The 144179-nt window shown below is 34.1% G+C and overlaps 1 protein-coding gene across 1 annotated transcript in view; it reads right to left on the reverse strand.

Annotated features, from left to right (window-relative positions):
• Nucleotides 1–143456: 143456 nt before the first annotated feature.
• LOC149264106 (glyceraldehyde-3-phosphate dehydrogenase GAPCP1, chloroplastic-like) overlaps nt 143457–144179 on the reverse strand; it is a 2874-nt gene continuing 2151 nt past the window's right edge. The window contains 2 exon segments of the mRNA XM_089388948.1: nt 143457–143945; nt 144030–144113. Of these exon segments, the coding sequence (XP_089245074.1) occupies nt 143882–143945; nt 144030–144113 (148 nt within the window). The 3' untranslated portion in view covers nt 143457–143881.

Genomic DNA, 144179 nt, shown 5'->3' on the forward strand with positions numbered 1-144179 from the left:
CCCACAGTTTAATGGGAAGAACTATGACTACTGGTCAATAACCATGACAGCCCTGTTTGCCTCTCAAGATTTATGGGAAATAGTTGAATCTGGGTTTGAAGAACTAGCAGATGAAAATGAGTTCAATGCATTAACTCAGGGAGAGAAGGATCTTCTGAAGAGCAATAGGAAAAAGGATTCAAAAGCCCGTATGTTGTTGTATCTAGCAGTAGACCAGAGTGTGTTTCCAAGGTTAGCAGCAGCTAAGACAACAAATGAAGCATGGCAAACCCTCAAGACAGCCTATCAAGGCATGGAGAGAGTGAAGACAAAAAAACTACAATTGCTGAGAAAGGATTTTGAGAACTTGAACATGAAGGAGTCAGATAACATTGACTCATTCTTCACTCATGTGATTGGTGTAATCACACAAATGAGAACTCATGGAGAAACCATTGAAGATAGAAGGATTGTGGAGAAAATATTGAGGATCTTACCCTCAAGGTTTGATGCCATAGTCACCACCATTGAAGAGACAAAGGATCTCTCAAACTATTCAATTGATGAGCTACATGCATCAGTGATAACACATGAGCAGAGATTGAGTAGGAATGAAAACTCATCTCTTGAGCAAGCCTTCAAGACCCAGATGTCCTTTGGAAGAGGAAGAGGTCAAGGAAGAGGAAACCGAAGAGGAAGAGGCAGAAGCCAGAACAGAGGTGGAAGGAACAGCCCATCAAATGCACAAGGAAGAGGCATCAATACAAATCAGAACCAAGGCCAAGGCAGCAGCCAACAAAGAGATCAGTATCATGCTCAAGGACAAAGGTATGATAAATCTAATGTTCAATGCTATTATTGCAAAAAGTATGGACATTATGCAAGTGATTGTAGAAAGAAACAGCATGATATGAACAGTAGACAAAATGCAAATGTTACAAGAGAAAACAATAGTCATGAAAATGTCATGTTAGCTTGTAACATGGCTGAAACACATAGTGAAGACATATGGTTTTTAGACTCAGGTTGCAACAACCATATGACAGGAAACATAGCCTTCTTTTCTGCCCTAGATAAAAATGTGAAATCAGAAGTCACACTAGGAATTGATAGTAAAATCTCTGTTATGGGAAAAGGGGAGGTAAAAATATTTTCAAAATAAGGAGAAAGGAAAACCATAGCAGATGTCTACTATGTCCCCGGAATGAGATGTAACCTCTTGAATATTGGACAGCTTGTCCATAAGGGGTACAATGTTTTCTTTAAAAATGATGTATGCACCATCATGGATATAGCACCCAGCAAAAGATGCATTGCTGAAGTGAAGATGACAAGGAACAGGATGTTCCCTCTCCGGATTAGGGCAGACTTGAAGAACAAGAAGGAAATGGCAGCAGTCACCCAAGAGGCCTTCCAAAGCGTGCCAAAGGATGAAAATTGGTTATGGCACTTGAGATTCGGGCATCTAAATTTTGGAGGTCTAAACCTATTAAGCAGAAAAGGAATGGTAAGAGGATTACCATTGATAGAGAAGCCGGACAGCCTTTCTGAAGGTTGTATATTGGGCAAACAACATAGAGAAAGTTTTCCATCAGGGAAAAGCATAAGGGCAAAGGCACCCTTAGAGATCATCCACTCAGATTTATGTGGACCGATGCAAGCTCCATCATTAGCAGGCAGCCTATATTTATTAACATTCATTGATGACTTTATAAGAAAAACTTGGGCATATTTCCTTAAAAACAAAAGTGAAGTGTTTGAGAAATTCCAAAATTTCAAAGCACTTGTGGAGAACCAAAGCGGGCTGCATATAAAAGTTTTGAGAACTGATAGAGGAGGTGAGTATATCTCCAATGAATTCCTAAAGTTTTGTAGAGAAAATGGAATTCATAAACAGTTTACAGCCAGGTACACCCCACAACAAAATGGAGTTGCTAAAAGGAAGAACAGGACCATCATGGATATGGCGAGGAGCATGCTGAAGGCAAAGCATTTTCCAAATGATTATTGGGCTGAAGCTATACATTGTGCAGTGTACATTTTGAACAGGTGTCCTACAAAAGCAGTGATGAACAAAGTGCCAGAAGAAGCATGGAGTGGGAGAAAGCAAGGAGTCACCCACATGAGAGTTTTTGGATGTGTGGCTTATGCACACATTCCAAATCAGCTAAGGAAGAAGTTGGACAGCAAAGGGGAGAAATGTCTTTTCATTGGATACAGTGATGAATCCAAAGCTTACAGGTTGTATATCCCATCTACCAAGAAGTTTTTTGTCAGCAGAGATGTTCAGTTCATTGAAGAGGAAGCTTGGGATGGAAGCATAGAGAAAATAGTGAACACTAAAAACTGTTTGTCTCATAATGAGGATGAAGAGGAGGTGGCTGAAATGAATGCCCAAACAGCAGCACCAACACAAGAACAACAAGGTACACCATTGAGGATCAATGAGAGTGCTTCTCCAAGCACACCACAAGGAGGAAATTCAAGTGCATCTTCAAGCACTTGCACACCAAATGAAAGAGGTACAAAGTTTAGAAATTTAAGTGAAATTTATGAAGAAGGAATGAATTCCTTATTTGCCTTGTTTTGTCATGTTGATGATCCTATTCATTTCGAAGAAGCAATTAAAGATAGGAAATGGATAGAAGCTATGGATGAGGAGATCAATGCCATAGAGAGAAACAAAACATGGGATTTGGTTGAGTTACCAAAAGGCAAAGAAGTCATTGGTGTGAAATGGGTCTACAAGACCAAGAGCAATGCTGAAGGCAAGATTGAAAGGGATAAAGCAAGGCTGGTTGTCAAAGGCTACAAGCAGCAGTATGGGAGAGATTATGAGGAGACTTTTGCCTCGGTTGCAAGAATGGAAACAGTGAGAGCAGTGATATCCATAGCAGCTCAAAACAAATGGAAAGTCTACCAAATGGACGTGAAGTCAGCATTCCTAAACGGAGTGTTAAAGGAAGAGGTTTATATTGAACAGCCTCTCGGCTATGAGAAGAAAGGTGAAGAGCAGAAAGTGTGCAAATTGAAGAAAGCTCTTTATGGGCTGAAGCAAGCGCCAAGAGCATGGTACAACAGGATAGATTCATATCTATTGGATAATGAATTTGACAAATGTGAAGGAGAACCCACAGTCCACATCAAAGAAAAAGATGGTAAAATTTTAATTGTTGTCTTATATGTAGATGATGTTATTTTCACTGGAAATGATATTTATCTTATTGAGAATTTTAAATCAGTCATGAAGGATGAATTTGAAATGACTGACATGGGTTTATTGAGATACTTCTTAGGCATAGAAGTAGATCAAAATGAAAAAGGAATTTTTATATCTCAAGCAAGATATGTAAATCAAGTTTTGGGCAGATTTAACATGCAAGAATGCAAGGAAGCCATCAATCCCACATTGATGGGATTAAAGCTCAGCAGAGAGGACAACAGCAAGGATTTTGATCCTAGTTTGTACAAAAGTGTTGTAGGCAGTCTTATGTATTTAACAACAACTAGGCCTGATATTATGTATGCTGTTAGTTTAATTTCCAGATTCATGGAGAGGCCAAAGGAGGCACATTGGCAGGCAGCAAAGAGAATTTTGAGGTATGTCAAAGGTACCAAAATGTTTGGAATTTTATATAATGTCTCAGAAAGTTCAGATTTAATTGGATACGCTGATAGCGATTGGGCTGGAAGTGTAGATGATCGGAAGAGCACCTCTGGATATGTTTTTAATATGGGTTCAGGAGCCATTTCATGGGCTTCTAAGAAGCAGTCCATTGTAGCATTGTCTACAGCAGAGGCTGAATATGTGGCAGTGACAGGAGCAGCATGTCAAGCAGTTTGGATGAGAAGGATGTTGAGAAGCCTAGGCCAAGAGCAGGCAAAAGCAACTGTGATTTTTTGTGACAATAGCTCAGCTATTGCTTTGTCAAAGAATTCAGTGTTTCATAAGAGAACGAAACACATTGATACAAGGTTTCACTACATCATAGAATTAGTGAACAATGGAGAAATTGTCCTAGAACATTGCAGGACTCAGGAACAAGTTGCAGACATCTTGACAAAGCCACTAGATCAGAAAAGCTTTGAATTTTTGAGAAAGAGATTGGGTATGTCCGAATGCCCAGCTGTTAAAATTAAAGGGGAGTGTTAAATTTGTAATTTTAAACAGCGCGGCAGTTTTGGTAAAACCGCCCCGGTCTCCCCGCACCGCCTTTGGCAAAAGGCTGTTTCCGTATGAAGGGCTCCGACACAATCAAACTCTGCCACGCGTCCCTTGTACAAACGCCAATACCGCCTGCTCCCCGGCCGTTAAAGATCGTTTTGTTTGCCCGAGGATGGCTTGCGAACCTCGTCGGATCAGCTCAGCGATTTGATCGCGCGTCCTCAGTCGTCGATTTCCCGAATGTGCATTCCGCCTGCGTCAAATCAAAATTTTGCGTGGAGTGTTTGGTTTTTTGTTGACTGCCGTAGGTGATGAACTTATGGTTTTTAATGTTTTTACGTAGATTAGGTGGAGGCACCTTTAATATCGTTATGGGCATATCTTTAATATGGTTATGGGCATATTTTTATATATGTTTTATATATGTCGTAGAAAAAAGTCTACGTGTGGTAGTTTTTGTATGGTGCCTGCGCACGATGTGTGTGTGATATTTTTTTTATGTGTAGTCCCCGCGTGCAGCGGTGTATGTAATCCTTGTGGTATATGTTGAACGCACAACAGTGCGAGATATCAAAAAATGGGGATGTAATGTTTTAGCTTGCCATTGTAAAACAGAGGAACATCATGAAATTCCTTTTGTAATATCCACAGCAGTCGAACCAGAAGCAAGTGAGAAAGAGTTCTCCCGGTGAATCCCTCTCTGCGCAGAGGATGAAGTTTGTATCAGTTCTTTTGTTTTAAATCAATAGACGTTTTTTTTTTGTGACTGTGTAATGGACTGTTCTGAGTTAATTAGTTTTTAAAAGCTTCCCTGTGTAAAGATTCTGGACAGAGGAAACAGAGCATTGTCTCTGTGGTGTGTGATTTGTTTGTTTTTGGTATTTTCCCATTAAAAATAACCAACAGATTCCACCTCTTAGCATAGTCGAGATGAGCCTCTCTAGGTAATGATTAGCATAAATCATGAACTAGTCGGTCGATTGAGGGATATCGTACAACCACGAAGGGCATGTTAATGTTTCCCTCGCGTGAGAATTTAGCCATATGTACCATAGCACAAAATAGAGAAATTGATGGGTCAGGAAGCCTTTTACTCCAAATGTCTTCATCATAGCTTCGATAGGTAGTGGGATCCAACACCCACCATGAAGGAAGGAAAACTTTCACTCTTGAAACTAAATACACTAATACATTTTTCTTAAATAAATAAATCTCTTACGTCAAAAATATTTATAAATATCTTATGGCTCTAGAAAGCATTCCAAGTTTCATATATGGAATAAAATTTTCCCATAGAACAAATTTAAAATCTTAAAAAATAGAGGACTTATTATCATCCCTCATGTAAACAAGCTTTTCAATTAAGAGTTCGTTATACCCTAGACTCAAAACCTCAGTCTTGCTATCTTTAAATTGTGGATAAAAGATTTATGCATGTATTTTGGAAAAAGAAAAGTCATTGGGCACATATAGGAACATTAAAATACTTATTTGTTATTAATATTTTCTCAAATGTTATGGTTAAATCCATATTTATATCTATTTTTATATAAATTTGTTATAAAATTATTATGGAAACTCCAAATTTAGCAGGGAAGGAATTATGTACTTCCATCATGCAACATGTCATTACAATGTTTTAGATATAAGATTTTTTTAAAACTCAATTTAAGTAATGTGAGGATTGGAATACTTTATTTACAATATATTGAAATATTTATGGTTAGCAATAATTTTTTAAATGTCAACTATAATTTTATATTAAATATTAATGGAATTACATATCTCAGAAATAGAGAATACCTACACACATACAAATATAATTTAAATTAGACATTTCAATATTAAATATTAAGAGAACTACATATCTCATAATTAGAAATAGAATATATATATATATATATATAGATATGACATTTCAAAATATAATTAGAAATAGAATATATATATATATATATATATGACATTTCAAAATATATATTTGATATTGAAACCCGTTTTGTCATGCATAGAGATCCCATAGAAAATAATACTTATAGCTAAAAGAACTTAATTTTTGATAGAAATAAAAGTGATCTCTTTCTAAATGAATCAAAAACTAATTTACTTCCTTTATCTAGTATAGACAACATAGAATACCTCTATCATAATTTTACTACAACCCTCTCATATTCTATTAACAAGTTCTCAATTGAAGTTTCAAGTAATAAAAGAAATAGCAAAACCAACCCTTGGTATGACAAAGATTGTAAAAATGTGAGGAGATCAATTAAGGAAGTTGTTGATGAATCTCTTAAAATTAGAAAGATAAAAATATACAAAGCCCTAACTGAAAGGGAAAAAGGCAGGATATTCATAAAACACAAGAGAATCTCTTACACCTCTGTAAGGTAGCTCCTAAGAAATTTTGGAGGCATATTCTCACTAGGAAAAATAAAGCTAACAATAAAATTGTTCTATACAACTGGAATTCCTACCTTAAAAAGCTTTATGAATCTCCAAATGTCATGGATAACTTTGAAACCCTGCTCACAACGAAAAAAAAAATTCTCATTAGAAGACATTGATTCTGGGGTTAAACACCCGGAAAATGGGAAAGCTAAGGACATTAAAGGTTACCAAGCAGAAATCTTAAAAATTGGAGGTCCTGTCCTCTTCCCCCACATCCACAAGCTTTTCAATCAAGCAATCAAGCAAGGATTCCCTAAACCATGGACTCAAAGCCTCATTATCCCTATTTTTAAAAATGGGGATACAAATAACCCCTCTAACTATCGGAAAATTATTATTATCCCTCTCTTAGCCAAGTTATATGGTATTATTTTGGAAAAGAAGTTGAGGATATATCTTGAAAGTGAAGGTAAGCAGGCTAAAGGCCAAGCTAGTTTTAGAAAGCAACACTCAACAATGTACCACCTCATTACGCTTAGGATCATTATAGATGAATGCCCCAATGATAAATCCAATCCCTTTTGTTGCTTTGTGGACTTTAGAAAGGCTTTCGATACGATTCCTAGGAACAACCTATGGAATAGATTAGAAGAGCTAAATGTTCCTTTTGAGTTGAGAGCTGTTGTTATAAGGTTATACAAGAATGTAATTGCCAAGTTAAAGAGCAATGAGGGGTGGTCGAAAGATATTAAGTGCAATATTGGAGTTAAACAATAATATTAATTTTTATGTGGTATTGTTATTATGTTTATTAATATTATTGTAATTTTTATTTATATTTGAAATATACTCCCAACTAGTGGAAATATTTTATCCAATATTTCCCCTTACAAGAATGTAATTACCAAGTTAAAGAGCAATGAGGGGTGGTCGAAAGATATTAAGTGTAATATTGGAGTTAAACAATAATATTAATTTTTATGTGGTATTGTTATTATTTTTATTAATATTATTGTAATTTTTATTTATATTTGAAATATACTCCCAACTAGTGGAAATATATTATCCAATATTTCCCCTTCGATCCCTTTCTATTAAAGAAATTCTTTATATTTGAGGTTCATAAGTAAACTTAACTCCTATGTAAGCATTTGATCCCAATATGGTAAAGATGTTGTAATAAAATAAAATAAATAAATTGAAAAACACAAAATAAATAATTATATTTATAATTATAATTATAATTATTTATAGTGGATAGTTAAAGCAACCTATATTCATCTAAACTCAAAGTGAAAAGAGATTTGTTCCCTCTCGGTTTCTGGTAGATTCAAAGTTAAGATGGATCTAGGTTGGTAAGTAGACTAAACCCATGTTAACTTCAAATCTATCAATCCTTGATAAGGATCAAATCTCTCAAATTCAAACATCATTTTTAGTGCAAAAAAAGATGAAAGGTTTGCACCTCAAGAGATTTGATCACCTTGGATGCTTCTTAAGATAGATCTAAACTAGTTTAATTATTAGTAATTATTAATAGTTGATAATTTTAATTATTAATTAATTATTTATTTTAATTTTATTCTGTAAATTTATATCAAAATGTGTACATAACACAACTTTACAACATATCTTCCATACTATATTCAAAAAAACCTATAAAATCAATAATAATAATAATTATACATATAATTAGCCCCAAGAGTTAGCTCAATCGGTCAAATCAAGTGCCTTGCCAATCGGAGGTCACAAGGTCGAAACCCGAAAGCTCTTGGGGTTAGGTCAGTAAATAGGCCGAGGGGTGTTGATGCCTTCGGGTGCGTCCACTCAGTGTTGAACAACCCTGGATGTAGCGGCTACCCATTGACCCGGGTATCAGTGAACCAGAAAGTGAAAAAATTATACATATAATTAATGAAATTAATAAAAATTAAAATATAAGCCAAAAAAATTTGTGAAAAGAAAAACTTAATATGTTTAAATCAATAACTCAATAGTACAAATTTACAAATCATCAAAATAATTGAAAATAATGCACAACAATTATAACTTTTTTTACCATAATTTATTAAAAGGAGTAGCCAAAGAGTGTATATTTCAAATACAATAAAGTTTTTTTCCATATTACCACTTATGGATATCATTGAATGGAGTTGTTCATACCATTCTTTAAAATTCTTGAAATTCCATGTTTTCACACACAAAATTATTACAAGATGTCACGCAAAGTATCAAATCCTTAAAATTTTGCTATACACCATCATATAGATGTTTCACAAATACCACATACCTTAGTTTTTCATAATATATTTTATTTTTAAAATGTTAAGGATAATATATTTTAGGAGTCGTCTAACGAGGTGGAAGAGTTGCCCGAACGATCGAAAGTGGCTGGGATCCAGGCAAAAAAAATTTCAAAAAATCTTGTAGAGATAGTGTTTGAATCATGTTTTTGATGGTGGAAATGGATTCAGCACCATCAAAAAGGTCTAATACACCTAAAATTTTGAAGTTTAACAACTATAACTTGGATTTACAAAAATCCTTGCTGGATTTTCTATAAATATGCCCAAAATTTCCATAACTTTTCGGGCAATTCCTCCAACAAGTTAGACTACGACTATATTTTAAGTTTAAAATTTTATGGATAGTAGCAGTGTTCTTTGCCATGTTGAACGAATAATCCCCTCTTTATTTTGTTTTGGAAGATGAATTTCAACGTAATTGTTGACAAAGTGAGGGCGGGCTGGTACTTGAGTGGTGTTGAAGTGATCTGTTTAGAAGGTAGGGCATGTGGAATATTGTAACAACTCAACAACAATTTCACACAAACTTGTGAATTGCAATGAATAATATATATATATATATATATATATATATATATATATATATATATATATATATATATGATACCTTTTACATTTTGAAGATCATAATTATTAGTCTATTGTGACTTTGGAACACACATAAATAATGTGTCTAATGATAATTAAGAGGGTAATGAATTGTTCGTATATGATTGCAAATCGCACTTTAATACTCAGGGGAAAGGATCTAAGCAGAGATACTTTGACTTTAATGGACGTAACCCTCCAAGGCATGACTTGATTGGTTGACATTCACATGTGATAACACGAGGCAAGAAGCCTATCCGAGGACTGGTACTGTGCCATATGGCTCATCCTAGTGTCGTTGATCCTTTGTTTTCAATCTAACAGAGGAAAAGCGTTAGCGTATGTTTCTCTAACCAACCTCCCACCTCTGTGCCTCTAGTCGCTCATTGCTATTGCATCTCAGTCTTCTGTGCTTCGTTGTTGTGTTGTTGAGAGGGTTTCTCCCAGTTTTCATTGCTACGTGTAGTGGGTTCTGGTTTGAAAATAGAGGTGAAGATGACACCTTCCGAAGTAGCTATACCACTAATCTAAAGTTTATAGGTTTATTGATTCAGCCTTGGTGCTTTACCATCGATACGAGGGTTTTTAACTTCATAATAATCCTAATGCCCAACATTGTTTCCAGGTGTAGATTCAGAAGTTGCAGAGATGGCGATAGGCAACCAATGCTCTGGGATGTCGGATGAAGGTAACTTCTTGTCACTTCCACAATGATTTTAATAAATTTTGGTCATTATAGTCTTACTGTTGGATTATTGATTCTTTCCTTGACTTTGGAATCTGGGCACTAAAACCCTTCATCGCTTTGGCAGGTTATAGCCTCAGCACGAGTTTCCTTCAGCCCCAAGTGAGAAAACCCATTTTTCAAAGGAAAAACACTGTTATTATGGAAGGGTTACCGATTGTACTACATTCACTAATTTTTAATATATTATGGGAGGTAAGTAGTCTTATGGATGAACTAGAGTTGGGGTTTGTGGCCATTAATTTTGTAAAGGCTTATAGCCTCCTGGATGTGTTACAGGTTGGTGATGAGACCTTTGATAGTTGTTCTATCCTATCATTACAAGGTTTCGTTGAGGGTTCTTCTCTTAATGGTTTAGATTAAGCTAAGCACGCATAAATTGTTCATTTTGTGTTTTTGAGTTGTTCCATTGTCGAGCTCTGGCTGTCGAGGACTTATTTTGGTTGTAATCTTAAATGCTTTAATATGGTGATTGGTTTCAAAGACCTTTATTTGGTTTATAAGAAAGCCAAATGAACCGTTCTTAATGATCACAAGAGTCAGTTGTGCCTCTTTGAGGCCTCTTGGATAGGGTTTGATACGTTTCTTAGATTACTCTGAATATGTTAAGCTATGTCTTTTGATTATCGATACAATGGTTATTACAATGTAAACAATTTTGTCTTAATACTACTGCGACGTTATTCATGTTTACTCTCTCTCTCTCTCTCTCTCTATATATACATACATACATACATACATACATACATACATACATATATATATATATATATATGTATATATATGTATATGTATATGTATATGTATATGTATATGTATATGTATATGTATATATATATATATATATATATATATATATATATATATATATATATATATATATATATATATATATATATATATATATATATTCAAATATGAGGTTTTAGACCAATGAGTTATTTTCATCCACTGTATATCTACGTTTAACCATTCCGTAGGTTATTATGTGAAATAATGAAACCGAGGGTTTTGGTTGTCATGGCATTTATATTGAATGATTCTTTATTTAACTCTGGGTAATAGATTTGTTTATCAAGTATTTGTTGAGTTATGGTATGTTCTATGCTTATAACAGCATAATTCCTTTTCTTATTATATTCCACATATTAGAAATCACATGTACATAAAGTAAAGTGCGGATAGAACATTAAACAATCGACAGAAAAAAAGCCAAGACAAGAGACACAGGATGTGGCGGCTAGCCAGGGACAAACCCCACAATGTGTGGGGAAACCCTTTGATCAAATCTTCTTTTATATTCAATAATTCAGCAGAGAGAAATAGTACAATAAATCTGATTTATATCAGCAGTAGCAAACCCTAGATCATCAGCATCAGCATTAGCAGCTTCATCATCAAACTAGGGTAGATAATATCTCACAAACCGACCGTCAGATTGACTTGATTCCACCACAAAACGTTGTGGCTTCCAGAGGAGGTTCAGATGAACCTACAACGTAGTTCAGATGAGGAGATCTTCTAGTCCATGCAAGTCAAACTTCACTTCTACAGTTGCAGCTTCAGTTTTGGTAGCTTCTGGCTTCAAACTAAGGCAATCGATATCTTGCAAACCGTCAGTCGGATTGACTTGATTCCACCACCAAAAGTTGAAGCTTCCAAAGGATGTTCAGATGAACCTACAACACAGTTTAGATGAGGAGAACTTCTAGTCCACGCAGGTCAAACTTCACTTCTGCAGTTGCAGCTTTAGTTTCGGCAGCTTTGGGCTTCAAACTACTGCAATTGATAACTTGCAAACCGTTCGTCGGATTGACTTGATTCCACCACCAAAAGTTGCAGCTTTCGTAGGAGGTTCAGACGAACCTACAGAATAGTTTAGATGAGGAGATCTTCTAGTCCACACAAGTCAATCTTTACTTCTACAGTTGCAGCTTTAGTTTTAGCAACTTCCGACTTCACATGTGTGAGGGAGAGACCCTTTTCTGCACAATAGAGAAGAGACTCTTTTCTGCACAGTAAAGAGGGAGAGATGTGATGAGATGAGTGAGTCCAAATGAGGAAAATTCCTCCTGTATTTATACACAATGTTGGTGTTTGAATAGATGCAACTATTGGGCTTCTGAGCCTACATGAGTTGTAGGTCGGCTTGATAATAATTCCATAATCAAAACAAATTCATATCTCCATGAATACTTATCGGAATCAGATGATATTTATATCAATCCTACACCTCTCGACGAGAGGAATCTAATAAACATATTATCGACCATGAATAATATGACCCACATGAAGTTTGGCACTAGTTGCCTATTTTAACACTCCCTCTCAACTGGGGAGAACTTCATCTGCAGTCTGTTTGTCAGTCACTACTATTCATTCATCAAATGCACTACCCTATACAGCGTGACCCTTGCCCTGCTTTACTCTATTCTAGCTATTCTACTTTATCTTGTTCTGCCCTATACTGATCTGTATTGATCTACTCTGTTCTTATATGCTCCTGCAAATTTCTGTTCTGCTATGCTTTTGTCTGAATTATGAAGAATAAGAAATGACCGAGGATGTATCATACTGACTCAAATTCAGTATCAGAGTATGTACCACTGGTCCCAAACTAGTCTCAACCAACACGAAGTCAGCGCCATAGTATGGTACAACTCCACTAGTCCCAAACCAGTATCATCCTCCACTGACTCAAAGTCAGTCTAAAAGTGCGTACCACTGGTCCTAGACCAGTCTCAATTGACCCAAAGTCAACTTCATAGTAGGTACCACTCCTAGCACTAGTCCCAAACCAGTATCGTTGTCTCAGAGAACATACCTCTAGTCCCAGACCAGCCTCAACTGACCCAAAGTCAGCGTCACAGTATGTACCACTCTCACTGGTCCTAGACCAGTACTGTACTGACACAAAGTCAGTCTCAAAGTATGTACCACTGGTCCCAGACCAGTCTCAACCAACCCGAAGTCAACATCATAGTATGGTACAACTCCTACCACTGGTCCTAGACCAGTATCATTAATCCCAAATCAATGGAGGTCATCCTAGCGTAGGGAGTACAGTAGATACACCGATGCATCCATCGGTACGACTATGGTCCCTAACTTCATTTCCCTGCTCATTGATCAGATGAGAGGTACTTCCCATGAGTCCCAGACTGCATGGGTAGGATGCCTCGATAGGAGAACTAATCAATCCCGTCTTCACAAAAGAACACATCAATCCTGCTACAATCACCATGGAGAACACATCAATCCAGGCCTCACAGGGGAACACATCAATCATGCTACAATCGCCATGGAGAACACATCAATCCAGGCCTCACAAGAGAACACATCAATCTTGCTATAATTTCCATGGAGAACACATCAATCCAGGGCTCACAGGAGAACTAATCAATCCTGCTACAATCGCCATGGAGAACACATCAATCCAGGCCTCACAGGAGAACACATCAATCCTGCTACAATCGCCATGGAGAATGCATCAATCCAGGCCTCACAGGAGAACTAATCATCCTGCCACACAGGAGAGTGAATCATCATCTTCCACAAGAGAGAGAATGATCTTGTCCCACAAGAGTTCGAATCATCTTGTTCCAGTGCGCACCACCAAGGGAGGGTGAGTCACCCTGTGGTCGTATGTTGCTCCAGTAAAAACCGCAAGCCCTCAGAGCTCCCAGAGATCAATGTATGCAACATGTAGGACCCTTGTACAAGGGTTTCTTGACGACTCCAAGACGTTTGGGAAAATCACAAATTAGATATTTCCTCGGGGCTTTGACAACGCATATCGATCTGTGCATCATCTTAATGCGATGGAGCCTCCTTGCTCATCGACTTACCATATCCCAGATGATGTCTATCTGATGGAGCAATCTACGAATACGGGATTCCTCAATAATCGAATCCACCTTTGGTTGTTACAGAGAATCACAGTGGTATCCAATGTAAATCCAAATAGCTCACTGAAGAGCTTTCACAACCAGACTACCTCATAGGAGGCCATGCTAGCAACGATATATTCCACTTCAGCAGTGCTCAAAGCCACCGAATTCTGCTTCCTACTCATCCAAGATATCGAAGCAGATCCCAAGCTGAAACAACACCTGGAAGTGCTCTTATGGTCCACCACACTGCCTGCCCAATCAGCATTAGTACATCCAAGTAGTCTCACATCTCTGATAGTGTATCTTAACCCATTACTAATTGTGCCACAGAGATATCTCAGAAGGTTCATGGTATGAATCCAGTGAGGCTCAACAAATATGAGCTCACAATGCTAACTACAAAACATATGTTCAGACAGAGGTTCACCAAGAACATCAATGAGAATGAGTTTATGAAACCTAGAGGCATTTCCCAAATCTTGTCTGACATCACTACCATATAACTTCTAAAATTTAAGATCCTCGAGGTAGTCACAGGCTTGTAGTCCATCATACCGAGTCTTCCCAATATCTTTACCACATATTTTCCTTGAGATAGGAAAATTTCCCCTGGTTTCTACCACACTTCAAGTCCTTGGTCCTTCATTTCAAATTCAGAAGCCAACTTCCTCTTACATTTTTGGATGAGAGGGTCTACACCTGTTAGAAAGAGGTCATCCACATACAACACCAGTATGAGAGGCTTGTCATCTTCAACCTTAAAGTAAAGGTTAGGATCAACTTCACTCCTAGTGAATCCCATCTTCATCAAGTAGCTATCAATCCTCTCATACCATGCTTGGGGTGCTTGCTTCAGCCCATATAGAGCCTTCTTCAACCTGCATACATGAGATTTTCAATCATAAATCTCAAATCCTTCAGGTCGCCCCACATAGACCTCCTCTTTGATCGAACCGTGCAGGAACGCGGTTTTGACATCCATCTAATGTAAGTTCCATCCTTGTGAAGCCACAAGGGCTATGATCAAGCAGATGGTCGTCTATATGGTAACAGGTGAAAATATCACATCATAGTCTATACCTTCCTTCTAGGAGAAATCACGAGCAACAAAACGAGCCTTATACTATTTCATACTTCCATCTGCTACAGCTTTATCTTGTAAAGCCATTTTGAAGTAACAATTGTCTTGTCCTGGGGTCCGGGAAATACTTCTCAGACATCATTCTCCATAATCATCATAGCATCCTTACATACTTGATGCTTGACGACATCTGAGAATGATGAAGGCTCATTCTGTATAATCATGCTCACGATGGTCAGGTATCCCTGCTACCTATTAGGTTTCTTACTTTCACGGAGGGTTCCTCGGGGTGCAGCATGTCCTTGAGCATCATCAAGTATCCCCCTAAGCCATGGAGGCCTCATCATAAAAGAGGGAGGCTCAGGTGGATAAATAGGATCCATGGGTACCTTCACATCAGGCATTGTTACATCATCTACCCATAGAGATAGCTTCCACAATCGTACAGTTCTTCCTTTCTGCCACACCATTCTGCTCAAGAGTATGAGGTGTAGTAGTCCCCTCTTAGTGCCAGCCTCAAATATGCTTGAGTGAACCAACTGTAATATATCAGAGGTCTTTCTTTGACTTGACAGGAATGGTCCCCTTTTGATCTTTCCTTCGGAACATCCCAGACATACACCTTCTTTCTCTACTTGGAATTCAGGCATCCCTATTACCATCTCTCTTACATCGGGTAGAGCTTTGTAATGACGGTGGGAAAACCTCTGATGCCAAAGTTCAGATTGAAGAGATGTGTCATAATATATGACACCTAGCAGACTTCCATCGACTTGATATAATGAATCAACATGAAACCCAAGAGTAACGACATCTCTAACATTATTTTTCCATATACGTACCTTCCCATCGCTGAAGGTTACCTTGTAGCCTTTGTCTTCCATTGCCGTGATAGACACCTGGTTCTTTCAGAGGTCAAGTGCATTTAATACATTCTAGAATTTCTAGCCTTCTTGAACGGTTGTCCTCTTCCTTGATTTCCAGCATTCCTTTTACCTTTGCTATTGAATTTTCCATCCCTTTGATTACCATGAGAGGGATTTTGATCATTTTCATGGTGAGAGTCCTTTGTTTCAAGGCATTCCCTCCATAGAAACCTGCTTTATTGCAAATGTAACATCGTCCTTTTCTTCCACCCTTAGGTCCAGCCTTTCCTTTTGATTTAGTCCCGGAATTATTTATTTTCTTAGCATGAGAAGAAAAGGCAGCTGGAGGACATTTAGGCATGGGAATTTATTGCTCTTCTACCCTTGTTTCTTTTTTTTTTGAATGCATCTAGCCATTAATTCCTCAAAACCAGGAATTACATTATTGTTCAGAAGAGTAGCCCTAAACGCGTACCATTCGGATGGTAATCCTCCAAGAGTCATGAATGCCACTTCTTTATCAGTAATAGTCTCCCCAATAGATAGGAGATCATTCTTGATATCAATGATTCTTAAGAAGTATGCTTGCATACTCTCATCTTTACCCTTCTTGACTTCCCTCAGTTTATTTCTAAGAAACAAAACTTGATTTGCATCATTAACTTTAAATTATATATTCACCAGTCTATCGTAGATTTCCTTGGAGTTGTCCAGTTCAGAGATGTAGGTCACCAATTGCTTGTCGATAGAGTTTTGAATGGTCTTCTTCGCTTTAATTTCTCTGTTCTTCCATTTGTTCCTGGCAGCAGGAGGTGCATTTGATGGAGGCTCAATAATATTGTCTCTCACATGATCCAACACTCATTGATCCTCAAGGGTTAGATCGATAGACATATTCCATCCGTGATAGTCAGCTTTCTCACGGAGCTTGTCTTCGACAAGAAAGAGTTTTGAGGACCCCATCGTTCTTTTAGGATAGCCTTGCCAATATTCTCTTTGGTGATTGCTCTTGCTCTTGCTCGGGCTTTGTCTTCACCTCAGCTCTGATACCATGTTAAGTTATGGTATGTTCTATGCTTATAACAGTTTACTTCTTTTTCTTATTATATTCCACATATTAGCAATCACGTGTACATAAAGTAAAGCGCAGATAGAACATTAAATAATCGATAGAAAACAAGCGAAGACAAGAGACACAAGATGTGGCGGCTAGACAGGGACAAACCCCACAGTGTGTGGGGAAACCCTTTGATCAAATCTTCTTTTATCTTCAATAATTGAGCAAATAGAAATAGTATAATAAATCTAATTTATATCAGCAGTAGCAAAACCTAGATCAGCAGCATTAGCATTAGCGGCTTCATCATCAAACTAGGGCAGATGATATCTCACAAACTGACCGTCGGATCGGCTTGATTCCACCACCAAGAGTTGTGGCCTCCAGAGGAGGTTCAGATGAACCTACAATGTAGTTCAGATGAAGAGATATTATATTTGATGTCGGTCAAACATTACTTCTTCAGTTGCAGCTTTAGCTTTGGCAGCTTACAGCTCCAAACTAGGGCAGTCGATATCTTGCAAACCGTCCGTCGGATTGACTTGATTCCACCACCAAAAGTTGCGGCTTTCAAAGGAGGTTTAGATGAACCTATAGCATAGTTTAGATGAGGAGATATTCTAGTCCACATAGGTCAAACTTTACTTCCGCAGTTGCAGCTTCAGTTTCGGCAGCTTCCAGCTTCAAACTAGGGCATTCGATATCTTGCAAATCGTTCGTTGAATTGACTTGATTCAACCACCAAAAGTTGTAGCTTTCAGAGGAGGTTTAGATGAACTTAGAACATAGTTCAGATGAGGAGATCTTCTAGTCCACGTAGGTCAATCTTTACTTCTGTAGTTGCAGCTTCAGTTTCAGCAGCTTCCGGCTTCACATTTGTGAGGGAGAGACCCTTTTCTGCACAGTAGAGAAGAGACTCTTTTCTACGCAGTAAAGAGGGAGAGATGTGATGGTATGAGTGAGTCCAAATGAGGAAAAGTCCTCCTGTATTTATACACAATGTTGGTATTTGAATAGATGCGACTGTTGGGCTTCTAAGCCTACATGAGTTGTAGGTCGGCTTGATAATAATTCCATAATCAAAATAAATTCATATCTCCATGAATACTTATCGGAATCGGATGATCTTTACATCAATCCTAAACCTCTCAATGAGAGGAATCTAATAAAAATATGACCGACCATGAATAAGATGACCCACATGAAGTTTGGCCCTAGTTTCCAATTTTAACAGTATTCGACCTTTTTGACTATTGCTCTAACAACATTTTTATATTTATTCCAAAATCTGTAAGAAAGATCCTAGCATTTCCGACATATTTAAAAATTTATCTATTTTACTATTCAGTCATTTAGTAATACATCTCAAGTAATGTCTAGTGTTTCAGGTTTGCACACAAGTAACTCCATTATGTTAACTCTGTTGTCTATTATATAATTTAGGGTTTTACACGGAATTGAACCCTATGTTTTATTGATTTGTATACCTTGTAAATTAATGATAACCTTTACAATCTACCATTTTTAAACACATTACATATTACACATTTATAGTTATGCAAATCTAGAGCAAATAGAAAGACAATACTAAATCTTGGAGGTTTCTTGGCTTACTTACCTGTTCCTTGCAAACATTAATAACAATAATAATACTTTTCAGAAAGTCTCTCCTCCCAGCCACGAGTCTGGCAATCACATCCAGACTCCCCCCAAGCACTTTCTACCTTCCATGCTAGATTATATCTAGTTATAGTCAGTATTATGGGCCTCGGGACTATTGACCAGCCTCCATCTCAGTACTCTCTGTTCGACTGTATTGAGAAACCCTCCAACTGGTTTGTTCCATCTCGCTCTAGGATGGGATTTCCTGCCCCTTTCCCCTCTCTATCTTTTCATTTCTAGGTAGAGGGTTAACTTTTTCTTGATAACCATTTCTTTTAACTAAAACAAAATAGTTTTATTTTGTTAAAGTAATGTTACTAATAATTCAAGTAATCACAAGATAACCATAGTAAATGTTTCTTGGCCTTCCAACCTCAATCATTTAGTGTCAAACATTAAAATGAATTAAAATTTAAATTAAACATATAGTGAAGATTTACTTAGTAGTTCTCAGTAATTTTAAATTTGGGGTGTTACATATCCCCCCCCCATATGATGAACATCGTCCCTGGTGTTCTCTCTTCCTTAGGAAAACAATGCAGGATAAGCCTTTCACATAAATTCCTCCTCTTCCAAGGTGGCCTCCTCCAAGCCAAAGTGCTTAAATTGGACTTTAACCTGGGTAATGGCTCACTTCCACATGTTAGTTTCTCTCTAATTGAGAATATGAAGAGGTTTTGCCAGGAACACTCCTTCCAGTTTGACCTACACCATAGAATAATTCTCAGTTATATTCCGTTTTCTTTTAATCCAACAATATATATGATCTTACCTACTTAATTGTTTACCTAAATATTTTCCCAGTCAATAATGTGTTGAGGGTTATACACATATATTTTTAGTAATGATATATGAAATACATTGTGGACCCGAATGTTGCTTGGTAGCACAAGCTTATAGGCCACTAGTCCAATTCGTTCCAAAACTTGAAAAGGGCCACAGTATCAAGGTGCTAATTTTGCACAACCTTGCCATTGTAATGAACTTTTTTGGGGCTTCACTCTTAAATAAACATGATCTTCTAGTTGAAATTCCCTGTAGGTCCTCTTTTCATCTACATACATTTTCTGCACTTCTTGGGCCACCCTCAAATTTTGTTGAATTTTCCTGGCGGTCTCCTCCATTTCTGGTAGCATGTCAGGACCCAGTGTGAACTTATTAACTGGATTATTCCATTGTATAGGCACTCTTCACTTTCTCCCATACAACACCTCAAAGGGGCTCATCCCTAGCGATTCGTGGTGTCCATTATTATATGCAAATTCTACTAAATGGAGGAAATCCTCCCACTTGTGTGGTTGTTGCATCACAAACATGTGTAGCATGTCTTCCAACACCTGGTTTACCCTTTTGATCTTTCCATCCATTTGGGGATGGTAAGCGGTACAAAATTGGACCTGAGTACCTAAACCTGAAAAGAGATTTTTCCAAAAGGTGGAAGCGAATTTCACATCCCTATCTGAAATCACTAGTTTGGGTATGCCATGTAAGCGAAAAAATTCCTTCATAAATATGTCTACAATTTCTGCGGTTTTGTAAGTGGACTTCATTGGTATTAAGTGAGTTTTTTTACTCAATTTATCAACTACCACCATAATTGAATCATGTTTCTTTCTTCTGCAAGGTAAACCGGTAATGCAATCTAGGAATATAGTCTCCCATTTCCGGAATGGGAAATTGTTGCAACAACCCAGTGAGATGTTGGTGCTCTGCCTTTACTAGCTAACACTCCAAACATTTGGACAAATATTCTGTAATATCCTTCCTCAATCCAGGCCAAAAATACCCTTTCTTGATTGTTGAAAGCATTTTCTGATAACACGGATGCGAGCCAGTGCAAGGCTTCTTGTGAAACACATTCAACACAAAAACATTAACCGAACTTTGGTTAGGGACATAAATTATGTTCTTAAGTGTAAGGAGATTATCGAAATTTATTTCAAATTCTCATTTTTCACTTTTTAGCAAAGCTTCTTTTGTTTGCTTCCAAAGGAAGGAATACTCCAGATCTCTATTAGCTGCTTCTTTTATGATTTTAGGGATATTTTAACTTAGTTGGCTCATTTGAACCTCATACATACAATGTAACTTTTACTTAATGCAATAGCCACATGATTTTGCTTCCATTTTAAATGTTTCATTTCAAAATTGAATTCACTTAGAAAGGCAATCCATCTGGCCTGTCGAGCATTCAAGCTAGACTAGTCAAAAAAAATGGTAAGACTGCTATGATCGGTTAGCAGCAAAAATTTCTTCCTCAGTAGGTAATGTCGCTGCATTTTAAGTGCATGAACCACTTCTGTCAACTCAAGATCACATGTTGAATATTGTTGTTCATATTCCTTCAACTTTTGAGATTTGTAAGCAATCAGCTTTTCCTGTTCTGTTAGCACCCCACCAACACCCTCCTTTCTTGCATCTGTGCAAACCATGAAAGACTTTTCCAGATCAGCCACTTTTAACATTGGTGCGATGGTGGGCAGATGTTTTAGATTTTCAAAACTCTGCTGATACTCTATTGTCTAGTGGAAAGCATGCCACTTTTTCTATAAGGAGGTCATTGGAAAGGCGATTTTTGAAAATCCCTCAATAAATCTACTGTAATACCTGGCTAATCCCAAAAATGATCAGATACCAGTGACATTCTTTGGAGCTGTCCACTCCATAATTTTTTTGATCTTTTCCGGATCCACTGCAATGCCATTTTCTAATATAACGTGACCCACGAACTATATTTGATCTTTGAAAAGGTCACATTTGTTGAATTTCACATATAACTAATTTTTCCTTAATGTTTGCAATACTATTTTTAGATGTTCTTTATGCTCCTCCTGATTTTTAGAATATATTAAGATATCATCTATGAAAATTAGCACAAATTTATCAAGGTAGGGCTAGAAAATACCATGCATCAAACTCATGAAGGTGGTTGGGGCATTGGTAAGGCCAAACGGAAATACCACGAACTCGTACTGACCATAGCGAGTGCGGAATGTTATCTTGTAAATATCTTCCTACTTTATTCTCATTTGATGATAACTAGATCTTAAACCAATTTTTGAAAATACTTTGGCTCCCTATACCTGGTCAAAAAGATAATCAATATGTGGTAATGGATACTTGTTCTTGATGGTTAGCTTGTTTAATTGTTGATAATCGATGCATAACCTCAAGGTTCCATCCTTTTTTCATATGAATAAAACAGGGGCTCCCCAAGGAGACACACTGGGCCAGATATACTTTTTATCTAAAAGCTCCTACAATTGCATTTTGAGTTCTATTAATTCAGGTATGCTCATGCGATAAGGGGCTATGGATATAGGGGCTGCATCCAGAATTAATTCAATGGTGAAGTCAATGTCATTCTTTGGTGTTAAACTAGGAATAGATTCCAGAAACACATCAACGAATTCCTGAAGAACAAGAATATTTTCCAGAGAGGTCATCTTATTTTTAGTGTTTGTGAATCCCACCTGAACAACATATATTTGGGAACCTTTTCTAATACATTTTCCTAGCTGACTAGTCGTAATAGGACACAACTTGTCATTAGTTTTAATGCCTTAGAGTTTCTCCCTTTTGTCTGATTCAATAATAAAACTGACAGTTTTATTTTTGTATTCCAGCAAGGACCAACGCTTTTCTAACCACTCCTTCTCGAATAATATGTCATAAAAACCCAAAGGAAATATATTAAGATCAACATAAATAGGTTGTCCCGAAATCATTATGGGACAACATTTTTTCCTTGCGGTTACCCTTCTTTTTGTTCCTGTGGCTAGTTGAACTAACCAAGGCTTTGAAAATTTACTGCTTTCCAAATGACATGTATCTACCAACATAAGATTAACATAGCTTAAGCTAGCATTTGGGTCAAATAAAACAGAGACAAGTTGCTTAGCAATCATACCTTCACATTCGATCATGGTGGGTTGAAATTCTACCTAATGATCATCCAAGGCAGCATTCATTCTGGACATGCTCCTTGCCACGTCTTCCACCGTGGATGCTTCTTGCATGTTTGATAAATGTTCCATTCTTGCCTTATGCGGACAATTTTTGTAATATTGTGCTTCTCTACATCCCCAACACTATAGTGGCGTTTTGGTTTGTGGGTCATTTACAGATTTAGTAGCTCCTTCTAAATGTTTGTTTTCTGGGTAAGCCATCTTGGGCTAATTCCTGGCTAGAAATCTGTAAAGTGGTTTTTGTTGTACATATTTGCTACCTACAAATCTTGAATTCATTTGGAGGTAGACTTCTTCTTTTCTTGTTTAAAGTCCCATTGGATCCTTCATTCTTTTGTTTCACTAGTTGATAACATATGCGGGCATCCCGCACAACGTCATCCATTGTCTTGGGGTAATCAAACTCTAATTTCTCTTTCATAAAATTGGGAAAATTGTTGATAAAGCATTGAATTTCAGGCTTTTATTCTTGCATGTAAGGCACATAACGTAGCAGGGAGGTAACACGTGTTACGTACTCATCCATGGTTATGGTTCCCAACCTTAACTCATGGAATTCCTTAGCTTTCTCATAATAATAATGCTATGGTAAATACTTATCTTTGAAATGATTTTGGAATTCTTGCGAGGTAACTTCCTCCTCATTGATTTTCCTTACTATTTTGAATTTTTCCCACCACAAGGTGGCCTTTCCTCTTAGATGTTAAACTGCTAATCTTTCTTTCAGTTAATCCGTGTACTCATAAATCTGGAAATATTTTCCCATGTCAATGAGCCAAGCTTGTGCTACCTCTTCCAATTCCCCTTCAAAAAGTGATGGCTTAATCTTTTTTAATTCACCATGTAATTTAGTTTTTTGTCTTTTGGTTCTTCGGTAGTCACATACATTGTCTGAGTGCCCTTCCTCATCTTCCCTATGTTTCTCAGTGGATTCAACATTTTCCTCTCCATGTTGTGTTGTTTGTTTCTTCTCTCAGTCCTCAACACTAGGATCTGGATGCCACAGATTCTATCTATTGGATAGACTTCGTAATATGTTTTCTTGTTCTTCACGAAGTCTTTTAGTATTTGATCTTAAATTGATCATTTCAACACGCAACTGCTGAACAAATTCTAATAATGCTGCATTAGCCTCTTGTGATTCATCACCCAGTTGTATCTATATGTCAAGATTAGCATTTACGTATGTAGTACCGGGTGAACCGGTTGGTCGAGGGCTCCTTGGAATTCAGCCCTATCTCTTTTGTTGTTGTGATATTTTAGTTAATCATTGTTTCATAGATAACTTTATTTAGTTATATAAGAAGAAACAACTGAAACAAAATTATTTCCTGTACATGTATGTTCCCAAAGAGTCTCAGTGTCCAAACCTAAGCTCTGATACCATTTGTAACAACTAAACAACAATTTCATATAAACTTGTAAATTACATCAAATAAAAAGAGACTATTTATATGATACCCCTTACATTCTCAAGATCATAATTATTAGTCCATTGTGACCTTGGAACACGCATAAATAATGTGCTTAATGATAACTAGGAGGGTAATGAATTGTTCGTATATGATTTCAAATCACACTTTAATACTCAGGTGAAAGGATCTAAGTGGAGATACTTTGACTTTAATGGACGTAACACTCCAGGGCACGACTCACTTGGTTAGCATTCACATGTGATAACACACAGCGAACAACCATTCCGAGGAGTGGTACTGTTACACTATCCCACCATATGGCTCATCCTGGTGATGTTGATCCTCTGTTATCGATCTAATGGAGGAAAGGGTTAGCGCCTGTTTCTCTAACCAACCTCTCGCCTCCGCGCCTCTAGTGGTTCATTGTTACTACTGTTGAGTCTTCCGCGCTACTCTGTTGTCGTCGGGGTTTCTCCCAATGTTCATTTCTACGCCTCATGCGTTCTAGTTTGAAAATGGAGGTTAAGATGGCACCTTCTGAAGCAGGTATACCACTAATATAAAGTTCAAATGTTTATTCAATTAGACTTGGTGCTTTATCATCAATACGAGGGTTTTTAACTTCATAATAATCCTAATGCCCAACTTCATTTGCAAGTGTAGATTCAGAAGTTGCAGAGATGGCAGTAGGCAGCCAATGCTCTCGGACGACGGATGAAGGTAACTTCTTGTCACTTCCATAGTGCTTTTAATAAATTTTGGTCTCACAAAACTTACACTGTCTCTATGTTTCCTTTTCCTGGTTTATTTGCATATAGGTTGGACACCTATTCTTACCCAAGGAAACCCTCCCTGTGCATGGTCCAGGGTTCCAGGTATGAACATTTCCTCCAGCCAAGGCCCTCGAATGAAAAGTTTTCTTTCATTTATAGGTGGAGGGTCAGCGAAGGGTAATCCCTCAGGCTTGGACCCGGTTGAGATTTGGGTTGAAGAACATGAGCCCGAATTTTGGTTTTATATGTATAGCTTTGTTTTTCTTGTTAATGGGGTTTGGGTGTTCAGTCGTAACCTTAGTTTCACGACTCGGCCCTTGTGGTGCTCTTAATTAAGTTATATGGCATTCCAGTGTGTAGCTATGTTGCGGCATGATTCTCTCTTGCCGTTGGAATGTAAACTATGATAGTTTGGTGGTCAATTCAGATAACAACTGTTCATTTATTTGTTGTTCTTAGACTGCTCGCTCTGTGGACATGTTTGTGATAGATAAAATGTAAAATTTTCTTTCCATGGATGCTTGGTTCGGCCAGCTCTAGACTCTGTAACTGTGATTTATTTATCCTTTCTATAATACACAGTCTTTGTTGAATATATCTTGTATTTGGTATTTGGTCTCAGACCCGCTCACTGTCGCATGCATACTGATGCTCTGTTTGATTCTTTGTTCGTTCTTTATGGTTTTATTGTTGAAATACCTTACTTAAGGATTGTAACACCAGGGTTTATGGCCTAGACGCACCTAATGGTTACTGTCTGGCCTAAACTAGGCTCAGACTCTGTTCTTGGACTGCCAACCCATGGCACTGTAGCTCTGTCTTGGCTGCAGCGCACGGTAGGCTCTATCTCCATTTGTTAATAACAAGATAGACAGGTTGAGCGATAGTCTCTGTTTACATTGTTTGTAGAAGTTATCTTTGGTTCTGAGAAATAGCAAATGCCACCCAAGGTTACGTGTGAAAGAGTTTCAAAACGTGAATAGTATTGCTACCCTCCCTGGTCTTTCTATATCGTGCACAGTTTCTTGCAGCATTGGTTTATCATAGTTATTAATTTGGAAAGTCTCTTTTTCGGTTGTTTTCCATAGCATGGCACTGTTTCTAAATATCAGTATACTCTCCTTATCACAGAGTTTTTCTTTGTCTGATACCTACACTTGTGGATAACACTATGTTGGCTAATGTAAAACCTGTGTACCACTTTTAAATAAATAACAGAAGTAGAGGGTTACTGTTATGATTCTATACTAAGGTAAACCCTCAGCTTTAGCGACCCGTACCTACCGCTAACCCACCATCTTCTCATGATCCCAAATGTGTATAAACCCTCGAGTTCACTACGATTCCAATTAAATGAAATCTAATGAGACTAACTCACAGAAGTTAACTTTCGGTTTAATACAAATATTATTTAAATGTCCTCTAATAAGACTGGTTCACAGAAAAGAAATCCTTCAGTTCACTACAAATATTAATGAAGTTCTGGTTAATACTTCATACCTGGTTTTCTGTCCAATAAGTAATTCCAAGAATAAGTCACCTCTGCTCTCTGCAGTTAGCCATCCACCTGACCATGAGATTGTCCTTCGAGACCAAATCTCCCCCCTGGGCCACTCAAAGACAAACAGTCTTTGACAATTGCTTGCGCTCTACGCCCTTACCATCTGGTCATCGCCAGACTTGGTAAGCTTCCTCTCCCTTCCTCACTGTCAGTCCTCTACCACATAGTTCTGCCCCCTTTCCTTCCTTTTCCCGGAAGCCACCCACGGTGGGGCGTCAGTTAGGATTTGCAACCGTTTTTTTTTTTAAAGAAGAAAAAAGAACATAACTTCCCTCCTCAGAAGTTACATGATATTCCCGTGACTAGGAAATCATTTCTCTTTTTATTTACTAATAATAAAATGTCAATTTATACAGCAGATAATACCATCATCCATCAATTTGTTTTTTTTTCCTTTTTATCTATGGTAAATAAAATATTTACAAAATTCTAGGGAATTACAGGTTGGCTCCAATAAATTATTTGATGTGATTTCTCAAAAAAAAATTATCTCTAAAAAATTTATCTCATTGGAGTTTTCCGCTTGATTATACCAAATTGAGAATTTTAAAAGTCGTGAGAACTATACAAATTGACTATATTCTGAATTTGGCCTTCAAAGTTTGATCATGATTTAGTCAAAGAGTGCCATCATTGGAATCATTGCTTACAAGAATAGTTTGGTTAGTTGTAGTTCTAGCATTAAAGTCTCCTAACAAGAGGGTCATTGGAATCATTGGTTAGAAGAATATCTTGGTTAGTTGAATCATTGGTTAGAAGAATATCTTGGTTAGTTGTAGTTCTAGCATTGAGGTCTCCTAACAAGAGGACAGTTGGAACCATTGTTTAGAAGAATAGCTTGGTTAGTTGCAGTTATAGCATTGGTTAGAAGAATATCTTGGTTAGTTGTAGTTCTAGCATTAAAGTCTCCTAACAAGAGCGCCGTTATCTTTGTTTAGAGAAATAGCTTGATTAGTTTCAGTTCTAACATTTATGTCTACAAACAAAAAAATTATTATCTTCATTCCTAAAACTATGAATATCATATTCTAACGTATTATGAAAGTATTTTTTTTAAATAAAATCTGCCATTGATAAATGCAAACTAACAAATAACGATATAACTCTTCTTACATTTTAAAATTTTTTAATCTATTTTAAAAAAAATCCTAAATTTGAAAATATAGATTAATTAAATTAAAATCTACTTGTAAAAAAATAAAACAGACGGAAAATTTACAACTATTAAGTCATAGACAATAAATACCTTATCTAGTGTATGTTAAAAACAAATCTTATCTAAACTAAATAATGATATAAATCTTCTTAACATTAATATTAAATACATCAATCAAATACATTAATATAAAAATCTATCTTATAATTTTTTTAAATTATAATTTATTAAAAAAATCATTCCAAATTTAAAACTTAAATTAAAAACAGGCTTTACGAAAAATAATTTTCCACTACCTAACCCCACAAATTTGAGTTTTTGCAACCATTAACTCATTCCTAAACTATATGAAAAGTTATATACACATCTAGAATGCCTTGGAGTACCAGGCAACCTTACCATAAATATCCACGAAACATCACTGTTTTACCAAAATATCTGATCGAGATGTTAATCTTTAACCAATCCTTTCCCAAAAAGAGACAAAATTTAATGCTTTAAGGAATTAAAACAGTACGTAAGATTTCAAAATAAGACATACATTTATGACGAGCCTCTTTCGCTCAGGTTCGCACCCATCTTGCTGGGCCATTGGCTGAGGTTACTCCGTATGAAGTCTCAAACGTTGCTGTATATTTTCGTGATCATTCCGTAGGAAACAGCAGCATTGTTGAAAAACAATAGCGACGAGAGATGACAGCCATTTAATTTCAACCTGTCATATCTTGCAGAGTTTGTGTTCGCGATGCAACATATCTTGTCGATAAATTACACGTCTCTTCGATATGCTCGTCTTCCCCACCACCCAAAGATTCGCCGGGGTAACCATTTAGTAGCAGGAATTGTGTTTTTCTATATATACTCATCAGCCCATTCGGCCCTCAGAGACACAAGCGACGAGGCCAGGACTTTGCTTGTTCCGAGCAGAGAGGACGTTCGTTGTTGCGTTAGTGTTTACATATTTACATGAAAGAAATATCCAATATGTGTAGATCTCCTTGCTGCACAAAAGAAGGGCTCAACCGGGGGCCCTGGAGCGCCGAGGAGGACTTGATTCTGTTAGAATACATTCGAATTCATGGCGACGGTGGATGGAAAAAAATTCCCCAAAAAACAGGTGAATCTCAAAAATTCTGTTATACTGTATCCCACCAGTGTTATACTGTAATGCATGTTTACCAAATTCGGAATCGATAAAATTGAGAATGAGCAAATTTGAATTCCAAAAAAAACAATAATATGCATTTTAAACACGTTGCTTCATGTAACAATTATTATTTATTTTTTTCACTAATATTTATTTTTTTTCACTAAAATATTTTTAGTTAAGAATTGGTTTTTTTCAATATCAAGAAATATCTAGTAAAAATGAAAATTTTCCTCCTATAAACCATCGTAAAATAAGCAGTTTAGTTTTCCATAAATAACATTGATAAATCACTATACATTAAAGATGACAGTCAATAATTATTTAGATATCACTTCTTACAAAATTAGGTTATTTTCGCAAACTCTTTCTTCTTTTTTCTTGGTTTTACATGCTCTTAAAGTAAAGAGTGAAATTGAAAAAAATAAAATAAAAAAATCCAATTTGACGGTTACTCCCATTTTTTTTTCCTTCTGACACGCTATATCTCGCAGCTCTGTATTTGTTTGTGTTCACACATGTACTGCCTTAACTATGCCAGTCAATGAACATCCAACTGTGCTTAAACTATGAAACATGGATTTTCTCATCTGATCCACTATACCAATCACCTACGCTGCGAAGCGGATCGAATTTCGTCCAACTATTCAGTATTCGAATCGTATTGTCGAGATCCGCTATAATAATCACCTATGCTGCGAACCGGATCGATTTTCGGCCAACTATTCAGTATTGAAATCGTATTGCTGAATTTTCCGATTCACTATTGTAATCGTATTGGCGAATTTTTTATTTTTTTTCCCTCCATTTGGGCAAATTTGGTAACCATGCTGTCATATATTAACGCAGGGGTACATATTATCGACAAGATAACTGAGGTGACAAATTGTTTTGCAGGTCTTAATCGGTGTGGAAAGAGCTGTAGATTACGTTGGGTTAACTATCTTCGTCCCGACATTAAACTAGGAAACATTTCGCCCGACGAGGAGGAGCTAATTCTTCGGCTGCATCGCCTTCTAGGGAATCGGTATGTGGAGGAACATGTTAATATTGGAGCAATCTTCTCCCCTTTATCACAGTTGGTGGCTCAATCTCTAAGTATTCAGAATGAGTGGTTTAATGAGAAGTTATATTCAACCAACATTAATAGATCTAATTTCCCAAAATGGGCGGCTCAACTTATAAATATTTAAAATACGATGTACCCGGTAAGAGAGATTTAAATCAAAAGCGACATATCAATTGAATCTACTTCTGCTAATTTATTTATCTTAAACTCATCAAATCCCTTCTCTATCTAAATTTTATAATTCTAAATGATTAAATTTAGGTTTAAATTCGAAGGTTTTGCCATTAAATCTACGCTAAAATTTGATCGAATACCGTTTCGTTTCTAAAATTGATTGAATTCGGTAATGATGTTAACACCTTCTGTATAGAAACAAGGTTTTGCCATTCAATGTACGTCAAATTCGATTGAATCCTGTTTCATTTCTCAAATTACTTAAATTCAGTAATGAATTAAAAAAAGAGGGTTAGTTTTATAAATTGTCGTGTAATCATGAGGCCGGAGGACCAAAAATGGCTGGAATCCGAGTAAAAGAATTTCAAAAAGTTTATTGGAGGCAGTGTTTGAATCATGTTTTTGATGGTGGAAATGGAATCAGTCATCAAAAACGTCTAGGACACCTAAAATTATGAATTTAGACAGCTTTTAATTGGATTAACAAAAATCCCTGCCAGATTTTTTTTCAAAATATGAGCTGAATTTCCATAACTTTCAAGGCAAAAAACATACTTGTTAGACTAGGGAGTTTGGTGATGATATATTTAATAAGAAAAAATTATTCATATTTTAAATTATGAGTATATTTTTGTTAAAATGGGGTTTTCAAAATTTTAATTTAATTATCAATAATTATAGAGTGAATAATAGTAATTTAATTTCTAAAGAATATTCTAGAATAATATTACATTAACTTTGAAATTTATTTACAATTTAGTGATACTTTTTTATCTTCTTAATTAAATTCATGAATTAAAAAAATGACATATTAATAACTGTAATATTAAATGAGTTTTTGTGGTTTTGTTATGTATTATTGATGAATAGTGATATTGGACCATACCATTGCAATAAAGTTCTTTTTAGATTCTAAATTTTCATAATAAAGTAGTGCTAAATATTCTAGTTTTTTAATTTTGGAGCATATATTAGTGCTAAGCTAAAATATTGACCTATAATATTGACACAAAATATATATAAAAATTAAAAACTTCAGTAATAAAATTTGCAAAATTCTTATAGTTAAAAATTTCTTTCTTATTATATTAATTTTTTTATAAATAGTAATAATTATTATTATTTTAAATAAAATTATATATAATTATTTTTTATAGTATTTTTAATTTTAACCTTTGAAATATGTAATATATAATAAAACAAATATATTGGTGTGTATTATCCGGTAATAATTAACCGTTGATAATTCTATTTTTAAGTATTTACCAGCTATTTAATTTGTATAACTGATTTAGATTTTAATTTAACTGTAAATTTGAGCACATTTGATACTATTTTCAACACATGATCAAAGTCTTATGTAATATTTTCAATCAATTAAGCGATCAAGATCTAGTTTGACAAATCTAAATGTAAATTTGAGCATATTTGATACTATGTGTGTATTTGATACTATTTTCAACACATGATCAAAGTCTTATCTAATATTTTCAATCAATTAGATCAAGATCTAGTTTGACAATCAAATTTGAATTAAAAATCGAGTTAGGTTTAACGATAAAGCTGTAGAAATTTAGGAAAAATGGAATAGTAAATGTGGTGTACATTCCTGTTCATGCAGGTGGTCGCTGATAGCAGGACGACTGCCTGGACGGACAGACAACGAAATCAAGAACTACTGGAAAACTCGTCTGAAAAAGAAGCTGTTGATGGAGAAATCACAACCCGAAACGATATCAATATCTTCCTCTGCCGTCCAGAATCATGAAATGTACAAAACCAACCCCGTCAGCATAACAACTGCCGTGAAACACATTGAAATGGTAACTGCAGATGGCTGCGGTAATCGCATAAGTTCAGATGACGCCTTCAAAATGTTTTCTATTGAACAAATTTCAGATTCTTCCAGGTCAGGCTGTAATTTATTTTTGAATGATTCCATTAGAAAAGATAATTGGGAGAACATCGCCTTTTCAATGGCAGATGTTACAGATAAAGCCACAAACTCTACCTGTTCTATATCGAGATTAGTTGCTCAGCAATCTCCCCATTCAGAAAAATTAGCATCACATGGAACTCCAGTAGCCGAGAATTTATTTGATCTGAACAACCCATCGTCTTCTGAGTGTAATCTGCTCTCTTCTCCACCCCTGTGGACAGATTTTGGATTAGAGGAGTTCTACATGGGACTTGCTACGCCACTTGCCGCGGAAGGAATTGAGTTTGAAGATGTGTGTTATGACCAAAATGTGAACAGTTTTACATTCGCGGATGATCCAGAAATAGAAGAATTCGACACGAACAGCCACCAGTTGGATTGGATTTTGTGAAATCGATTATACATTGATATAAATATTTGCTAAATCATTGATATAATGTTTTAATGTTTCTAAAAATATATATTTTGTAATAAATTGAATAGATTAATTTAACTGGTTAGTGATTGCCTGCTTAGATTTTTGTTATTACAGTGAACTTCCCTGCAATTTTTTAAACTAAATATCAATTCTGTAATTCAAAGAAATAGTTTAATTGGCTATCAATTTTGTAGTTGGCTATTTGATCAGATTTCTTTAAATACAATATCTTTATTAAAATTGTTTTATGAAAAATATGCATTAAAAACAATGTGATTCTTTTACTTAAATCTAAGTAAATAAATGCATTTATTTTAATACGAGGACATTAACATGTTAACGTGGATATTGATAAAAGTCAAATCTAGGGTATTCGCAAAACAGATAATTAGATATTCGTTAAATATTTTTCTATTTCTCCGTGGTAAATATATATTTGGGGTCCTCCAAGCATATTTTATGAGCGATGAATAATTTTTGTGGTGAGTATTTTAATATTTAGTAATTTTGTGAGCGATGAATAATTTTAGTTGTGAATATTTTAGTATTTAGTAGTATTTTTCATTCATATTTTATATATGTAAGTAAATATATTTCGGAGATAAATATTTGTTTGGACATATCTTATGAGTCCTATAATTCTGCGCAACAATAAGTCTCTGGGCAGTAACCAGTAACTTTGCATCTAAACGGATCTAAGATCACTGGGCCAAAACTAGAGTCAATCATATGCACAAGCATGTCTTGCATGCTATTTATTAATTTTTTTTTTTTATATATAATTGTTTTGTTTTCAGTTTGAGTTGTAATAAAAATAAAAATAAATTTTAAAGAGAGACTTAGTAAAAATAATTTTAGATAATATTATGTATGATTTTGTATATAAATAAGGAAAAAAAATTAAAAGGTTTGTAAAAAGAAATATTCCAAATTTTATCTGGATTTAAAAGAAATATTTGACAATAAATTTAAATCTTTATAAAAAGAGTTAAATACAAATAAAATATTAAATATCTATCAAAATATAAAATATGGGAATTGCAAATTTAGATAATAAATTGCAAAAAAACACTAATAAAAAGAAAAACAATGAGTTCAAATAGAAGAGTATGAAAAAAGCCTTAGAGATAGGTCATTGGCCCAAAAAACATCTTTCAACATGATTGTTTTTTAATAATATTGAACAATAAATTTAAATCTTTATAAAAAGAGTTAAATACAAATAAAATATTAAATATCTATCAAAATATAAAATATGGGAATTGCAAATTTAGATAATAATTTGCCAAAAAAACACTAATAACAAGAAAAACAATCAATTCAAATAGAAGAGTATGAAAAAAGCCTGAAAAATGTTTTAGAGATAGGTCGTTAGCAAAAAAAAAAAACTTTCAACATGATTATTTTTGGTATTAAAAAACGGAAAGATCAAGACATGCTAGCCCTATTAAAGGAATAACTAAATAGCATCATATATTAAATATAACATGCTTAGTAATGTTAGCATAAAGTTTAAGTGGGTTACAAATATTTATAAATGAAGATTTTATTCACTAAGTAGAATTTTAGAAGGTTTAAAAGATAAAAGAAGTTTGGAAGAAAGGAAATTGGGGAATATTTATTAATGGAAATGTAGATATAATTCATATGGGTCAAGGTGACAGTAATAAATAAAAATTCACTAAACTTTGGATCCATGCATGGAATCACTATAGTTTTTCATGGAGTAATATCCATGAAAATGTTGTTATGTTTATGGTTAAACTTTGGATCCATGCATGAAATCACTATAGTTTTTCATGGAGTAATATCCATGAAAATGTTGTTATGTTTATGGTCAAACAATGGGAGCATTGAAAAATATAAGGTCCTTCACATTAAGATATTTTTATTGTGTTAATCATGGAATAAGAGATTTTGGCATAGCTTGTTACATAAAAATGAGTATTTCTTCTCACATTAAGCTTTATAGGAAATAGAAAGAGCTTCTCAATCAATGAATATGGATCAGAATATTTACATGCTACTAAATGAAGGAATTATCCTCAATTACGAGACATTAATGCTAGAATTGCCACTAATCAAGATTCTTCTAAGTAGTGACTCCAACCTTAATGCCCACGAGCTTACTTGCACTAAAAAATACAAAACAAATTGTTATGACCTTATGATGAATTTATTTGGTACTGAGATAATCAAGTTATATTGTTGTCAAGATCTAATAATTTACAATGGTCTAATTAAATGGCCAAATTCTAACTAGATGATTTCTATTGATAGCTTGGGTATTAGTATCATAGATTATGTGATTTCAGAGATACACATATACAACCAAATGGTAAATTTGACATTCAAAGTGATATAAATCTTTATAATGCCTTATCGCTAATGTTAAGCTTTGTCATGCTTGAAATCTTCATTAAGGAATCTAGTAACCAATGATACTTGTTTTATTGACAAAAATAAAGTTAATATTTTCTTCAAGGACTTAAATGGTCATTCAATCTCCTATCATATGAGAGAAATATTCTTTACCTCTATTATAATTTTACAACAACCCTCTGTACATCGGTTAAAATGTTATCTATTGAGGTGATAGGGAAAAGGAATAAGAGGATATCCAACCCTTTATATGACAATAACTATAAAATTTTTAGAAAACTAATTAGATAATATTTTAATGTGTTCATAGAATTGGATAAGATAAAAATATACAAAGCCCCACTTAAAAGGAAAAATGAGACACTACATTAAAAGATAGTAAGAGAAGATTCTCTGATCAAGGATGTACCCAAGAATAGTTTGGAGGAAAACTTTCACTCTCTTTTTTTTTGGTAAGGTTCGCCATTTTATTATCAAAATAGAGGATTATACTTGACAATACATCATGTCACTAGCATGCTTACTACGAAACCAACCTAGTAACAAATATTGAGAAGTTTAACATTACATAAGCTCCATTTAACCAAGTCAACGTACAAAAAGAAAGTATTGCCAAAATTTACAGTGTGTGCTGAGAGATGGCCGGCATAAAGACGTTGTACTACAAAATTATGTAAATTTAAAAAGAAAAATTTCATATTATACAATGCAAAAAGTAACCATCTACAAACAACAAAGACCTAAAGAGTCACGCCATTGTGACATGAATAGACTATTAGCCACGTTGAGTAATTCCTTCGACGAGCTATGGGCCATATTGAGCCATAAACCTCAAACTGCATGCATATGCCAACTGGAGTATGAGAAACTCTAATCCACATTACGAACTCCTATGACTAACCGTGAACACCAATAAACCTTGCGCCATGAAATCCAAGATCCAACTACCTAAGTCCTTGTGCTAGTGCCCATCGACCTAGGCCACTGATTTCCCACCATAGCATGCATTGAGTGTGGTGTCCATATCTAAGAGAGAGAACAAGGAAACAACACTTGAAGGACCAATGGTGTCATGCCCCTACACCTGTGGTAGTCTTTCAACCGCTTATAGCGAGGTGCGGCACTACCAATCGTTTTCTTTTCACCAATACTTAGGATTGTAGACTACGCCTAACATTCCATACTTAATTTATTTTTCATTACCAAGTATTATTAATGTGTTCCTTTATACAAGTGAAAGCCCATAACATTCACATAAATAGCATTATATAAGAGAAATGCACAACAGTATAAAGGGAGGGGCAACTCCCTGCAATATGAGTCTGCGTGAATCAATATATTATACAATCTTCACTTTTACAAAGCACAAGTTGAATCTTGGGAAACCCCAAATTTACACTTAGCCAACTTTCACAACTTTGCCAACTCGAATGCCCAGCTCGTCGGCACTTCCGCATGACTCTCCAACCCTTCGTTCACCTCATTGCACGATCATGTTGTTTGCCTAACTCGGGCGCGCCTCCAAGACGCCACACACGGGCGCCTCTGCCCGAGACACATCTCCATTCACAATCTCAACACCCCACCAAGTCTCCATGCACACTTGCATGACGGGCGGGCGCTCACCCAAGTCACCAAGACACCCACGCCAAGTCATCACACAAATCGAGCACCACACCCGTGCACGCCTCAACCGTCCATCGGGCGCCACACACCCGTGCGCGCCCTCGCCCAACCACCGGGTGCTCCTGCCCGCACCTTCACCCACAACCGTGCTTCACCGTGCACACCTGCCCAAGAATGGGCGCATACTAAATCTGTGCCTTCCCTTAGACTTGCGCACTAGAACTGCGCACTACCTTGTTGAGCGAATGTGTTTGAGCGATTGAGTTGATGTCAAATGAGAGAAAATGCTCCACAATATATATCCAAGCGTAGGGCGAAGTCTGGCTGCCCAGCCGACTCGCCCAACGCCCCAAACGCCATCGCAAAGTCTCCAAACGCATCGTCGGCTCCCTCACCAATGTAGGTCGGCCTCCATACATGTTAACACATGCTCCACGCCATAAAAACATAGCTCGCTCTCTCACGTATGTGCATAACACATCGAGCACTTCAAAAGAGCTCACACTTCCAACCAAAACACGCGCCCAAGGGATGAACCGCTCGTCGCACGAACCGGGAGAACACAGGTCGTTACATCCTCCTCCACCTGAAATCGTTTTCATCCTCGAAAACATACCATCCTGATAGCCATCCACCAAGATCATCAACAACTATCTCATCCATGATGTCAACTCCTCCACATACTACAAACATCTCTACAACATATGTAGAACCATTGTCTCCATCATGTCCCATCCCGGCAACCATCTGTCACCAAGATCACCATACCAAGGTATACACCCCATCAGTATGTCGTACATCGGAAATCATCTCAATCATGACCATCGACCAACCTGTCACATTTCCACATGTTGCTCGCCATCGTGGAAGGCTAGCCCCTCCATCTCAAGCTACATGCTTCCTGTAACCTCTCGTGTTGACCTCATCATGTGTCGTCCTTGTATGAACTGCTGCCATGATACTCCAACATAATGCTAACACATCTCTGTACATGCCGGCCCCCATGTCTAAACTAGTCGGGTGATCAGTCCAATTATCACGCTCAAACCATGAGAATGCACATCCTCATGCCATCATCAGTTGTTTCTCAAAACATCCTGTCACATCCTCAACTTGATCAAGAATCCATCTCCATTTAAGTAAGCCATGCTCAGGTCCATGAAGTAGTCCTCATCTCATCTGCAACATGTTGTCCATGATGCTTGGTACTAATGTGCTGCTTGAAATCAGCCACATCTATCCCAACATCATCATCCATATGTGTATCTCCTCCATATGAAGAGACCATCTCATCGAACCGACTCTCGATGTGCCACATCCAGGTCCATGAAGCAACCTGCATCATATATGCAATGTGCCATCCCTCAAGTCAGCCATAGAAACAAGTATACACCTTTCTCATCTACCCATGTGCTGCCCATGATCATAGATCAATCAGCTCCCATGTGTCCAAAGTAGTTGAGTCTTGACTCAACCCATGTCCAAGTGTAGTCACCAAGGCATCCTCATCGTTGTAACTTCATCACTTCAAAGTGTCTCATATAGATCCTCCACATCAAGTCACTCTTTCAAGCCATTCCCATACATGTACTCAAAAGTATGCACCCCAGCCTGCATCAAAGTCTCTGACTCAGCTCCTCAATGCATCAGATCCTCCAATTCCACCATATATGAAATCCCCAAAAGTCACAACCTCATGTCATCATGAGCTCCATGAGTCATCTCCAACCAACATCTCAGCAAGCATGCAAGTCTCGGCCCAAAGGTCTCTCCAAGATGCCTCAGCTCTCCATGTAGTAGGAATGCTCCGTAGTCTACTCACAACTCCATCCAAGTCCATGGCCTTATTGTACAAGAGTGCACAACCTCTCCATCATCTCATAAGCAAAACATCTCCATGTCACATCAGCAAATCCATCTGCACAACATCCCTACCTTGGCACTCCTCATTGGATGCCCATAAGTGACACCTCTACAAGTGCTCTTGCATAATGTCCCTGCATAACACTGCCATACTCCATGTCTCCAACCTAATTTCCATGACTAAGTTGCCCATGTAGTCCAACCAAGTATACCCATCACAACAATCGGTCATCCTCATCCAAGTCTGCAATCTTCAGTCTAGTGAACTCGGTCACCCAACCATATCATCATCATCACATCATGAGTCCCTTCCATCATGGCTCCCCCACTGAAGATTCCACCAAGACTTTCTCTTAGTCTCGACCATGAGAAGTCCACCCAAGCATCATCGTACCTCAAGTGTGTGCCCTTCAATCTGTCCATGAGTCATGCCGGGCACTTAGCCAATTCTCCATGTGGCTAAAGCATGGCCCATTCATCAGCAATGATCATCATGTTCCTCCCTTGTCACGGGCCTTTGTACCTTCTACCATAAGGTCACAAACAACCCCAACAAGTCCTGCAATAGTCAACAATCCTTGCTTTTACATACAAGGTCTCATCATAGTCATCCATGGTAAGATAGTCCCTAGCATCGGCAAACTGATTTTGCCCTTCCCTGCATACGGTCCATCAACCAAATGCTCAAATGAAACACAAGCAACAACAATACTTACATCATCATCATCATAAGGCTCCTCCATATGAGTATCCTCATTCACCCATGTTTGCAAATTGCACGATCCTGGTCCAACTTGATGAATCTCAAGTTCATCCTCCATTGTTATCACATCTACAACATCTTCAATCAACACAGCTTCCTCTTCCTTGTTAGCACAATCTGCAACTTCATCTTGCTCCATTTTCCAACCAGGTTGAATAATTTCGTCTTCAACATTCTTTTCCAAGACTTCAAGTTCCTCTCGAATCCAGGGATTCTCTTCTTTCATCCGCTTCAACCTGTATAAGGTAAGCAAGAGCTTCCCTTCGCATTCTTGCAAACCTGCCATGCCTTGATGTTCAACGTGGTCCAAGCACTAATTTTCACCTCTGCTAAACCTGTTTCACCGTTCACCAGCTTCACCAAGTTCCCTGCAACCATGAATCAGCCCTTGTTCCACTTGTATGTGAAACTAGCTTCCTTCAACTGCAAGTACCTGCTTCCACTGTCATCAACTGTCAAGTGCATCCACACCTGCACTTTGTCACGTCCTAGCTCTGATACCACCTGTCACACCCCTACACCTTCGGTATTCATTCAACCGCTTATAGCGAGGTGCGGCACTACCAAACGTTTTCTTTTCACCAATACTTACGATTATAGACTACACCTAACATTCCATACTTAGTTTATTTTTCATTACCAAGTATTATTAATGTGTTCCTTTATACAAGTGAAAGCCCATAACATTCACATAAATAACATTATACAAGAGAAATGCACAACAGTATAAAGGGAGGGGCAACTCCCTGTAATATGATTCTGCCCGAATCAATATGTTATACAATCTTCACTTTTACAAAATACAAGTTAAATCTTGGGAAACCCAAGATTTACACTTAGCCAATTTTCACAACTTTGGCAAACTCTATTGCCCAGCTCGTCGGCACTTCCGCACAGTTGTCGCACGACTCTCCAACCCTTCGTTCACCTCATTGCACGATCGTGTTGTTTGCCCAACTCGGGCGTGCCTCCAAGTCACCACACATGGGCGCCTCTGCCTGAGACACACCTCCGTTCACAATCTCAACACCCCACCAAGTCTTCGTTCACACTTGCACGACGGGCGGGCACTCACCCAAGTCACCAAGACACCCACGCCAAGTCGTCGCACAAACCGGGCGCCATACCTGTGCACGCCTCAACCGTCCGTCGGGCACCACACACCCGTGCATGCCCTCACCCAAGCACCGGGCGCTCCTGCCCGCACCTTCACCCACAACAGTGCTTCACCGTGCAAACTTGCCCAAGAATGGGCACATACTAAATCTGCACCTTCCCTTAGACTTGTGCACTAGAACTGCGCACTACCTTGCTAAGAGAATGTGTTTGAGCGATTGAGTTAATGTCAAATGAGAGAAAATGCTCCACAATATATATCCACAAGGTTTGTAGATCACTTTTTAGAATGCTTCAAAATGGATCCACTCTCAATCAATTCTAAAATCAACTACTCAAATCCTAGATCATCAAATCTTCCAATGTAATCAATACAACTTAATAAATTCATAATAAAACATACCAATGCATTCCCACTCACCAATATACCAAGTCAAACATTGTTACCCATCACAAAAATCAATTGCTTCCACTCCAAACCCTAATCAAATATGCATCAGATTGTATGTGCTACTGTTATGGATTATACCTACGTATGTACACATTTCTCTTGAAGAATACCCACATACATATATCAAAATATTGGCAATTGAATCTAAATCACTATGCTATTGAATCAATCACCCAAACAGATACTGAAGCCAACATAAATCACTAAACCAAATACAGATTATGACATGGCAATATCATAACTTAGTCAACTTTTAACTCATAATCAATTCAGCCCAAACAATATTGTCAAAGAGAGATTATTATGAGAAATAATTCATCGACAGAAAACAATAAACATAAGAGAATCGATCAACCATTATCATCATCTCATCCTACAAAACCCTAGTAAATGTATATGACTCTTATAAAGAACTCATGTGTATGTACACACCTTTCATATTTGACACCTGTCTAGAGATCTATCAATACCCCAAAAAATATACACGACTATTCCGATGAAGATCCACATATGTACGTGAGCTTTCAGAGGCAAGGCCACATATAAATATGAAATCAATGAGTCATGATTTAGTTACAATCATAGAATATAGATCACACCCCTTACCATCTAATACCCATGTTAGAGTATCATTAACAACATACATCTAAATAAGAAAATCAGGAAAATACATTTCCTACCATATTTTGGATTTTGCAAATCTGTATATTTTCCCTACTCCTTGGTGCACACATGTTGCAGATCATATTATTCATAGAAATACAAAAAAAAATCACACCTAGCACTTGGATCTCCATATCCTTATATATCTTATGCCTTAGCGAATCCCTTATTAATGACGATGGTATTCTATGATGGGATAAAATATCTATTATCACGCACATTAGTATGGGCCAATACCATGGTAAAGGCCCATGGCATTACAATACCACGGTGTGGAATCTATACGCGAATTTTACTTACAATACCCACATATGCATGAGAATTTTATTCACAGGACCCACGTATACTTTCATAAACTTCACCTTTATCACATTTCTATCTCTAAGTGGATATTCCTTTGTCCATCTCACCTATAACATATGCATAATCATAATGTTGTCATATTTATCATGTAGGTTTCCATGAAGGACAAAACCTTCCACATCATACCAAGAGAAACTAGGTGGACACTCTATAAAATGGGGTCACCTATTGCGAGATGGGATTGTTATCATAGCTGATAACTATAAAAAAAAATCCATATTGCAAGAATCACATCCTTTTCATTGTTGGTTCCAATATTTTAGGCATTCGAAGGTAGCTCTCAAGATCATGACATTTCACTAGTTTGTCTGGAACAACTATATTCTCACATGGGAGAGTCTCTCCAAATGTGGTTTTATCAGTCTAAGTTGGTTCTCCTTCTATAAATGTGGTCCTAAAAGTGTTACTGACCTATTCCTAAAATTTCCTTTCTTTAAGGATGTATGGAGTTATCTTATTGCACATTTTTGGGTCCCTCTTCTGCCATCCTTCTCCTCACTCATCTCTTTCTCTTCTTCGTGGGCTGCTCGGAAAGGAAATAGAAAATGTTTCCCCTTCTTTACTATATGGGATATTTGGAAATCAAGTAATCATTTGAAATTTGACAATAGTGATCCAAGTTTATATAGAGTATCCTATCACTTTATTGCTTTCTCATATTCTTCATGTAGGGAATTTCCAACTCCATCATCATCTAGACGTCATCAACTATCATTTCAATTTCCATTTCCTACATGTTTCTTCGACATCGGCTGCCCAATCTACAAAATGTGGATACAAAATAGTGACTTGGATCAATCCTCATACCATATACCTTCTTCATTAGAACGATGGTGGTGATTCCAATACTCACGCCAAACTATTAGCACTTTGGGGACTATTATATTTCGAACAACATATCCATATTCGTTGTATTGCCATATATGGTGATTCTAAAGTCATTATTGAGACTACGAATGGTAGAGATGTTCTCTCGAGTCCCTCCTTGTCGAGTTCTCTAGAGCACATCTCTATTTTGACTGAGTCATTCATGGACATGGAATTCTCACATATCTACCAGTACTAGAATCAGTCCATTGATTCCTTATCAAAGAAAGGACTGAATGTTTCTCCTGGCATTATCCATTGCCAACGGAAAGAGGGTAATGTGATCACTAATGAAGGGGTTTTCAATATCAAGTGATCTGGAACTTGGAATTATACTGCTAGATATTTTTGATTTGCTATTTTGGAGACTTTTGTTTGTGTATTTTTGAGAGTATATTTTTTACATTTTCTCCTTTTCATATATCTCTAAAAACATGGTCCTCAATAGTTGTAATAAAATGAAACGTAAGTATGGAGGCTTGTAACTAGCATGTGGTTCATTTTGAACATATTTTTTGGATATATTTCCTCATTATATGTATTTGTGTTTTACATAATAGAATCTAATGATAGTTTGGAGGCTTGTAACTAGCATGTGGTTCATTTTGAACATCTTTTTTGGATATATTTCCTCATTATATGTACTTGTGTTTTACATAATACAATCCAATGATTTGTTTCTCTGAAAAAGGTAATCCTATCAATTTTTTATTTTGTTTGAGTTCATCACATTAAATTTTGTAAGTGAAGGAATAACTTTATAAGTGGAAGGCAAGTTAGGAGTTGCAATATAATTTGAATTTATCAAATTATCTAACTATATATATCATTTTATGTTGTTGATTCAAATATGTGGTACATTGGTTAATTTTTTATTTATGTAGGTTAGAGTGATTGTTTTGAGACAATGTTGGAGATGAGTGATCATTTCCATATGCCTATGATTTAATAAGTTTGTTCGAATATGTGTGCAATTTTTACCTTTGGTTTGAGAAACCATAACCTCGGGGCATTTAAGCTCTCAAAAACACCTGGGAATCGCACCCTATAGTGGGCTACAAGAACCCTTAACATTACTATATTTTTGCCTATAAAATTTCCGATTAGTGACCTTCACATTACAAAATGCCTTAAAAATATACCATCACCACTTATTCTAGACGCATAAATTCTAATTATTTTAAATCTCAAATAATATATATATATATATATATATATATATATATATATATATATATATATATATAATATTTTAAAAATGTAAAAATATAATTTTTAATAATAGTTAAATCTAATTGTTTATATCTACATAAAAAGATTCTAATAAGTTTATTTCTATGTGATGTTATGTTATTCGTTATAGTTCTAGATAATTTTTAAAAATTGGTTGGATGATGCATGGACATCGACATCATCTATGTGAACAAAAAATATAGGCGCAACCTATTATGATTTGATTTCTTTATTCCAACCATAAAAATATAGCATGTGAAATCACGTGGATTGAGTTGGTTGAAGCTTTAATCTGTACATCTCAGGTAAGTAGCACTGATAATATGAAATATAAAAGGTAAGTATCACTGATAATATAAAATATAAAAATTCAGGTACAAATTGACATTTAATATAAGTAGCACTAATAATATAAAATAAAAAACTGATAACATAAAATATAAAAGGTAAGTATCACTGATAATGTAAAATATAAAAATTCAGGTAGAAATTGACATTGAACATAAGTAGCACTTATAATACGAAACAAAAATTTAGGTACAAATCTATATCAATATCGATATGGAAATGGAAATTGATATAAAAATTGAAATGGAAATTTAGTATAAAAATTAATTTAAAATTTGTAATATAAATGGATGTATATAGTAAATTCAATGTATTGATTTTAATGTATGTGCATTAATTTTAATATGTATTTTAAATTAATATATTAAAAATTAAATAGAAATTAAAATACAAATAAAAATGTTCAAATTTGCATAAAAATAAAAATAAACATAAAAATAAAAATCAAAATCAAAATCAAAATCAAAATCAAAATCGATTATGTCATAAAAATTTACATCTAAAGTGAATGCGTCAATCTTGATTTTCTTCATACTGATTTTCTTCATACTACCACATCATAGATATTATTGAATACATATGTTCACATCACCACATCAAATATTTAAAATGTTAAGGCTTCACATCACTGCAGGGTATCAGAAAATTAAAATTTCATGTAGCTGCTTCATAGATATCGCATACATTGATATTTCATAATAATTTTCAAGTTTTAAATTTCTAAACGTCGTGGTGTTGTTTACCAGCTAAATAAAGAATCTACTGTCTTCTTTCTATCCTAGAAGATGAAACTTAAAATTTCATCCTAGACTATCCTGTAACTGCTTCATAGATATCACATACATTAATGTTTCATAATAACTGTTACGTTTTAAATTTCTAAAGGTCGTGGTGTTGCTTACCAGCTAAATAAAGAATCTCCTCTCTTCTTTCTATCGTAGGAGATGAATTTCGAAGGCTCCATTTTTTTTCTTTGTACACGTGGATGCGCACATCATGCAAAGTTTTATTTTGAATGAGATCGTTAGCTTGAATTTTGTAGGTTTTGAATGAGGTCGTTAGCTTGATTTTCATAGGTGATAGAACAAGTCTCAATCCAAAGAACCATGTCACTGTATTTAACCTTTTCGTCTCGGTAGAGTGTTTGAGTTCCAATACAACCTAACCATGCAAAGATAGAAATGAATAATATTGCAAGTGAAAGGAGGGCTAGGATCCTAAGATTACCTAATCAATATATTCTATATTTGTGGATTTTCTTTTATTTTAATATCAGATATTTTATTTAGTTTTGAATTTATCTATGTTAGAGTGAACTTTGTAAGATAATGTTGGATATAATTGATCATTTTTACGTGGACATGAGTTGGAAAATATACCATGAAAGGAGGGCTATGATCCTAAGATTACCTAATCAATATATTCTATATTTGTGGATTTTCTTTTATTTTAATATCAGATATTTTATTTAGTTTTGAATTTATCTATGTTAGAGTGAACTTTGTAAGATAATGTTGGATATAATTGATCATTTTTACGTGGACATGAGTTGGAAAATATACCATGGAAATTTTTAGTGGTTTAAAATTAATATAGAGTTTAAGAGATGTTGTTTCTTAAAATATTCATAGTAATAAAAATAATAAATTTCAAATTTATTACATTGTAATTTTGTTTTATTAATAAAATTAATAAATTTTTTTGATTAAAAAACATAATATATATATTACATTAAAATAAGTGAAGATCTATTTTATTATAAAATAGAATAATGATTATGTAATCATATTTCAATTTAATTAATAAGAACATAAGTCTACAATATAAAAATATGTTTAAACATGGATAGTCATGTCCACTTTGCCATATATATTATTAAATTTTAAATAGGATTTTTTACAATACCATGAGATAATATCATGGCTCATCAATACGACATTCCCAAAAACCATCTCTTATTTGAAACTCAAGATATATATCTACACTTCTATCACATAAAAATATATAAGATATACATAGTAGCTATAAATTAATATCCATTTGACCATATAAATTAAAATAATAATTTTGTAAAAACATCTTTAAATCTCTCTAATAAACACATAAAAACTTAATACTTACAATATAACAATATTTTTAACCATGGCTATTCAGCACCACTTTACCATGGATATTATTAACCATACCATACCATGGGCCAATCCGATGGTTCATCCATACCACATGCCCAAAAATCATCCTTCATTTGACAATCAAAATAATACTTACAATTAACAAGACTTTTAACCATGGATATTATTAACCATACCATACCATGGTCAAGTACAATGGCTCATTGATACTACATGCCCAAATTCATCTCTTGTTTCACAATCAAAATATTTTATAAATATTTTATTTTTAATTTAATTTTATTACATTTTTGGGCCAAGAGACACTTTTCATCCTAGTCTAGAAGATTTCTTTTAATGTCTAGTTATATTATGTTATCTAAACATTTTGAGAGAGTCAAATTAAATAATAATAAGAATATTATTAATTAAAGCATTTTGACTCCGTGAAATTATATAAGAATAAAAATAAAACTAAAAAAACAAATTAGTAATTAGGTCATCCTAGATCCATCTTAACTCTGAAACTATGAAGCTATGAAAATAGGTTTGCACCTTGAGATATTTGATCTCTCGTCTCTTCGTAAATTAGGAGTTAAGCCAGATCTAGGTTGGCCTACATTAAATGAGATTATAATATAAAATTATAAATATGATATTTATATCTATCAGAATTTCATTTACAATTCAAATTATTTTGAATTTTAAATAATTGTAAAAATTTAATTTGCATTTAATTTTAAAAATTATAAATAATATAAGTTTTAAAGAGATTTGCAAGTTGAGATATTTGATCTATTTCGTCTCTTAATAAATTAGGAGTTAAGATGGATCTAGATTGACCTATATTAAATGAAGTTATAATATAAAATTATTAATAAAATATTTATATCTATCAAAAACTTATTTACAAATCAAACTATTTTGAATTTTAAATAATTAAAAAAAAAAATATTTATATTTAATTTTAAAAATTATAAATAATATAAATTTTAAATAAAATCGGATATGGTTACCCATTTCTATATTAAATGATTATGATAATAATATTTTTTATGTTATTCAGTGTAATTTTGGAAAACTAAAAAAAAGTTCATTGAAATTGAATTTATTTATTCACAAGGGAATTAAGTCCTACCATATCATTCATCGTTGTGATTTTATTTATTTAATATTTTAATTATATTTATTTTAAATAATAAAATTGAGGGATTTATGTAACACAATGAGGATCAAATTTCTAAAGATGTAAAACTCGAGGAAATGATTGCAACTTGAGAGATTTAGTCTTTCTCAAAACTTGATAGATCTTGAGGTTGATTTAATTATTGATAATTAATCATTATAATCATTAATATTTTTTATTTTTTATTTTCAATTTTTATGTAATTTACTTTGATTCAAAATGTTTTAATCTTTGATTGTGAAATGAGAGAAGGCTTTTAGGCTGCCGTGTTGATCAGCCATGATATTGGTCCATATTATTGTAACAAATCATATTTTCATGTTAATATCATCCAAGGAAATGAGGTGAATATCTATTGTTAAAAGCTTGATTATATTATACGTATAAAGCTTTTAGGTGCTTTTTAATGGAATTCAAATATAGTTGCAAAATTAGTATTTTAATTATGTGGCAAAATCGATCATAATTTATAGTTCTTATTTATATATTATATATTTTAATGTGATAGAGGGTTTTGATATATGTTAATTGTAATTATACATTTTTTTCCTTTAGATTTCATTGTAAAAATGTTATAAAGTTAAATTCAAATAAAATATTTATAAAATAATTTGATTGTGAAAGGAGTGATGGTGAGCTATGGTATTAGCCCATGATATTGTAACAAATCCTATTTACAAGTTAATATAATCCATGGTAAAGTGGGTATGAATATCCATAATTAAAAACATTGTTATATGGTATGTTTATTGTAAGTGTTTATGTGTTTATTAATTAAACCTAAACATAGCTACATAATCATCATTTTAATTTATAAGGTAAAATAGTTTTTACATTTTAATATAGTATGATTTTCTTTGATTTTTTATAGAGACTAAAACCGTTCCCACATAATGAGTTCTATATTTAACTTTTTTATTATTATACAATTGAGTCGACATGTAATTGTTTACAAATCTTTTAAGTCTTATAAATTTAAGATATGAATATAAATTCAATATAAATATTGACAAATTTTCTTGTATTACATCTACACCTCTTCCATATAGTTGTTTGTAGAACACCTCATGTTTATGTGAAATTTTAGGGGTTATTTTAAGGACTAATATTTAGTAGTATAATTCTCCATGATTAAAAATAAAAATAAAAAATTTCATTTTTTATGAAAATAATTTAACCAAATTTTATAGTATAAAATTATTCTACTTTTTCAAAATATTTAAGAGAATATCTAAAATGCTTACAAAATTGAATTTTGCTGTAAAAATATTGTGAAATATTTTTTTAGTTCTAATTTAGATATTAGATTTAAAAATTAAATTAAATTATAAAAAATAAATTTGTTTTTAATTTTAAAAATTAAAAATAATATAAGTTTTAATTATAATTAAATTCTACATGAAGGGATTATAATGAGATTATTTGTATGTTATTTCTTACCGTTTTAAGAAATTGAAAAAAAATTACACTATCCATGGATGCTGACATTATCTATGCATACAGGAATTAAGGCATAGCATATAATTTGTTGTGATTTATTTTATTTATTTATTTAAGTAAGATATTTATTCTATTTCTTTTAACTGCTATAAGTGAGAGGTGTGATGCGCTTATATGATGTGATGATGATGTGGTCCAGTTTGGATGGAAATTTTTGCGTATACATTTTATGTAAGTAACATTAATAATATAATATATACTGTAAATGTAAATTGATATATTAATATAAAGGTTTTATTGGTTTTTAACTTAAAATAATTTATATTATTTGACGAAATGAAAGGTAAATTGATGTATTAATGTAAATGTTTGTTTTTTTTTTTAATTAATATACCTTATATTATTTCGCGAAATTATTTGACGAAATGAAAGGTAAATTGATGTATTAATGGAAATGTTTGTTTTTTTCTTAATTAATATACTTTATATTATTTGGCGAAATCAAAAATACATTATAGAGAAGTAAAATCTAGATGGAGGAAACATATATCTACTTATGATGTTATAAATCTATTACAAAGCTAGAGGTATAGTCCCCAGCATATACAATGGTAAGGGAATCTTAATAATCTTTCAAAATTATAGAACAATTGTCGAGAAGAGATCTTGTGGTCGAATAATGGGCCCAATGTCACCATCAAAAAGACAAACATAGATAGATGATCTATATTCAAAAATAGGGAAACAACCAAACAACAAGTAGAGTACAACATTAAACCAAAAAAGGAGCCATACGTCATGTTATCCCATATATAGATATTCTAAACAGAAAACCCATGCCAACCACTACACGCCTTAGAAACAAAATCCATCCTTAAGCCTTCAAGCCTGGTGTCATAGGAAAAACTTAGAAGCACACGGCCATGCACCACATATGTCTTCACCATACATAGGAAGGAAGCACCATCACATGGATTAAAATACATCAAAAATAGCATGAGGAGAGGTCGAGAATAAACTCACCACCACCACCATAGACTATTGATTTTAGAAAGGGGAAATATTATTCGGGACTCGAGCAATAAAGCCAAGAGGATCCAACTTCTCTCCCACATTAAAGTGACAAGTTGTGAGGCTCTGGATGTGCATAAGACAGGCCTCAATATTGTCCACACAAAACCTCAGGTTCCTCAACATTCTTTTCATGTCTTCAAAATATGCAAAGATATTATATTTTTCTACCTGCTTGTCCCTTACCATAAGCCACTAAACAATGTTGATTTTCCATTGAAACTCTATTGATTTCAAATAATGCTTATGGCTTCGTATAGTGTGCCTGGGGTTTAGAACCCACAATGATATATCTTCAAGAAATTTTGAGTTTGAGAGATATTGTCTCTCTTCACCATATTTTATCTCTAATTCATGAATCTCCTGATGAGTTTGCAGAGGAATAACATTAGAATAAGATGCCACAGAGTCATGGAAAATAAACGCTACACCCCATTGACCTGGATGAGGTATTCCATGTCCTCCCTTGTTATTTCTCCCCTCTTTCCCTAGCAACATGTAGAATCACATGAGGCGCCTTCAATCTCTTTGTAGGGAATGTTTCTACCTACAAAAGGACACAAAGGATGAATCGACATTGCCCCAACAAAGTCTAGATACCAAAAAAAAATTCATCACAAAAACACTAAACAAAATACCTAACTTTAATTAAGATCCTACTAGACATGAGTGCAGACAAGGCTTCATCGTCAGAGAATCAACCCCTTAAACAATGAGTACACCAAGCTACATCCGAAGACCCAGAAAAATCGGTAACTACAAGTCTACAAACCATTAACTCAACCTAGCCCAAGACAAATTACCAACCTATAGTTAAAGGAACCCAATCCACCCATTGTGAAGATACCCAATTACCCACTCTTCCATAAAGAAACTGACTACATGACTCAAGCCAAGATAAAATTAAAGACTGACCAAAAATTGCAATATCCTGAATACAAACCACAACTACCAACTGAGATGTAGAAGCCAAAGAAGCTATGTTCATAGAATTACCAAGAAAGGCACCCAAAATGAACCAAAGAAAGTCCATCATGAGCACATAGGGCTTACCACCTCCATTTTCCTACCAAAAACTCCAATTGAAAGCTGATGATCCCTCATGATTCCACTCCAAACCATAAGCATTGTTGACCACCAGTGTCTAAGTCGAGCTAGCTCTCAGAAAGTCCTCACTTTTGGATTGCACCAAATCCTCCCGATTTAATGAATTCTCACCACCAATTAATTTTACAAATTGACAGCAAGAGGGTGATGAGGGACTTGCCCCCTCAAAATCTTTGACAAATTTCTCTACCACCCATTCCCTCCATTACATAGCCCCTTTTCCAACTGAAAGCATGCATGAAAGACAAAAGGTGTGTCATTCCTTCATAAAAGTTAAATTAATCTCAAGAAGGTGGTTGGAACAAAGTCCCACACCCCTCGTCTCTCGATAAGATGCCTCCATTAAGTAATATTTAATTGTAAATCTAAATTTATATATGAGTTATAATAAAAATTGACAAAGATATTCTAATATAAATAGGCTTATAAATTTTAATATAAATTACTTAAATTTTAATGGCTAATATTTGCACGTGGGCTAAATTTCCATGTTTATCTAAATAATAGTTTCATGAATTTATTTTTTTTCCTTTAAATGATTTGCCCAGATTTTATTGTATAATATTGTTTTACATTTAAAATAGCCAAAATATTATAGAGACTATATAAAATCATTAGAAATTTGAAGTTTTCTACAAAAGTATTTCTAATCATTTTATAGATTGCAAATTAAAGGCTACTAATATTCACAAAGGTTTCTAACCTTTAAGATATATTTCAATTCTTAAAATTTTCCTAGACATAAATAAGCATGTAGACTAAAGTCAATTCTATGACTTTAGTGTGCACTCAATAATTTTAGTGTACATTTTAAATGAATGCATTAAAAAATGAATAGAAATTACAATTTACATTGAATAGAAATTTACATAGAAATAGAAATCAAAATATAAATGTACATAGAAATTGAATGAAAAATTCATACCGAGATTAGTTGAATACAGATTCTAATTAACATTTGCATTCAAATCAATGTATTGTAAATTTATATGTATACTAAAATCAACATAGCTATAACATATCTAGAAATTGTCATGTATAATGAAGTTTGTGAACATGTATTGGTTTTGATGTATATTTTTATCATTCAACATTGTTACATTGCTTTTATTCAAATTATTTTTCATGTTATTCATGAAATATAATTTTAAACAATACTCATTCATCAAAATGAGGAAAACTAGTAAATTTAAAATCATCAAATTAATTGTAGACATATACACACATAATGCTAAGCATGTACCAATTGTATCACTATAATAAAAAGAAAACATTATAGATTGACATTGGTTTTTCTCAATAATACTTTTTGTATTTTCAAGGAAATGATGAAATTGAATGATGGTTAATGTCAACTATATACATAATGTTGATAATCTAGAAATTTTCTGTCATCTACCATATCTGAATCTAGCCTATATCCATATTAATCCTAGATATATCAAATTACAAGAGGAATCAAATCTCGCAAAGCGAAGCTCCTCTCAATTTTTCAACTCTAAAATAGTTTTAAACCTTGAGAGATATAATCCCTTTTAACACTTGATAGAAATGGAGTTAAGATGGATCTGGCTAATTAATTATTAGTGCAATTCCATCCTCTCTTTATATTTCGCTTACACATAGAAGATCAAATCCATCTAACTACAAACATTTCCTTGAACATTTCATTATACACCATTTCATATATATATATATATATATATATATATATATATATATATATATATACTTTTATATATTTATGTATATGTATTTTTCATTAAGTGGAAATTAATATATTTTTTTTAGTAATGAAATTTATTTTTTAAATCATTAATGTATCTATTTACGCATGTTTATCGAAATGAAAACGAAATTAGAATTTACTTACTTTCAAATTCGGTATATATATCTATATATATATATATAATTTTATTTTATTTTATTTTATTTAAGAAGAATACTGAAGTATTATATTAAAGGTATATTTAATTTTTTTAATCATTAATTTTTTTAAATATTGGTATTATCTTTATATTCATAATTGAATAATTATATATCTATCTCATATGAGTATATGAAAAACATCTATTTGTGAAATAAGAATTGTTTTACTTTAAATGTACTTGAAGGAATTTAGCATTTTCGTAAATAAAAATTACTCTTCAAGAAGAATTTCTCTCTTAAGTTCATATAAAAAAATTATGCTTAAGGAGAACATTGAATTATTTTGTTTACAAGTGACAGTGAATCAATGGTTCATTATTAATATTTTTTTAAATGTTGCATGTCATTAGTAAGAATTTGCTTCTCTCAAGCTCATATAAGTATATTGTGTTTAACTAGAACATTCAAATATTTTATCTACAACTAACAAAACAACTATTTATTATTAATATTTTTTAAAGTGTTGCATGTCAATTCCTATTGAGCATAGAATAAAGTACACATATGCTTCGTACCAACCTGTATAAAATTACTTATATCATAATATATATTTTTTTCTTTTATATTATATATGTACGAATAAAACATTTTACTTGTATATTTTTTACTCAAAAACTAAGTAGTTTTTTTTATTATTATTTAATATCAATATTATTTATTTTATTTGTAATTATTTCTTATTGTAAGATTATTTTATGTAACTGTGTCACACATGTGCCCCACAGTAAGTTGTAAACACCTATTAATGGAAGAATAATAAATAATACAAGTAAAATAATATAACAGTGATAAATTCATTTAATATAATTTTTTTAAATTAGAATGGTTTGAGAATATTTATAGATAATATTTAATATTCTTATTAAATATTTTTCGCTTGTCACATTATAGTTGATTAGATGTTTTTTTCTCATCTCTCCGTTGACGATTAAGATAGGAACATGTATCTTTAGCCCACAGTATGATGCTAAGGAATTCACTCACACATAAACATGCTCATATTTACAAAAATACAAATGTATTCATGAGATTCTAACCTGAAAGTTCCAATTATTTCCACGGAGGATGAAAATATCTCACATGGATGTTCCTAAGATCCCATGCATATTCCTAACGCATGCATGATCTAGGAGCACTAACATGTTCCAACGAATGCATGTCCACTCTAGGAACATACAAACATTTCTGTTATGTAAATTTCACTAAGTTAAATTTCCCTAGGTTGCGGCTAGATCATTGTTTCTAGTAGACTAGACACATTTTGGTGGTTAATAAGAAGATCAAATTGTTGAAATTGAGGAGAGCTCAACCAAGGAGTATAGCATGTTTTTAATGTGGACAACAATTTCCTTAAATTTTTAAAAGCAGTAATTTTCTTACCTATTATGGCACATTTAAATAACATGCAGCTTGGAGAAAATCCAAACCCAACTTCAATACATGGGGATGAATAAAACACTAATCAAGAACTACGAAGCAAATACGTTGATATTGCTATAGAGTTTACTATATAACATGGAGCTTGGAGAAAATCTAAACCCAAATTCAACACATCGGGATGAATAAAACACTAATGAAGAACTACGAAAGAAATACGCTGATATTGCTATAGAGTTGATGTCCCGAAGAAATATTGTACAATACATGAAAGATGTTAAAGATCACTCAGAACTATCACTAGCCACATCCATAAACACCATTGTTACTTTCATTGGAAATTCCCAAGGAGGATTAACACGCACTTGTGATTACAGGGCCTTAGTGCTTGAAAATTATATGATATGTATAAATGAAAGTGAAGCTAGAGACCTCAACATTTCAAAACAAGAATTGGTGATGGTTTTTATTGATTGAAGAACTACGTTACAACTGGTAATTACAAAGAAATCAAATTCTATGGACGGTTGTACCTACAAATTATTTAATCCCATTGGATGGATAGGTGGTTTATGGAATTTGGAAAATATCTCTCAGGTGCCTCTATATATTTGGCTACAAAATTATGGATTAAGTTATTTATAGTTCATTATTTAAACTTTATATTTGGCTACAAAATTATGGATTAAGTTATTTATAGTTCATTATTTAAACTTTTTTTTTGACTTTAGTTAATTTTAGGGGCTGGAAGTTGTGTTCTATTTCAGATTCTAGTTTAGCTTTCCTCCTTGAGACTGTGACCGTCCTTCGGCTAGGACCAAGGAGCTCTAAGGTCCTCCTATAATTTTTGTTAGTGTTATGATATTAAAATTTTTATAGAATTTACGAAAGATACATTTTCCTAGCACTCACGCATGGTTAATTAGAGAGCTTTTATGATTAGCCATATATTACAGTTTATCTAAAAATTTGGTTACAACAAAGGCATTTATTAAAATGACTTGAAATCTTAATTCATTTCATTTATTTATTTTTACACATTTACAATTGATTTTTTACCTTTCACCATTCACCATTCCCTTTTGCTGTGTAACCAGTTCACAACTACATGAAACACACGGAGTTTAGTTTTTCTACATAAGTTTGCAACCAATTGTATTAAGCTTTAATCAGGTCATATTTATTATTCTATAATTTTTCCATACATTCCTTTCATTCCATACCCACATTTTCCTTCGTTACATACTTGTTGGACTATCTCCTATAGTAAAACAAGAACTATTAAGCTTTAATCCGGTCATATTTATTATTCTATAATTTTTCCATACATTCCTTTCATTCCATACCCACATTTTCCTTCGTTACATACTTGTTGGACTATCTCCTATAGTAAAACAAGGACTCTTATAACTATCAGTAACCAACCCCCATTATCACTCAAATTCACAATAAATTCATTATTTAACTCCTTTAGTATATTATATTAATCCTATAAGCTTAATAACGGATCCTGTGGGCATAGAGACCTTGTATATGAGTTTTGATTTGCCTCAAGAAACGACTTTTTCGTGCAAATTATGCTTTTCAATTCAGAGTATTTCATTTCAACAATATGTTTCTCCATTTCACACAAATAACATAAAAGTGTGTAAGTGTGCTTTTCATTCATTGCAGATAAAAAATAAGTCTACCATTGTGCTTTCTAAAACATAGTAAAGCATAGGTTTACATTCTATTTTCCTTCAAGCAATTCATTTTCTAAAATTATCTTTAAAATTATCTTTCTCTTATAGCATATACTAGATAACTTCGTTTATATACATCTAGCTTCCATTTCAATGATTCCTTCAGAAATTTCAAGACACATACAATGACACCCCCTTTTAAATTTGTATGAAACCCAAGTTTACAATTAAAGTTGACGCCCTTAGGAGTTGCACCATTGTTGTTGCAATAGTGACGGATATCACTTTTTTGTGCCATTGTTGCCGTGGGGTAAAAGTATATATGTCATTTTTCTTCATAATATTTTCAATTTCTTTCATTTCATGTCATGTAAAAAGGAAAAAACACATTATCATTATTTATACCTCCCTCCATCTTCCCTTATTTGTTTCTCTATCTCAACCCCCTAAACATCTCTCTCTCTCTCTCTCTCTCTCTCTCTCTCTCTATATATATATATATATATATATATATATATATCCCCTCTTCCTCCCTTCCTCTCTTTGCCTCTCTCTTCTATATCTTCCCCCACACCATCTATATCTCTATCTCCCATTGTCTCTCCTTCTCACCCCCAAAACATACTCTCTCTCTCTCCCCCTTGCCACTCACTCTCCACCTTTCTCTCTATATATCTTTCTTCCCCTTCCAACTCCATATCTTTCTCCCCCTCCCCCCCCGCCCCCCCCCCCCTCTCCTCTCTCTCAAGTCCTCTCTCTTTTACCTTCCTCTTTCACCCCTTCTCTCCCACCTCCCTCCATCTCTTCCCCCATCATACATACACTCTCTCTCCACCCTCCAACTCTATCACAATCTCCCTCCCTCTCTCCCCCCTCCACATCTATGCCTTCCTATCTCTCTCTTCCCCTTCTTTCCCTATCTTTATCCTCTCTTTTTCTCTCTCTTCCCTTATCTCCTCTCTCCCTTCTCATTCCCTCTCTTTTCCCATCCAAATCCATCTCTATTCCTCCCTTTCTCCCCCTCCTCTCTCTCTTCCTTTCTCTCTGTCACAATGTCTCTCACCTCTATGTCTCTCTCCCACACTCTATTCCCCCTTCCATCTCACTCTCTTTCTTAAATATGATCCCATTGTATTGTATTTAAGAAAGTATTTAAATTAACAAAAAAAACGTAATTGGTCGTAAAATATTAAACCTATATTTTGGATCAATCAAGTTAAAAAAAATACAATAATAAAAAAATTAAAATAATACCCACTATCTTTCCTCTATCATTGTTAATCACTTTGCTTTCTCACTTCTCTTGGTTCCTTGGTTAAGATGCATCTATCCTGGTTCATTTTAATATTATTTATATTATATAAATTTCACATATGTATATATAAAAGTATCTCATTTTTTAATTTATTAAAACCTCCATTTAATCTCTATGAAAATATTGTTAGTAGTCGTGAGGATGGAGGATTTAGATATACCTCAAAAGTAATTATAACGTTTGTGTTGTTAGATTTAATTAAAAAACGTTATAAAATTAAAATAAAATAAAATATTTGTAAAATATTTTTATTTTTAAATAAGCTATTTGTTTGGGCATGTGGTATTGATAAAACATGGTATTGACCAATGGTATTGTAATAATTAAAACCTAGATCCATAACATAGTAATAAAAATCTAGATGGCCCATGGTATTGATAAACCATGGTAGTAGCCCATGGTATTATAATTTTCTCTTGTGGGTATTAGCCCATGGTATTGTAAAAAAACCTACTTAGAAGTTAAAAATATTCATTGTAAATATTCATGATTTAAAATCTTGTCATATTGTAAATATCAAGTTTTTATCCACTTCTTAATTAAATTTATAGATGAACCGCATCTATACTAATTGTTACAAATATATTGATTACATAAAATATAATATTACAATATTATATGTTACCCAATATTTATAACCACCCCCACCTAAGAAATAGTGGCAGCGGATGGGGAGACATACTAATTAAAATGTAATATTATTAAATTTTACCTAATATTTTATGTCACACACCCTAAATATTACATTCTTCTCAGCCCCTCACTCCTACTAATTCTATTGAGCACTTTCCATTATATTGAGTTTACCTTCCTACAACCAAAAACCTAGTATTATTTTTGTTATTCGATGAATACACTAATCATTCTCTTTTTAAATTATATATAGATCATACACACCACCAACTTAACATGGTTATTATTACATGATATGTCCAATTGAATCATCCACTTCTTTTACCTAATTTTCTTTATTATCCAATAAAAAGACTAATTGATCTCTTTTTAAATTATATATATATCTAATAAAGCATTCCAAACATATATATTACATCACAGTCTAACACCTAACACTTACGACATGTCTTTGTTGGTCAAAAAAGATTCTCATGCATCACAGTCATCACTTGGAAATTAGCTCTCATTACTTGTTTCTATTGGAATATCTCGGTCTAAATTGTCAAACGTTGCTGTAGCTTTTTGTCGTCATTGATCATCTTTTTAAAGACTGTGAGGACGAGGAAGATTACCCATTCGATTTAGACGGGGCGGATCCGCCATAATACATCGATAAATTTAAATTTGTTGCAGATACCTGAGTCCTACCAATAAATTCACGGCTATGGTTGATGGAGAAAAGTAGCCCGCAAAATCACGTGAATCCCAACTAATCTGTTAGATCTGATATATGAATGCAGACGCATGTCGTATTGAGAGGCTAAATAAGGTAACAACAGTCGTTTTGCAGGCATTAAACGGTGTGGAAACTGCTGCGACTTGTCTTCGTCTCTACATTTGGGAGCCATTTCCTCCCACGATATTTTTTGGCTGCATCTCCTTCTCAGAAACCGATATCTGGAGATTCGAGAATGACTGACGATGGTATATTGATGAAGTAAAATTTGTTGATTCCCCATCAGAAATCGATATCTGGAGATTCGAGAATGACTGACGATGGTATATTGATGCAGTAAAAGTTGTTGATTCCCCATCAGAAATCGATATTTGGAGATTCGAGAATGACTGACGATGGTATATTGATGCAGTAAAAGTTGTTGATTTCCCATGTGAGCGTGTAGGAATTTTGAAAAAATGGCAGAGTTAATGTGACGCAAGTTCCTGTCATGCAGGAATCACATCCACCTAAGAAGTTGTTAATCGACGAATCACAACCACCCAAGTCGATGTAAAAATCCCCTTCTCCAATACAGGGTCACATGTTCACGTCAGAATCAGAACTGCATCGAAACTCATGGAAATGGTAACTGCCAATGGCCACAGTACTAATTCTATAATTTCAGTCGTTCCTTTTATCTATACGCTATTGAATAAAATGCAAATTTCTGCAGGTCAGGCTGCAGTCCACTTGTGAATGATTCCATCAAAGAAGGAGATTCGGGCAAAGAAGGAAAACGAAAAGTACTTTTCCCAAATTTCAAAATAGCTAAATAGATTAATAATAAATTATTGAAGTAGAACTCTACACTTATGGAAATAAGTAGAACTGCAGTAATTTAATTGTCTGGGACACTTAATAGACAAGAGAATTAAATGTGATGACATCTAATCTGTGAGATTGATATCTCAACATCCAGTCTTAATCTCAATGGTTACAAGTGGAGTCATTTCCCTTGTTTAATTGTTTTTTTTTAAATTCAGATACATTTTTGCCCAATGACTTTGTGATAAGCTGATCTTTGAAACTACAACCTGAAATAGAACTCGACACCTATAAAGTAGAATTGAAGTAAAACTGAAATATCTATGACACCTAATTTCAAAATAGCTAAATAAATTAATAATAAATTATTGAAGTAGACTTCTACACTTATGGACATAAGTAGAACTGCAGTAAAACTTAACTGTCTAAGACACCTAATAAATAAAAGAATTAAATGTGATGACATCTAACTCACAGTGAGATTAATATCTCAACATCCAGTCTTAATCTCAATGGATACAAATGGAGTCATTTGCAATGCCTAATTACTTTCTTTAAAATTCAGATAATTTTTGCCCAATAACTTTGCGACAAGCATACATTTTTACCCAATAACGTTGTGACAAGGTAATCTTTGAAACCGCACCCTGAAATAGAACTTGATACCTATAAAGTAAAATTGAAATAAAACTAAAATATCTCTGACATTTAATAGAGATATAACACGACAAAATAATCAAATATGATTACACCTCATGGACAATAACATTAATATCTCAACAGATTCGAGACCCATCACCTTTGCGTGGCGGATGTCCCATATAGAAACTCTTACCTGTTCTATGTTGAGTTTAGCTGACCCGCAATCTGCCTATTCTGATATTTTTGCAGCACATGGAGCTACACTACCCAAGAATTTGTTTAATCTGAACGAGCCATCTTCTCCCGACTGTAATACGTTCTGTAATCAGAAGATTTATACATAGCATTTCGTACGTCAGTGGGCGCAGAGAGAAATGGGTTCGAATATATGTGTTCTGATCAAAGCAATACGAGAAACATGAACAGTTTGAAATTCGCGGACAATGACAGGGGAATGGAAGAACCCTAAGATAGCAGCCAACGCGTGGTTAAATGGTTAATAATTTTGTATTGTAAATTCTTTTGAATGTCTTTTAAATGAAATACACTAATTTAAGGAGATGGATTTACGAAACATACTAGTTCAAAATGCCATATATATTTCCCACGATTTTTTTCAAAATTAACTAACTGAAATTTTAATAAATAAATACATATTTTAAACGAAGTCACACTATAATGTTAGCGAAGAAAATATAGTTAATTTGCGAACGTTTAATAAATAGAATATATTTACTTGCTGGTTTGGTATATATAGTTTTGTTATACAAATAAAATAGTTAATGAATATATATACAGATAAATATCTTGTAAGCAAGCACGCAGAAGTTTATTTTATAATATATTTCAATAGATCATAAAAATCTATTAAATTATAATTTTATTTTATAGTTAGTTTGAATTATGGGTATTTCAATCTTAAATTTATCTTTATATGGTACTTTATTTTAGTACTTAATAATATGGAATTTTTGAGTTATGTAATTTATAACATAATATTTGTTAATTTTATATGGATAAATTATTATTATTATTATTATAAAATAAATTAATTTATAAATTAAATATATAAATTTAAAATAATAATTAATAAAAAATTAGAGTAAAGTTATAATAAATAAACAAAAAAATTAATTTCATAAAATTAAAATTTAATGGAAATTGAAGTGATATTTGTAGATATGAAAATCTTTAAATTAAAAGTGAAAAGTAAAAAAGATATAACCAAATATTTTGTCGAAGTTAAATCCTCACATAATGACTTAAGTAAGATTGTTTATAGTAAAATTATTTAAAGTTAATTAATTAAAATTATGTTAGAATGTGCTTGGAAAATGTTACACACATGTATTATTGTTAATAATAGTGAGTTGGTAGCATTATGGAGTAATTTGGGTGAGGCCTTAGATGTAATCATTGTGATACCATTATAACACCAAGAGTATACCTAATATCCCACAAGATAGTTATACCAAAAAGTTTATGACTTATCAAGAGACGAGACATCAGATGGATGGGGATGCCTAATCCTCCAGCCTTATCCCAACAGACCAAATATGAATTGTCTCATAATAAAACTACATTGATTTGGTGAATGATTCAAATTGTAGTATATCTCTTCCTATCATGTTGAATTATATGCCCCAAATAGTTGACATAATAAAGTGTTGTACATATTTGGTGATGGAGTGAAAATGTAATGGATGAGGATACCTAATCCTCCAACGTTATCACAACAAACCAAAACCAAATATGAATTGTCTGACAATAAAACTACATTGATTTCATGAATGATTCACAACTGTAGTATATCTCTTCCTACAACCACGGGCTATGTGCTTGTGGGAGAGGCTAGCGAGGGGGGAGGCTCATTAACAGCCACATCAATGGTTATTGTTTATGTGATGAGCAATAGGTTCCATCGTTGTGGGAGTAAATGTGGAGGGCGAGGTTGTCTGACAATAAAACTACATTGATTTCATGAATGATTCAAACTGTAGTATATCTCTTCCTACAACCACGGGCTATGTGCTTGTGGGAGAGGCCAGCGAGGGGGGAGACTCATTAACAGCCACATCAATGGTTATTGTTTATGTGATGAGCAATAGGCTCGATCGTTGTGCGAGTAAATGTGGAGGGCGAGGTTTCGGGTGCAAGGTTGGGATGCATGTGTATAAGTGGGGAAGGGATGATGAATAATTCCTTGCTTTTATTTTGTTTTCAATTTGTTTTTTTATTTTTATTTATTTTTGTTTTTTTTTCCAATTTTTAAAGATATTTTTAGTATTTTTTCAATATTTTTAAATTTCTAGCGTGAATATTTTCAAAATTAATTATATTTTTGAAGTAATATTTTAGACAAAAAAATATTTGAATTTTTTTAACACATGCCACATTTTAAGTGGAGAATCTCTATCACCAAAAAAATAATATTCTAAAACAATAATACTTAAAAAAAATAGAAAAAATAGAAGAAATATTGTTCAAATGAAAAATCTAAAATACTAAAAATCAAAATAAAAAAATAAAATAACCAACCTAAGTGGACAATCTCTATCAGCATCAAGACCCAAAAACTATATAGTAAAAAACTAATACTAAAACAAAATTAGAAAAACTAAAAGAAATATTGTTGAAAGAAGAAAACGAAGGAAAAAATAAAAATAAAAACTATTACCCAGATTTTAAAACATAGAACATTTGAAGTGCACAACCTATACCATGTGAACCCAAAAACAATATTATAAAATTGTAATAATCTTAAAAAATAGAAAAATTAAAAAGAATATTGCTGAAATGTGGAATCTAAATGATTACATAGAAACAAAAATAGAAAAATAAAATATCCATTGTAAATAAACAACAAAAATATATTTTATTTAAAATAATTTTACTAATTAAGAAATTAATTAATTTTTTATTAAATATATTATTATTTGAATTTAGATCTTGACAATGAACCACACTCGTTGGCTCCAAACTCGTCGACAAAGATTTTCTAATGTGATTCTTTTGAAAATATCTCTAAAAACTCAAATATATTATTATTAAAATTTTAATATATATATATATATATATATATATATATATATATATATATATATATATTCTAAGTTATACTAATTATATTAATGGAAAAAAGATATCACACACTGAGGCGAAAGCCTGTACTTAACCATGCCAGAGGAAAGGCATCAACCAGCAAAAGTTTAGATGATTTGAACTACCCAAAAGGGAAACCTATTCATAACCAAAGAAATTCAGAAAATTAGCTTGCTGCCCACGCATGGGAAACCAGAAAAGCATCCAGTTTTGTATCATTGTATCTAAGGGGACCAAAAAAATAAAAACCAACTGAAGAGCCAAAAATATTGTATTTTTTCCCCAAAATCCCATTCAAAACAGAATGCTAAGAAACAGAGTCCCAATGAACCTGAGACACGTGGCATGCTGAGTGGCAGACTATGAGGCAAGTGCATGGCATGCTAAGTGGCAGACTATGAGGCAAGTGCGTGGCACGCTGAGTGGCAGCAAGGTGGTAGACAAAGAGGCTGACCCACAGCATCGAGGTGGAAATCTAGTGACGTGGCGGCAACGGACGGTGCCCCTCCACGATGAAGCATCTGTACTCATCCATGTCGCCACTTGCAAGTGATGAAGTCTCCATGTCGCCAGCCTGCAACTCCGGGTGTTCTTCCTCGATGAGATAGTAGTTTTTGTCCATTACCCAGTCACTTTGCGGAGCCTCGTTTACTTCCTTCCCTGCATGTTTGGTCTGCTACTCCTGGCTCCACTCATCTGCGCCGTGAACGCTTGTTTGAGCCACTTCCAGTTTGGCTTTGGTGTGGCTGCCCCCTGCTGTGGTGCGCCCACCACCAGCAATGTTCGATATCCCAATTGCCCTAGTTCAGCCACCTCCCATCATTCCTTGCTCCTCAGTTGCCATGATTCGTCCACCAGCCTCAATGTCTTATGCCTCAGAGCTCTGCTCTTCCTCGTGAAAGCGTATGGTTATGGTGGTCATGATGAGGGGCTTGTTCAGGGTGGAGCGGAAGGTGAATTGGGAATTCTGGGAATGCAGTTGAGGAGTGGGTGGAGTGCCTCTGGGAGATGGGGCAAAAGTGGAGGGGAAGCTACTAGGAGGTGAGGCAGAGGCCACCAAGTGGTGGCGACCTCTCCCACTGCACGTATTTGGGTAACAACCTGGGTTTTGCTCAGTCAGAGAGGAAGTGGTATCCGAAGCAGGAGAGCGTTGGGGGCGACTTAGGCTCCATCGATTCCCAGCCCCACGGCTGCACATCCTGTGTCACACCATGTTGTCTGCAAACGGATGCGAATTTCATCTAGAATTGGGCATAATGGGATGTAGCGTCAGAGTGGAGCTAGCAGACAATTCAGCAGAGGGATGAGAAACCAGGGCCTAAGGGATGATAAATTGACAATCCAGGCTATGGGTGAAGTGGATGCCCGAGGCAAAATCAATACAACAGAGGAGATTGCAGCATCTCCCAGTGGTTGTGCAAGAGCTGGGTGTCATCACTGCATGAGGGCAAAGGCATTGTAGGGGCCGATGTTGCAGGGGTGGATAAGCAGGAGCAGAGATGATATTCTCCCGAGAGTTCATGTTTGCCTTGAGCCGAGGTTGATGGCGGTTATGAGAATGGTGGCAACTCTCACTTAAGGTGCAATTATGGCAATTGTAAATGCCATTTTTTGACCATTGTGCCACCTTGCGGGAGACCATGTAGTCTCGCCACACGCCAACCCAGTTGGCGGCCACTTCACTGTCCTGAATTATCACCCGCATTCAAGAAAAATTTTAAAATATATTATTATAAAATACTATATAATATTAAATTAGAAATAAGAGATATAAATTTTAAAAAGTAATTAAATGCATAGAGAAAGACAAGGGAGGGGAGTTATATAAATATAAATGAATATTAAATTAAAGGAAAAAGGATTAGGGGTAATGACGGGTTGATAAATAGAAAGAAAATTAGTAAATTCAAAACAGGTAATATTAATATAATATTGATTAAAAAATATTAATATAATATTGATTAAAAAAAATTAAATGGATAAAAAATGAAAAAGAAAAGTTTAGTGGAATAATTGAGTTTTAGGATTGGATATGTTTATAATAAGTTGTTTTTTTTTGGTTTTTTTTTTTAAGTATGTAAAGTATAATGGAGATTTGAGTTTAAAATTTAGTTTAGTTGAAATAAAGGGTATGTTTAAATTTGAAAAATTAATTAATATTAATATAATTTATATTTAATTAATATTAATATAATTTATTTGAATATAACATTAAATGTTTAACCAATTTAGACCATATATGAATTAAGGAAATTAATAAACCATTTATCTTAGTAATCCAAAATAATTGCTTAAAAGTTATATAGAGTTTTAAAGGATTTTATATATATATTTTTTTCGTAATTTTGGAAATTAATTTAATGGTTATATATATATATATATATATATATATATTTGGTTTGTCATCATTTTTTTTTGGATTTTTTTGGTTTCTAAATGTTAATTTTTGTTTTTTCCTTTACTAAATTTGCAATGTAATTTCTTTTTTTAATATAAATTTATTATAGATATTTTTTTTTCTATTTGGTTTATTTTATGATGATAGATTTGTGTATTTTAAAATATTTTTCTAGAATTTTAATTTAATTATCAATAATTATTATTAGATATATTGTGGAGTTTTAACATTTGTGCAATATTCTAAAATATTACTAATACTATTCATAAATTGAATTTGTTTTTTATCAGAAAATTAGTTATTCCATTTTTCCCATTTTAAATAAATTTACTAATTAAAAAATATGTGATATGAACAAGTGTCATATCAAACAAATTTATCTTTTTTCTAGGCATGTGGTATTGATATGTCATAGGATTGACCCATGGTAATGTAACAAGGCCTATTTATAGATTAAGAATATCCATGGTAAAGTGAGAGTGAATTTGCATTGGTAAGAATTTTCCTACATGTTTTTCTAAATGTATATATGTTTAACTTGTATATTTATTCTTTTTATAAATAATAATTAAGTAGTGTCTATTTTGGAAGAGGGTTTCCAAAATTTTGATTTAATTATCAAAAATTATTAAGTGAATGGTAGAGAAATATTCTACAATATTCTTAGTACTATACAAAAATCAAAAGTCCATCATTTAATTTGTGCACTGAACTAATTAATATAATTTTAAAAAATATTAATTAATTCATTAATTGTTTTTCATGCAATGATTGAGATATTTTTTAATTCTTTGTAACACCCTCAAGCCTAAATAATTTCATAATTATTTTTGTTTTATTTTAATTATTATTGTGAGTGAAACAATGTTACAAGAAAGAAGGATTTGATAACAATTGATCTTAATTATTAATTTAAAAGAAGCAAAAAAACAGTTGTGAAATTAGAATACCGATGAGGATCCACTAATAATTTGGAACTTCGAGACAACTAGGAAAAGGAGAATTATCTCCTTCTCCCATTTACATTGGAGACTTTTTAAAATATGTCAGGTGGGACACGGTGGGGATTAGACACTATAGAAAAAAAGGATACTACTCGAGGAAGTGAAAAGAATGACACTCCTTGAAGGTTATTTTGAGCTGGTCTAAACCAGTGGAAACCTTCCAATTCCAAGTAATTTGTTTTTCTTTTTCCAGATTGGACCAGGAGGATCTTGAGGTCTGAGAAGCCGGGCTATTTGTAAAGGTTTCGGACCCAATATGTGCCGGAAGTGGATGCTAGGGGGAAACTGGACGTAACTGCCAGTTTCGTGAAATGGGGTGATGGGTTCCATCCCTATTCCATATTTTCGATAAAAAAAATTCATAGAAGTATCAAGTCTCCCTATGGTTTTTCTAATTAGTAAAATGAAGTAATGATAGTCAGTAAGATAGGAGGATAACGTAGGAACTTCTTCCCTAGTCACTAAATGATTCATCTACTTAATGATAGTGAGTAAGATGGGAGGATAATGTAGGAACTTCTTCCGTGGTCACTGAATGATTCATCTACTTATTGAATGATTCATCTACTTATTTTCTATGAAATAGAAAGAGAATTAAATTAAATTTTTAAGACAATTATTTCTATGGAAGAGGTAGAGAATCATTTTTTAACCAATTATTTCATAATTAAATTGCATGTTTAAACTACTTATTTTCTATGGATTAGAAATAGAAGATTTCATATTTAAACCAAATAGTTCAATGAAATAGACTAAGAACCATACTCAATGTATTATGAAACATTTTTCTATAGAATAAAGACAAATACATTGTGTGAATTACCTAATTCTTACTATAGAACAAACAAGGAATAAATTGTATGTTATTGAATTCAATTCTAAAATATAGACCCAAGAATACCCTTAGTGTTCTCAATGTAACGAAAACAAACATAAAATATAAAGGTCATTTATACTTTTCTGCAAGATGGATAAAGAATATTTTGTACAAGTATTTGATCCTTCTCAAGAGATAGATAGAATTACAAATTGGTTGAGGACTAGACAAACTTAAGTGGACATGTCATGTGTATTTATAAATAATATGAAGGATTTATTTAGGGCATCACCTACTCCTACAGAATGAAATAGTTATAAGAAACCCTTTTAAAAGAAAAGGGAATACATTCTACTGTGAACATACAGAACCATAAAAGGGTTGTCTTTAAACTGAATTAAGAGTAATTATAAACCTTAGTCGGAATCGACAACAAAAATTAATAACTTTAAAAAAGAATGGAAATGACCATAAGTATAGCGAACAAGCATCTTAACATTCAATTCTATGAAGGAACAAAAAAATGAAGAATTTCTTCCAGAATAATAGAATCACAGTGCTAAGGAAGCTGTTATGAGCATGTCATTTCCTTGTGGAAAGATAGCAAGCATATTTCCTAATGTACAATAGATGAGGATCTCCATTAATGAGTTACTAATTATTACAATTAATTAACTTGTTCACTCGTTGAACGAATTAACAAAAAGAGTAAGAAAGGTTTTCATATCATCAAATGCTGGCTAGCTGCCACAACATCCACATTTTGTCAAAGGTAGAGTGGTGGAGTACATATGAATTTCATAAATAGTAGTTACTAAAATAGTCAAGCAAAGCATAGAGAAAATGTAGGGCAGATATCGAGGAAACCTGTGAGAAATCCTTGCTAGGAACATTATACCAAAGGGTTTTCATAGCAACAAGTTTGCCTACCTAAGAGATTAAAAACATAGCAGAACCAATACAACTTCAACTGGTCAGAGGGAGGTCATGGGCCTAACCCTCAGAGGTTTCCAAAACCAGAAAAACAAAGGGATAGAACCCATAACTAGCTCAACTATTACAAAGTAGATATTAATAACCTCATAATGTTTTTGGAAACGACTCACTAAGAAACAAAGCTTCTGAAATTTGAGCAGATAGTATAATGGGAATCCAAAAAACTGAGAGCATTACTAACATATTAGTGGAAGGCAACTTCTTTATTCTATCCTCAGTGGTTGAAGAGCAGAGAATGGTGACCACCTTGGAAACCCATAGGTTTATCTACACAAAGTAAAGAAAGCTAGTCAATGACAATTTAATGTAAGCGTCAAACCAAAACAATAAAAAAAGAATTGAATTAATTAAAACACCTTACCCAAGTCGCTGAAGGCGGGGTAGACCCATATGCATCTAAACCAAACACCGAGCAGAACACAAGTCTTGTGGAAAACCAACAATGTTGCATCCCTATGTTTTTCCCACTGGAGAGAGAGAGAGCAAGGGATGAGTTGCAGAATGAGGTCCCTAGGTCAAAAAGACTAAGAATGAGTGCACACAATGGTGATCCTGGGATGTGGTTACACTAACCCCTCCCTCAGTGGTCTCATACATCCAATTCAATATCTGATCTGAGCACCAGACAATTGCCATGTGGTAAAAGAAATGTTGTACACCCAGAGGGTACCTCAAAGGTTTGGGGCCCACCATTTGGAGTTAGTGATTTTCATTTAATCAGCATTAAAACTTGAACTTTAACAAGAACTTGTTTAATCCATGTGACAGTACATCCATACCAATTAAATCAACAAAGAATATGCTTAAATATTTTGATTGAATAGTTCTTAGGTAATACATTTCCCAATGTCTTAATTAACTAAATTATTTATGATGTACATGCATGGTAAACGCTATGTATTGATAACTTTGGTAATCAATGTAAACATAAATTATGTACATTGAATTAATTATGGGTTATGTGTGAAAAGTGGTACCAGAGGAAAGGTTGCAACACTGTGACCTAATCGGGCCACCTAACCATGATAAACTGTAATCTTGAAAATCCTCTCTAATAGGAAAAATCAGAGAAACCCTGTGCCAAGCCTCGAAGGAGGAAGTCAAACTCAGGTACTTACTCAAGAAGGAAATCAACAAGAGACCGAGACAGATCGACTGGAGCATGAATAAGGATCTAAGAATACTTTAGGAACTAAGGGAACTAGGAGACAAAATACTGAATTATAGGGGATATTCAAGAAGACTAAACCACCTTCGTTTGATGGAGAAAAGAACATACTACCAAAGCTTGGTTATTTAATATGAATAAATATTTTCAAATTTATTTGTATGATGATAATCTAAGAGCCAGGTTGGTTATCTACCAGTTCCAAGATAAGGTCACCCTATGATGGGAAGAAGTTAAGACTGTCAAGAATATCAAGGAGCAAGATATTACCTGGGACAATTTTTAGAAACATTTCAAGGAAAAATATTTAACGGAAAGATTTTACAATGAAAAAGAAAAATTCTTCTACCATTTGAAACTTTACCAATTATCTATAGATGAATATGTAAATAAGTTTACATTACAGCTAAGGTATGTTCCATACATTCGAGAGGAGAAGGCTAAAGTTCAAAGGTTTATTAGCAGCCTCCCTACGTTTATCAAAGAAATGTTGGAATTTGATAACCACATAACCATGGATGAGGCTATCCATAAAGCCTTAATATGCCACCAATAAATGAAGTCGAAGGGATAAGGTGACAAGGGTTGGATAAACAATAAAGAGCATAATTTTTTCTTTGATAGAAAGAGGAAGGGGTTAGGTGGTAAAAGCACTTTTTGAAGGTAGTAATGTAACCGCCGAGGGAAGAATCAAAATAGGTTGAAATTTCATGGTGAGAGAAAGCAGGGTGAGGTGTCCAACAAACCTAAAGCTATACAAATTCAGAAGGCACCCTAACTATGTTAGGGCTGTGGAGGACCCCCACTATTATAAAAATTGTCCTCATTGTGCTCCTGCAAAGATAGCAATTCACATTCATGAGGCTTCTATAGTGGGAGATGTGGCGAGGAGTATACAAAAAATTAACATAGCCCTGGATGATCACCAGGCTGAATATCAACCCACAATGGCGGAATTTGAAGGTAAGATTGTTGATCATTCTACCTCTGTTTTGATAAATCCAAGAGCAAGCTTGAGTTATATTAGTCCTAAAATTGTGGAATTAAGTCAGTTACAAGCAATTAAATTCAACATCCCTTGGCTAACGCAACTAGCCATGGGAACAAAAAGAAGAGTCATTGCTAAGGTAGAAGACTATCTTGTGGAAATTACAAGACAACAGATTAAGGTGACTTTAAATATATTGCCCCTAGGATCCTATGATCTCTAGTAAAGTGTAAACTATAGATGCAATACCATTAGCTTCCTCACCAAGGAAGCAAGTATAAAATAAGTATAGGGCATTAAAAATAAATATCAAATTGTGACCAATTACGACTAATTAATTAGGCAAGTGCATTCGGAAGGACTTCCAGATTTATGTGGTACAGGTGGGCTACAGCTAACCAATTACCCAAGTGCGTTCCGGAGGGCTGCCAGAATTATGTTGTACATGTTGGATAAAGAAAATCTAAGAGTAAAATGGGTATATTAGAGGTAATACTAGTATTTAAGGAGTTTGTTGATATTTTTCCGAAAGAGATTACCAAATTACCTCCAAAAAGAGACATTGATTTTACTATAGAGTTAATCCCAAGTGTTATTCTTGTCTCCAAAACCCCCTATCCAATGAGCATACTCGAACTAGCCAAAATCAAAATGTAGCTACAAGAGTTACTCGAAAAAGGATATATTCGCCCAAGTGTGCTACCTTGGGGAGCTCTTGTGTTGTTTGTGAGAGAAAAGGATGATACCTTGAGATTATATATTGATTACGCGAGGCTGAATAAGTTAACTATTAAGAAAAGATACCTGCTGCCCAAAATTGATGATCTATTTGACCACGTTAAGGGGGGCAGTGTGTTCTTTAAGATCGATTTGTGATGAGGGTATCATCTAATAAGAATTAAATATGAGGATATCTACAATACAACTTTTAAAATATGTTATGGTCATTATTAATTTATCGTTTTACGATTCAGGCTTATTAATGCCCCCCCAACTTTTATGAGTTTAATGCATGGGATTTTCCATCCTTACTTAGACAAATTTGTTATGATTTTTATCGATGATATATTAATTTACTCAAAAACCATGGAATAACATAAAGAGCATTTATGAATAGTGTTGCAAGTAATAAGAGAAAACAAACTCTATGGAAAATGCAGTAAATGTGACTTCTACAAAGACCAGATTCAATATCTGGTACATGTTATTTCTATAGAAGGCATAGTTGAGGATCGAGTGAATACCAACACTATTATGCAATGGACTATCCCTAAGAATGTAGTGGAAATTTGATCCTTCTTGGGATTTGCAAGTTACTATCGATGTTTTATTGAAGTTTTTTTCCCAGATTGCTTATCCCATAACCTCCTTGCAAAAGAAGGGAAAGGTGTTTAAATTGATTGCAGAATGTCAAATTTCAAGCCATCTTTGATCGTTTTAAACATTTACTAACAACCTCCCAAGTATTAAGGTTGTCGACCCTAAAAAAAAAAATTCATTTTATACAATGACACAGGTAAAGAGGGAGTTGGAGATGTACTAATGCAGGAGGATAAAGTAATAGCCTACGAATCTCGTAAGTTAAAGGAATATGAGAAAAAATATTCCACATGACTTGGAACTAACAACAATGGTCCATGCTCTTTACATGTGGTGACATTACCTACTAGGAAAAATGTTTATATTTCTAACTGATCATAGTAGTCCAACAAGCTTTCTCAAACAATCCAGCTTGAATGCAACACAAGGTAGGTGGACTGACTTTTTAAGTAAGTTTGATTTTGACATCAAAACTCTGAAAGGTAATGAAAATCGTGTTGTTGACGCCTTCAGTAGAAAGTTGCACAATGAATATGAAATTTGTTATAGTCAAGTGCAGATCCACTTCTCAGATAAGATTAAAGAGGCTACCCATAAAGATCTGTAATACAGATTTTTATGGCAAGAAGAGGAGAAAATTTAGAAAACTCGGAAGTGAGGTGATTACAAAATAGAGGGTGCCAATTTGTTAAGCTACAAAGGAAGGATTTATGTGCCGAATCAAATGGCAATCAAGAAAATGATATTAGATGGGTTTCAAAGAATCCCTTACACAACCAACCCAAGATATCAAAAATTTCTCTCTGCATTAAGAAAAGTGTAGTTCTAGCTCGATACAAGAAAGGATATTTCCCAATACCTATCTATTTGCCTTGAATACCAGAAATTAAAATTCAAGCACCACCACCCAGCAAGCCTAGTACATCCCTTACCCATTCTGGAATGGAAGTAGGATACTATCACCATGGATTTCATTATTCTATCAATATCTAAGAGGAAAAATGATTTCATTATGGTAATTGTGGATAAATTGAGTTAGACAACTCATTTTAATGCTGTAAAATCCACCTATCAGAGGGTTCAAATTGTTGATATTTTCATGAGGGAAATATTGAGATTGCACGTTATGCTAAGAGTGATAATCTTAGATCAAGATGTGAAGTTCACCTGTATGTTTTGGGAGGCATTGTTTACCGGTCTGGATACTCAAGTCCAGTTTAGCACAACATATCACCCTCAAAGCGATGGGAAAAATGAATATGTAAATCAAGTACTTGAACATATGCTACAGATGTATGTAATAAAACGACTAACCAAGTGGGAGGAGTGCGTCCACCTGGTTGATTTTTCTTACAATAATAGTTATCATGAATCCCTGAAAATGAGTCCCTTCGAGATACTATACAGGAAAATGCGTAAAACACCTACTAACTTGAGCAGGCCCGGAGATAAATTAATTTTGGGTCCTCATATTTTAGAAGAAATGGAGAAAACTATAAGAAAATTACGTCAAAATATAAAGGCTTCTCAAGCATGAAAAAGAACATATGCGAATAGGAAAATAACCTTAAGGGAATTCTAAGTTGGGAATCATGTCTAGGTATGAATTAAACCAACAAAGAGTTGTTTGAAGTGGGAAGCTGTGAAATGTTAGAGCCACAATTTTGTAGACCCTTCAAAATTTGAGAAAGAGTAGGACTAGTTGCATACCAACTGGCACTGCCCAGTCATATGAAAGTCCACAATGTGTTTCATGTATTTTTATTAAAAAAATACAAATATGACTCGAGGCATATTATTGAATAGAAGGATGGAAAGATAATATATATATAAAAAAATCTCTATATATACATATCTGATTTTACTTTATTGAATGTATAAACTAATGTTAAATCATATATTGCAGGTCGAGCCAGACGGGGAATTTCTAGTAGAAACCCTACGTATTCTCGAGGAGAGAGAAATAATGTTGCAAAGGCAAGTAATTATCGAGGTTAAAGTGCAATGGAAGAAATTTAGCTCAGAAGAGGCTACCTGGGAAGAATATGATTTCATGCAACAAGCATACCCAGGCCTATTTCAAGGGTAAGATAAACACCAAGGACATTGTTTCACACTCGGAGGGGAAGATTTAACACCCTTGGGCCTAGAAGTAATTTCATAATTACAGTTGTTTTATTTTAATTATTATTGTGAGTGAAACAATGTTAAAAGAAACAAGGATTGGATAACAATTGTTGTTAATTATTCATTTAAAAGAAATAATAACAAATAGTTGAGAAGTTGGAATATGGATGAGGATCCACTAATGAATTCAAAACTTACAAATAGTTGGGAAAAGGATAGTTATCTCCTTCTACCCTTGAAGGTGGGACAAGCTGCGGGTTACACCCCAGGAAAAAGGATACTACTCAAGGAAGTGAAAATGATGATATAGCCTCAAGGTTGTCCTTAGTTGGTCTGAACTGGTGGAAACCTTCTAATTCAAAGTAATATGTTTATTTTTCGAGACTAGACGAGGATGGTCTTGAGGTCTCAGAAAACAGGCTACCTGTGAAGGTTGCAAATGCAATATGTGTTGTAAGTGGAAGCCAGGGGGGAATTGAACGTAGTTTCCAATTCTGTGGAAGGGAGGAGTGGTTGAATTGGAAGTAATTTCTAATTTGATATAAGGGAGTATTGGTTCCATCCCTATTCCATCTTTTCGATAACAAATATTGCACATAAGTACCAAGTCTCCCTATGGCTTTTCTGATGAGTAAAATGAAGTAATGATAATCAGTAAGATAGGAGGATAGCATAGGAACTTCTTCCTTAATTACTGGATGATTCACGTACATATTTTCTATGAAATAGATAGAGAGCTAAATTATTTTCTATGAAATAGATAGAGAGCTAAATTTCATGTTAAAACCAATTATTTCTTTTGAAAAGATGGAGAATTAAATAGCATGTTTTAACCAATTATTTATGTGGAATAGATAGAAATAAATTGCAGAATTTCATGTTTAAACCAATTATTTCTTTTTTTGAAAAGATGGAGAATTAAATAGCATGTTTTAACCAATTATTTATGTGGAATAGATAGAAATAAATTGCAGAATTTCATGTTTAAACCAATTATTTCTTTTGAAAAGATGGAGAATTAAATAGCATGTTTTAACCAATTATTTATGTGGAATAGATAGAAATAAATTGCAGGTTTAAACTAATTTTTTTGTGTGGATTAGACAAAGAATCATATTGACTCTTTAAACCAATTAGTTTTTTTAAATAGACTAAGAACCATATTGCATGTATTATTAAATCGTTTTTTGTAAAATAAAGAGAAATACACTGCGTGAATTACCTAATTCTTATTGGAGAACAAACAACGAATAAACAATATGCTATTCAATTCTATTCTAAAATATAGTCCCATGAATACTCATAGTGAGGAATACTCATAGTGTTCCTCACTGTAAGTCGAACAAACATAAACTGTAAATTTCATTTATACTTCTTTGCAAGATGGAGAGAGAATATATTGTACAAGTATTTGATCCTTTTCAAGGGACGAGTAGAATTACAAACTGTATGAGGACTAGACAAACTTAAGTTGATGCATGCTATGTATTTATAAACTTAATGAAGGATTTCCTTAAGGCATCACCTGCTCCTTTAGAATGAAATAGTAATAAGAGACCCTTTTAAAAGGAAAGGGAAAGTACAATTTGTTGTAAACATAGAGAAACATGAAAGCATTGTCTTTATACTGAATTAAGAGTAATTATAAACATTAGATGGAATCAATCAGTGGTTATGTATACACTAACCAATACCATTCACAAAAATTAGTAACTTCAAAAAAAAAGGAAATGACCATAATTGTAGTGAACAAGCATCTTAACGTTCAATGCTATGAAGGAACAAACCAATGAAGAACTTCTCCTAAAATAATAGAATCACAGTGCTCAGGAAGTTGTTATGAGAATCTCATTTCCTTGTGGAAACATATCAAGCATATTGTCTAATGCACAACAGATAAGGATTTATGTCAATGAGTTACTAATTATTATAATTAATTAACATGTTCACTTGTTGAACAAATTATCTAAAAGATTCAGAAAGGTTTTCATATCAGCAAATGTTGACTAGCCGCCACAACATCCCCATGTTGTCAAAGGTAGAGCAGTGGAGTACATAAGAATTTCATAAATCATAGTTAATAAAACAGTCAAGTAATCTATAGAGTGAATCTAGGGTAGATATCGGGGAAACCTGTTGCAAATTCTCACTAATACATTTTATACCAAAAGGTTTTCGTAGCAACAACTTTCCCCACCTAAGAGATTAAAAACATAACAAAAGCCAATACAACTGCAACTTTTTAGAGGGAAGTTATGGGCCTAACCCTCAGAGGTTTCCATAACCAGAAAAACGAAGTGGTAGAACCCATAACCTGTTCAACTATTACAAAGTATAAATTAATAACCTCGGAAGTTTTTCGGAAATGACTCACCCAGAAACAATGTTTCTGGAATTTGAGTAGGGAGTATAATGGGAAGCCACAAAACCGAGAGCATTCCTAACCTGGTAGTGGAAGGCAACTCCTTTTTTCTTTCCTCAAAGGTTGAAGAGCATGGTGACCACTCTGGAACCCCACAGGTTGATCTGCACATTGGAAAGAAAGCCAATCAATGACAATTTAATATAAGCATCAAACCAAACCAATAAAAACAACCGAAATAAGAAAAACACCTTAACAAAGTCACTGCAGGTGGGGTAGACCCATATGCATCTAAACCAAAAATTGAGTGGAACATACGTTATCTAGAAAACAAACAATGTTGCATCCCTGTCATTTTTCCACCAGAGAGAGGGATGAGTTGCAATTCGAGGTCCCTGGGTGAACGAGGGTGAGAATGAGTGATAACAACAACGATCTGGGCAAGTGGTTACCCTGAACCCTCCCTCATCGGTGATTTCAACCATCCAATCCAATATCTGATCCAAGCGCTAGAAAATTGCCATGTGGTAAAGGAAACGGTGTACACCTGGACAACACGTCAAAGGTTTGAGGCCCATCGTTTGGAGTTAGCGATTTTCATTTAATCAACATCAAAATTTGAACTTTAACGAGCATTTGTTTAGTCCACATGACAGTACATCCATACTAGGTAAATCAAGAAAGAATATGCTTAAAGATTTTGATTGAATAGTTGTTTGTTAATACGTTTCCCAATGGCATAATTAACTTGTATAGTAATGGTAGAATCTATGTACTGGTAACTTTGGTAATTAACATAAAAAATATTTATGTACATTGAATTAATTATGGGTTATGTATGACATTTTTTATCATTATGATGGTAACATCGGGCAAGGCCACAATTTGAGCTAATTTATAGTTATATTCCGAAAAACTAGCTATTGGTAGCATCACTTTTGAAATCGAAAATCAATATAAAGATATAGATATAATTGTGAATTTTGCAACTATGAATAAATTAAATTTGACCATTATAAGAGGAAAAGGCATAAGAGGAAAAGGCACAAGTAGCACCATTCTTTACTTCAAAGTTTCTAGTATTTTTTATGACTCCGAAAAAAACTGCTAAATTTCATGTTAACTTGATAACTTTGTAGTTGATAGTACTTATAATTTGATAATAATGGAAATTGAAATAAAACAATGTCATAAGTACCTCACATCGATTTAAATCTTATTATATTATAATTATTAATAAAAAATTTAATGAAACATAATGAGTTACATTTCTTTAATTTATTTTATACCAAATTAAAACCTTACCAAAAACTATAAAGGAAATATTAATATTTTATGAATTGAATGTAGTTTATTATTTATTCAAGTTTATTATGGTTTAAAGGATATATTTAAGTGTATTATTGTTTTACGTTCTTTTAAAGGAAAAAACAAAAAGGAAAATATTTTGCATATGGGTTTCATTGTACTATTTTTTTTAATAAAAAAATTACTACATTACATTTAAAAAAGAAAAAACTATTGAGAAATGGTAATGTGGTAAAGGATTCCAAAAATATACGTTACACCGAAATCAAGACGAATGTTTAGGAAAAATCTCTGTTGCTTAAGAAGATTCTCACGCTATCACCGTCGTTATCACTTGCAAATTAGCTCACATTAGTTGTTTCTATTGGAATATCTCGGTTTCAATTTTCAAACGTTGTAGATTTTCGTCATCATTCTGTAGGAAACATGAGCATTTTTTAAGGAGTGTAGGGACGAGGTTAATTAGCCATTCGATTGACCATAATATATCGATAAATTTGTTGCAGATACGTGAGTTCTACTCATAAATTACGGCTCACATCAACATGGGTTTTCAGTTGCAAGATATTTATTGTTGTGACCATTTAGCTGGTCAGTACTGTGTTTATTCCCGGCAAAGGAGATCATCAGCTCTTCGGTCAGTGTTTACGTACTTATATAAAAGGACTCTCGACGATGGGTAGATCTCCTTGCTCCGCGAAAAAGGGCTAAACAGGGGTTCTGGATCCCCAAGGACATTATGATTCTATTAGAATTTCGATTTAGCAAGAGAAATAGTGGGATAACCGATAGAGGTTTAGATTTTATAAGTAGTTAAGGGCGATGAGTGATAGCCTATGTCACATGAAGTAAGGTTTACTACATGCAAATGATATTGAGCTTTATTTTTTCTGTTAAATCTAGTCCGAAAATTATGTGTTAAATTTTTTAGTTTAGTTTTCTCACAAAGCATCAAGATTTAGGAGAAGGTGGCTAACTATGACAAAAATTGCAAACACAATTGAGAGTGGAACATGGCTCACTTTACTTTATTTCCATTATTCTTTTTGGTTGCAATAGATATACAAGTTTATTTATGTGTTCTTCATATTTCTTGCATGAATTATTTAGTGATATGCATACATTATTGTTTCTATTATATTGTTGATCTAGTGATATGTATGAATTATTCTTACTATTATATTTTCGATTTAGTGATATGTATGAATTATTGTTGCTATTATATTATTTTGTTTATGATCACTATACTAGTTAGGATAGTAAAGTATGGAGAAGTGGGTTTGAATTCACTAGGTTTTGGAAGTTAAATTAATTTGGATGCATGACAATGCATGATAATTTTGGGTAATTTCATGCCTTTTTTGTTGATTGTATGCTCTCCCTAGTAATTCCATATTGTGTTTACTTTTATTTCTTCTAGAAGCTATAAATGGATTCATGAAGTTTAACAGTGGAAATGAAAAATGTGATTTATGGGGTAACCAAGGTAACCAAAATGTGATTTATGGGGTAACCAATTATCTTGGCATTTTCGTTGTTTTTCTTCTAGGAGGTTTGAGAGGCTGAAACATGGACATAGTGAGGGGAAATCCTTTGATTATCTCATTCAATTTTCTTTTGGGTAGTTCCAAAAGAAGAAACTTGGACCATATTTAGGAGAAATCCCAAGGAAATTATTACAGATATTTAATATCTTGATTCACTACATTTTTTGAGTTATGCTCTAAGAAAATTGAGCTTCTTTAATGGACCTGAATTTTTTTTCTACAAATTTTCTTATGGGTGGTTTCAAAGGCTAAAACTTGGAACATACTTAAGGAAAATGCTAATGAAATTCTCAAAGATTTCATATATTTGTTTACTATATATTTAGATATATTCCATGAGGAAGTGGGGTCTCTTGAATGCCCCTGAAATAAGACCTCAAAAAGGATTGTCTTGGCATTGTTTCCATAACTTTCTTTCTGAGAGGTTCTAGACTTTGAAACTTTGAGGAGAGGGAGAAATTATCTCAATGTACATGTGTTAAATTTTTTAGATTTTGGTCCTTTATAATTTCTGAGATATATTCTTTGGATGATTGGGGTTTGAGAAAAAAAAACAATGCACATAAAAAATTTAATGAAATACGCAACAAAATGTGGGTTTTTGGATGGATATTAAAGAATCTATGGGAATTGTTTGATAAAATGATTTAGAGAAAATGCTTCTCCTGATATCCCTAATGAAGTATTACGAGGTTTTGTTTGTTACAAAGTGGTATTAGAGTTGATTTTTAAGCTCGTGAAGAATAAATAAATTGATACCACATATCCTTAATCGAGTATTAAGGCACCAAGTATGTTACAAAGTGGTATCAAAGCATGGTTCAAAAGTAGACCTGGATGGCCACAAGAACTTATGGAATGAGGGCTTTAAGACTATGTTACAATTAGTATAAGGTCTAAGGTTCAACATCAAAAGTAGATGGGATCAAGTGTGGGAAAGAAATTAAGTTTTAATTTAATATTTATACATGCATGTGTGCTTATGTGAAATTATTTCGTTGTATATATGAATATGCTAATGTTACTTGAAGGATGACTTGATTTTGATGGAACAAGATAAACATATAGGATGATATGGGCATAATAAAAAATGAACTAAACATAACAAACATGTTTAATTGTTATGATTTAAATGGTACTAATTTCTATGTGTTATTTCAGCATGCAAGAAGACTTTCCATTGTGAAATGAAAGAGAAGCATGTTTGGTAGAAAGGCATAGTACTAAAATTATCTCTTTCTAGGAGAAGAGTAGAGGAGGGAACATCTCCTGACCTTATTGAGACAATGATCAGTTTAAAGGAATACCCATGGAGTTGCAAAGAAGATAATCAAAGAGTCATTACAGAACAAAAATATCAAACAAATCTAAACATGATACTACTACAAAACATGTCATACATGCAAGGATTGTTGCAACTAGTTGAGATAGAGATGGGTATCATAATGACAATATCGGAGAATTCCATGAAGTATGAATGGGGAAACTCACCCTAGATAGATATGCTAATGATTTCATAGCATTATTGGAATATGTGTCATTTCTCAATGATGAAGAGATGAAGATATAGTATTTCCTCAATTGATTACAAGGACCATTTTAGGATAAGATAATATATGAGGAGCCCAAGACACATGATGACATTATTAAGAAGGGAAAACATTTATATAAGTAATTAGAGACTAAGATACTACCTTACAAGGTTTGCAAGAAGGAAAGGCCATTTGAATGTTGGGGTTGTGGAGGAGAACACTTTCTCTATGAATATAACTACCAATAACAAATGAATGATAACCCATTTAAGTGTCAAACACCTCGTCCAACAACCAGCAATACTATTGCAGTGTAGGAACGACTTAGGGTTCAGATGTAAGCCAAAAAAGCTTAGTCAGACACTAACATTTTCAACACCTGTTAGTAGGTGAGGTCTCATATAAGGTATACTTATCGGTTTACATGACCTTTGAAGGTTATGCAAGGAAACAGGGGAAATAGAGATGACTCTAGTTTAGAACAACCCACCCTAAGCTAGTGTAACCACCATATGTCGTAGATATATTAATTAAATAGTAATACATACAAACACCATTACAATATGCATTGAAACATTCCCACAAACTATGACATATACAATGAAACAATTATGTAAAGTATACTTCAACCATAAACTATGTACATAGTACATTCACTAAAGACACTATAAAGGCTCTATAAATCGTTCATTTATCCCACCATTATTACAAAACACATAAGTGACACAACCATGAAACTTGCCAAAAACCTCTAAATATTCATATTCATATTAAACATCAATAGTACAAGTTATACAAAATCACCATAAGCCTGAATTCAAGAACTTGGATTATGATCAATCATATTATGCTATCCATCCAATGTCATTACAATAATTAAACTAAATATTAATGATAGAAAAAAAACTATCAGACCATAGTACAACCATATAACAAAATCACCATAAATATAACAATATAATAGAACAACCATGTATCAACAACTTCTACTTTCGAAAACAACTCCTTATTTATCTTTAGTATCTAGTATCACGCTCCATGGAATATTCAATTAACTCACCTATCCATCTCATCATAATGTGATATCATTGTGCATGTTGAGCCATGAAAAATTGTTGGACAGTGTTGGGTCAAATCAGAAGTACCACCCATATCTAAGTAACTCTTCTAGCTGGGGGGTGTTATGTTGGTCAAAGAATATTTCTATTATGTCACAGGTTTCTCATTTTCCATTGCACATCTATGTGGTCTCTCAGTTATCTGCGTACCATGTTGTGCGTAGTATTCACCATCCTCTTGGTGGGTTCTCCATACTTGGGAAGATCTTCAAAATTTTCCTTCTTTTTTTCCTTTTTTGTCATTGGCCCCAATAGACCCCAACACTATTTGTGGCTCATGTCCAAGTAATTCTAGCATGGTTTTGGATTAAATTAAGGCAAGACCTCTGTAGTATTTTTCAAAAAAATCTTAAACAGTTGTTTGGTTGTGTCAATGGTTGTCTTTGCTGCCTCGATATACTTGATAATATGTTGAATGGTGTTTTCATTAATGTCAACGTCAGTCTTTGAACAACCTTAATATATGTCAGTAAATTGCATTAATTGGAAACTGCATTGGACAAGAAGCCTTGGAAGGAAGAAAATTAATCTCAAGTTTAGAAGCCCTTCTTGTGTGGACATGATGCCCCCATTTGATGAGGAAATTGAATAGGAAGATCAACAAAATTGGAAGGAAGACCATCAGAGGATCACAGTACTCATCATTTCATTTATAACAATAGGTGGCACACCACATAACTCCTCATAGATGAGGAGATATGCCATCTCTAGGATGAATCCCCAAAAGTGTAGTGAAGATGCCCATGAGATGCTAAAGGTACTTTTTTTATCTGTAAACTTTTTCTTTAATATTTATGAAAATATTTGATAACTTATGCGAGCCTTGAGATGTCTAAATAAGCCCTCCAAAACTGAAGACATTCACTATGAAATTGGCTTCAAAGGAAGAATAAAGGTTGTCTCAATCAAAGGTTGTGTTTATCCTTGCTTAAAGATCAAATACGGCTACAAAATTTTAATTTATTCATAGTAAACTGAAGGTTGGATCCATGGTTTAAGGGGTAGTCTACCCCCTTTCTAGGACTCCATCCTTTATATATTGGGTTCTTAGTTCATATCGAAAGGCATCACTCTTTCATTTTGATTAGTAGATTCATCTATTTTTTTTCTAATGCCACGATAGTCATGCCTATCTAAAGAGGATGTCCAATTATCAAGGGATATTAGAGATTATTATTTTATCATTTTTTATCATTATTCGATAGGACAGAGACAAAATTTTGAGGTATGTTTTGAGAAAAAAAAATTAGGCACATTCTAGCCTACTCTAAGGAAAAAATTGACAAAATATAAGGCAAATCATAAGGCATGTTTGAGGTCAGACATGAACCTAAGTAGGGTTAAATAAAATTGAATAACTACAACTAACTTTGAGGTTAATTTGTTTGAAAGACGCCAAAATTCTGACCTGTGTTAGGCCATAGAAGGTGGTATTATCAAGCTGAAAAAGAAGCTTGTAACACCAATAGAAGGGCCAGATTAAGGGATTTCTCTATAATAGAAGGGCCACAGTAAGGTATTATTTTACAATAGAAGGGCCACAGAAGAAGGCTGAAATTTCACTAGCAGAATTAGCTGAAACCAAGGTCTATTGAGACAAAAATTATCTGAGTAAACTGAACCTTTACCTATTTTATCATAATAACAAATTTAACACCACATTTAACAAAAATATGGCCACAAAATCACGGTGGTTTATGACATAGATTTGACTTATTTTAGGTAGTAGTTAAAGGCTTGCTCATACTTATTTAGGTCAAGTTAATGGTAGTTCGGAAACATAATTTTAAGGACTGTTTAAAAGTGCAACATTGTGACAAATGTGAAGTAGATGTAAGCGATGTTTTATATCATAGCTAAGGGCCAAGACTATACTTGTGTTAGGCTTCTCTTAAGGCCTATTAAACAACTATTAGAGAATATATTAGGTCAAGCAAGAATTGAATTTTAAGGCCTCGACTCATTAACGGTACTTCCAAGGGAAAATTTTGAGATAAAAGTATCAAGAAAATAATAGAAAAAGGATAATGTAGTTTCATGTGTTGTTCTTGTGACAAGGAATCAAATATGAGGTAGTACATTACTGGTGTAACATTATATTGTTGAAGAGAATGGTTGTAATGATTCTATATGTAGCTTAATGTGACTTTGTTGGTCTGAGCATTCCACTGAGTTTGTATATTATAGATGACCTTAAATTAGTATTACTAATACTTAGAAAAAAGCTTGTTGTGATATTGAAAATATTTTTCATAGTTCACTAGAGGGTAGCTTGTGCTACTCCTAGTTTCTCATATGGTTGAGAGTAGATAGCTGAATGGTCAAGATTTTTGTAATTTAATCATACTGTGTGTTAATTATCATTCCATTGCTTAAGGGCCAAGACTAGATCCAAGCTAGGCTTGTCTTAAGGCCTATTGAAAAACTATTAGAGAATATATTAGGTCAAGGAAGAATTGAAGTTTAAGGCCTCAACTAAGGCTACTTCCAAGGGAAAAATCTTAGACAAATTATAAAGCAAACAATAGAAACAAGATAGTGTAGTTGCATTTGTTGTTCCTATGACAAGAAATCAAATCCAAGGCCATACATTATTTCTAAGGGAAAATTTTATTTTAATTCATTTTCTTATTAAAAAAAATAGACTTAATAAGTGAAAAATAACAAATAATGATATAAATACTCTTAATATTAATATCAAAACCTTCATTCCAATTTTATATAATTAATTTATAAAAAAATTAATATATTTAAAAAAATTATATAGTCCAAAGTTAACTTAATTAAATTAAGATTCCTAACCAATAAATTTACTATTAAAAAAAATAATTATTGTAACTACTAATTGTGCAACCATGAATTTACTATCTAGTCTATTATAAAATAAGATTTTATCCAAATTGAATAATAATATAACAACTTTTAACATTAATATTAAAAGAATGTATCAAATATAACAATGGAAAAATCTATCTTATAAAGTCATATTTTTAAAATTTTTAATTTATTTTGAAAAACATAAATTATTCCAAATTAAAAAATAAAACATAAATCATGTTAAAAAATTAACGATCATTACTGAATTCCTGAAATTGAGTTTTTGCAACTATTAGCTCATTCCTAAATTATACAACTCTATATACATATAGAAAATTTATATAACTCTATACACATATACAAGTTTTCATGGGAGTTGCATTTCAATAGTTCTCTCCTCTTGATAAACAAGAACTTACTGAAAATCCAAACAACAGCCAGAATTCTTACTTGGTTGCCATGGTTGTTTCATTTCACTTGATCAGGTGATGAATGGAATAGTTAGAGTAGGTTTTATTGAATAAGCACCATTTTGAACATCTTTCCAGTTTGTCAGTTGTGTTTTAATATTGAGTTAGTTTTTAGTTGAGTAAAGTTAGTTTGTGTCATCAAGTCGTCAGTTTTCAAACATGTATTTCAATTTAAGTTTTTGACCGTATTGGCCCACATGGTTAGGCACTTGGTCTGCAATGTTCTTGACACCTCCAAGGAGATGCCATCCCCAATAAGGCGAATGTTAGTGCCAGTGTTTGCATCCTACCATCAATGATAAAAAATCCTCTTTCAATATCATTTTAAGGGTTCAATTCAACAATTTTTTATCATTCCACTAGGTCATGCAAAAAATTAGTCATTGATGGTAGTCCTAGTCCAAAAACATAACTCTTTCCTAAATGTGATTACTTGTTGGCATAGTTTCATATTTTGTTGATTGTACATCATCCATAAAGTTATTTTTATCACGCCATTTGTACCAATCATGAGGTCATTATGTCATCTTGAAATTTAGTCCTTCAAGGTCTCATTAGGTCTTTAAGGGTTTTCAAGGTTTCATTAGGTCATTAGGGTTGCCAAGGTTCCATTCCATCGCATAAGACCAACAAGTAAAGGGTGATCAAATAACATCCCTTCACCATGTGAAGATGATTTATAAAGAGAAATTCTTATTTCATTATGTAATTTTATGTCTTTCAAATGTAATAATTTCACCATCCCAAGCTATTAACTTGGTGTTCCAAAGATGCCAATCCATCAAAAGATCAATTTTTCACTGGAAATAGTCAAGTGAAAGGGTAAATTTTTAAAGGGCTAAGTGCATGCCAAAGGGAGTTGTTTTTTCCTAAGAGTGTCCAAATCATCATTTTCCATAAGCACTAAACCTTAATTTCCTCACCCATTAAGCTAGGGTTAGCTATGGAGTCAAAGACATCTCAGTATATGAGGCATAAGGGAGGTCATTTCAGTGAGTATGAGGCCATTCCAACTCATACACATCAAGTCTCCATCATTTTTTAATAAGTCATTCCAAGGGACAAATCATTTTCCACACATAGGGTTGTTTTTTCTTCAAACTATATTTTAGATCAAACAGGGAAGAATTTGGAAAAACTAAGAAAGGGTTTTGTCCCCAATAGGTCAGGAAAGAAAACCCTCCTTCACGTTTTACACAGGTGTCATGATTTTAGAGAAATGTCAAAAATACATTTGCTACAAGAGAATCGCTACACTTTTGGAATGACCTTGGGAAAATGAATCTTTCTCCTAGACAGGGTGACCTAATGACTTTCTTGATGAGTCCAATGATAACTAGACATAGAGGGCTTTCTAATGAGCTATCGTGAACTCAATTTAGAGTTGAGGAACACCTCCAAAAGTTTACTGCAACATCGCTTTGCATTTTGGTAGCTTCATTCTCCACATTTTGACCAGTCTTGGGAGATTGAGCTTTTGATAGGGCAAATGAGCTCAGAATTGAAAAAATCAAGATGTTCTGGAAAGTAAACTTGACACTATTTCCAACAAGCTATCCCACGCCCAATTTGGACATCAGAAAGGCAGTCAAATGTGAGCTTTAAGCGGCATTGTGCTTTTGGACACTGGCGCTGCACTTTTGGCTTGGTGTTGTGCTTTTGGCAGATTTTTTCAGTGCAAATTTACAACAGGCACTGTGCTTTTCGCCTGGTGCTATGCTTCTAAGCATTGGCACTGTGCTTTTGGTAGGAGAGCTCAAAAACCCTCAAACCCCCAAGGAAACCCCAAATTACTCTCTCCTTCCATCATTACAAGTAAGTGGTCATCCCTCGCGTTGCTTTTGATTTGTAAATCCAATCAATAAGCATCAGTTTCCATGTTTAATATGAAACCCTAAAATCTCTATAATGATGTTTAAACCCTAAATCTTCACTGTTCATCCAAGTACCTATCCCTATAGCTCTAAATTCCCCTATCACCTTATCCCTTTTTCCCTTTACCCCAATTCCATATCATTCCCAATCCCTCTATCCATATTTCCAGAGGGCATCAAAGAAAACAAGCCCTCCCTCTCATTTCCTACTCCCTCGTTCATTTTTACCCCATAAAGTCATTTCCCATCCCCTCACTCCTGAAACACTCTCACTCATTCCCTTCATACAACCTCCAGCTTTGCAAACATGGATCAAGAAGATGGAGATTATGAGGAGGAGAACATAGGCAGTGACACCTTAGCAGATGAAAGCTAGGCTAAGGCGGGCTTTGAAAGGCAAGAAGGAGGAAGATATGCTTAGGATGTTGGCTGAAGCTTCCTTGTAGTGACACCTCAACAGATGAAAGCTAGACTAAGGTGGGATTTGAAAGGAAAGAAGGAGGAAGATAGGCTTAGCATGCTGGCTGAAGCTTCCTTGGCTCATTAGAGCACTTGATGATGGTGCTGTTCACCAATTTTGGGAAAATTTGGAGCAAATTTTGTCATTTGCAAATTTTGGAATTTAATACACAAAAAATTACCTAGAAGCGTAGCGCCACCGGCGCTGCACTTTTCTTAGAGGCACGCAATGAAGAAATGGTTTGCATTTTTTTATTCAGAGCGATGAGGACATGCACCTTAGCAAGTTTCAAAGTTTTTGGGGCAGAACTAGTGCACCAAAAGGTCAAAAAACACTCTAAAAATGGCCTTTCAACCACTTTTTGGACACACAAAAGCAGTCTTGGGAGAATCGTGTTTTGAGGGGTCAAATGAGCTTCAAATGCAAAAGTTTTAGATAGTTTGGAAAGTAGACTTGAAGAAATTTCCAATAAGCTATCATGGGCTCAATTTTGATGTCAGGAAGGCCTCCAAAAGAGACTTGAAGGTGGCATTGTTCTTTTGGCCAATTGTGTCGCACTTTTGGCAATTTTGCTCAGGGTTGCTATTTTTTCAGTTTTTTTACTATAATCATTGATTCTCTCTCATGGTGGATGATTTACCATTGTAAATGATGACTTGGCGTGTAATTATGATAGATAAATATTGATATAGGGTAGATTCATTGCTTTAGGAGTTAGTTTGAGCTAAAATGAATCAGTTTTTCACTTTTAGAGGCAAGTTGTTGATGATGCCTATATTCTTGTTGCTTGTTCAATATTAGTTAGATTAGCTCCTCATCTTAGGGATTCGACCCCTGAGGATGGGAGGAGGTTGAAATCATGTCTATATTTTCTTCTTCTTTTTCATTGTAAAGGGTTGGACTCAGTTGGATGCTCAGACCTTGATTGTACACCTTTGAGAGTAGTTTGCCAGCAGATTAATAAGAATTGCAACTATCTTTATGGGATCCCTATGGTATGGAGTTTTAGTACAGCTTATTCTTCTGTGATTATATGTTTATATGTTTTATGTATGCCATAAATCATTTCATTGCTTCTAGTTGAATGTTTTCAAGTTTGATAGGTAGAATTCATTGCATCAGTGCTCTGCCTTGGGAAACCATTCACCATTTCATGTTTTCTACCGTCTAGGAAGGATTCATGGTTTTCACATGCCCTTCTTAGCTTCTGACTAGTCTAAAACATCTCACCCCATCAAGCTCTTGAATGATATAGCCTATGCCTACCTTGCCCCGTTAAACACCCTGCAATTCTGACCTGGTTCCATAGACCTAAACTGTGCATCTCCTCTTGATCTAGCAAAACCACTTCAAAATCCAATCAAAACTTTCATGCTACTATATGTAGCCTAACATTCTTTACCCAATCTAGTCATTTTCGCTGAGATCCTTAAGGAGAGAGCCCTCTCCTGGCTTAGTAGGGTAGCTACTTGGCTAAACGTGATTTGTGGTTACCTTGCTTGCCTCCCTTTAGCCTGATAAAGGGATAACATAATATACATTGGAGTAACAACAACCTTACCATACATACCTACAAAATATCATTGTTTTACCATACAACCTCATCGAAATGTTAATCTTTAACCAACCCTTTACCATAATAAGGAAAAATATTTTTTGAAAGAATTAAAACAGTACCTTAGATTATAAAATGACACACGTTTATGACAAGTCTTTGTCGCTCAGGTTCGCACACATCTCGCTCTCGACGTTAGCTGCAAATTAGATGAGTTTACCCCGTATGAAGTGTCAGACGTTGCTGTATATTTTCGTGATCATTCCGTAGGAAACAGGGGCATTTTAGAAAAACAATGGCGACGAGAGATGACAGCCATTCAATTTCAACCTTTCATATCATGCACAGTTTATGTTCGTGATGCATCAGACAGCCCTTAAATTACAGGTTTCATCGATATGCTCGTCTTCCCCACCCAAAGATTCGCCGGGGTAACTATTTAGTATCAGGAAATACGTTTCTCATCGGCCCATTGGGCTCTCACAGACACGAGCGATGAGGCCAGTACTGTGTTCCTTCCCAGAGAGATCATTGGCTGTTGCGTTGGTATTTACATAAAAAGAAATATCCAAGATGTGTTGATCTCCTTGCTGCACAAAAGAAGGGTTCAATCAGGGTCGTGGAGCGCCGAGGATGATATGATGGAGACGGTGGATGGAAAAAAAGTCCCCCCAAATTATGTTATAGTGTAAGAGATGGTTACCAAATTCGCAATCGATAAAAATGAGAAAGAGAAATTTTGAATTCCAAAGAAAATTAATTATATTTTTTTTAAATTTCTTTTATGAAAATATATAATTATGGTTTTTTGGGCTTTAAAACTGTTTTTTAACTAAATAAAATAACCGTCCAAGACCTACCTCCATAATTCCAGATAACTTGATTTAGTTTGAATAACATTGATGAAGCAAGATGCATTAAAATAAAATAACAGTCAGTAATGATTATTCTCTCCCACATTAAACAATAAAATTATGATAAATTTCCTCACTCTAATAAAAAAAAAAACTATAATAAAAAACAATATCTTAGGTTTAAAACTATAATGAAAAATGAAAAACAATATCTTAGGTTTATTTTTCTTTTGATTTATTTTAAATTTTAAATTACTTTTAATTATAAATATTAGAAAAACCATTTCAAAAATTATATAACTTCATCTCTGCAATAATATAAAAATTCTAAATAATATAAAAACATTATAAAAATTCGAAATAATATAAAAACCTTATGAGAATTAAAATAATTTTAGCTTTGAATAATATAAAAATAATTCACTGAAAAAATCCACACTGCGAGTTTTTGTCTTTTCAGAAATTAAGTTTAAGATCTTTTTCTAATTTCAAATTTTATTTATCAAAAAAAACAAATGCAAAAAACTTTTTAATAGATATATGATGTATTTTTAAAAAATATTTTTTTCTTTGAAAATATGGAAATTTTGGCAATATTTTGATAAAATCCAGCAGAGATTTTGGTAAATTGAAGTTACCATGGTCAATTTGCAGATTTTAGATATTTAAAAGTTTTTAATGATGCTAAATCTATTTCCACTATAAAACACATGATTCAAACACTACAAAATTTATAGAATTTGTTTTACTCAGATTCCACCACTTACTGTCCCGGCAATTCCTCTACACCCATTTAGAAAAGTGATATTCAAAATTTATTTATCAAGAAACTCTCTGTATACAGAGAAAATATATATTACTTTTTATAAAATTAGGTTATTTTCAAAAACTCATTTCATTCTGGCTTTTCTTGGTTTTACAAGGAAAGAGTAGAATTGGGAAAAAATATTCCAATTTCACGATTACTTCCATTTACGTTTTTCCTAAAACCATGCCACGTCGCAGCTATCTATTTTTGTTCTGCTTGTGTTCACATTAATATACTTTCTAACATGTTTCACTATATTAATCACCTACACTATGAACCGGATTGATTTTCGTCCAACTATTCAGTATCCGAATGGTGTTGGCAAGATCCATTATATTAGTTTGTTATACTGCAAACCGGATCGATTTTCGTTTAATTTTTTATTTTTTTTAATTGATGTCTATTAGTATTTGTTCATAACCAAAATGCATCTCTAATGGTATGCTTGCAAAACGCATCAATTGCATTCAACATGGGAATCTTCATTACGAAGAGTTTTGGACTAAATATTCTTTTTGAAACTTTTTTCGAAAATCGCTAACAATTTTTTAAGGCTTTCAAACAATGCAGTGCTAATTTACTGACAACAACAATTGAGAGATTGTATATACTCCACCAAATGATTATGAGACTTCCTCCTTTGAAGAAAATTATTAAAATCAACAAGAATTTTATCCTGAATTCTTTTAACCGTCTTCAAGTTTTTCTCATCAACATCACTCTCTTCCTCCTTACCATCACCGTCTATCATAGGTTATGTGAATTTCTTACCATTCTCAGTAGCAAGGCTTGTTCTAAGGCTCAACCATTGTGTTCTTTGAAATGGTCTTCCCTACAATACAACCTTCATATCAATATGTTTCTTTGTACACTTTTTAGGTATAATTAACATCTCCATTTCACTGGTACCAAGAGTGAGCTCTCCTTGATCCTCTTCTGAGTAGCCTCAATAGAGGTGTCAATCCTCCATTCCACTGCATCATCAACTTCCTCATGCCCGTCCTAGCTTCCTTGAGGAGATTGAATGTCCTAACAAAAGTTTCTTCTAGGCTACTCTTTCCTACGTTACTGCCTTAAGGCATTTCTTTTGTAACATGTGGTGCAATTTCTAGTCATAAAATCTATAGATGTAATTGATAATGTATAAAAATAATTGGGTATATTTTTGTTTTTAACACAAGTATGAAAAATGGCCAATGAATTTGTTATAAAGTACTAAGTAAATCATGATATTCAATGTTCAAATTCTTGCAAGTCAAACAAAAAGATAATAAATATGAAACATATGATATTTATTTAGTAAGAATAGACTTAATGAGTAATAATATGCTTGTTAAAGTTTCAAGTTTGAAATATTGTAGTTATACATCCAACCATATTAAAGATTGTGAACTTAAAAATAAAATAAATAAATAAACACTATAAATTTATTATTGTTTCCCAAGTTAGATACAATTCCAACATTGTAAATTCTTTGTTTCATTCTAACAAAATCAAAATCTATAGATTCCCATTTGAAAACACTCATTATACTATTTTATAGATGAATTCACTACGTGTAGAGTTTTTCATTCATATAGATCTAAAGTGCCTCATTTAAAATCTTCTTTGCAAAGTAGTCCTACATTCTACTCAAAGAAATTCATAAATAACACATAAATAAGATAAGAGTTTACCCCCACAGAAAGATAGGAACCCAAAATCCCTCTAACACCAAACCTTCCTCAAATAGCCCGAGAGGCAAGAGCACCAGATGATTAAGTGGTGTCACCAAACAAATTAGTGTATTATTTCCAAATTGTTGGTAGTTTTATACCTTGAAGCTGCCTCAAGATTTTCCATTTCTTCTCATATAAAAAAAATTGACTTGTTTTTAAACTCTACACACATATAACCCTAGAAATTAAGCTACTAAGAGGGAGACATGATTGAGGTATATTTAATGAAATCAAGTATCTCTATTTGTTACTTCTATCTACTAATAGGAATTCTTTTAATAGATTTAATAGTTATGCATATGACATGGGCAGAGATCTCTGGTTTTAGATATATTTTGTTGGATAGAGACTATAATGTGGGGTATGGTATATTTTATTTGTGTTGATATGACATCAATTATTAATGCATAATGTGAGCTCCACTAGGCCTTACCTTGGTGTCATCCTGGGTCATCTATCCAATATAATCAAGAATGTACAATTTACATCATATGGAAAACATACCATGTTCCCAAGTATGATGGAAAGCATAATGGCTCTCCAAAGCATTTGTGTGGGCAACCGTGATGATACTTTCTATATAAGATGTCAAAATTTCTTACTAAAATAGAAATATGTGGAAATGGAATCAAGACCAATATTGTTAATATGGTAGATGTGGCAAAATATCTTGGAAGTAAACCTTCTTAAAGACAAAGTTCTTTGGATGTGAATTGGGTGTCGAGTCAAAGTTTGATGAGAAAACTCTAACTTTTATTGTTAATGGCTCGCATGTCAATGCAAATATGGTTGTTTCTCTCAATTTTTTTGTAAAAGGATATGTCTAGTGCTATGGATGTGGAAATTAAAAGACAAATATTCTAATATTAAAGATACAAATGATATCCTCGTGATGTAATGAATGTGGGTACATTACTGATGTAGATATAAGGGATAAGCTCACTATTTTTATATTGAAAAATCCTCCAAAACAAAATAAGGGAGGAAAAGATATGAAGTCACTGAAAAGGGAAAACATAATCAAGAATCAAGAATACAACAGTTTGCATCATATGAGAAAACATACCATGTGCCCAAGAATGATAGCAAGCACAATGTCTCTCCAAAAAATTTGTGAGAGAAACCATGATGATGCTTTCTACAGTTATAAGATGTCAAAAATGCTTACTAAAATAGAAAGATAAGTCAATGGAATAAAGACCAATAATGATAATATGGTAGATGTGGAAAAATCTCTTGGAAGGAAACCTTCTTATATGACAAAGTCCTTTGGATGTGAATTGAATGTTGAGTCAAAGTTTGACAAGAAGACTGGAACTTCTATGGTTAATTGCTGCCATGAAAATGCAAAGATGGTTGCTTTGTTGGAATGTTTTACAAAAATATATGGTCTAGTGCTATCGATGTGGAAATTCAGAGGCAAATATTCTAATATCAAAGACACAAATGATATCCTTGCGATGTGTTTCATGTGGGTACTTTACTAATGTAGATATGGGGGATAAGATGACTACTTTTATAAGAAGTGATAATGGCTAAAAAGGAATGCGTTAAACAGGGGGAAATTTAGATGAAAAATAGAAGAAATACAAGAAAGTTTCAAAGAAGAAGAAAAACAATGATGTGAATCAAAAGGTGTCAACGGAAATTGATTTACTACGAGAGGAGATAGAAATATGCGCCAAATTGTGTGCGCGGAAACACTTTTGGAATGAAATGTACATGTTGTAGCATTTTTCCACTTTTTGGGAATCGAGTCTACTTTCTGAGGGACAAAGAGTCTTTTGCTTTTATTTATAGGCCCCTGCCTAATAAAATACATAGTTAGGTCTCACTGAATATCATCTGACTAAAGGAAATCTTGTGGTTTCTACCATAAGAGTTCACTATTGTACCTTTGAATAGTGAATTAAAGTTGTCATGTCAGCTAAAATAATTATTTAATCAATGTTCAACAAAATATCCACTTCTCTCCTATCAAACATTGTAAAGTTGTTATGTGAGTGACTAGCTTTATTGATATATCTATTTCGTAGCTTTACTTTAAACTATTTCATCCAATGGTAAATTTTGAATTTGTCATTTTGGAAAAAAGACTTTGAATATAAACCTCCTATATCACAAACCAATCCAAATGCCCAAAACAAGTTAAGAAAGGAGAAGCAAAGGAAAATCTTATCTCCTTAAGAGAAAGTGGTGAAAACCTTAAGCAAGGACAAGCAAAGGCAAATCTTATCACCTTAAGAGCAAGTGGTAAAATAATGTAAGATTTTGATCAAGTGATGCAGTTTAATATTAAAAAAGAGCATCATTTTGATCAAATGTTTTATATTGGAACTTGAAATAGAATCTTTGAGGATTTAGAGGAAAACTATGTTGGAAAGGTTATAGAATCAGTAAATTTGGGATAAAGGCAAATGATTTCTCTTTATCTTCTATCTTTAAATGACATATTGTTTACTAATTTTTATATTCAATGATCTTCTATATGTTACTATTATTCTTGAATTTATGCCTTATGTGTTTCCTTCGTAACATATGGTGCAATTGTTAGTATTATATTCTTAGCAATAGAAAACAAAGACCAATATATATGTACTTATTCATGTTTGTTAATCACATTGAGTGAAGTATTTGTTTGCATTTTCAAATAGAAAATCATATTTAACTTGGAAACACAAAAGCCAACAAATCTCTTTATGGTTATTATGGGTCATTATACTAGGAAAACAAAGATCAATAAATATGTTAGAAATGATTAAGCCCTAAATATGTTAGAAATAATTCAGCCCACTTTGAGTGAAATGCTGATTTGCAATTTTAAATAGTGAACATTAAATGTTTGAAATTTTTGTTTATTATTTTAAATTGAGATTTACAAATTTCTTTGCTATAGCCATCCATCTTAAAAATTAAACGTTTCAAATGTGATTATTTTCTAATTGAGATTTTGTGAATTTCTTTTCTATTATAATTTTTTTATATTATTCTATCTTAAAAATCAATAAATGAAAAATGATAAAAAAAACTGTAACGCAATTTAATTTCATATCGAAATCAATTAAAATATATATAATTTTTATTGTTTAATTTGATGGTATTGAAAACTAAAATCAATTAAAAGAAGTCAATTTCCATTCTCATGAATGATATAGTTTTATTATTATGAAAACTCAATGATATTATAAAATGTAGTGCTTATTTTTGAAGCTAAAACGTTGAATGAGCACCCTCACTAAACTCATATGATTGTGGGCACAAAAACTTCACTGCTACCCAAAAAAACTCATGCATTTTCTTGCATGCTCCATAGGAAAGATAGGGTTGTAAGGGGGGAAATCATTATATGTCGTGATTATCTATGCCCTATGGCATTTCCTTTAACATCTAGTGCAATTTCTAGTATCACATTTTTAACAATAACAAATAAAAGCCGAAAACCCAAAGGCCAACAAAAAGAAATAAAAAGGCCAACAAAAAGAAATAAAAAGGCCAACAAATTGCTAGTATTATATTTTTAGCAATATAAAATAAATGCCAATATATATATATTTATTCTTATTTTCTAATCACATTGAGAGAAGTAATTGTTTTCATTTTCAAAGAGTAAATAATATTTAACCTCGAAACAAAAAGGCAAACAAAAAGAAACATAAAGGCCGACCAATGTTTTCGTGGTCATTAAGACCTTTGAGTGAAATGTTTATTTGCAATTTAAAACCATGAATCAAACATGGGAAAACAAAGGTTAATAAATATGTTAGAAATTGTTGAGCCCTTCACCTTTTACCTAAAATATTTATTTTCATTTTGAAACAATAAATCTTTCATTTTGAAACAATAAATCTTTAAATAAACAAGAGCAAAAACTCTTTAGTTGTTATAAAAAAAACTTGCGTAGAACTTTTATGTGCATTCTTAAATAGTAAATTAAACCTAAATTTTGTTAACCAAAACAAACTTTTGATAAAATAAGTGTCAATCTTTTTTTATTTATAAATATGAATTTTTGCCCAATACAATTTAAAGAGGAAAGTCATTAATTATTTAATAATAGTAACACACTACACCTTAAAATCAAATGATTGATTATTTAATAATAGTAACACACCACATCTTAAAATTAAATGGTTTAAATTTGTGTTTACTATTTTAGGCTTTTAAGCTCTGAATATTAAATATTTACCCAAAACATTTTCAAGAAATGGATAATCAATTATTAGTAATGGTAAGACCATACATCCACATTAAATGATTGAAATTTTTGTTTATTACATAAAATTGAGATTTATAAATTTCTTTGTTATAGTCCTGCATCTTCAAAATTAAATGTTTCAAATATGTGCTTACTTTCACATTGCTATTTTATAATTTATTTATTTTCACTATAAATTTATTTTCTAATAGAAAAAAACATTATTTCTCTATTAAAACTCAATAAAAATAAAAATTATTTAAAACAACTATAACATAATTTAATTTTATAAATTTAATTTATGGTTTATTTTAATGATCTTATAAATTAAAATCGATTAAATTCATTCGCATGCATTTCCATTTTCATGAATATTATAATTTTATTATTATAAAAACAAAATAACATTGCTTGTTTTTTACGTTCTCAAAGAACACCCTCACTAAAACTATATGATTGTGCCAATAGGAACTTCACCGCCCGGCAAAACTCATGCATTTCCTTTCATGCTCCATATGCAAGCAGGGTGGCCAAGGAAAATTGCCGTGAAATTTAGGTAAATAAACATATTCGATTATATGAGTAAAAAGATTATTAACATAAAAATAAAATAAATAAAAGAACACTATATTTTTTTTTAACTATGGTAAAGGTTAGATACAATTCTAGCATTCTTTGTTGTTTTCACATACCCATACTTAAAAAAAATTAACTTACACTTATTTAACAGATCATTATGAACCTATTAATTAACCAATCATTCTTAATATATAAAACTCATAAATCTCAACGCATGCGGAATTCGTAATAATTCAAATCCTTGTACATATAATCGTGGTTGAGGTACAAAGGTGATTTGTAAAGGTTTTACGGAATGATTTCATTTCTTACAGAAATATTTCTTTTGCCCTATGCCACTTATCTGGCTTCCTAAGCTTGTTGTTATTACATAATTCATTATCCGACTGAATTAATATTGGCTACAGTCTTGGTACCATCCATTTATGGGTTAACTTAAGTATGGGATGGTCACCTGCCTAAGGATGCAAATTCACCTCCAAATTCACCTCCTCTGGAGTCTCCTTTGTGGTGGACAGCTAGCTCTTTGATGCGTGGTTGAACGTGCCACATCAATGGCCCTCCTTGGTTTTTCACATCGGATGATGGAGGCTACTTTCTGTGACTCTATGTGTTATCTGGTTGAGTAAATGGATTACTTGTTGCATTTTTCTGGTTTTTGGTTTGGCTTCGACCCCTCTGTGGAGTTTTTTGCCTATGAGTCAACCTATGCCCATGTGTACCGTCAATTAGTATGCAAATTTGGACGTGTGTATTTTCTCCACTAACCGAGTGACTTGTCTCACCCTTCAACAATCTGTTATGGCTATTCTTGCTACTAATGGGGTTTTTGAGAAGCTCTCTACCATTCCGAGTAAGTGTCCTCCAAAATAATATTTTCCTCTTGCACACTCGTTTCTCTTTTGGTTATATACTTTCCTAATCGGTTGTCTTCGGTAGTGTTTCAGGTTCAGTCGTTGGAGCACCCGGTGGCTTGCCTTGCCAGCTTCCCAAACCCTCAAGACAAATTCATCAGGTATGCAAATGGGTTCTCGAATTCACCTAAAAGAGATGAATTCGTTCCCGCAAATCTTTTGGTTCTGAGTTTTTTTTTTAATTTAAATTCGACCTAAGGGGCGCTGGCTTAATCTTTTGGTTCTGAGTTTTTTTTTTAATTTAAATTCGACCTAAGGGTCGCTGGCTTCTTTGAGTACCGTATATTTTATTTAAGTATCGACCTAAGGGTCTCTGGCTTCTCAGAGTACTGTATATTTTATTTAAGTATCGACCTAAGGGTCTCGGGCTTCATGCCTCTACTCATATTTTACCTTATAATTTTAATCTTAGTTCTACCTTGGGAAAAGATTACGAGTTTTTCCCTTTTCTTTAAGTTAATGTGTCTACTGGAAAACTAAAAGAACCTTACAGTGTGTCATAGCGACATCTGGAATTTTAAACTAATGAGTATGTATTTCCTTCCATGTTGATGGTGGTATTTTATCTTTGTGTCTCTTATGTTATTCTATTGATATGATAGACTGAGAATTTAGAAGTAGTGAGGGTTATGAAACACTGTAAGTTTATAGCGTATAGTCGTAGTTGTGTAATCACATGATTGTAAATTCTTACTTTTGCCATGTTTTTACATCGACGATTAATTTATAAACATGTTATTTGTTACTCAAATTGGGGTTTTCTTTTACATATGACCATGGAATGTATCTTTTTGGGTTCATACAAGGTTCTATCATTTTCCTGTATTATGTTCTATTCAATCTCTGCTGGCTTCCAGGCTGATCATTTTCCAATTTTCTTTAGTTAATTTTCCATAGGTGGGTACGCCGAGACCATAATCGTTCACCCCTTATGTTGATAAGGTAGAAGACTTGCACCATTTTATTTATATACAAGTCCTTTTCATAAGTTTTCTTGCTATTGAGGTTACTAGTGTAACTGTTGGAAAATTAGTAAATGTTATTGTCTGTAACTTGTCTTATTACGTGATTTAACAGTCCTATTCTATTTAGAAAGTTCTGAGCATTATTCAAATCTAGCATAAATACTCTTAACTATTCCTTTATGTTTAATAATAGTTGAAGCTTTTACCTATTTCCAACTACAGTAATCACACACAGAAATACTTGAAATCTATAGATAATAACGTCTACATTTTGGATTAAAAGAAAACATGCCCAGCCTATCTCTAATAATAGAATACTCTAGTAACAAGTATTTAGGGCTTCTAGATTATACTTATCTAGCTAGCTAGAATGAATAAAAATCTTTTAATCTTGTCTTGCCTCCCAACCATGAGACTCGCATTGTGGCGCCCTCTGTCTCTCCCCCGAGCTACCTTTTCATGGGTTTCTCTTCAAGAACTTTAGCCTTGAACATCAGTAGTTATCTGGTCATGACCAGACTTAACTACTTCATCACTGTCCTTCCAACATAGTTAATTTTATTTCTTTAGTGCTCCTCAGTTCACTCGTTCTTCCTCCTAGATCTCAGATGCCCACATCCTCTTGATCCTCTGGAATAAATATTCCATAAGAGTAGTTAGGGTTGGGTAACCACCCAACCTAACTTTTATTGAGAAATACAACTATCACAGTTTTTGAAAAATACATTCTCATTTAGTTAAATCAAATAATTACTGCCAAAGTTGTGACATTCAACTTTCTATGCAATTAAAAAAAAAATTACTAATTATATAAACTTAAATCAGTTTCAGTTTTTTTAAAATATAGTAAATAAATATTTACATATATGGGGGACATCACATCTCCCCCTAAGATTGAACATCATCTTGATGTTCCTTAATGGGAAATAACTATGGACAAACCTCCCTCATAGTCCTTTCATCGTCCCAGATGGCCTCTTCAGGCCCAAAGTTCTGCCACTGAATTCTAACTTGGATGAAAACTTGTCTCCGCAACATTACTTCTCTCCAATTGAGTATACCCATTGGTTCTACTAGGAACTCTCCTTTTGTTAGACCTATATGCCAAAATTAAAAAAAAAAACTTAAAAAAAAAAACTTTAGTCAGTGAATGAAATCAAAACACATTCAGCTATATGATTTTTTTTTTTGTACATATATATATATATATATATATGGCAGGTTAATTGAGAATTTCAAATTTTCTGACTCATCTGAATGTCTTACCAATTTATTATGTGTTTGGGGTCTATATATATATATATATATATATATATATATATATATATATATATATATATACCGAAACATGAAAGACATTGTGCACACGAATATGAATGGGTAAGGGGAGTTGATATGCCACGGGTCTAATTCGTGCTAGAATTTAAAAAGGACAATAGAACCGAGATGCCAATTTGGTGTATCCATTACATTGCAGTGTACTTTACTTGGCCCAAACATGAACATAGACATGATCCCCCACCTAGAATTCTCGAAAATTCCATTTTTGATCAGCAAAATTCTTTTGATGGCCTTCAGCGGCCTTTAAGTTGGTTTGTACTTATTTTACCCTCTCTTCCATTTCCAATAGCATATTAGGAACTGACATTAACTTATCTTCTGGGCTACCCCAATTTTAGGGAGTCCTACATTTATGCCCATACAACACTTCAAAAGGAATCATCTGTAGAGAAGTGTGATAGTTATTGTTATAAGAAAATTACACTAAATGTATATACTCTTTCCACTTAGATGGTTATTGCATAACATAAACTTGAAACATGTCTTCCACCACTTGGTTTAATTGTTCAGTCTACCCATCCATTTGAGGGTCGTAGGAAGTACTAAAATGCAGCTAAGTGCCCAACCCTGCAAACAAGGCTTTCCAAAAAGATGATGTAAAATTTACATTACAGTCTAAAATTATAAGTTTTGGTATATTGTGCAGTTTAAAAATAGTTTGCATAAAGATGTTAGCGATCTGTACTGCCTTATACGTAGATTGCATAGGTATGAAGTGCCCAGCTTTTCTTAACTTATCCACCACCACCATTATGGAATCATTCTGTTTCTTTGACCTGGTCAATCCAGTTATAAAATCAATGGAAATGACTTCCCATTTTCATTCTGGAATAGGTAATGGATGTAGTAACCCAGCTGGGTAACAGTGTTTTCTTTTGACTTGTTGACATTCCAAATAGTGGGCCAAATACTCTGCCACCTCTTTTTCCATGTTTAGCCAGAAGTATTCCCTCCTAAGCACAGTTATCATTTTCTGATATCCACGATGACAAACATAACGGACTTTGTGGTATTCATCCAAAATTAAATTTTTAATAACTCTTATATTAGGTACATACACTATTTCCCTATAGATCAACATGCCTTCTTCATTGATTTCATATCCAAGTTGTTGTTCCTTGCTATTCGGAACTTTATTCTACTGCCATAGAAACTGATATTCCAGATCTTATACTCCTTGATTTTCTCTTTAAAATTATTTTGTGCTTCACTAAATGATATTTCATATAAGCAATTGGCTTTCCTACTTAATGCATCAGCAATATGGTTCTCTTTTGCTTTCAAGTGCTTAATCTCGAAGTCGAACTAGGTTAGAAAATCAAACCAATGAACTTACCTAGCATTCAAGGTAGGTTATTTAAAGAAATTAGTCAAACTATGATGATCCGTCATCAGCAAAAATTTCTTACCCACCAATTAATGTCACCACATTTTTAATGTGTGAATGACTATTGTCAATTCGAAATCATAGGCCGAGTACCTTTTCTCATGCTCCTTAAGCTTCGTAGACTCGTAAGCAATGACCTTGCCTTCTTGCATTAGTACACCACCTACGCCTTCTTTGCTAGCGTCCGTACATACCACATAATCTTTATTTGGATCAGCAATGCTTAATATGGGTACGGTGGTGAGTAAGTGCTTAAGTTGATCAAAACTCCTTTGGCAATCCATGCTCCACTTAAAAGCCTTTCCTTTCTTTTGCAGTGATGTAATAGGATAGGCTACCTTGGAAAATCCTTCAATGAACTACCTGTAGTATCCCGCTAGACCCATAAATGACCTTATATCAGTCACATCTTTTGGTACCGACCACTCTAATATGGTCTTTATCTTTTCTGGATCTACAACTATTACATCTTTAGTAATGACATGACTAAGATATTGAATCTGTCCTTTAAATAAATCACACTTTTTGTATTTGGCATATAGTTGATGTTCCTTTAAAACTTGGAGGAAAATATGTAGGTGCTCTTTGTTCTCTTCTATCGTTCGAGAGTAAATGTGTATGCCATCGATAAAAATTTACACAAATTTATCTAAGTATTGATGGAATATGTTATTCATAAAGCACATGAAGGTTGAAAGTGCATTTGTTAATCCAAAGGGAAACACAACAAACTCGTAATGCCCATATCGAGTTCTAAAGGTTGTCTTTGCTATATCCTCCTCCTTAATTCTGATTTGGTGGTAACTCGAGCGAAGATCTATTTTTGAAAACACGGTTTCTCCTTTCACTTGATCAAACAACTCGTCTATGCGAGGTAGGGGGTACTTGTTCTTGATGGTCAACTTATTTAGTTGGCGGTAATCCATGCACATTCGCAGGGTCCCATCCTTCTTTTTAACAAAGAGTATCGAGGCTCCCTAAGGTGATACACTTGGTCGAATATATTTATTTTCCAAGAGTTCTTGGAAATGTATTTTTAGTTTTGTTAACTCTAGTATGCTCATACAATATGGAGCTCGAGATACCAGAGTGGCCCCTGGTACTAATTCAATAGTAAAATTGATATCCCTCTTTGGCAGAAGTCCCGAATTTCGTCATGGAATACATCCAGAAAAATTTTCCACTACCGGTATATCTTCTAAAGCGATCGACTTTTCTTTTCAGTTAGAGTACCCTACTTGAATTGCATAAATAAGGCACCCTTTTCAGATATGTTTTGCCAATTGGAAGGCTATGACTGGACTTAGTTTTAGGGATTTTATTATTCCCTCAATTTCTTCTCTCTTTCCTTCCTCATTCATATAATTAATAGTTTTAATTTTACGATTAATAAGAGATGAGTGTTGTTTCAACCAATTCATGTTGATTAAAATATCATATGATCCTAAGGGCAGTACATTCAATTCTGTTGTAATAGCCTGTCCTGCTATCTGTAAGGGACATTTATTGACCTTGGCCATCACTCTTATCTTAGATCCCATAGCTAATTGCACTAAGTTTAAACTTAACAGCTTGTAAACATAATTTTTATATCATTTTAGGACTAATGTAACTCAATGTAGTTCCGAGATCAATTAAAATAGATACAGATTGATTGAATATTTTACCTTTAAATTCTATCATAGTCGACTGGTACTCCACTTGATGATCTTCCAGAGTAGCATTGATTTATGGCATGCTTCTAGCCACTTCTCCTACAGTTGATACTTCCTAAATTTGTGCCACCTGATCAGTCCCCTTGTGGTGTGGGAAAATTTTTACATAATGAAGTCCTCTGCATCCCCAGCACTGTACCAAGGGTCTGGTTTCCATCTCTACTTCAGATCTTACTGACTGTTCATTCATTTTTGCCTCACTAGGATGTTTGGACCTGGGCTAATTTCTCTTTATGTTTCTGTGTATTTGTCCTTTAGGGGGTTTATTTATCATGAAATTATTTACTTTATTGTTAGAAGAAAATTTTCTTCCCTTTTTGTCATTCCATCTCTTAATTCCCTCCCCTTTTGGCTTACTTTGCTAGTAACATATTCTAGCCTTTCGTATCACCTCATCCATGGTTTTCGGGTTATCAAATTCAAGGCACTCTTTCATGAACAACAACAAGTTGTTGATAAACCGATGTACCTTAGCCTTTTATTCTCATATATATGGAACATATCGCAATAAAGATGTAAATTTGGTTATGAACTCATCCATAGATAATTGACCCAATCGAAGGTCATGAAACTCCTTGGCCTTCTCATCATAAAATCTTTCGGTCAGATATTTTTCCTTAAAATATCTTTGAAAATTGTCCCAAGTTATGCTCTCCTCATTCACACCCCAGACTGTCTTTACCTCCTCCTACCACAATGTGTCTTTTCCCTATAGCTTAAAGCTGTTCAACCAAGCTTTCAAGTTAGGATCATATTCGTACAACTAGAAATACTTGTTCATGTTGATGAGCTAGGCCTCTACTGCCTCTTCTAGTTCACCATCAAAGAGGGGAGGCTTTATCTTCTAGAATTCTCCATGCAGTTCCACCTTTTGCCTTTTTTTCTTGTTATGTTTTGAAAAGTTACTAGATTCTTCTTCCTCATTCTCTTCACCACCTTCAGTTTCTGCCCTCTCAGTATGAAATTCTTGTTCTCGAGTCATGTTTCCCTATTCAGGGTTGGGAATTATTTATCGTTGGTTCTATCTGGCCGATTGATTCTTCATGATCCTTTCCTATTCCTGTATTAGCCACTCATTGTCTACCCGCAATCGAGCCATTTCTGCCTTTAACTCTTGAATGGTTTCTAAGATGGCAGTGTTAGTATTTTGTAGTTCCTCTCCCAGTTGTACCCATACCTCAGGGTTTGTCTCCTAAGAGTTTGTTTCTCCCGTTCCCATCTTCGTTCGGCGTGGTATGGTTCCCATTCTTCTCGTACTAGCTTCTTTCTACGTTTCTCAGTGTAAATCACAAATTTTGTTAATCCTTAATTTCTAGAGGCCTTAGTTTTGTAACCTAAGCGCTCTGATATCATATGTCACATACCCATATAAAAAAAATTTAACATACAATTATTTATGGGATCATTATGAACCTACTAATTAACAAATCATTCTAAATATATAAAACTCATAAATTTCAATGCATGCCAAATTCATAATAATTAAAATCCTTCTGCATATAATTGTGGTCAAGGTACAAAGGTTATTTATAAAGGTTCTATGGAATGATTTCATGTCTAACATAAATATTTTCTTTCACCCTATGCCACTTATCTAGCTTCCTAAGCTTATTGTCATTACATATTTCATTATACAACTGAATTATTGTCTGCTACAATGCTGGTACTATCCATTTATGGGTTAACTTAAATATCGGATGGCCACCTGCCTGGGGATGCAAATTCGCCTCCTCTAGAGTCTCCTCTGTGGTGGACAACTGGCCCTTTAATGCATGCTTGAACGTGCCACATCAATGGCCCTCCTTGGTTTTTCACATCGGGTGGTGGGGGTTACTTTCCGCCACTCTATGCACTAGCTAGGTGAGTAAATGGATTACTTGTTGCATTTTTCCTATTGTTGGTTCAACTGCGGCCCCTCTATGGAGTCTTTTGCCTGTGAGTCAACCTATGCCCATGTTTACTGTCGATTAGTATGCAGATTTGGACTAGTGTGTTTTCTCCACTAACCGAGTGAGTTGTCTCACCCTACATCTCTCTTTTATGGCTATTATTGCTACCGATGGGGTTTCTATGAAGCTCTCTGCCATTCCGGGTAAGTTTCCTCCATAATAATGTTTTCCTCTTGCACACTAGTTTCTTTTTTGGTTATATATTTTCCTAATTGGTTGTCTTGGCAGGTGTTGTAGGTTCAATCGCTGGAGCACCCGGTGGCTTAGCTCCTAATGCCCGCTTCCCGAACCCTCAAGAAAAGTTACATTGGGTATGCCAATGGATTCTTGACTTGACCTTAAATAGATGAATGCGTTGCTCCAAATATTTTGGCTCTGAGTTTTGTATATTTTATTTAAATTTGACCTAAGGGTGTCTGGCTTCTCTGAGTACTGTATATTTTGTTTAAGTATCGACCTAGGGGTCCATGGCTTCTTTGAGTACCATATATTTTATTTAAGTATCGATCTAAGGGTCTCAGACTTTATGCTTGTACTTGGATTTTACCTTATAATTATAATCTTACTCCTAACTTGGGAATAGACTACAAGTTTTTCCCTTTTCTTTAAGTTAATGTGTCTACTATAACACTAAAAGAACCTTACGGTGTATCACAGTGACATCTGGAATTTTAAACTGACTAGGATCTATTTCCTTCCATTTTGATGGTGGTATTTTATATCTTTGTCTCTTATGTTATTCTCTTGATATGATAGGCTGAGAATTTAGAAGTACTGAGGGTTATGAAACAATGTAAGTTTATAGTGTATAGTTGTATCTTTATAATCACATGATCGTCGGTTCTTGCTTTTGCCATGTTTTCTACAACTAAGATTAATTTATAAAGAGGTTATCCATTACCCAAATTGGGGTTTTCTTTTATTTATGACTATGGCATGTATCTTTTTGGGTTCGAACAGGGTTCTATCATTTTCTTGTATTATGTTCTATTCAGTCCCTGATCACTTCCAGGCTGAGCGTTTTCCAATTTTCTTTAGTTAATTTTTATAGTCGTGTATGTCGAGACCATAATCATTTACCCCTTCTGTTGATAAGATAAAAGAGTTGCACTGTTTGAGTTTATATACAAGTCATTTTTCATAAGTTTTCTTGCTATTGAGGTTACTAGTGTAACTGTTGGAAAATTAGTAAATGTTAATGTCTGTAACTTGTCTTATTAGCATGTTTTAACAATGCTATTCTATTTACAAAGTTATGAGTATTATTCAAATCTAGAAGAAATTCTCTTTACTATTCCTTAATAATAGTTGAATCTTTTACATATTTCCAACTACATTAATCACACATAGAAGTACTTGAAATCTGTAGATAATAACGTCTAAATTCTGAATTAAAAGAAAACATGCCCAACCTATATCTAATAATAGAATACTCTAATAACAGGTATTCATGGCTTCCATATTATACTTATCTAGTCAGCTAGACTAAATGCAAATATTTTAATCTTGTCTTGCCTTCCAACCATGAGACTCACGCTGTGGCGCCCTTTGTGTCTCCCCTGAGCTACCCTTTCCTAGGTTTCTCTTCAAGAAATTTAGTCTTGAACAACAGTAGTTATCTAGTCATGACCAGACTTAATTACTTCATCACTATCTGTCCTTCCACCACAGTTAATTTTCTTTCTCTAGTGCTCCTTAGCTCACTCATTCTTCCTCCGAGATCTCAAATGTCCCCATCCTCTTGATACTCTAGAATAGATCTTCAATAGGAGTAGTTAGGGTTGGGTAACCACCCAACCTAACTGTTTTTGAGATATACAACCGTCACACATTTTGACAAATACATTCTAATTAAGTTAAATCAAATAATTACTGCCAAATTTATTGCATTCCACTTTTTCTACAATTAAATCAAAATTACTAGTTATATAAAGTTAAATCAGTTTCGGTTTGTTTAAAATGTGGTAAAAAAATATTTAGATCTATGGGGACATCACAGTTGTTTCATTTTAACAAAACAAAAATGATATATTCTCATTTGAAAACACTCACTATACTATTATATGAATGAATTAAACTAAAAATGAAAATAAGGAGAAAAAATGCACAAGAATATTCTTTTTAAAAACTCTCAAAAAGATAAAACTCATAGCCAATTATATTTAAGAAAAAAAATATTTTCATAAAAGGAAAAATGAATGAAGCAAATAAATAAATAATTTTTTTAAAAATCAATTTTAAAGAAAAGGGAAAGAGATAGACAAATATGAACAAAAATAATTAAAAAAAAAAATGCACGATGAAGAATAGACTTTGGAAAAAAGACAATTAAAAATATAAAGAAATAAGCAGGATGTTGAAACATCAAAAAATTACAATAAAAAAATAGAGATTAAAACTTAAAGTATAAGTAAAAAAATGTAAATAAATATAATTAAAATGAAAGAATAAAATAATTTTAAAATATATTTTTTTAAAAGGGAAAAAAAAATCTTATAAAGAAAAGAATAACAACAACAACAATAATAAGAGAAAAAAGATAAAATGCAAATTCTCAACATCCCCTCTCCTCCACACTCATTTAACATTGTCCCTTCTCCACAACCCCCATATATTCATATACATCCCATAATCATGTATCTAATACCTCCCTCACACCTTACCCTCGCACCGCCACCTCCCCCCTCCCCGCAATATGTGTTGATACAAGCCCCAACCTTAACCCTTACCTTCTCCAGCCCCTCCTTTCCCCTCTCTACCCAATATATGTTGATACAAGCCCGAACTTTAACTCTTACCTTCTCCATGCCCTCCTTTCCCCTCTCTAGCTAATGCCAAAACCGCATGACCCAATGGCCATCTAAACAACAACATTAGCCTATTCGTAGACCCTAAGTGTCAGCTTCTCCACACCTCCATTAGAAAACAATCAACTCACACCAACACACCTGACACTTCCAGTCCCCTTTTAAGGTGCTCCCACAAAAATAGAGCCCACTAACCATGAAAAAAATTGATGTCATTACTATGGTGTTCAAGAGGCTATGAGGTTTTGGGAGAGGTTGGAAGGGGGAGGCTCATTAACAACCACATAAAAGGATGTCATTGATATGATGATCAGGAGACCACATGGTTGTGGGAGAGGATGAGGAAGCAATAGGCCACATGGTTATGGGAGAGGATGGGCAAGGGGAGGTTTAGGGGTGTAAGGGTGGGATGAATGTGCATATATGGGGGGTTCCCAAAAACACCCTCCCCTTAATGAGCTTTAGGATATTCTTGATAGAGAACACCTAGATCTGGAGTGGTTCTTAATTCAGGGAACAACAGGGGGGTAGAATCGTTACCTCAAGAAGAGTTCAATAGAATATAGTAGTTGTATTTATGGAGAACTCAAGCTAAGGGTTTGGAGGGGGGGGGAAACATTGGTAGGCAGAGCAATGAAGGAATGAAAATGATAAAAACGACTCCGGGACTAGCACCTAGAAACCCAGGAAAGAAAAGAGGCAGGAAAAAGCAGAATGAGCTATTGATGGAATGTGGAAAGCTTATGATAGACTGAGGTAAGATGAAAGATCTAGCCAGCTATTCCTTTACTAATCTTTAAACATGAAGTTTACATCTTGGAATATTAGAGGTCTAGGTAGTAAAAGAAAACAGAGAATGCTTAGTAATAGATTGAACCACGTAGCTCTGGATATAATTTTTATCCAGGAAACAAAATGTTCCATTCAAAAGTTAAGACAAATACATAGCAAATAGCTCAGTAGATTTGAGTTTCTAGAAGTTAAAGCAGAGAATTCAGTAGGAGGTATTCTCACTCTCTGGAATCCCCAAAGAATTGGCATAATAGATGCTGAGGCATCTAGGAATTATTTATTTGTGGTCATTCACCCTATTGGAGATAGGGATACCTATCTAGTCACGAATGTCTATGGCCCTCAAAGGATAGATGAAAAACTCCGGTTTATAGAATCCCCTGTGGATCTCAGGGACAAACATGCAGGGATACCTTGGATTATTGGAGGGGATTTTAATATGATCAAATCACTTTTGGAGAAAAAAGGGGGAACCAGAGCTCTAAGTAAAGACTCTTTGGCATTTCAAACCTTTACAGATAATGTGAAGCTAGTTGACATGGAAACAAACAATGGATGCTCTACACAGAATAATAAAAGAGGATGAGAGGCTCATGTAGCCTCTAAGTTAGATAGATTCATTATCTCTGAGGACCTTATGCTAATAGATAAGGAAATAATAGCGAGGGTTCTTCCCTTTGGAGGCTCAGATCACTGGCTAGTTCAAATGGAGATTCAGGGCATAAGGACCCCTCGGATAGACCTTTCAGATTTGAGAATATATGGATTTCACACCCAGAATTCATGAGAAATATTGAAAAATGGTGGGTAGAAGATTTGCAGATTCAAGGAACAAGAATGTTCCTTCTACACAAAAGATTAAAGCACATCAAGATGAGACTTAAAGATTGGAACAAGAATGATTTAGGCAACATTTTTGTTGGAAAGAAATTTGTTGAAAATAAAATGTCGGAACTCAACCAAGTCATGATCAAGGAAGGCTTTGATAAAGACAAAAGTGATCAAGTTGAGAAACATCATCAAGACTGGGAAAACTTGTGTAAACAAGAGGAAATATTTTGGAGACAAAAGTCGAGAGTTCAATGGCTAAAAGAAGGAGAACGCAACACCAAATTTTTCCATAGATCAACCATGGCAAATAGAGCTCACAAAAGGATCTCTTCGATCAAGAATGAGGATGGGCAGATTCATCAATCCCATGAGGACATAGAATCTATGTTGGTTCAGCACTTCCGAGGCATAGCTCAGGAAAACAACCCAGAAAGAGAACATTACATTAGGGACTTGACTAGACATATACCTAAGCTAGTATCTAGAGAGGACAATTTCAACCTTAACAGACCAGTGACTGAAAAGGAGGTCAGTGAGGTCCTCAAGGATGTGCAGAATGGAAAAGCTTCGGGCCCGGATGGCTTCAATGTGGATTTCTTTAAATCCTGCTGGAATATTGTAAAATAGGATATTTGAGTGTTGTGGAGGATTCCAGGTTGAACAAAACTATTTTGAAGGTGCTCAATACCTCCTTCATCTCCTTGATACCTAAATAGGACAATGCTCAAACACCAGAAAGGTATAGACCCATTGCTTTATGCAATGTGGTCTACAAGATAATATCCAAGGTAGTGGCCAACAGACTCAAACCTCTACTTCCTACTCTAGTATCGGGGGAACAATCCGGTTATGTAGAAGGCAGACAGATTCTAGATAACATCATTCAAGCTCATGAGGTGGTTCACTCGTTAACTAGCAAGAGAAAAGCTGGAATGATCATGCAACTGGACATAGCTAAAGCATATGACAAAGTGAACTGGACCTACATCAGGAAAGTGCTTATTGCATTCGGATTTGATCATAACTGGGTCAGATGGGTCATGGCCCTTATGACTTCATCTAGCTTTACAATTCTGGTTAATGGCTCTCCCTCTGAGATTTTTCTTCCTTCAAGAGGCCTGAAACAAGGAGATCCACTCTCTCCCTTTCTCTTCATCCTCATGATGGAAGGACTTGGTCGATCTATCAAGCATGCTAGAGTAATGGGTAAAATCCAGGGCCTTCAACTAACGGAGAATGGACAGGTATTGACTCATCAACAATTTGTAGATGACACCATGTTACAGGGTATCCCCACAGTCAAGGAGGCTTTAGCATACAAAAAAATACTGAATGACTTTGCCATGGCTACAAGTATGAAAGTTAATCTTTCCAAATCAAAAATATTTTTCTTTAATACCAATATTGCTATTCAGAGAAACATCTCTAGAATTCTTGGCTTTCAAAGGGATTCCCTCCCTTATAAGTATTTGGGAGTGCCTCTAACTGCAAGACCTTTGCATAAGAGCATTTGGGAACCGTTGATCAATAAGATGTAGGATAAAGTCAGGAAATGGACCATAAGATCTTTAAATCTAGCTGGTAGATTGGTGCTAACAAAGATGGTGCTCCAATCAATCCCAGTTTTCATGTTATCATCTCTCCCAGCTCCAAAAGGAGTATTGAAGCGATTCAGAAACATCCAAAGAGACTTTCTCTAGGGCAAGGAGGATAAAAGAAAGAAATGGGCCTTAGTCTCTTGGGAAAAGATCTGTAAACCCAAGAACCTAGGGGGCATAGGCTTGGATGATCAGGAGATTATCAACAATGTTCTAGGGGCCAAACTATGGTGGCATTGGGTTAAAGATCTAAAGGCTCAATGGGCAAGTATTTGGAAAGAAAAATATGCCAGCTCTTGGCAACATACTAATCTCATAAGGATGTCTGCAAATATAAGGGGCTTATCCATCTGGAACAAGGCCTGGGAGAACAAAGGCTTAGTACAAAGAAATAGTTTTTGGGAAATCAGAGAGGGTGATCTAGCACTATTCTAGGAGGATAAATAGCAACAAGAACCAACACTGTTAAAGGAGGACTTTTTGTGTGTTAAGCATGAGACAGATACCCAAGGATTAATAGAGGTAAAGGATTTTTTGGATCACACTTACAATTAAGGAAAATGGAGAACTTGGAAAACATAAATTGCAAGGATGATGGATCCCTGATAACAAAAGAAGAGGCTCTCATGAGAATATTGGAACAAAGGATGACTTTAGTAACTGTGGGGCAGGACCAACTAAGATGGGGCAACAATAAATAAGGAATCTTTAATATTAATGAGGCAAAAGGTATTCTCCTTGAGCTAGAGTTCCCTGCTCCGGAAAGGATCTGGCAGAACCTATGGAAACACCATGGTTGGATGAAGATCAAACTCTTCATGTGGTTGATGCATCACAAGAAAATCCTGACTTGGGACAATATCCAGAAAATGGGTATTCTAGGGCCTTTCAGATGCCAACTCTATGAAACCCAAGAGGAGGCAATGGAACATCTTCTCAATAGCTGCACTTTCACATCCTGGTTATGGGATACATTTGCCACCATTTTCCAAAAGAACGACAAGGACAAAGAGAGTATCATTAACACCCTAAGCAGTTGGAGAAGAAATTTTGCAGCTAATGAAGTTCTTAACTCTGCTTGGGCTCTTATTCCAAGCTTCATTATATGGAATGTCTGGAAAGAAAGAAACAAGAAAATATTCAAAAATGAAAATAATCCCTCTCTTCGCCTATTTGAGTAGATCTTAAAACAACTTAAGGACACGGTTGGCACCACAATGACGTATCTCCCCAATAATCCTCCCTCAGAGGTTGAAAAGAGAATTCTCAGGCAGTTGGGCATGCAGGGGCTCATTCCACAAGGCCTGGATAGGAAATTTATCCTAAAGGAAGCTGAAAAGTAGTTCTGGCATCATCCCCCAAAGGGTTTTTTGAAATACAACATAGATGGAGCTTCAAAAGGCAACCCAGGAACTGCGGGTTTTGGAGGGGTTCTACGAGATGAATATGGGAGCATTCTCTTCCTCTTTCATTGTCATTTAGGAAAAGCCACCAACAATATGGTGGAATTAATGGCTATGGAGCAATGTTTAGAATTTCTAAAGTAGGGCAACTGCATAAACGTGATTATAGAAGCAGACTCTGAGTTAGTCATTAACTCGGTCAAGAGAATCAGTTGTGGAACAGAGCCGGAGAAAGTCTCAAATCACTAGAGATTAATCCAGGTTTTCCAAAGAATTCAGGGTCACCTTCAGGGACTACGCACGGTAAGATTCAACCACGTACGTAGAAAGGCCAACAAACTAGCAGATATACTAGCAAACCAAGGTGTGAACTGTAATGAATGCAGAGTTTCAATGGGGTGGCAAGTAGTGCCTCAGGGCAGTCTTAAAATACTCTGTCACAACCAAGCGGAAGAGGATAGAGAAGTGTATCGAAACAAAGCTATAGAAGCAAGGTCTCTATGATTTGTTCTCTGTATGTTTCACTAATTTTGGTCAGACAGGTCTTTGGTGAGAGGCAGGCCTCGGTCGGCCTCAGCAACATGGGTAATTTCAACTTCAAAAATCTCTGGTGTTTGGTGGACGGGTTTCTCAATTTAGTGGGTTGCCGCCCAGAGGGAAGAATCAGCACTAATTTTGGTTTTGGGCTTAGGAATACTGGCAAGAAGGCGATGGACAGGAATCTAGTCTTTTCCGGCAACTATATTACACCTTATTCCCCTCTTCGAGAGATAAAACCGCTTACCGAGTGGTATGTGATTGATCACTCCCCTCTCAACCAGGAAGTGGTCTTTACGATTTTGGAGTGATCCCATACAACGTCTGATACGTGGCGGGGGGCCAGGATCGTAAATCGCCCTCATCGCATAGTAAAGTTCGGTTCCCTAGAACTGCGCGATATCTCTCTCATCCATTGGATTTCGAGGTATGGATCAACGATCAGGGATGATCGTGGAGTTTGGTGGGGCCAGGGGGTTAAGCATCGCGTGCCTTCCCAGAGCAATATCCCCCTCCACTTTCAAATTGAGAAAGTGGAATGGACGGTCACGATTAAAGAGGCAGGTCTAGTGAGCGATGGCATGAGAATCGCATGGATTCTCAAAATTCCAGTTATTCTTTTAGCACAAAAACAGTTTGTATTCCAAAGGTTTTGAAGGATATATGTATTGGGTTGGGGGGGACATGCCTTAGGCTGTTAGCACTCTTATTCTGAGTCCACAATGCCTAGTGGACGGTTGTAAACTATGTAAAATGTTTTTGGCTTAATGATATAGAAGGAACGTCTCTTGCTTCAGCAAAAAAAAAATAATGTTGATTAAAAATAATATTAAATTGATTAAAATTTGAAAAGAAAATTTAATGGTTGAATGAATAATTCATTTTCAGGATTGTCTATGATTATATATTTATAAAAAATGACTTTCTTAAAATATTTGAAGTGTAATGGAGAGTCATGTTTATATTATAAAGTTTTTAGTTTAGTTGAACTAAATGAGATATTTAAATTTGAAAAATAGTTAGTAATAATAAATTTAAAGATATCGTCGTGGAACATGCAATTGATATTTCTTTTAGCTGAGAATTATATGTTCTATAAAACTACATATTCAATGTACGATCTACTACATAAGAAAGGAAATTTGTGAACCACTTATCTCAATACAGTTTTGACTTATATTGAGCAATCCAAAAGAGTTGCTTAAAACTATACAGAGTTTTAAAAAAAAAAAAAAAAAAAAATTGTTATATATATATATAAAGAGGTTTATTTTTAATCTTTTTAGAAAATTTGTAAGTTTTTAATTGTTAGTTTTTACTTTTTCATGTATAAATTTGTATAATTTTGTTTTCTTAATCTATATTTATTATGGATATTTTTTATTTTTTTTTCATTTTTTTTTGTTTATTTCTATGTTAATAGTTTTGGGCATTTTGGAATATGTTTTCTATAATTTTAATCTAATTATCAATCATTTTAGGTCAATAATAGGTTTTAATTTCTTGGGAATATTTTAAAATATTCTTAGAACTATTTGGAAATCAAAAGTTGACATTTATCTCGAAAGTAGTTATACCATTTTGTTTAATTTAATTAAATTTACTAATTAAAAATAAGTCATGTGAACTAGTACCATATGAAATGGGTATAGATTTAACCTTTATGGAATATTTTACAACATTCATAGTACTATACAAAAATAAAAAAAGTGAGATTCATATTCAAAACAATTATGCATTAAATTAAATTTTTTTTTATGATTTTTTTAATATTAATAACATGAGTTAACGGTGGGATGCATGTGCATATATGGGGGTTCCCAATAACACCCTCCTCTTTTCTTGTTTTTTTTTTTTTTTTTTATGTGTTTTTCTATTCTTCTATTTTTCTATTATTATATTTTATTTTATCTTTAAGATACGTTTAATGTATATTTTGAATTTTTTTTATGTGCTTTAAATTTAGAGTGTGCATATTTTCATAATAATTCTATTTTTGAATATTTTTTTGGAAAAAAATTGATATTTTTTAAAACATACAACATTTCAAGTGGACATTCTCTATTATCAAGGACCAAAGAAACTATACGGTAAGAAACTAATACTACAAAAAAGAAAAAATAAAAGAAATAGTGTTCAATGGGGAGATCCAAAATATTAAACAAAAATTAAAGTAAAAAATAAAATAACAAACATAAAACATTACAAGTAGACTCTAGAAAGGACCAAAAAAATTATATGATAAGAAATTAATACTAAAAAGAATAAAAATAATATATTGAAATAGGAAATCTAAAAAAACAAAATAAAAAAAACAAATATCTAATATCTAAATTTTAAAAATAAAAAGTGGATTACTGAAAAAAAAAAAAAAAAGTATATATATATATATATATATATAAAATTGAAAAAAACCCAAAGAAATAAAAATAAAAGACAAAATATCTATCGAAACTTTAAAACATACAACGTTTCAAGTGGAAAATCGTTATCTTTGATGACAAAAAAATTATAATATAAAAAAAATAGAAAAATTAAAAGAAATATTATTGAAATACAAAAACATGAGATATCAAATTAAAAAATAAAATATCTTTCACGAAAGTATAATTTATTTAAAATAAATTAAAACATATTCACTTTAAATAAATTATTTTTTTAATTAAATATATTGTTATCAAAAATTTTAAAATATATTATTATATAATATTATATTAAAATTAAAGCTAGTATAGCCCACAGGGGTTTGGTTTCTTGGTCAGCGAATGGTCTGCTAAGTAGTTCGTGCCACTGTGCAGATCACGAGTTCAAGTCTCGTCTTATCTTGGGGGGTCGTTCAGTTCCTCCTAGCTGTTATAGTGGCAGCCGAACAGGTGTAACGTTCCTCTTAGCTGTTATAGTGGCAGCCGACCCCGTGTAACGTGAGTACGATACCACTGCCATTGCTGATTCAACTAAATATCAAAAAATTAAAATAAATAAAGCTAATATATATATATATATATATATATATATAATAAAATTATTAAAACATAATCATACCGAAATTAAATAAGAAAACATGAAATTAAAAATAAAAGGTAAAAAGTTATTTGATTAATTAAATTCATATACACAGAGAAAGGAGGGAAGTTATATAAATATAAATAAGGATTAAATTAAAAGAAAGAGGTAAGGGGTGATGATTGGTGGATAAATGGAAAACAAATTAGTGGATTAAAAAAAATTGATTGAAAATAATATAAAATTGATTAAGATTGCAAAACAAAATTTAATGGTTTAATGAATAATTCATTTTCAAGATTGTCTATGATTATATGTTTATAAAAGATTCCTTTCTTAAAATATGTAAAGTGTAATGGAGAGTCATGTTTATATTATAAAGTTTTTAATTTACTTGAAGTAAATGGGATATTAAAATTTGAAAAAATAGTTAGTAATAATAAATTTAAAGATATAGTGGTGGAACATGTCATTGATATTTTTTCAGCAGAGAGTTATGTGTTCTATAAAAAAGTTTAATGTATTTTTTTTTGTGTAAATCGACAGAAGTATATTATATTAAAAAGTTACATAAAATACAAAAACTCTGTATGAACAGACATAGAAAACACTTCGAGCATGTTTGACCAAAATGACTAGCAAAACCTAATCCTGCAACTTCAGAAACGAGGCTAACCACGCAGGGCTACCTAACATAGGACAAAAACCGAGAGAGGGTTTGGAGGACCTCATAACCAAGACAGACATAGACATAAGAGAACAACAAAGAGCCTTGAAGCCATTACAGTTCCAATTCCACATAATCCTTGTTTGTGTTACTTGGGTTGGCCATTGCAGTGACTATATCTCTCTTCAGAATTCTTTGAGGAATGGGGTGCTTCACCATGCTAGTGTCTGTTTCCTCTACCGGGATGCCAATTGCAATATTCGTCCCCTGTTGGATGGAGAGCTTGAGGAGTTTGGTGAAGGCTCTCAGATTATGCGACAACATTCTAAGTTCTTGAGTCAAAGCACTAATGCTGAACTCCATGGCGTCTAACCTTGCTAATTTTCCAGCTGAAACATGCGAAGTGGCCTGGTGTGCATCCTTTATTGCTTCTGCCTGCATGCTGAGTGATTTGGCCATCATGGTTTTCATGTGCCACATTTCACTTTGAGTTCTTACGAATTGCGTTGCTCTGGTGGTTGTGGTTCCTAGGTCCGCGATCTAGTCGATTTCCTTCTCCATTTCTTGTATATCCATCTTTTCTTCTTTCTCGCTTGTTGCAACTTTAAGCTCTGCATTTTCCGTTTCTCTTTCCTTGAGACCGAGGTCTCATAAGCCCCTTAGGGTTTTTCCAGGTCCCGGTTAGCAGACTTATTGCGATTGCCCTCCTTTTCCATTGTATTGTTGCAGGTGTTGGCGTTCGAGGAGCCTGCGGGCTTCCTGACAGAGTTAAGATTGCCAAGAATCGAGCGATGAGAATGCGATGTCTTGGTATCCTGGTGGATTGCCTTAGTTATAGCTGGAGGTTGAAAGTTCTGGATTGATATCTCTAGCTCCGCCTTCTGAGACCCGTTGTTCTTGTCATAATAAAACTTGTTTGGATTTCCTAGCACCTTCTCATGATTTTGGTCCAGAGCCATTACTCTGCCATGCTTGTGGTTGCTGGTTGAATGCCATGTGTCCTCATCTACTTCTTGCTGACTGTGCCAATCATTCCTTTTGTAAATTGTACTCCCCATCTGATATCCTTTGTCCTTTTGGATGATCTTCCACCCTGCCTCACGTACCCCATTGGCCTATCACCATTGGTGCCTGCAATTGGCATTAAGTGTATGGTTAGTCTGCATAAGTTACTGATGAGCCGTATCCTGCAGCCCGTCCTCCGCTCTCGATTCTCCTGTAAGGTCTTGCCTCGAGATGAGAGTGCACTGATTCCTAAGATCGTCTCCTGTGACATCTTGCCAACAAGTGTCAATGGTCTCCATCGGATGATCTACCGCGTGGTTGGCAAGGTTGTCCACTAAGACATTTGCCTTTCTCCTAACTGCTTGTAGAACTATGCTGCTGAGAGAGGAGAGATGTTTCGCAAAGAGCACTATGATCATGGCTAATCTCCAGTGCTTCGTTGCCATAGTTATGGCCAAGAGGGAATCTCCTTCCACTATTATAGAGCATTTACGCAGACGGATGAGGATGCGCAACCCCTATTCCAGGGCTGCGAATTCTACCTCATTGTTAGTGGCCTCCCCAAGCGCTCTGCAGAAAATGTGAAGGATTTCTCCTCTGTCATTATGGATGACACCTCCAAGCCTTGTAGGACCAGGGTTACCCCTGGAGGCTCTGTCAAAATTCAATTTGCAGAACCCCGGGCTGGGGGGCAGCTAGGTCGGCGGAGAGGGAGCTGGCTGAGGTTGGTTTTCTTGAGCCCAGTGACCCGACAGACCCTGCATGCCAAACAACAGTAGGATGTGTGAATCATTAGGAGTGAGCAAATTGGCCTCCTCAGCTTTGCAGTTGGTAAGGGCAGTCTCTTTTAAACTTTGTATTATTACTGTTTTGATGGATTCAAGCTACTTGGCTTCTTTTTGAAAAATTCATTTGTTCCTGTCTTTCCAAGTGGTCCAAACTATAAAACCAAGGTAGAGCCTCCAAAGGGTGTTAACCATATTACAACTAGAATACTTGGTGTGCCAATTTGCAATGGAGTCTTGAATAGAATCCCTGTGTCTATCTGTTTGTTTGAATATTTCCTTCATTCATTCCAAAAGATTATTGGTCCAATCACATTCATTAAGGAGATGGTTCATTGTTTCCTCCTTTTCACAGAGGGGGCATCTGGAAGGCCCAATAAAACCCCTTTTCACCAAATTCTCCCAGGTGAGGATTTTGCAATGCATGAGAAGCCATAGAAAAGACTTTATTTTTTGCCAGAGTGTGTTGTCCCAGACATTATCGTACCAAGCTACTTTGTCTTCAAGGTCCTTGTGCTCGAGATACATTCTAGCCTCCTTGAGGTTGAAAGTTCCCCCATTGAGTTTACCCCACCTGAGTTGGTCCTCCTCCTGAGTGGACCGGATCATTCTCTTACCCAAAGTGGAGATTAGGATGCTGAGGAGGTTTATCATGTCATCCTCTCGGGGGGAGGCTCTAAGTTCCAATTCCTCCAATGCTGGTTCTCGTTGTCGCCAGACCAATACTGATGGACTTTTATCTTGCCTGTTGCCTGAAACCATCTCTGTAGGGTGAGATAATTGGGGTTTTCTAGTTTAGGTATCTGTTTCCATGCATCCTCCCAGAATAAAGTGTTTTTACCATTGCAAATTTCCCAAAAGCAGTGATCCTGATTGGGTTTCTGTTAGCTCTGGCCAAATTCCAAATAGGGGAACCTTCAGGGGCATTTGTCATCCTAATTAGATCCTCAGTTCTCCACTTCTCAGCATATTTAGGCTTCCATAGTTTCACCCAAGGTGTATGGGGTTCCTTGATCCAACGCCACCAAATCTTGGCTCCATAAGCTTTGTTAATAGTGTCTGGGTCTTGCAGCCCTAAACCTCCTAGGTTTTTGGGTTTGCATATCTTAGCCCAGGCTACAAGAGCCCATTTGTTTTTATCCGCTTTGCCCGACCAAAGGAAGGCCCTTTGAATATTCCTGATTTTCTGGAGCACGATTTTTGGAGCTGGGAGAATAGAAAGCATATAGTGAGGAATGGCTTGAAGAACCAGCTTAGTCATTACAAGTCTTCCTGCAAGATTCCCGACTCTATTGGTCCAATAATTGCCCCTGTCCTCTAGCCTGGAGAGCAAATGCTTCCAGTGGAGTTTCTTCCAAGGCTTGCCAGTGAGAGGAATGCCAAGATATTTAATGGAAGGCTGCATCTTTTGAACACTAGGATATTAGTGAAGTGCCTCTGAACCACCAAGTGCGTATGGAAGAAAATAATAGAGGATTTATCTAGGTTAATATCCATACGAGATGCTTGGATGAACAGGTTCAAAATGGTTTTGAAACCTTGGGCTTCCTTGACTGAATGGGTACCATGTAGCATGGTGTCATCCACAAATTGCTGATGAGTGGTTGCAGGATTATGACTCAAGGGTTGGAGACCTTTGATGACATTCCTATCCTTAGCCATTTTAATGATACGACTCAGGCCTTCCATTAAAATAACAAAAAGGAAAGGGGAGATAGGATCACCCTAATGAATGCCTCTGGATGGGAAGAAGGGGTCCGAAGGGGCGCCATTGACCAAGATAGAGAAGCTGGGAGATTTGACCATGGTCAAGATCCAACTGATCACATGCTGTGCAAAACCAAAAGCTTTCAAAATAGATTCAAGCTAATTCCAACTAACCTGATCATAAGCTTTTGAGAGGTCCAGTTGGGATCATTCCAGCCTTTTCTTGAGATTGAAGGGTGTGGATCATTTCCTATTCCAATAAGACATTGTCCAAAATTTTCCAGCCTTCCACATAGCCCGACTGCTCTTTTGAGATGATCAAGGGGAGAATAGGCTTTAACATGTTGGCCATGACTTTGGAGATGATCTTGTATATCACATTGCAGAGAGCTATTGGTCGAAATTTAGAAGGTGTGCATGCAACCTCTTCCTTGGGGATGAGAACAATAAAAGTGGAGTTCAGGGATCTGAGTATGGAGGGCGATCTTCTAGAGTCCTCAACCACCACCCATATGTCCTGTTTCACAATGTACCAGCACGCTTTGATGAAGTCAATGGTGAAACCATCTGGTCCCGGAGCCTTGCCATTGGCCATGTCTTTGACTACCTGTTCTACCTCCAGAAGGGTAACCAGGCAATCTAAGGACCTGTTTTGCTCCTTTGTGATCAGTTGGGGAATAGAGGTTATGACTGCATTGATGGCCTCTTGTCTGTTGATGTCCTGTTCTGTGACAATAAGACTGAAGTGGTTCCTGAGGATGGTGGAAATATCTTGATGAGACTGAAATGAGGTCCCCTATTCATCCTTAAGCTTGGTTATCTTATTAGTGCATCTATAAAACATGGTTGATCTATGGAAAAATTTGGTCTTTTTCTCCCCTTCTTTCAGCCATTATATGTGGGATTTTTGTCTCTATAATGTCTCTTCCTAGTGACATCTCTCATTCAACTTTTGTAGGAGGTCACGCTCCGTGTTAACGGAGTTCTGGGAGATGTCCCCCTTGATCCAATTATTGTGTATTAGAGCCATCTGATCCTCCAGGACTTGTTTTTCCTCAAAAATGTTGTGAGAAACCTCTTGGTTCCATGTTCGTAGCTTTTCCTTTAGGTGCTTCAATCTGGCTTGGAGCCTAAACATTTTGGTGCCTTTAACGTCCAAGTGCTTCTTCCACCATAGTTGGATGTTTGTGGTGAAAGCCGGATGACTGAGCCAGAATTTTTCAAGGTGAAAAGGTCTATTTCTAGGAGTACCACAGATAATTGCATTCAAAGAGATGGGCTAGTGATCCGATCCTCCATATGGAATAATATCAGACTCCATTGTGATTCCCTCAAGGAGAATCATATCCGAGATCAGAAATCGATCAAACCTAGATGTGATAAGCCTGTCTCCTCCTCTCTTATTATTCCAAGTGAAAATGCCATTTTTGGGTTGGATGTCCACCAGGTTAGTTGTTCTGATGAAAGAAATGAAGGCCTCAGCATCTCTGTTTAGGGTACAAATCCCTCCCTTATTTTCCTCTTGAGAGGTAATCATGTTGAAATCGCCGCCATAGATGGCCTTAGCATTAGAGTGTCTTTGCTACAGCTTCGATAGCCTGTCTAGCAGCTGTATCTTGTCCTACAACCTTTGGGGGCTATAAACATTTGTGAATAAGTATGTGCTAGCTTCTCCTAGTATCTCCATTTCTAGGGAAATGAAAGATCTAGAGGCCTCAGCGTTTAGGAGGAGTAGGGAGTGGGGGTTCCAGATGATGGCTAAAACCCCTTCCAAATCATTACCTTTTACCTCAATGTGCTCCATTCTCTTTCCGAGGCTCCCGCCTATCCCTTCCATCTTTAGCCTAGAGCATTTGGTTTCCTACAGGAAAATCATGTCCAGATTTTCCTTTCTCACTTTCTTTTTCAATAATATTTGTTTGGTTTGGTTGTTTATCCCTCATGCATTCCATTAGAGTATATTCATATTTAAACAGGTACTATGAGGAGAATGGGAAAGCCTCAAGGGCTTTCATCTTGCCTGAGTTGATGAGCATTTGTCCAAGCTCATGGAGCATTTCATTGTTTGTTCTTCTACCCCATTTCTTTCTATGTTTTATAGTAGAATGTGTTCAGTGTAGGTTTTGTGCTTTGATGCCCAGTCCCTTTGACACGCCCAGACCCCTTTTCCGCCCTCTCAAGGTTGCGTCATGCCTTGATAGGAAGAGGAAGTTGACTCTGTCAATCTCTTCCTCTGGAATGTGGTCCACTCCTTTTTGTCTGCATTGCTCAACTATGGTGTTAAGGTCCATTGCTTCTTTTTCTAGAGTGTTATATAGGTGTTTATCCTCTGTGCCCATTTCACTTAATGTCATTTCCTCGTCCCCTTTTACGTCTCTCCTCAATCCTAGATCTAGGAGAAAGTCATCAGTTGAGAATGGAGTTGGTATATGGGCACTTTGATTAGTCGTTTCCAGTACTTTCTGCTCTGATGTTGGTGTTTGGGTATCCTCATCTACCTCATTTTCCTCTCCAAGAACCTCAAATGAGTTCATAGACCCTTTGATGGTATTTCCTATCTTTGGTCGATTCCTTCTATTGGTTCAGTGGCTACCCCTGGGTCGGATGAAACCCTTCTGATTTTTGCTCAGGAGGACCTTAGTCTTCTCTACGAGTTTGTGCAGGGGACATTCCTGGATCAGATGGTCGTGTTCATGCCATATTCTACATCTAAAGGGTATTTGTTCGTAGTCTATGGCTTCGAAGAAGACTTCATCTCTATATTCCAACCATAGACCTTCATGAAGAGCACCTGAAATGTCCATTTCAACATAGAGTCTAGCACAAGAGGTGTACCTTTTCTGGAGGGTAGCTTCGAAAGCTTGGATGAAGGTGCCCAGCTTGTTGCAAATTTTTCCAACGTCGCCGGTCTCCAGTAGTCGATGGGGAGGGAAAACAGTCGAATCCAAACAGGAACATGCTTGAATGTTTCCTGTTCTGGTGCAAAATTTGGTTTCCAGGGTCTTATGTAGAGGCCTACAGAGGCACAGAAATAAGGGCCTCCATCAAAGATGTGGTCTCTATCTTCAAGGTTTGCAAAGACAACCTGAAAAAACCTTTGGTCCCCAAGTGGAGTTTCACATCTCCTTTCAACTTCCAAGTTAGCTTGATCCATTGACATAAGGCTTTTTCTGTGGGCCAAGAGCCCATAAACTTGCAAATAACTACATGAATAGCCATACGATCATTGTAGGCTCGTAGTTCTGGGTTTGTAATGATAACCCTCAGGCTTTCTGTCGTTTTTGGCTTGTAGCGCCCTTGGTCTCTATGTTGTTTGTCTGAAATGGCCAGTACTTTTGGATCGAAGCTATTCAGGGGGGAGGTTTTAGCTGCCTCTGCTTCTTTGGTTTCCTTTCCTGCTCCTTAAGGTACTTGCTCTCGATTGGGATCTCGTTTGTCTTTTGCTTCCAGAATTTTGATGCCTTTTGTTTGGTTTGGATGCTGGGTTTCGTTTGTATTGCCATCCAGCTTTGTCTTTTTGCTGAGCTCATTTTTTCCTGTGGTGTCTGAACCCGTGCTCTGCACTCCTTCCAAAGGGCTTTTACCTTTGTCCATCATTATTTTTCTGTAGGAAGGGAACCCATTGGTCCCTGCTTGCTTCATTCGTTGGGCCAGGGCGTGCCCCCACTGCCTTAGATCAGTGAAAAGGGCACTGACCCCTGCCAGAATGGGTAACAATGCACAAACTACGATCCAAAAACCTAGGTCAGAGAGTTACAGAGCCAAAAAACCATGGATCTCTATCGTTAAAAAAAAATAAAAATAAAAAATATTCAATGTATGATCTGCTACATATTCAATATTTGATTTGCTACACAAACAAGGAAATTTTTAAACAACTTATTTCAATATAGTGTTGACTTATATTTAGCAATCCAAAAGAATGGGTTAAAATTATACAAAGTTTTAAAATATTTTTTATATTCTTTTTTGTTATATATATAAAGGGGTTTTTTTGTAATTTTTTTGGAAAATTTGTAATTTTTTAATTGCTAGTTTTTGTTTTTTCATGTATAAATTTGTATTAATTTATTTTCTTAATCTATATTTATTATGGAGATCTTTTTCTTTTTCTTTTCTTTTTTTGTTTATTTCTATGTCAATAGTTTTGTGTATTTTGGAATAGGTTTTCTATAATTTTAATTTAATTATGAATAATTATTAGGTGGATAGTGGGGTTTTAATTTCTAGGGAATATTTTAAAATATTCTTAGTACTATATGGAAATCAGAAATTGATATTTATCTCCAAAGTACTTATACCCGTTTTTTTTTTTTTTAGTTAAATTTACTAACTAAAAATAAATCGTGTGAACCAGTACCATATGAAATGGATAGAGATTTAATCTTTATGGAATATTTTACAATACTCATAATACTATACAGAAACAAAAAATTGAGATTCATATTCAAAACAATTATGCAATAATTTTCTATTTTTTTCTTATGATTTTTTCAATATTAACAACATGTGTTAAGGGTGGGATGCATGTCCATATGTTGGGGGTTCCCAACAACACCCTTCCCTTTTCTTGTTTGCAATTTGTTTATTGTTATGTATTTCTCTATTCCTCTACTTTTCTATTATTTTATTTTATTTTATCTTAAAGATATTTTTAATATATATTTTGAATTTTTGTTTATGTTTTAAATTTATAATACAATATTTTCACAATAACTATATTTTTGAATAATTTTTTGGGGAAAAAATTGATTTTTTTTTTAAAACATACAATATTTTAATTGAACATTCTCTATCATGGAGGACCAAAGAAACTATACGGTAAGAAACTAATACTAAAAAAATAGAAAAAATAAAAGAAATAATGTTCAATGGGGAAATCCAAGAGATTAAAGAAAAATTAAAGTAAACAAATCAAATAACTAACATACAACATTACAAGTGGACTCTATCAAGAAGACCAAAAAAACTATATGGTAAGAAACTAATATTAAAAAAATAGAAAATAGAAAAAATAAAAAAGAATATATTGAAATAGGAAATTTAAAAAAAATCAAAATAAAAAAATAAATATTTAATTTAAAATAAAAATTGAATTATTGAAAAAAATATAATTGAAAGAAACCCAAAAAATCAAAGTAAAAAACAAAATATCTAGCATCCAAATTTTAAAACATACAACATTTTAAGTGAACAATCCTTATCTTTGATGACCAAAAAAATAATATTATAAAGAAATAATTTTATAAAAAAATCATATAGAAAAAATAGAAAAATTAAAAAAAATATTGCTGAAATGAGAAATCCAAAAACATGAAATTTCACATTAAAAATAAAATATCTTTCAGAAAAATATAATTTATTTAAAATAAATTAAAACTTATTCATTATAAATAAAATATTTTTTTAATTAAATATGTTATTATATAATATCGTATTAAAATTAAAGTGAGTATATATATATATATATATATATATATATATATATATATAATAAAATTATTAAAATATAATCATACCGAAATTAAATAAGAAAATATTAAATTAGAAATAGAAGTTAAAAAGTTATTTAACTAATTAAATTCATATAGAAAGAGAAGGGAGGGAAATTATATAAATATAAATAAGGCTTAAATTAAAGGAAAAAGGTAAGGGGTAATGATGGGTGTATAGATGGAAAACAAGTCAGTGGATTAAAAAAACAATAACGATTAAAATTACAAAACAAAAATTAATGGTTGAATGAATAATTATTTTCAGGATTGTGTATGATTATAGGTTTATAAAAAATTCCTTTGTTAGAATATGTAAAGTGTAATGGAGAGTCATGTTTATATTATAAAGTTTTAGTTTAATTGAAGTAAACGGGATATTAAAATTTTAAAAAATAGTTAGTAATAATAAATTTCAAGATATAGCCGTCCAACATGCAATTGATATTTCTTTGCGCCGAGAATTATATGTTGTATAAAAAAAAGATATAGCCGTCCAACATGCAATTGATATTTCTTTGCGCCGAGAATTATATTTTGTATAAAAAAAATCAATGTATGATCTGCTACATAAGCAAGGAAATTTGTAAACCACTTATCTCAATATGGTGTTGACTTATATGTATCAATTCAAAATAATTGCTTAAAATTATACAGAGGTTTAAAATATTTTTTATATTTTTTTTGTTATATATATAAAGGGATTTATGTCATGTCTCCTAACACTCTACACATGTCAATACAAAAGAGAATTCTAATAGTAAAAAAATTTTTGTTTAAACATTATTATGGAAAACTATTATGTCGGACAACCTTTCAATTGTGCTCACCACTCTTGATAATAAGAGATTTTTCGGTAAACGGGATATTGTTTCATGGTGACGTTAAAGGCCTGGTACCACTAGGACCACCTATCATAACTCTCCTCGCACTTTGGGAAACTCGACACCTATTGTCATATTTGTACATTCAACCGCTTTATATTACACTTGGCTATCTCATTTAATATGAAACGGATAAGCTATACAAAAGGATTAATGTTTGGGTTTGGTGTTAAATTTTTACTGTTCTACCCTCTACGTGGCACGAGCAGGTCCTTCTCTCCACAATCACTCACCTCGACCCTTTCGCCACATCGACGGAGGATGGGCTGGTTGGTGATCCGACGGTTCAGCTTTTTCGAGGTTGGTCTATCCATTTCTCGGTTACCCGGTTGCATTTTCATTTCCACCATCTGGCGTTGGCTCTGTCTCTCCACCTTGTTTTTCTGCGAGTCTGCTCTGCCTGTCATTCCAGGCCTTGGATGAGTTTAGAAAGCCACCAGATGCAGGGATATGGCATCCTTATCGCAGCCCAGGAACCGGGTAAGGATCCCTATTGCAATTTTAATACTTCTCGCCTCTATAAATCTGTTTTTTGTTGTTAAAACATTTCCCACAACTCCCGACTAGCAAATGTTAATGTGGTGCTTTCTGGTTGCAGTTCTCTCCTCAGGAATCCAAGACTCTCAGACATGGCTGCGGAGTGGGCATCTTGCCAGTCTTCATTGTTCAAGATTGCCAGGTAAGAGATTGTCTCTGTTTAGCTGTTCATCGAGTGAGCATGGCTCTTCTAATGTCATGAATCTAAGTTTGTCAACTTTCACTATTTTTGGTACACAACACTTTCGAAGTCTTGCTGAGTTAACAATGGGGTAATGTTAACAACCGAGAGCTGTAGGGTTTGAGACCTGTACCCTTACTCGGGTAGAGGGGTTTTGTTTTGGTTTCTACAGCATTGAGTTTAACAGTGGTTGTCCTGATGTGATTATGTAATTTTAATCTGAGCCCTAGTTTATCGCATGGCTTATATAGTTGTTCTTGGTCTTATATAGTTGTTCACAATGTATTGATTTAAGCTTATTCGCTCTGTTTAATATGCATGGCATGATTCTTAAGCTTTATAGCTCACTGCTAAAGGGTTGTCGTTGCCATGTTACATTCAGTTGTATAATATAGTGGAATGTTTACCAATTTTCGCTTCCTATTCGAATGTTTGAATATGTGAACATAACAGCCCTTGCCTGGATTTTCCAATTTTTTTTTAATTGTTAATCAGGATTTAGAATAATTTCAACGCTATCTATCAATAATTCTTGTCTCGGTATTGTATGATTATGTTCCATACTGTTTTCTTGTTGTTTCCATGTATACATCTGGATAACTAAATCTTGCACGTAATTCACTTAAATTATTTGACTGCAATGAATTCCCTTCCCGTAGGGTTCAAGAGGTCCATTTTGGCAACATATCCCTTGATGGGCTTGCTTGCACGATACAGTGTATACTCCTATCCAATTTTCTGTGGTCTGACCTCGGGTGCATCCTGAGGAGGAAATTTTTCCACGCATCATATGCCGTGGATATTTGTGACTTACTTGAGTTCCAGTTTGTTGTTTTGTAAATGAAATATTTATATAACAGGCATTGCAACACTAGACCAAACCCCAGGTTATTGCCCACACGCAACAAAATCTATAGACCCATATCATTTCGGGTTTTACCCTCATCATTCTTCCTATTGTTAACAAGTAAAATCTTATTCCAGTTTTGTTATTTTTTTCCTGAGCGTGAAATCAATGATTGCAGTTTCGATTTATATTTACCTAGCTAGGGTTTTTGGTTAGCAAATTGGTAACATTTTTCTATATCATATATCTACCACACCCTAGGGGTCTCTCTTCCCTCATGCCAGGGTTATGCGTCGTCCAAAATCTTTATGAAACCCTACAGCTTCACTACGATTAACATCCACTCACATTCCTTTCCAGAACATAAGAGGGTTTGTATACTTGCCCCTTTCTTTTTTTCTTCCTATTTTTCTAAGAGCCGAGTTCAATAATCAATCTATTTTTTATTTAAGAGTCAATTTTGTACCAAAGGGTTTCAGCTACATTTCTCTTTTTTTTTTTTTTTTTTTCCTATGAATGAAACAAAGCTTAATCATACACAACAGTTAGTATTTTCAGTACCTATTCTTTGATGTTGAATTCGTTATTTTAGTAGAACTGTTCACCTCGGTTCTTTGAAGTACTGTGACTCACGATGCACTCCAGAAGCTGGGCCTTTCCTTTGTCTCCCGCTTCTATTTTGCCACCCAACCTTGAGATTCATCTTTCAGGACCAGAATCTCCCCCCCTTGCTCTCTTGTATGACCACTGTCCTCAGCAAGATAATTGCACCAAGTGGTTGGCTATCTCGTCATCACCAGACTTAGCCATTTGATTCTTTTTTCTTTCTCTGTCTACCTGTCCTTACAGCATATATTTTGCCTCACCCCTCTTCATTTTCTCTGGAAGCCCTTCCAGTTAGGGGAGGTAGTTAGGGTTGCAATTACAACAACCTTCTTTGCCAACTTCCTTCTCAAGAAGTTGCCAGCACTTCAAAGAAACATTTATTATATATTTTTTAAGGGAAAATAATAAAATATTATTAAGTTTCAAAAAACAATAATGTCATATGCAGTTTATCTTTTACCACATTAAAACCAAATATTTACATTTTCCCGGGGCGTTACATCTCCCCCTCCTAAAGTTGGACATCGTCCCGATGTCGGATGATCATGAACAACCCTGGGTAAGCTTTTTCATGAGCTCTTCATCTTCCCCGGTGGCCTCATCAGGCCCAAAGTGCTGCCACTGCACTTTAATTTGGGTAATAGATCACTTCCGCAGCAGTACTTCTCTCCGGTTGAGAATGTTCAGCGGCTCGACCAAGATTTCTCCTTCCGGTTCGACCTGCACATGTAGTATCCTAAATCAGTTTCTTTGAAAGAAAACTTCTAAATTGGTCTACCAGAAATAATTCTCACCTGTACATCCTGCCATCTGATTACATGTTTAGGATCATAAACATATTTTTTTAATATGGAGACATGGAAGACATTGTGGACTCGGATGTGACTTGGTAGAGTGAGCTGGTAAGCCACCAGCCCAATTCTTGCTAAGACCTAGAATGGTCCACAATATTGAGGAGCCAACTTGGTACACCCACTCCATTGCAATGTGCTCCTTTTTGCTTGAATTCTCACATAAACATGATCACCGACTTGGTATTCTTTAAACCTTTTTTTTCCAGTCAACAAATTTCTTCTGCCTATCCTGAGTGGCTTTTAAATTAGCTCGTACCTTTTTTACCATCTCCTCCATTTCCTTAAGCATTTCTGGCCCTAACATTAATTTGTCTTCTGGTCCACCCCAGCTTGAGGGTGTGCGGCACTTCCGCCCATAGAAACCTCAAAGGGGCTCATTTGTAATGACATATGATAGTCATTATTGTATGCAAACTCAACCAAGTGCAAATACTCCTCCCACTTAGTTGGTTGTTGCATTACATATGCCCTTAACATGTCTTCCACCACCTGGTTTACCCGTTCTATTTGTCCGTCTTTCTAGGGGTGATACACTGTACTGAAATTTCGCTGTGTCCCTAACTCTGTAAATAATGTTTTCCAAAATACCGATGTCAATTTCACATCACAGTCTGAAATTATTGTCCTTGGTAGCCCATGCAATGTAAACACGTTTTGTATGAAAATATTGGTAATTTGTATAGCTTTCTAGGTGGATTGCACATGTATAAAATGTGATGCTTTACTCAATTTGTCTACCACCACCAAAATAGAATCGTTATTCTTCCTTGTCTTAGGTAGCCCTATTATAAAATCCATAGAAATGGTTTCCCACTTCCATTCCGGAATGGGTAATGGTTGCAATAACCCTGCCCGGGTATTGAAGCTTTGCCTTAATTTGTTGGCACTCCAAGCACCATGCCAAATACTCGGCCACATTATTCTTCATAGCCGGCAAGTAGAATTCTTTTCGAAGTGCAATGATCATTTTCTGGTATCCTGGGTGTCCAGCATAGTGACTGATATGAAATTCATCCAAAATTAAATTTTTAATTCTGTTTTTATTGGGCACATATATCCTCTTCTTGTAGTACAACATTCTAGCATCATCCACCCCATAGCCTTGCTAATTTTCCTTGCTGGTAAACTGTTGTACTTGCTATTTTATTTGCTAGTATACAATATCTTGCTCTGCTGCTTTTTAATAATCTCCTCGAAGGGGCTTTTCCATTTGTTATAGGAGATTTCATATAAACACTGTAATTTCTGACTTAAAGCGTCTGCCACCCAGTTCTCTTTCCCCTCCAAATGTTTGATTTCAAAGTCAAAACCACTTAGGAAATCCACCCACCGTGCTTGCCTAGCATTTAAAATGTGTTGGCTAAAATAATTGGTCAGACTGTTGTGGTCTGTCAATAATAAAAAATTTCTTCCCATAAGATAATTTCGCCACATCTTCAAGGCGTATATGACGGTTGCCAATTCTAAGTCATAATCAGAATATTTTTGCTCATGCTCCTTTAGTTTCCTTGACTCGTAAGCAATTACCCTCCCTTCTTGCATCAAAACGCCTCCTACACCTTCCTTGCTGGCGTCAGTGCACACCACATAGTCCTTATTAGGATCAACGATGCTCAAAATGGGTGCGATGGTGAGTAGATGCTTAAGCTACTCAAAACTTCTTTGGCATTCCAGGGTCCATCTGAAAGCTCTTCCATTTTTCTGTAAAGAAGTGATAGGATACACTACTCTTGAGAATCCCTCTACAAATCCTCTGTAATAGCTGGCTAATCCCATAAAGGATCTGATGTCTGCTACATCCTTTGATACGGGCCACTCCATTGTGGTCTTTATCTTTTCGGGATCTACCGTGATCCCTTTCTTCGTGATTATATGGTCCAAATATTGTATTTCTTCCTTGAAGAAGTCACACTTGCTGAACTTGGCATAGAACTGGTGTTCTCGGAGGCTTTGCAGCACTAGTCTGAGGTGTTCCTTGTGCTCTTCCATAGTGCGGGAATATATCAGTATGTCATTCATAAATACCAACACAAATCTGTCCAAATATTGATGAAATATGTTATTCATTAAGCACATAAAAGTTGCGAGGGCGTTAGTTAACCCAAAGGGTAGCAGCACAAACTCATAATGTCCATACCTTGTTCTAAAAGCTATTTTAGCTATGTCTTCTTCCTTAATCCTGATTTGGTGTTACCCTAATCACAAATCGATCTTAGAAAATACTGTTGCACCTTTCACTTGGTCGAAAAGCTCATTAATCCAGGGTAGAGGATACTTATTTTTTATTGTAAGCTTGTTCAACTGGTGATAATCTATGCACATGCGAAGGGTCCTGTCCTTTTTCTTAACAAACAATACTGGAGCTCCCCAAGGAGACACACTGGGATGGATATAGTTTTTGGCTAACAGTTCCTCTAGTTGCTTTTTTAACTCTGTCAACTCAGGTGTACTCATTCTGTAGGGCGATCAGGATACCGGGGCTACCCCTGGTACCAACTCGATAGTAAAGTCTATATCCCATTTAGGTGGTAGTCCGGGAATCTCTTCTGGAAACACATCAACAAATTCTTGTATCACAGGGATGCTGTCCAATATAGCTATTTTATCATTCGAGTTAGCATAGCCCACTTGGATGGCATAGATCTGACACCCCTTCCTAATGCATCTTACTAACTGACAGGAAGTTATTGGCCGAACTTGTACTGGCCGCTTAATCCCTTGCATCTCTTGCCTTGCTCCAAGCTCATCTCTATAATAAATAGTCTTTGTTTTGCAGTTGACTAAGGACCAGTGCTTTTTTAACCAGTCCATACCAATTAGAACATAATATGAACCAAGGGGGAGTACATTTAAGTCTACTTTCACTCGCTGCCCTGCTATCTTTAAAGAGGAGTTATTGACTTTTGCAAGCACTCGCCTGTTGGCCCTTGTAGCCAGTTGTACTAGCCACGGATTCTTGAATTTAACAGGTTGCAATTTACAATTCTCTATAACCTTAGGACTAATACAACTTAATGTGGCTTCAAGATCAATTAAAACAGTTACAGTAAGGTCTGAAATTTTACCTTCAAATTCCACCATGGTCTGTTGGTACTCCACCTGACGATCATCCAGGGTTGCATTAATCCTTCGTAGACTATGTCCTATATCGCTGACTGTCGATGCCTCATGGATTTGAGATACCTTTTCGATTCCCTTTTGTTGAGGGCAGTTTTTGACATAGTGAGGCCCTCCGCAACCCCAACACTTCACTGGAGGCCTTGCTGTCCCTTCGTTGTCTAACTTTACAGGCTGTTCGCTGACTCTAGACTCATTGGTTGGTTTGGACTTGAGTGAATTTTTCTGTACAGTTCTTCTGTTTTGCCCCTTGCCAACACCCTTGCTACCAACACTGTGATTCCCTTTATTGTTTCCATCCAACTTATTACTTCTCTTATCATTCCATATTTTACCTAGAATTTCTCCTTTCTATTTACTCTATTGGTAACAAATCCTAGCCTTATGTGTGGCTTCATCCATTGACTTTCGATTGTCAAACTCAATCATTTCCCGCATATTCGGAGGTAAACTACTGACGAACCTCTTCACTTTAGCTTTTTCCTTTCTAATATAAGGCATGTAACAAATAAATGAAGTAAAATGAGTGATAAATTCGTCCATGGTTTGCTGTCCCAACTGCAAGTCATGGAATTCTCTTGCCTTTTCATCATAAAAATGCTCGGTCAGATATCTCTCCTTAAAGTACCTTTGAAATTTCTCCGAGGTTATGTTATGTTCACTTACTCCTCTTACGATCTTAACTTCTTCCCTCCACAGGGTGGCTTTTCCCTGTAATTGGAAGATGGCCAATCATGCCTTAAGGTTGTGATCGTATTCATATAGCCGGAAATATTTCTTCATATTAATCAGGCATGCCTCAGTTGCTTCCTCCTGTTCTCCATCAAAGTGTGGTGATTTGATCTTGCAAAACTCCCTTTGCAACTCTATCCATTGCCTTTTTGATGTTTGTTGTTCGGATGCATTATCAAATTGTTCCTCCTCCCTGTCTTCTAACCCTTCAGGATTTGTGTGGTGATGCCACTCTTCTGACATTCTTTGCTGCTTCGCAATGGTATTTGCTGGCAGTTGGTTTTGTTTATCGGACAGGATTTTGATAATCCTCTCTTGTTCCATAGTTAGCCTTGCATTATCTTCTTGTAACTGGGCCATTTCATTTTTCAATTCCTGCATTGTCTCCAAAATGGCCAGATTTGTATTGCGAGCCTCCTCTCCGAGCTGTACCGATAGCTCGGGGTTATTCTCAGGTCCAGTTACAGGTCCCTGACCCATCACATACCTGTGTGACGCACTGTTCACTCTTATCATACTATCAGTCTTCTATTTTCCTATTCTTTAACATAAGAAAGGTGACAGAAACAAAAAAAAGTCAACATACTAACTGTTTTTCTTAAAGAGATGAAAATAAATTGTATGTGATGTTTCTGTTATCAAATTTCAATTCCCAGAGGCCTCAATTTTATAACTAGGCTCTGATACCAATTTGTCATGTCTCCTAAGACCCTACACGTGTCAATACAAAAGAGAATTCCAATAGTAATTTTTTTTTTTAAACATTATTATGTACAATTATTAAGTCGGACAAACTTTCGACTGTCCTCACCACTCCAATTAATAAGAGATTTTCCGGCGAACGATATATTGTTTCACGGTGATGTTAAAGGCCTAGTACCAGCAGGACCGCCTATCATAACTCTCCTCGAACTTTTGGAAACTCGACACCTATTTCCATATCTGTAAATTCGACGGCTTTATATGACACTTGGCTATCTCATTTAATATGAAACGAATAAGTTATACAAAAGGTTTAATGTTTGGGTTTATGGTGTCAAATTTTTACTAGTCTACCCTCTACGTGGCACAAGCAGGCACTTCTCTCCACAGTCACTCACCTCGAGCCTTCTTCCACATCGATGGAGGATGGGATGGTTGGTGATCCGATGGTTCAGCTTTTTCGAGGTTGGTCTATCCAGTTCTCGGTAACCCAGTTGCATTTTCATTTCCACCATTCGGTGCTGGCTCTGTCTCTCCACCTCGTTTTTCCACGGGTCTACTCTGCCTGTCATTCCAGGCCTTGAATGAATTTAGAAATCCACCAAATGCAAGGATATGGCATCCTTATCACAGTCCAGGAACCGGGTAAGGATCCCTATTGTAATTTTAATACTTCTTGCCTCTGTAAATCTATTTTTTGTTGTTAAAAAATTTCCCACAACTCCCGACTAGCAAATGTTAATGTGGTGCTTTCTAGTTGTAGGGTTCTCCTTAGGAATCTGGGAATCTCAGGTATGGTTGTGGAGTGGGCATCTTGCCAGTCTTCATTGTTCAAGATTCCCAAGTAAGAGATTGTCTCCGTTTAGCTATTCATTGACTGAGCTTGGCTCTTCTGATGTCATGAATCTAAGCTTGTCTACTTTTACTGTTTCTGGTACACATCACTTTCGAAGTCTTGTTGAGTTAACAGTGGGGTAATGTTAACAGCCGAGAGCTATAGGGTTTGAGACCTGTACCCTTACTCGGGTAGAGGGGTTTTATTTTTGTTTTCTACAACATTGAGTTAAATAGTGGTTGCCCTGATGTAATTATGTAATTTTATCTAAGCCCTGGTTTATCCCGCGGCTTATATAGTTGTTCTTGGTGAGCTAGAAATGTACTGAGAAGCTTTCCTTAGGTGATAACCTGAATGAAGTTGTTCACAATGTATTGATTTAAGCTTATTCACACTGTTTAATATGCATTGCATGATTCTTAAGCTTTATAGCTCACTGCTAAAGGGTTGTTGTTGCCATGTTACATTCAATTGTATAATATAGTGGAATGTTTACCAATTTGCGCTTCCTGTTCGAATGTTTGAATATGTGCACATAACAGCCCTTGCATAGATTTTCCATTTGTTTTTTCTTTTCTTAATGGTTAATCAAGATTTAGAATAAGCTCAACACTATCTTTCAATAATTCTTGTCTTGGTACTATATGATTATGTTCCATATGGTTTTCTTGCTGTTTCCATGTATACGTCCGAATAACTAAATCTTGCATGAAATTTACTTAAATTATTTGACTGCGATGAAATCCCTTCCTGTAGGGTTCAGGACGTCCGTTTTGGCAACATATCCCTTGATGGGCTTGCTTGCACGATACAGTGTATACTCCTATCCAATTTTTTGTGGTCCGACCTCGGGTGCATCCTGAGGAGGAAAGTTTTCCACACATCATATGCCATGATATTTGTGACTTACCTAAGTTCTAGTTTGTTGTTTTGTATAATGAAATATTTATAGAACAGACATTCCAACACTAGACCCAACCCCAGGTTATTGCCCACACGCAACAAAATCTATAAACCCATATCATTTCGGCTTTTACCCTCATCATTCTTACTATTGTTAACAGGTAAAATCTTATTCCATTTTTGTTATTTGTTCCCTGAGCATGAAATCAATGATTGCAGTTTCGATTTATATTTACCCAGCTATGGTTTTGGTTAGCAAATTGGTAACGTCTTTTCTATACCATATACCTACCACACCCTAAGGGTCTCTCTTCCCTCATGCCAGGGTTTTGCATGGTCCAGAATCTTTACGAAACCCTATAGATTCACTATGGTTAACATTCACTCACATGCCTTTCCAGAACATAAGAGGGTGTGTATACTTGCCCCTTTCTTTTTTTCCTGTTTCTCTGAGAGCCGAGTTAAATAATCAATCTATCTTTTATTTAAGAGTCAATTCTGTACCAGAGGGTTTTAGCTATGTTTCTCTTTTTTTGTTTTTATTTCCTATGAATGAAACAAATCTTAATCATACACAACAGTTAGTATTTTCAGTACCTGTTCTTTGATGTCGAATTCGTTACTTCAGCAGAACTGTTCACCTCAGTTCTCTGAACTACTGTGACTCGCGAAGCACTCAAGAAGCTGGGCAGCTGGGCCTTTCCTTTGTCTCTCGCTTCTATTTTTCCACCTAACCTTGAGATTCTCTTTTAGGACCAGAATCTCGCCCCCTTGCTCTCTTTCAGGACCACTATCCTCAGCAAGATAATTGCTCCAAGTGCTTGGCTATCTGGTCATCACTAGACATAGCCATTTATTTATTTTTTCTTTCTCTCTCTGCCTATCCTTACAGCATATATTTTGCCTCCCCCGCTTCCTTTTCTCTGGAAGCCCTTCCAGTTAAGGGAGGTAGTTAGGGTTGCAGTTACAACAACCTTCTTTCCCAACTTCCTTCTCAAGAAGTTAAACATTTATTATATATATATATATATATATATATATATATATATAAAAGAAAATAATAAAATATTATTAAGTTTCAAACAACAATAATGTCATATGCAGTTTATATTTTACCACAGTAAAACCAAATATTTACATTTTCCTGGGGCATTACAATTTATTTGTAATTTTTTTGGTAAATTTGTAAGTTTTTAATTGATAGTTTTTTTTCATGTATAAATTTGCATTAGTTTATTTTCTTATTCTATATGTATTATGGAGATTTTTTCTCTTTCTTTTTTTTTTTGCTTATTTCTATGCTAATAGTTTTGTGTATTTTCTTATAGGTTTTCTAGAATTTTAATTTAATTGTCAATAATTATTAGGTGGATAGTGAGATTTTAATTTCTAGGGAATATTTTAAAATATTTTTAGTACTATTTGGAAATCAAAAGTTGATATTTATCTCCAAAGTAGTTATACCATTTTTTTTATTCTAATTAAATTTACTAATTAAAAATAGGTCATGTGAACCAGTACCATATGAAATGGTTAGATATTTAACCTTTATGAAATATTTTACAATATTCATAGTACTATACAAAAATGAAAAATTGAGATTCATATTCAAAACAATTACGCATTAAATTCATATTTTTTTAATTTTTTTTAATATTAACAACATGAGTTAAGGGTGGGATGCATGTGCATATATGGGGGTTTCCCAACAATGCCCCCCCTTTTCTTGTTTTCAATTTATTTTTTTTAATGTGTTTTTCTATTCTTCTATTTTTCTATTATTTTATTTTATTTTATCTTTAAGATAATTTTAATGTATATTTTAAATTTTTGTTTATGTTTTCTAAATTTAGAGTATGGATATTTTCATAATAATTCTATTTTTGAATAATTTTTTGGGAAAAAAATTGATATTTTTTAAAACATACAACATTTCAAGTGGACATTCTCTATCATGAAGGATCAAAGAAACTCTATCATAATAAAATAATACTAAAAAAAATAGAAAAAACAAAAGAAATAGGGTTCAATCGGAAATCCAAAAGATTAAAGAAAAATTAAAGTAGAAAAATAAAATAACTAACATACGACATTACAAGTGGACTCTATCAAGAAGGATAAAAAAAAACTATATGTTAAGAAACTAATAATTCAAAAAAATAGAAAATATAAAAAATAAAAAGAATATATTGAAATAGGAAATCTAAAAAAAAAAATCAAAATAAAAAAATAAATATCTAATACCCTAATTTAAAAAATAGAAATTGAATTATTAATAGAAACCCAAAAAAGTCAAAGTAAAAAACAAAATACCTAACATCCAGATTTAAAAACATATAACATTTCATGTGGACAATCCTTATCTTCGATGATGAAAAAATAATATTATAAAAAAATAATATAAAAAAGATAGAAAAATTACGAGGAATATTGCTAAAATAGAAAATCCAAAAACATAAAAAAAATAAAATATCTTTCACAAAATATAATTTATTTAAAATAAATTAAAACTTATTCATTATAAATAAAATATTTTTTTAATTAAATATATTATTACCAAAAAATTTAAAATATATAATTATATAATATCATATTAAAATTAAAGTTAGTATATATTTTTGTAAAATTAAATAATTTGTCTTTTTAGGTCCGATAGATCATTATTTGGTCTCAGTGGACGTTAACAACCATCATCATCATCATCATATATATATACCGAAATTAAAAAAGAAAACATTAAATTAGAAATAAAAAGGTTATTTAATTAATTAAATTCACATAACAAGAGAAGGGAGGGAAATTATATAAATAAGGATTAAAATAAAGGGAAAAGGTCAGGAGTAATGTTTGGTGGATAAATGGAAAACAAATTAGTGGATTAAAAAAAAAAATATTGATTAAAAATAATATTAAATTGGTTAAAATTGCAAAACAAAATTTAATAGTTGAATAACTAATTCGTTTTCAGGATTGTTTAAGATTATATGTTGATAAAAAATTCGTCTGTTAAAATATGTAAAGTGTAATGGAGAGTCATGTTTATATTATAAAGTTTTTAGTTTAGTTGAAGTGAATGAGATATTTAAATTTGAAAAAATAGTTAGCAATAAGAAATTTAAAGATATAGTTGTGGAACATGCAATTGATATTTCTTTGAGCCAAGAATTATATGTTGCATTAAAAAAAATTCAATGTATGATTTATGTAGATTTGCTACATATTCAATCGATGGCCTGCTGCTACATAAGCAAGGAAATTTGTAAACCGCTTATCTCAATAAAATATTTTTTATAATTTTCTCTTGGTTATATATATAAAATGGTTTATTTGTAATTTTTTTTTGAAAATTTCTATGTTTTTATTTGTTATTTTTGTTTTTTAATGTTTAAATTTGTATTAATTTATTTTCTTAATCTATATTGATTAGGGAAATGTTTTTTTTTTTTTTTTTTCTATGTTAATAGTTTTGTGTATCTTGGAATAGGTTTTCTAGAATTTTAATTTAATTATCAATAATTATTAGGTGGATAGTGGGATTTTACTTTCTAGGAAATATTTTATTTTAATTAAATTTACTAATTAAAAATAAGTCATGTGAACCAGTACCATACTAAATGGGTAGAAATTTAAGCTTTATGTAATATTTTACAATATTCATAGTACTATATAGAAATAAAAAAATGAGATTCATATTCAAAACAATTATGCATTAAATTAATATTTTTTATGATTTTTTTAATATTAACAACATCAGTTAAGGGTGGGATGCATGTACATATATGAGGGTTCCCAACAACACACTCACCTTTTCTTTTTTGCAATATGTTTTTCTTATGTGTTTTTATATTCTTCTATTATTTTATTTTATTTTATCTTTAAGATATTTTTAATTTATATTTTAAATTTTTGTTTATGTTTTTTAAATTTAGAGTGTGTATATTTTAATAATAAATTTATTTCTGAATAATTTTTTGAGAAAAGAAATGATTTTTTTTTCAAATATACAACATTTCACGTGGACATTCTCTATCATCAAGGACCAAAGAAACTATATGGTAAAAAACTAATACTAAAAAAATAGAAAAAATAAAATAAATAGTGTTCAATGGGGAAATCCAAAAGATTAAAGAAAAATTAAAGTAAAAATATAAAATAACTAACATACAACATTATAAGTGGACTTTATCATGAAGGACCAAAAAAACTGTATGGTAAGAAACTAATACTTCAAAAATATAGAAAATAGAAAAAATAAAAAGAATATATTGACTTTGAACTAAAATGGTAACATCTAAATTTTAAAATATAAAACATCTAAATTTTAAAATATAAAACGTTTCAAGTGGACAATCCTTATCTGTGATGACCAAAAAAATAATATTATAAAAAAGTAACATAAAAAATATAGAAAAATTAAAAGGAATATTGCTGAAATGGGAAATCCAAAACCATGAAAAATAAAATATCTTTCACAAAAATATAATTTATTTAAAATAAATGAAACCTTATTCGTTATAATTAAAATATTTTTTTAACTAAATATATTATTACCAAAAATTTTAAAATATATTATTATATAATATCATATTAAAATTAAAGTTTCTTATATACAAAAAGTTAAAATTATTAAAACATAATCATACCGAAATTAAATAAGAAAATATTAAATTAGAAATAAAAGGGAAAAAGTTATTTAATTAATTAAATTCATATGGAAAGAGAAGGGAGGGAAATTATATAAATATAAATAAGGATTAAATTAAAGTAAAAAGGTAAGGTGTAATGATTAGTGGATAAATGGAAAACAAATTAGTGGATTAAAAATAATTAATATTGATTAAAAATAATTATTAAATTGATTAAAATTGCAAAACAAAATTTAATGGTTGAATGAATAATTCAATTTTAGGATTGTCTATGATTATATGTTTATAAAAAATTCGTTTGTTAAACTAGCATTTGCACTACATGTTGCAAAGGAAACGTTGTAAGGGATGAGAAGAATGGCACTTGATATTGCAAATTATTATCAAATGTTGGTAGCAACATCATGATAATCTATATGAAATCAATAGAGTTGTGAATTTATCCTTTCATCCACTAGTGCTTAGATAAGTTGCCCACTGGTCATCCTCGTCAACTCTAGATATGATGTTAACACAGCCAATTTAACAAAATAGAATTAGCTAGACCCTCTTTCCAACCACAAATTTGACTAGAATCCAACAGGAATTTCAGGCACTGTCAAAGTTCTCTATGGTGGAATGATTCCATTGGTTTGTTTTGCCCAATTTTAAATTAAACAGATTCTCTGAAACAGAGTTCCAAATCCAAATCAATCAACACTCTGACTAAATTATACATCAAACTTTGGCAAGGGAGGGAAAAACATTTTAATAGCTACAATTTCCAATGTTTCTAAGCATTTCCCCTGTACAAGTGCAAATTAGCTTGCTTCAAATTAATCAACACTCTGACTAAATTATACATCAAACTTTGGCAAGGGAGGGAAAAACATTTTAATAGCTACAATTTCCAATGTTTCTAAACATTTCCCCTGTACAAGTACAAATTAGCTTGCTTCTAACATATTTCTATCTAACTATTAAATATAGAAACCAACTAATCACCCAGAATTGGTCAAACAAGTGAGAGAAACTAAGTAATCACCCAGTCTTGGTCAAACAAGTGAGATTTCATTTTAACAGTTTCATCCATAGCTATGCATTCCAAATCTAGATTTTGCTATAGTGGCATGTCTGTTGTTAAAGTAGGGTAGGAATAGTACAACAAAACCTGCAACTCTCAAAATTACAATAACCTCTATGTAACATATTGATGTAATGCACACATCGAGATGAAAATAATGTGATTCCAAAGTTGTACGATAAATGATAGAAAAATGACCTAATTTTGATTGTCGCATGATTTCATCCTTTGCACATGCCTTGACAAGATGTTAGTTTCATCTTTTGCACTTGACTTTGACTAGCACGTCTCTTCTACAAATCCACATTCATTTTTTTGCTAGAACGTCTAATTCAAATTGATACATAAACAGATTAAGATAAAGAAATACGAGAATATCATACCCAAGGCTAGTAAAAAGTACTCTCAAACGTACTAAACAACTCTAGTATAAATAGCTATAATAGAAACAACTTGAAATTATATTTCCTAGCCGAATAACTCAGCAAAATATCTTATAATAAAAATATCATAGAATTTATGAAATATAACTAAAATAATATTTAGAAACTTATTTTAAAATTTCAACCAAATAACATTATGTTGTTTTGAAAACATTTATTGCAATATGTAAATAAAACACATCATCTCATCTAATAAAATTAGGATAAAAAAAATCTTTAAAATAGAAACGAAACTATTACAATTATTTATTTTATATTCATTATAAGTAGTTACAATGTAGGATAAAAGACAATGAAACTATGTATGTGTAAAGAATTTGAAACTGCAATGTCCAGCCACTGAATAAGTGGCTGCAATTTCACGTGCAAATAATATTGAAACGTGTCAACGTGGAAAAATTCCAAAGCTACGGAGACATTGCAATCTACCCCATTACGGGTGACATTCCTCCTGTCACCCACACGGTAAAACGGCGGATGAAGAAGTAAAACACACAAAAGTCGTATTGCTCAACTGATTGGTCTGGTGCGTTACAGGTGAGTCCATCCCGGCTGGAAGTGATGAAGCCCTCGCTATAGTATAAAACTTTGAAATAACGGCCAAAACCACTTTTTTTCAACTTTAACGCCCTAAAATTACCGAGATAATAAACCCAATCGCATAAAAACAATGTTAAAATTCAATCACTGATTATTATTATTAAAAATAAGTACTAAATTCAAAGAAAGCCCCGAAAAAAATGACATTACAATCATGATATCAAAGGCGTCTTACATTAATAAGTCATTCATTCCAACAATGTTCATGAAAACATCTATAGAAGCATATTAAAGTCTAAGGTTTCCATTCCTATAGAAGACTTTAAAATAAGAATAATAACAATTTCTAAAAATAAAACAAAAAACCCTTCTTCACAAAGGTTTAAAGAAAAACAAAGGAATACATACTTGAGTAAATACCGACTGCATGTAGATACTGGCTTAGCTAACTTAACAGGAAAACTATAAAAACAAGGACAGCTGCGAGGCAGCGAGTCCCTGCATCAAGTTATTTAAGGTCTACTGACTCCCGGGCACATGAGTTTGTGAAGATGAGTTAGCACATGCTATCCTAAGAAATAGAAAGCCAAACAGCAGCAGCAAAAACAACTTGTTAAGAGTTCAAAACACTTTCGAAAAGGTAATGTTGGTTCAACTACTAAGTCATTCAAGCAAATGGTTTGTTTACATATGCCTTATGGTTTCAGCCACAGGAATCAAAACGAACAGATTATAACATAACACACATCGACCAAATGAGGCTAGACAGAATGTCAGCCAGAACCCAAGTAGGCAAACTAAAGCCATGTGTGAGATCAAGTCCACCACTCGGTTGCTGCAGAAGCAATGTCAAGCTTATTAGTCCATATCATTAACAAAACAAATCTCACACTGAAAATGCCAAATGCCTTGGCATCTACTAACAGATTACACGTGTTTCACAAATGTAGAACTCAAGGCTATACCAGCCTTAGCATCAAAGATACTCGACCTGTAAAGGAAAACTTGAAAATTTAGCCGTTTATCTAAAATACAAAACCAAAATTCCACTAAGCTATTTCATGCAAGTTCTTACCTTGCATCGCCTACAAAATCATTCGAAACGACATCTTCATCAGTGTATCCAAGGATGCCTTTTAGCGACCCTTCAGATGCGGCCCTGACCATGTATACAACACATTATAATACTAATCAAGGCTTTAAAATATGATACTAAGAGTGATCA

The sequence above is a fragment of the Pinus tabuliformis genome, chromosome 6 (genome assembly GCF_031772625.1).
Source record: "Pinus tabuliformis cultivar Carrire ecotype Pingquan chromosome 6, CPIR1, whole genome shotgun sequence".
NCBI lineage: Eukaryota > Viridiplantae > Streptophyta > Pinopsida > Pinales > Pinaceae > Pinus > Pinus tabuliformis.